Source organism: Bos indicus, chromosome 13 (genome assembly GCF_029378745.1).
Source record: "Bos indicus isolate NIAB-ARS_2022 breed Sahiwal x Tharparkar chromosome 13, NIAB-ARS_B.indTharparkar_mat_pri_1.0, whole genome shotgun sequence".
Lineage (NCBI taxonomy): Eukaryota > Metazoa > Chordata > Mammalia > Artiodactyla > Bovidae > Bos > Bos indicus.
In genome coordinates this window covers 73,140,995-73,264,993 of record NC_091772.1, presented here as the reverse complement: position 1 = coordinate 73,264,993, position 123,999 = coordinate 73,140,995, and the positions used below count along the sequence as shown (strand labels likewise).

The 123,999-nt window shown below is 48.6% G+C and overlaps 2 protein-coding genes across 4 annotated transcripts; one reads left to right on the top strand and one right to left on the bottom strand.

Moving 5' to 3' along the window:
* The first annotated feature begins 35,739 nt into the window (after positions 1-35,739).
* On the top strand, positions 35,740-107,951 carry RIMS4 (regulating synaptic membrane exocytosis 4). 3 transcript variants are annotated; one of them, XR_011570234.1, is made up of 7 exons: positions 35,740-35,874; positions 83,785-83,923; positions 97,335-97,447; positions 97,730-97,831; positions 98,433-98,572; positions 103,379-107,523; positions 107,555-107,951. XR_011570234.1 is itself a non-coding variant. In XM_070801738.1 (6 exons), exons 1-6 carry the CDS (start codon positions 35,778-35,780, stop codon positions 103,595-103,597), a joined length of 768 nt encoding a protein of 255 aa, XP_070657839.1. In that variant the 5' UTR covers positions 35,740-35,777; the 3' UTR covers positions 103,598-107,951. The 3 variants fall into 3 exon arrangements, 2 of the variants coding, with proteins under 2 accessions (XP_070657839.1, XP_070657838.1); XM_070801738.1 differs by having other exon boundaries at positions 98,433-98,530; positions 103,379-107,951; XM_070801737.1 differs by having other exon boundaries at positions 103,379-107,951.
* Positions 107,952-108,821: 870 nt separating this feature from the next.
* KCNK15 (potassium two pore domain channel subfamily K member 15) lies at positions 108,822-114,493 on the bottom strand. The gene is made up of 2 exons (XM_019972841.2): positions 114,211-114,493; positions 108,822-109,754 (listed from the first exon to the last, which is right to left on the bottom strand). Exons 1-2 carry the CDS (start codon positions 114,491-114,493, stop codon positions 109,072-109,074), a joined length of 966 nt encoding a protein of 321 aa, XP_019828400.2. The 3' UTR covers positions 108,822-109,071.
* Positions 114,494-123,999: the final 9,506 nt, after the last annotated feature.

The following is a 123,999-nucleotide window of genomic DNA, read 5'->3' as shown; positions in this document are numbered from 1 at the left end:
TAAAATAGTTTGGGACAATTACTATGCAAGTTAACGATGGCAGTTTTCGTCAGTCACAAACAGCAACTCCTGGAGAAGGGGGAGAATCTGATTTCCAGTTACCACATTATGATATTCAGATGTCCAACCTCTGAAAAAAAAAATTCACAAAGCATACAAAGAAACAGGAAAGTACAGTCCAATCAAAGGAACAAAATTAATTGACAGAAATTGTCTCTGAGGAAGCCCTGACTTTGGGCTGATTAGTCAAAGACTTTAGTTTTTGTTTGTTTGTTTCATGTTTTGGCTTTCTGGCCACAAGGCACATGGGATCTTAGCTCCCAGTGTGTGCGTATGTGCCCATTCCCTTCAGTCCTGTCCGACTGTTTGTGACCAAGCCCACCAAGCTCCTCTGTACATGGGATTCTCCAGGCAAAAATACTGGGATGGGTTGCCATTTCCTCCACGAGTACAACTTCCTCACCTAGGGATCGAACCTGTGTCTTCTGCAATGCAGGCAGATTCTTTGCCACTGAGCCACTGGGGAAGCCCCTTGACTCCCAGACCTGGGATCAAACCCAAACCCTCTGCATTGGAAGGGGAAGTCTTAACCACTGGACCACCAGGGAAGTCCCCAGTCAAAGACTTTAAACCAACTGTCTTAAAAATGCTTAGAGGACTGAAGGAAACAATGGACAATAAAACCTAAAAGAACTAAAAAAAAAGTATGAACAAAATATGAATATCAATGTTCTATCAAAAAGATAGATATAATTAAAAGAAACTAAATAGAAATTCTGAAGCTGAAAAGTATAAGTGAAATAAAGAATCTGGTGCCCAGGGCTCACCCTAGTCTGCATGCGTGCTCAGTTGCTTCAGTCACGTCCGACTCTTTGTGAAGCTATAGGCTGCAGCCTGCCAGGCTCTTCTGTCCATGGGATTCACCAGTCAAGAATACTGGAGTGGGTTGCCATGCCTCCTCCAGGGGATTGTCCCAACCCAGGGATTGAACATGGGTATCCTTCATTGCAGGCACATTCTTTACCGCTGAGCCACCAGGGAAGCACCCCAGCCTAGATAGGTAGTGTTAGCTGCTCAGTCTTGTCTGACTCTTTGCAACCCCATGGAGTGTAGCCCGTCAGGCTCCTCTGTCCATGGAATTCTCCAGGCAAGAATACTGGCTTGGGGAGACATTCCCTTCTCCAGGGGATTATCCCAACCTAGGGATTGAATCCAGGTCTCCCTCATTGCAGGCAGATTCTTTACTGTCTTAACCACCAGGGAACCCCAGTCTAACTGTAGCCAAATCTCTGGGGTTGGGACTCCAGTGTACTTTCCAAAGCTGCTAAGACTGAGAACCACTGTCACAGAGATTCTGTTTTAGGAGGTCCAGGGTTGGAAATCTCAATCTTGGAGGTACATTAGCATCACCTGAAGAACTTTAAAAATACTGATGGCCAGCCCACACTCCAAAATCTCTGAGGGAAGGCACCAAGGACTGGCATTGTGAACAAACTTTGCTTATGATTACTGCTAATGTGTAGAAACCATGGAAAATCCCATGTTGTCTAATCTTCATCTCTATGAAAGCTTTGTGTTCAACTGAAATATCAAAAGCCCCAATATCTAAACTGTAAGTTAATAACATGTGTTTATTCCTTTTTTTCTGGCTGCACTGCGAAGATTCCAGTTTTCTCATCAGGGATTGAACCCAGGCTACAGCAAAGATAGTGCCAACCCTAACCCCTGGACCACCAGGGAGCTCCCAACACTTGTTTATTCTAAAGTCCTTTGATGAGGCAATGAGATTAGCATCATTGACTTACTCATGTATTTATTTATATAAATGCATTGAGGGGACTTCCTTGGTGGTCCAGTGGCTAAGACTCTGAGCTCCCAATGCAGGGGGTCTATGTTCTATCCCCAGTAGGGGAACTAGATCTCGAATGCCACAACTAAGACCAGGAGCAGCCAAAAGGTAAATAATTTTTTTTTAATGTATTGAGGGCCCCTCTGTGTGCCGAGTAAGGCAGCAATGCACAAAATAGCCAGTCCCTGCTGTCACCAAGCATTCATCCTAGCACAGAAGCCATAAATCAACAAAAATGAGATGTGTGTCAAGCAGTAAGAGAATTAAAGTGAGACAAGAGGATAAAGGGTGATGAGAGCAGCTATTTTGGATAGAGTGGTCACAGTGTCCCTGAGTAGCTGACATTTGAGAAGTCGCCTGGAAGAAATGAGGGAGTGAGTTTGGTGCTGGAGAATGTCCGGGGAAGAGCTCTCTGTTGAACAGAAATCTTTGAAATCTTGGTTTAAGGATGATACTCACAGTCTGCCATCAGCCAGTTTCTTTCTTTCTTTTGTCTTGGATGCCCTTGATTTTAGGGCTTCTTCCCTCCAGGCCCGTAGAGAATATATTTGTGTTGTTTCAAGCATTAAGTTTATATTAATTTGTTATAGCAATGATAGGAAACTGACACAGTTCTCAATAAATGTCAGCTCTCGTCATTAGGTATGGCCAGCATGACAAGTAGTTAGTGTCCTCAACAAACCCCAACCACAATGATAATAACAAAGACTGGGGACTTCTCTGGTGACTCGGTGGTAAAGAATCTGCCTGCCAATGTAACAGACACGTGTTCGATTCCCGGTCCAGGAGGATTCCACGTGCAGCTAAGCCCGTGGGCCACAACTATCGAGCCTGTGCTCTAGAGCCTGAGCTCTAGAGCCGGAGCAGCTACTGAAGCCCCCGGCTCCTAGAGCCCATGCTCTGCCACAAGAGATGCCAACTCAGTGAGAAGCCTGCACACCACAACTAGAGAGTAACCCTCGCTTGCCACAACTGGAGAAAAACCTGTGCAGCAATGAAGACTCAGCGCAGCCAAAATAAATAAATAAAAAGCAGAACAACAACAACGCAAACGAATTCAGCGGAAGGGGCACGCTGGGATGCTTCTTCCACTTCTCACTTTTGGCGTTCCAGGCGTCTGAAAGCACTTTGTCTACAGTTTAAAAAGAAGTGAAATCCTATTTGTTTTATTTTGGGGACGTCTTGTTGTCGTCTCCGGCTGCACAGCACAGGATGTGGGATCTTATTTCCTAGACCAGGGATCAAACCAGTGCCCCCTTCATTGGAACCACAGAGTCTTAACCACTGGACTGCCAGGAAAGTCCCCAGGAGTAAAATTCCAAACTAGCTTCCACCACTTAGGCCTAATTTCACACTTTGGGAAAAGTTAATAATTGTTTACCAGGAAGAAGTGGTGGTGAAATGGAACACACTCCAGGTTGGACGTCAGAAAGCCTGGGTCCCAGTCCTCAGCCTGTCTCTTTCTGTCTGTGTGACTTAGGTTGTCTTGCTTCCCATCTCTGGGCTTCATGTTCACGGTGTAGAAAATGAGAAACTTAAACCAAAACTAACTGCCATTTTGTTGGATATCTACAATGGACAGTTTATACATAGAGTCTTGTTCGAGTACGAGATATCATTCCCATTTTCTGTAGTTGAGAAAATTGAGAGACCCAGAGAGGTTAAGTGATTTGCCTGAAGTCACAGAGTAGGTACCTGGCAGAGCTGAGATTTAAAAAAAATTTTTGCACATTTCAGAGTTCAGGGCCATTTTTATTATTTTTTATTTTATTTATCTTTTGGCCATGCCAAGTGACATGTGAGATCTTAGTTCCCGACCAGGGATCAAACCCATGCCCCCTGAATTGGCAGTGTGGAGTTTTAACCACTGGCCCACCAGGGAAGACCCCAAGGCTTTCTTTAAAGGACATATTGATGCTGCTTCCAGTTTTCTCTGTAGGTCATAATGTGGATGATTGGAGGGGCTGTGACCAGCCCTCAGGCCATTCTCCATCCTCTCTAACTTTCCACATCAGGGCTCTGGAAACTGATTCATCTCTTGCATTTCTCAGAAACTCTGACTCAGCCCCTCAGAGGCTTCTCTCACAGTGATCCATGCCCCATCTCATTTTCTTCGACAGACACTACTAACTGCTTAACCAATATCTAATCTTCCCTTTTTACTTAATAACAGAACCCCAACTTTGCTTGAATAAAATGTGCCCAGTGAAAAATACCTCCCCATGCACCCTTGTAGCTAGGGGTGATCTTCTCACCCAGGTCTGACTGACAAGATGTGAGTATCCATTTCTTCTTCGTAAGAAAGGCTGAGGAATTTAGCAGGCACATATTTTTTCCTCTTTGCTTTTACTTTCATTTCTGCTAGGAGTATAGGTGAGATTTTTGGAAGTGAAGCAGCCATCTTGTGACTATTAGGGTGAGAGCCACCTATTAAGGGTAACAGAGCAGGAAGATAGAAGGAGCTTCGGTCCTTAATGGTTTCTTTGAGCCTCTGTACCAGCCTGGACTGCCTGCCTCTAGCCTTTTTGTTACATGAGGAAAAGAAAGTTATTTGGGCAGATTTCTGTTGCATGCAACTCCATGCAATTCTAACCGACAAGTTCTCCAAGAAAAGTCTCTCTTCTGCCCTGTAGCCCTGACATGTGGCCTTAATAAGCATCTGTGGTGACCCAAAAATAGACCTGGGGGGGAGGAGGGATTGGCCATGGATGTGATTCTGAACTTGCTGAGTCATCACCTGTTCCATCCATGCTCTGAAAAAGAGTGCTGTTAATTACACTCTCCCCGGCCAGCAGAGCACAGGAGACGTCTGTGTGTTCTCAGGGAAGCTCAAATATAGCTCAGGCTCCTCCACTGCTTTTGCTGAGTGTGCATCATCTTCATGTCTGGCAGCCCCACTGAAAAATGGGGAAGCTTCTCCTGGGAGGTTAGGGTCTGAAAAGATGCTAAATCCGGGGGTGTTGGCAAAGCCTGGCTCAAGGAAACAAGATCTCTATCTGTTCTGCCTCCTGCAAGTTGGGTGTTATTTCTCCTAGTTAGCAGGTGATGAAACTAGCTTGAGGTCCAGAGGGTAGAGGGACCATGTGTTATGTTATTTGACTGCATGAAACTAACTGGACTCTATAACTGGGAAAAAATAACTTGGGGGATGAATACAAGATGGCTCACAGAACTGCACGTGAGGCTGAAAATCCAACTTGGACACAAAGGCAAATAGAGTTCCGAGGGGTCTGGGTGGCAGAAACAAGAATTAGGGTGACAGCTTGGGTCATGAACTCATTCCGTGGTTAAAGGAGGGCTGGACGCCTTGACTGACAGTCTCTCTAAAGTTTATTGGGAAGAATGTCTTTTTTAAAAATTTATTGTATCGAAGTATAGTTGATTTACAATGCTGTGTTAATTTCCACTGTACAGCAAAGTCATTCAGTTATACATATATGTGTGTGTGTGCGTGTGTATACATGTATACATTCTTTTTCATGTTCTTTTCCATTATGGTTTATCACAGGATAATATACAGTGATACAGTTCCCTGTGCTATACAGTAGGACCTTGTTGTTTATTCATGCTCTATGTAATAGTTTGCATCTTCTAGCCCCAAACTCCCAGTCCATCCCTCTCGCATCTTCCTCCCCCTTGGCAACCACAAGCTTGTTGTCTGTGTATGTGAGTGTGTTTCTGTTTCACAGATGACTTCATTTGTGTCATATTTTAGATTCCACGTAAAACTGATAGCCAACGGTACTTGTCCTTCTCTTTCTGACTTTATTTAGTATGAGAATCTCTGTGTTCATCCACGTCACTGCAAATGGTATGATTTCATTCTTTTTCATGGCTCCGTTGTATATATGTAGGGAAGGATGGTTTTCCTGACACATCCTGAGGGTTCAAGTACCAGAAGATTGGCAAGAGGAAGTTGGGTGGTAAAAACAAAAAAAAAAAAGTCCCCTGCAGATAGTATAGAATCAGTCAAGATCAAGGGTTTGGGGAGCTGGCTGACCTAAGTTAAAATCTTAGCTTTGCCCTTTACTATCTATCTTTGGTTAAGTCAGTTAACCTCTTTAAGCATCAGTTTTCTCATCTGTGCGTGATGGGAGTAAGACATGTTTGAACCCAGCAGGATGTAAACTCTTGACAGCAGAGATTTTTGTTTTGCCCCCACTGTTATATCCCCAGCATCCAGACTAGTGCATGGGTATTTTTTAGCAGGGGGCCACAAGTCATGCAGGATCTTAGTTCACAGATCAGGGATCGAACCTGTTCCCCTTGCAGTGGAAGCTCGGAGTCCTAACCACTAGACCACCAGGAAATTCCCTGGTGCATGGTTTGTAGCTGATGCTCAATGCATATTTATTGAATGAGTGAATTAACTTTACATTTGTCCTCAAATACTTGTTAGATAGTGAGCAATTTTATTGGAAATATAATGCGATAGAGGTACTTGGAGTGGAAATGAGCAGCCCCTCCTGCCTCATCACCTCATTCCGGGGAGGGAGAAAGAGGAGATCCAGGCAGACACTGAGATGGATACAAAGATATCCACTCTGTAGGCTCTTCCCTTGAGATGCTCCCCACCAGCATGCTGACCTGCATCCTTCCACCACAATCTCCAGCCCTCATTCTCACAAGCAAGGCTCCTCTGCTGAGAACAAGGCACATTGAGGGCAGGATGGATCTGGTCCAGTGATCTCCAGGGCTCCAGTATAATGGTGCCATGTACTACTTGGCTTCTAGGTCTGACAGGTTAAGATGTCTGAAGTCACCACGGCCCCACACTTCACAGTGAAGGGTGGCACACAGTGGCAAATAGAATAAACTACAGCCCTGCAGAACATGTGCCTTGTTCTAAAAAGTACACACAGTGGAACTTGCCTGGTGAACTGACATCCACTCTCTCAGTCCTGTTTTCATCCAAAGCTTGACGAGCTACTAAGCTGGTTCCTACCCCAGGAGCATGGCAAAAATACAAAGCATAAAAAAGAGAGGCAAACCTGGAAGAAATTGGGATTTTGGTATCTTTGTGTGTGCATGCTAAGTCACTTCAGTCTTGTCTGACTCTTTGTGACCCTCTGGACCATAGCCTGCCAGGTTCCTCTGTCCATGGGATTCTCCAGGCAACAATACTGGAGGTTTGCCATGCCTTCCTCCAGGGGATCTTCCAAACCCAGGGATCAAGCCCTTGTCTCCTATGGTTCCTGCAGTGAAGGGGGATTCTTCACTGCTGGGCCACCGGGGAAGCCCTTTGGTATCTTTAGTCCCTCCAATAACCAGGACTTTGGCAATGTTCCTCACTACCCTCAGAAGCATCACCATTACCATGCCCCTGATGACCACCACCACCATTTTCCACAACTGTTACTCCACCAATATTATCACCATCACCACCATGCCACAGTTACCATCTATACTACCACCACCAACCCAATCAAGCCCAGTGCTCAGCACAACTGTATTCTCCATTTCCAGCATCTCCATCTCCATCATCTTCGCTATAAAAATTGTCATCAACATTGTTATCACTACATAATACATGATACTGGGGTCCCACTCGGGGGCTCTTTACCAGGTTGGTACACTCATCCTTCAGCTACTGGGAGAGTTGCTTGCTCACAGGTTACAGCTACTCCCTTCTCCTGAGAATTCCCCTCAGCCAATGAAACTTCTGTGCTAGGAAATGCCCAGAAAGTCACACCCCTGAAGGCAGCGTGCACCCAATGACTGACTGGCATGTACAAGTGCCCCGCCCCCTTGCCTCAAGCTGGGACAACTTTGTGGTGGTACGGAGCTTCCTCAACTTATGGTGGGGATACGGCCCAAGAAATTCATCATAAGCTGGAAACATTGTAAGCTGAAAACGCGTTTAGTACACCTAAACTGCTGGACATCCTAGCTTAGTCTAACCCACCTTAAGTGTGCTCAGAACACTTATATTAAACTACAGTTGCATAAAATAATCTAACAGGAATACTACTTTATAGTAGAGAGCTGAATGTCTTTATGGAACACTGTACCTTAAGAGCACAGAATGGTTGTCTGAGTACAGAGTGGTCGTACGTGTACTGGTTTTTCACCCTTGTCATCACTTGGCTGACCAGGAGCTGCGGTGTGCCACCACTGCCCAGCATTACAGGTGTCTTGTACCACGTATCGTTAGCCTGGGAAAAGATCAAAATTCAAAATTCAAAGTACAGTTTCTACTGAATGAATATCACTTTCACACAACCGTCAAGTTGAAACATCCTAGTCCTACCATCGTAAGTCATAGCTGACTATCAGTTCAGTTCAGTCGCTCAGTTGTGTCTGGCTCGTTGCGACCCCATGAATTGCAGCACGCCAGGCCTCCCTGTCCATCACCAACTCCTGGAGTTCACTGAGACTCACCTCCATCGAGTCAGTGATCCCATCCAGCCATCTCATCCTCTGGCGTCCCCTTCTCCTCCTGCCCCCAATCCCTCCCAGCATCAGAGTCTTTTCCAATGAGTCAACTCTTCACATGAGGTGGCCAAAGTACTGGAGTTTCAGCTTTAGCATCATTCCTTCCAAAGAAATCCCAGGGCTGATCTCCTTCAGAATGGACTGGTTGGATCTCCTTGCAGTCCAAGGGACTCTCAAGAGTCTTCTCCAACACCACAGTTCAAAAGCATCATTTCTTCGGTGCTCAGCCTTCTTCACAGTCCAACTCTCACATCCATACATGACCACAGGAAAAACCATAGCCTTGACTAGATGGACCTTTGTTGGCAAAGCAATGTCTTGCTTTTGAATATGCTATCTAGGTTGGTCATAACTTTCCTTCCAAGGAGTAAGCCTCTTTTAATTTCATGGCTGCAGTCACCATCTGCAGTGATTTTGGAGCCCAGAAAAATAAAGTCTGACACTGTTTCCACTGTTTCCCCATCTATTTGCCATTAAGTGATGGGACCGGATGCCATGATCTTCGTTTTCTGAATGTTGAGCTTTAAGCCAACTTTTTCACTCTCCACTTTCACCTTCATCAAGAGGCTTTTTAGTTCCTCTTCACTTTCTGCCACAAAGGTGGTATCATCTGCATATCTGAGGTTATTGATATTTCTTCCAGCAATCTTGATTCCAGCCTGTTTCTTCAAGTCCAGCATTTCTTATGATGTACTCTGCATATAAGTTAAATAAGCAGGGTGACAATATACAGCCTTGACGTACTCCTTTTCCTATTTGGAATCAGTCTGTTGTTCCATGTCCAGTTCTAACTGTTGCTTCCTGACCTGCATACAGATTTCTCAAGAGGCAGATCAGGTGGTCTGGTATTCCCATCTCTTTCAGAATTTTCCACAGTTTCTTGTGATCCACACAGTCAAAGGCTTTGGCATAGTTAATAAAGCAGAAATAGATGTTTTTCTGAAACTCTCTTGCTTTTTCCATGATCCAGCGGATGTTAGCAATTTGATCTCTGGTTCCTCTGCCTTTTCTAAAACCAGCTTGAACAACTGGAAATTCACGGTTCACGTATTGCTGAAGCCTGGCTTGGAGAATTTTGAGCATTACTTTACTAGCATGTGAGATGAGTGCAATTGTGTGGTAGTTTGAGCATTCTTTGGCATTGCCTTTCTTTGGGGTTGGAATGAAAACTGACTTTTTCCAGTCCTGTGGCCACTGCTGAGTTTTCCAAATTTGCTGGCATAGTGAGTGCAGCACTTTCACAGCATCATCTTTCAGGATTTGAAATAGCTCAACTGGAATTCCATCACCTCCACTAGCTTTGTTTGTGGTGATGCTTTCTAAGGCCCACTTGACTTCACATTCCAGGATGTCTGGCTCTAGATGACTGATCACACCATTGTGTTTATCGGGGTCATGAAGCTCTTTTAGTACAGTTCTTCTGTGTATTTTTGCCACCTCTTCTTAATATATTCTGCTTCTGTTAGGTCCATGCCATTTCTGTCCTTTATCGAGCCCATCTTTGCATGAAATGTTCCCTTGGTATCTCTAATTTTTTTGAAGAGATCTCTAGTCTTTCCCATTCTGTTGTTTTCCTCTCTCTCTTTGCCTTGATCGCTGAGGAAGGCTTTCTTATCTCTTCTTGCTCTTCTTTGGAACTCTGCCTTCAGATGCTTATTTCTTTCCTTTTCTCCTTTGCTTTTCACTTCTCTTCTTTTCACAGCTATTTGTAAGGCCTCCCCAGACAGCCATTTTGCTTTTTGTCATTTCTTTTCCATGGGGATGGTCTTGATCCCTGTCTCCTGTACAATGTCATGAACCTCATTCCATAGATCATCAGGCACTCTATCTATCAGATGTAGGCCCTTAAATCTATTTCTCACTTCCACTGTATAATCATAAGGGATTTGATTTAGGTCATACCTCAATGGTCTAGTGGTTTTCCCTACTTTCTTCAATGTAAGTCTGAATTTGGTAATAAGGAGTTCATGATATGAGCCACAGTCAGCTCCTGGTCTTGTTTTTGTTGACTGTATAGAGCTTCTCCATCTTTGGCTGCAAATAATATAATCAATCTGATTTCAGTGTTGATCATCTGGTGATGTCCATGTGTAGAGTCTTCTCTTGTGTTGTTGGAAGAGTGTGTTTGCTATGACCAGTGCATTTTCTTGGCAAAACTCTACTAGTCTTTGCCCTGCTTCATTCTGTATTCCAAGGCCAAATTTGCCTGTTACTCCAGGTGTTTCTTGACTTCCTACTTTTGCATTCCAGTCCCCTATAATGAAAAGGACATCTTTTTTGGGTGTTAGTTCTAAAAGGTCTTGTAGGTCTTCACAGAACCGTTCAGCTTCTTAAGCATTACTGGTTGGGGCATAGACTTGGATTACTGTGATATTGAATGGTTTGCCTTGGAAACGAACAGAGATCATTCTGTCGTTTTTGAGATTGCATCCAAGTACTGCATTTCGGACTCTTTTGTTGACCATGATGGCTACTCCATTTCTTCTGAGGGATTCCTGCCCGCAGTAGTAAATATAATGGTCATCTGAGTTAAATTCACCCATTCCAGTCCATTTGAGTTCACTGATTCCTAGAATGTTGACGTTCACTCTTGCCATCTCTTGTTTGACCACTTCCAATTTGCCTTGATTCATGGACCTGACATTCCAGGTTCCTATGCGATATTGCTCTTTACAGCATCAGACCTTGCTTCTATCACCAGTCATATCCACAGCTGGGTATTGTTTTTGCTTTGGCTCCATCCCTTCATTCTTTCTGGAGTTATTTCTCCACTGATCTCCAGTAGCATATTGGGCACCTACTGACCTGGGGAGTTCATCCTTCAGTGTCCTATCTTTCTGCCTTTTCATACTGTTCATGGGGTTCTCAAGGCAAGAATACTGAAGTGGTTTGCCATTCCCTTCTCCAGTGGACCACATTCTGTCAGATCTCTGCACCATGACCCGCCCGTCTTGGGTTTCCCCACGGGCACGGCTTAGTTTCATTGAGTTAGACAAGGCTGTGGTCCTAGTGTGATTAGATTGACTAGCACTAAGCATGGGCGGCTGCAACCGGTGCCCCCAAAGCTGTCTATGGGATCAGCCTAGAGAGGCTAGACTTCAGGTGAGCCCACATTTTTAGCCTAGCTTTCTCCATCTTCCCATCTGCTTCCTTCATCTCCTGGTAGAGTTCACCTAAGTCCCTCGATCAATTACTTGTACAAGAATCCCAGAGACTTCCCTGGTGGTCCAGTGGTTAAAAGTCTACCTTCCAATGCAGAGGACACAGGTTCAAGCCCTGGTCAGGGAACTAAAGATCCCACATCCCGTGGGGTGACTGAGCCCACCATCATAACTGCTGAGCCCTCTGGAGCCCATGCTCTGCAACAAGAGAAGCCCCTGCCTACCACAACCAGTGAAAGCATGCACACTGCCACAAGGACCAAGCACAGCCAAAAATAAAATTAATTAATTAAAAAAAAGAGAATGCCATTTCAGACTTTACTTTAAGAAACCCAATGTAAGACACATTATTACCACTTTCATGACTGTCCTAGTTGGCACATTTTGGACTGCTTTCCCTGACCACACCCCTCTTGGAGGGAATTCTGCCTGCACAGAGAGGGCTGTGCTGGAGCTGGCCAGCTCGAGCTCATGAAGGTCAGTCACGCACATTCTTCCCAACTCTGTGTTCATAGCCATCACACGGACATCTTGAAATTAGCCATGGTGGGAGAACTTGCACTGTGGAAACTGGCAGAAACATTTTCTTGTTTTCATTTGTGTGCTTTGGAATGCTGGTTGTTAAATATTTACCAGCATACCATGCAGCACAGATTGCCCATACAATCCCAAACCTTGGTTGGAAAAGATCAAAATTCAAAGTACAGTTTCTATTGAATGAATATCACTTTTGCACCACCGTCAAGTTGAAAATCCTAAGTTGTAACTTAAGGAGCTGAGAGAGACTCCTGTCCCTGGAGGGAGTTATCCATAAGCTACCAGTGGTATATGAATTATGTGGCCTGGGGAGAAAAAATGGCTTAGGCCAGCAGATGTCTTGTGGAACTGGGAAATCAATACATTACGGTCAGTTGGCAAGTAGAGTTGAATAAAAATAATCATCGTAGCTACTTGCAGGCTAAGCAAAAGTTGTGATGCACTGAGCACTTTGCATGCATTATCTTGTGTAATTCTGATAACATCCATTGCAGGATACGATCATCCCCTTTCATCAGGTGGCACAAGTTCAAGGAAGTGAAGTCCTTGCCCAAGACCACACAGCTTGGTGGAGGAAGTAAGATTCAGTTCAATCTACTGTCTTTCTGTCTCCTGAATCTGCATTCATAATCACCTATGAATCAGTGCTAGGGGCTTAGATAGGCAAAAAGCACAGACATGGTGATGTTACGAGGGAGTAAAAACTAAAGTAGAATGGATTCATCAGGATGCTTTGTTTTCAAGTTATAGAAACCAATCTTGAACTAAATTCAATGAAAGAGTTCTTCACTGGTTCAAATTCATCCCTAAGATGAGTGCTACTGGGGCCCTTAAGGCTGACTCAAAGAAAAGTCTGGAATCCAAAATGAAGCAATTTCTCTCTCTCTGTCCCTCTCTCTCCCCTTTCTCCCCATATCTTTCTTTGTTTCTTTCTGCATGCTAGCATCCTACAAGGAGGGGCTAAGCGAACACTGTTCCAGCCATTCCGGGTCCCCAGCCCCATCTGATTGCAGATAGCAGTTGTTCAAGGCATCTAGAAGGTCACGGGATCCAGAACCAGGGGATACGTGCCCAAGTGATTCTCTGATCAATGAGGACACAGCTCATTAAGACTATGAGCAATCTTATGGATAGGGGACAGTTGCCAAATTTCATCATCTTTCCCCACGGTTGGAATTTTCACCCACAGTTCTTCCTGGGCAGCATGTGCTGTGAGGTCCGATGTCAGAGTCCTAGGTTCAGAGTGGCATTCCCATGCGCACCCAGTACGCTATCTGAGTGATATGTGATGGCTAACTGACTTTGGGTAATTCGCTTCTCTTCTCTGAGTCTCAGTCTCCCCATCTATAAAACGGAGGTGACCACTGTATGTAGCTATAAGACTTGTGAAGATTCAGTGAAAGAGGTGAAGCACCAGGAACACAGATGGGGCTTAGTCAATGTTGAGTGCCTCACTTGCTTTTCCAGTGGAATCAGCTCTCTTCTGTTCTGCCATTTCCAGCTGGGCTAAGGAGGTGGCCTCTATCCTTACCCAGGACTGTAGGGTAAAGGGAAATATATTTAAAATATCTAGATGAGACCCTAATTCTTTGCTAGCAGTTACATAAATTCTAAAGTCATCTCCATCTTTCTCTGCCCTGGCTAGCCTCCAGAGCAATTAAACATTGATGTTGTAGCTATACTTATCTCCTCTTCCCTCTTCCAGCCTAGGACATCAATTCTCCTTATCAAATGAAAAATTTAACCCTCACATTTGTGGACATCTTGGGTTTATGAAGCACTTTCAGATTCACGATTCTCACATACTTATTATAGGAATTAAAGTAATATGAAAAAGTACAAGGAAGAAAGTTGAAAGAAGTCAAGTGATCAAGGTCAACATCACCAGTGGTGCATCATATTGTGATCATGTATTGCTGATAGGATGTCAGGAGAAAAACACATAACTTCTGGAGTCTTCTTCCCTCAAACCTACAACTCCAGTCTAATCTTGAGAAAACATCAGACAAGCCAAAATTGAGGAATGTTCTACCAAATGTCTGACCACCTTAATGGCAGAAAGTGAAGAGGAACTAAAGAACCTCTTGATGAAGGTGAAAGGGGAGAGTGAAAAAGCTGGCTTGAAACCCAGCATTCAGAAAACTAAGATCATGGCATTCAGTCCCATCACTTCATGGCAAATAGAAAAGGAAAAAGTGAAAGCACTGACAGATTTTATTTTCTTGGACTCCTAAATCACTGCAGACGGTGACTGCAGTCATGAAATTAAAAGATGCTTGCTCCTTGAAAGGAGAGCTCTGACAAAGCCAGACAGTGTATTAAAAAACAGAGACATCACTTTGCTGACAAAGGTCCATATAGTCAAAGCAATGGTATTTTCCAGTACTCACGTACATAGAATGTGAGAGTTGGACCATAAAGAAGGCTGAGTGCCAAAGAATTGGTGCTTTTGAATTGTGGTACTGGAGAAGACTCGAGAGTCCCTTGGACTGTCAGTCAATCCTAAAGGAAATCAACCTTGATATTCTTTAGAAGGACTGATGCTGCAGCTGAAGCTCCAATACTTTGGCCACCTGATGCAAAGAGCCAACTCATTGGAAAAGACCCTGATTCTGGGAAAGAGTAAAGGCAAAAGGAGAAGGGGGCAGCAGAGAATAAGATGGTTAGATAGCATCACCAACTCAATGGACATGAATTTGAGCAAATTCTCGGAGATAGTGGAGGACAGAGGAGCCTGGTATGCTGCACTCCATGGGGTTGCAAAGAATTGAACACGACTTAGTGACTAAACAACAACAACAAAATGCTTAGAAAGGGCCAAAGCTGTGAAAGACAAGGGAAGACTGAGAAACTGTCACAGGCCACTGGAGATAAAGGAGACATGGCATCTAAATGCAACATGGTTTGGAAGCTGGGACCAAAAAAGGACATCAGTGGAAAAATGTGAATAAAGTCTTTAGTGTAGCTAGTAGTATCATAGGGCTTCCCTGGTAACTCAGTGGTAAAGAATCCACCTGCCAGTGCAGGAGAGGCCAGTTAGAGCCCTGGGTTGAGAAGATGCCCTGGAAAAGGAAATGGCAACCCATTCTAGTATTCTTGCCTGGGAAACCTCATGGATAGAGGAGCCTGGCAGGCTACAGTCCATGGAGTGACAAAAAAGTCAGACACGACTTAGCTGTTAAACAACAACAATAGTATCATACCAATTACCAAATTAATTTCTTTTTTAAAAAATATTTATTTATTTAGCTGCACCAGGTCTGTAGTTGTGGCATGAGGGATCTTCACTGTGACTCATGGGCTCTCCAGTCTTGGCCCTCAGGCTCAGTAGCTGCGGTGTGAGGGCCCAGTCGCTCCTCAGGGATACCAGTTCCCGAACCAGGGATCAAACCCACATCCTCTGCACTGCAAGGCGATTCCCAACCACTGGACGACTAGGGAAGTTCCCCAAGTTAATGTCTTAATTTTGATAAATGTACCATGCTTATGTAAGATGTGAACATTAAAGGAAGATGGGTGAAGAGCAAATGGAAAAATACTTTCTGTACTCTGCAATTCTGCCCTAAATTTACAGTCATTTCCAAATTAAAGGTTAAAAAAGTCTGAAATTTGCATAATTCAAATGAGATGAACATCATGTCAAATATTGTTCAATGCATGTATGGAGATAGAGCATCAGAAATAATTGTATAAAAATTGTTTCACATAATACTCTTCTTAAATTTTGAAAGACGTCTTATTTTACTTGGATTTAACAGTAAAGATGAGACAATTTCTGAACTTTAGATAGCTATTTTTCTACTTCAGAAGAGATATTAGTTCCCCAAAGAACCTTCTGGAAAACATCAAGACATTGCAACCATCATCATTTTCAGCCATGTATTTCCATTTTAGATGGTGACTACCTGCAGTGAAACACTGGCACTGTTACACTTTTCTTCAAATGTCCTGTTTTGTATTAGTTGTTATTTCTATATTGTTGGGCAAATCAGTTAAAGATTGCCTTTAGTAATGAAACCTGAGCAGAAAATCTGAGCAGACAGCAGCTTAAATAAACAAACAATGATGAGTCAGGCTGTTGCTGTTACTAGTTCAGTGCCTCAAGGATGTCAGGACTGAGTTCTCTGCAGTTAGTTCTTCTGGGATTTTCCTCATGAATGCAAAGCAGCTGTTGTAGCTCCAGCCATCACAGTTTTCTTCCACTAAGGAGGGAGAAAAGACTCCTTCAAGAAAGGAAAACTTTCTACAATTTCCTAATCCATATCTCATCATTCATCACTGTATATGCCATCCCTAGCTACAACAAAGGCTAGGAAATATTGAGTTTTATTTACTAGGAATATGTGATGGCCCCAATAAAACTAGTATTGGAAGAAAGGAAGAGGTGTTAATTCTCAATTATTTTTTCTTGTTTTATATTTAAGCATATTATTTACAACATTAAATAATTATGATTTTATATGCCAAAGCTTCTTTATATCCAAATTCTTTATTTTGATTCATCACCTGGCTGGCTGGATTTCATTGCCACAGGTGATCTCATAAAGTCCCCACAGAAACCTGCCTTGCAGTACCCTAATTTCTTTACTGGCTTGGAATCAAAACTCTAAACGGAAAGAGTCACAGTGGTCTATACCTGGCCCCCTAATCTAGGCAGAAGCTGTCCCTTTGAAACAGAGTGACAACTTACTGCTGCCAGAAAGACTTTTGATTGACAACCAGTGGGCTCCCTGGAGGCCCGATGTCATCGCCAGTCAGCAACAAGGCATCTAACTGGCAGCGCAATGATGAGCTATTGCTGTGACTGGTATGGGAGCAAGAGTGCAGTACCCACCCAGCAAGATTTTAAAGCTGGGGGGTCTATACCACCTGAACACACCCAATCTCATCTGATTTTAAAGCTGATGGGATTTGTCTTAAGGGTATTTTTTCTCGTCCATCCCTGGCTCTTCAGGGCTTGTCCCTCAGCTTTACCCATCAAGCCAGGCTGGGCACTGGGCTTCTCTCCTCTCTTCTGTCTTTGGAAGCTGGGCATCCTGCCTACAAGACCAGACTCAGGAGGGTGCCCAGGACTGGAAACCCTTGAGGAGTTCCGTCCACTTCAAGAATCCCAGGTCTGAACCTCAAATGGTTTTCATATGCATGTCCTTTTCCCCTACACCTCTCCAATAATAAACTGGGTATTATTTTTTTTCTGGTTATAATGTAATACAGGCTTATTATTTAAAAAAAAAAAAGAAAGGAAAAAAAGAATAGTATAAAGAATAAAATGAGGGAATTCCCTGGCGGACTAGTGGTTAGGACTCTGTGGTTTCACTGCTAAGGGAGAGGTTCAAACCCTGGTCAGGGACTAAAATCCCACAAACTGTGTGTGTGGCAAGGCCAAATAAATTTTAAAAAAGAGAATAAAAGGAAAATTAGCAACAATCACTACTAACATTTTTCTGTTCTTTCCCTCCAGGATTTTTTCTATGCATTTATGCCTTGTTTTCCTTTTTAGTGAGATGGGATGTATAAATTTTCATAAAGCGCATGTTTTAACTATACACTGAATTTTTATGTATAAATACACCAAGCTGACCACAATGCAGTTCAAATTCTAGAACATCCCCAGTGCTCTCAGCATGCTTCCCAACTGATAATCCCCCTCAAATCTTGATCACCATAGACTAGTCTTTCCTATTTTTGAACTTCATAAAAATGAAATGGATCTTAAAAATGAAAATGGGACATAACTGTTTTACCTCTTTTTTTCACTTAGTATTTGCCATTTCTAGTTCCCCATGTCCTCATTTTCTCGCGACTTATTTTTAATGGTTAAGTATTTTATCATATGATTCTACATGATTTATGTAAGTACCCCCCAATTCCTACACAATAAAATGATTTCTGAATTTTTGCTATTTTAAAAGAGTACCAGGCAGAGCATCATTTTTCTATAGTTTTTCAGAGGGTGTATAGCAAAGTGGTTCAGAGTATGTGTTTTGGAGTTAGAGATCAGGGTTCACCCCCAATCTATCATTTACCAGTCGCTTGAACTTGAGCAACTTACTACACCTCTTTGAGCCTCAGTTTTCCCACCTGGAAAATAGACACGATAATACTCATCGTATGTTGCTGTGAAGGCTAAGTGAGTAAAGTGTCAAGTTCTTAGCATATTGCCTGGCACAGAGCGAACACCAAGTAAATGCTAAACTGCTATTATTCATCCTGTGTTCATTTCTAATTATTTCCGCAGGAAAAATTCCTAGAAGTGCTGGATCAAAAAACATGCTTGTCTGTAGGGTTTTGAGTACAGTCTGCCAAATTGCCCTCCAGATAAGCTGTGCCAATTCACAGGACTACCAGCTGTGTGTGAGAGTGCCCTTTCCCTGGTCTCTCAACGATGAGTATCATCATTAAAAAAGAAAGTAAGAAAAAACAAGAAGCAAAAGGAAGGAAAAAGAAGGAAACCTTGCCAATCAGATAGGGGGGAAGAAATTCCTTATTTTTGTTTTGCTTTCTAGTGAAGTTGAAAAAAATTTTTTGGTTATTAGCCATTTGTTTTTCTTCATTTGGAAATTTACCTGGTCAGGCCTTTTGCCTTTTTTTTTTTTTTTTTTCTGCTGGGGAACATGCTGGTGTTTCCATTCAGGAAGTCTTATTCCATCCTAATGAGCTGCAGTCCCTGTAAGAGGACTTTGGCCTTGGTCCCTGTTCCCAGTTTCCATCTGGGTGGTCTATCTGATTTCTTGGTTCTTCTATGTATAAGCTTCTGCTTCATGCTTGCTAGGACCCCCAGATATCTGGTGATCCCTTTTTCCCACCCCTTGGCAGCCTGCAATGTGTAGGTGCCCAGAGCAACCAATCATTCAGTGCCTGTTTTTTCTTTAAATACGTGCCTGTTCAAGGTTTGTTTAGAAACGAGAGTGATGAATGAAGGAAGAGCTGAGATGAAAGACTCCTTGTGGTGACAAGCAATTCAGTTCTGGCCCCAAATTTGCATATCTCTTAATGAAACTGGCACCCTGCAGTCAAGCACACACATCCACATCTTCCTTAGAAGGCAGTTTAATGGTTCAAAGCATCTCTTTCCCCCAACACCCCAAGTAGTTTTTGAAAGTATCACCTTCCAATAGGTATAGTGACACACCTGAGAGGAATTCAGGTCAATGTAATACTGTAAACCTCATTTCATATCTGGAGGTGATTTTAGCACCCCAGGGATGCTTAGCACCTGCTATAGATTGATACTCTTGGCAATTTCCCATTTAACTAGTGCATTACTGGTTTTGCTTAGTCCCTATAGGGCCCTGGGTTTCCAAGATGTTTAAGGTTGTTCCTTGCCAATGAGGTGATCCAGGATACAAGGTTATAAAGGGAAGTGTACAGAAAAACTTGGCTCCCCTGAAAGAAGATACCATTCCCATTTGTTAGATCGCAGAGTATTTTTTTAGAAAACAAGAAAATTAATTATCTAGAATTTAATTTAGTCAAGCATGCCAGGTAAAACCTACAAAAGGAGATTTTTATCTCCTGGATCAATAGAGAAATATACTATGTGTGTGGAAAGAAAGGCATAACATTGTAATGGTATCAATTCATGGTATTCTCACTAATATTTGAGGGAGAGGAACTGGATAAGCCAATTTGAAAATGTGCATGGAAGAATAAATTTTCACAAATAGCTAAGACAAGTCATCTCAAAAATAAAAGCACAGGGAACTCTGCTCAATGTTCTGCGGCAGCCTGGGCGGGAGGGGGGTTTGGGGGAGAATGGCTAAGTCTCTGCTGCACACCTGAAACCATCACAACACTGTTAGCTATACTCCAACATAAAATAAAAAATTAAAACATTTAACTCAAAGGGCGGAAACTTCCCCTACCAGATATTAAAACATAAATTCTCATTTTCAAAGTGTGCTATTAGTGCTTGACCAATGGGATGGAAGAACCCAGAAGCAGACTCACATGTATGGATATTTGGTATGCAATAGAGGTGGCAACAGAAGTCAGTAGGGGAAAGGCTACATTATTTTCATGGTATTGGGGAAAGTGGATCCACTGTATGGAATAAACAGAATTATATCCTATCTCATACCACAGTGGGACAAACCTCAGATGGTTTAAGCAGCTATAAAAAATTCAAGGCAAATCATTATGATATGAAGTGAAGAAAGTATTTCTTAAATAAAACACATAAAGAAAATGACTGATTCTGTTCAATAAATGACATCACAGACAGAGTTAACAAATGACTAACAGATTGGGAAAAGGTATCTGCAGCCTATTTGCAACAACAATCATTAAACAATGAAAACCTAAGCTGCTCAAGAAACTCAGGAGTAATTCAGCAAGAAAAAAAATCTAGCAACCCAGCAGAAAAATAGGCAAACGCACTTTCCGAGGAAATCAAGTAGTGAATAAACAGATGAAGAGAAACTCAACTTAGTAACTAAAGAAAGAAAAAGTAAAACAACAATGACATACTGCTTTACATTCATCAGACTGGGGGAAAAAAAAAAGAGATAATTCCAAGTGCTGAGTAGGATGTAGAGAAAAAAACCTAATGCCTTGTAAATTAGCATAGCTATTCTGAAGAGTAATTTCAAAGCATGTAGTGAGACCAAAGACATTTTAATCTATTATTTTTCAAATTGTGAGTCATGGCCCATTAATATGCTAAATAATCTGTTTAGTAGGTTGTGATCAAAATAGAATAAAATAGACTTAACTAGAATAAAACACATCAGAATGCTTTTCTCATGATAAAGATAGGTATTATTTTACGAAATTTTTGTTTTACTTGTGTGTGTGTGTAGGTGGCCTTACCAGATTATGATATAAAATGTATTTCTAATTGTGAGTCACAGTCAAGTAAATTTGAAAGACCCTTCAACCCTACCATCCAGGAATACCTCCTCTGCTTAGATGCTCTAGCAAAGACAAAAAGATAGGTATCGGGTTGGCCAAAAAGTTCATTTGGGTTTTTCCACAAGCCTTGATGGAAAATCCTGAATGAACTTTTTGGCCAACTCAATATAAATATATCCATCACAGCATTGCTTATAACAGTAAAGTGATGGCAAACACATCGGTCTGAAAATGAATTTATAAAAAAATGAAGACAAACATTCAACAGTAGTTCCATAAATTAGAGTTAACACAAATCTCAAATACCATATTGATTGAACAAAAAGGGACAATGGAATAAAATATACGACACGCTAGAATTTACATGAGGTTTAAAAAATGCCCTCCCAAAGCAATACTGTGTATTATTTGTGGATACACATACATGTAAAGAAAGGTTTTGAGGGTGGATTGTTTAAGTTTATACATGTGACACATCAGAGTGGGCGGGTGTCTGGTGACGGTGGGAGCTGTGAAATCATGGCATTGTGATGGCACACAACGGCAGCAACAAAACCACAAAGACGAACCGGTTAGAGAGAATGAGGAAGAGTGTACCTGTTCCTGGAAAGAGTGAAGAATGTTCCAATATTGTTAGGGCAGATTTGTCAATGTTTATTAAAAGCTTTGAAAACACGCATCCTTTTGACCCAGAGGTTCCACTTCAAGTGAACTCACTACGGATGTGTCACCAATTTAACTAGGCGGGGTGGGGGGGCGCGTTCTTTCTTCCTTCGCCACACCAAGCAGCTTGTGGGATTTTTTTCCCCCCCGACCATGGATCAAATCCTTACCACCCACCCCGCACTGGAAGCGCAGAGTCTTAACCACTGGACCACCAGGGAAGTCCGAGGTATATTTATTGCCGTGGGAAAATGTTTACAACAGAAAGTTAAGTGGGAAAAAACAAAACAAAACACAGGCATTGAAATGCACTTAGATGGAAAAAAAAAAAAAGGAAGAAAACAGATTTAAAAATAGGTATCTGGGTAGTATTTTTTTTCAATTTTCCTTCGTGCTTATTTTTCCCCTAAATTTCTTATCATGGGCAAGGGTGTTTGCGGGTTCTCTGTGCCTGGGTATGAATCCAGGAGGCAATATCATCTTAGAGTCAGCCCGTCGTAAAGGGTAACTCAGAGAAGACAAGTCAAAGCAAGACAGTCTGAGACTAAAGAGTGCAATGGGGATCCCTGGTGGTAGGGTGATCAATCATCCTGGTTTGTTTAGAACAGTCCCAAATATGAAAATACATATATGTGTGTGTGTGTGTGTGTGCATTAGTCGCTCAGTCATGTCTCTTTGTGACCCCATGGACTGTAGCCTGCTAGGCTCCTCTGTCCATGGGATTCTCCAGGCAAGAATCCTGGAGTGGGTTGCCATTTCCTTCTCCAGGGGATCTTGCCCACTCAGGGATCCAACCCATGTCTCTTGCATCTCCTGCACTGGCAGGCGGGTTCTTTACCAGTGAGCCACAGGGGAAGCCCTTAATAATGAAAGTACATCCGGGGAAACCTCAGTCCTGGGGAAGCCAGAACTGTTGGTCGCCCTACCTGGTAGAACACAAAATGATTTTAGGTGGCCTGCATTTTACTGAGAAAGTCTTCTTTCTGTGCTACTGTGTCTCTTCACTTATCTAGGTTGTCAATCAGCCTTTTATCAAAGAGATTGCTGACTTCAGACTCAAGCCTTCTGCAAGCCACAGTTGCTGTTCAGTTGCCAAGATGTGTCCAACTCGCTGTGACCCCACGGACTGCAGCATGCCAGTCTTACCTGTCCTTCACTATCTCCTGGAGTTTACTCAAACTCATGTCCATTGAGTGGGTGATACCATCCAACCATCTCATCCTCTGTCGCCCTGCCACCACCCTCAGTCTTTCCCAGCATCAGGATCTTTTCCAATGAGTCAGCTCTTTGCATCAGGTGGCCAAAGTATTGGAGCTTCAGCTTCAGCATCAGTCCTTCCAATGAATATTCAGGGTTGATTTCCTTTAGGATTGACTGGTTGGATCTCCTTGCAGGCCACAGTATCTCCCTATAATTTAATACTGTTTCAGTTGTGTTCTATTTATTTATTCGGTCACCTTCTATTTTTATGGCATAATACTGGTTCTTATTCTATAGCAGTAGTATAAAATTTTCATCTCAAATAAATGTACCTAAACAAAAAATACAGAGAAGGCAATGGCACCCCCCTCCAGTACTCTTGCCTGGAAAATCCCATGGACAGAGGAGCCTGGTAGGCTGCAGTCCATGGGGTCGCTAAGAGTCGGACACGACTGAGTGACTTCACTTTCACTTTTCACTTTCATGCATTGGAGAAGGAAATGGCAACCCACTCCAGTGTTCTTGCCTGGAGAATCCCAGGGACGGGGGAGCCTGGTGGGCTGCCGTCTCTGGGATTGCACAGAGCCGGACACAACTGAAGCGTCTTCGCAGCGGCAAACAAAAAGTAAGTTAATTTAAGGAATAGAATAAAATAGTAATATTTGTGGCTTACACCTATTGCACAAATCAAGGAGGCCTAGACCATCTTCCCATTCCTCTCTATCATTGCCTCTCCAACCACATGTTGTACCACCTTCCCTTTCATTCATCCGCATCAGCCTCCTTTTCTTTTCTCTAACATACCAGGCACTCTTCCTGCTCAGGGCCTTTGCACTTGCTATTGCCTCTGCCTGTAACACTCTTTCTCTGGTTATCCGCTTGAGTTACCTCTTCAGGTCTTGCTCAAATGTCACCTTTTCATGATGCTTCTTTGGCCATCCTGCATAATGCTATAAATCTGTCTCCAGACACCCCCAGTCCTCCTTCTCTACTTGATATACTTTTTTTTTCAACATCACTTTCTACCATCTAAACACTATGTGTGTGTGCTAAGTCACTTTAGTTGTGTCCAGCTCTTTGTGACCCCATGGACTGTAGCCCACCAGGCTCCTCTGTCCATGGGCTTCTCCAGGCAAGAATACTGGAGTGGGTTGCCATGCCCTCCTCCAAGGGACCTTCTCCACTCAGGGATCAAACCCATGTCTCCTGTGGCTACTGCATTGCAGGTGAATTCTTTACCACTGAGCTGCCAGGGAAGTCCCTAAACACTATACACAGTTGTTGTTTTTTAACTTATATCTCTTCTTCATCTTCTGTTTGCCCCACAGAATATCACTTTCATGAGGACACAAATTTATTGTTGGTTTGGGCATTGTTTTCCGCACTTTCTAGGACCTCGAACAGTGCCTGGCTCAAAGGAAGTGCAGGGTAAATACTCACTATCCAAGGGCTCTCTGATGTGTGAGTGAGTCAGCCTGGTTTGGAGGTACAAGACTGGGGAAATGGCTACCATTACCTTCCTCCTCTCCCACATGTTTCTCCCATGGTCCAGAAGAGACTTGCACCCAACTTTCCTTCCTCCTTCCTGCCCCTTTCTTCCCTGGATCAGAAACAAAGACACCTGCCTTAAAATTCACATTTAGAAGTGTCTTAGAGAAGCTGTGACTGAGTCTGGGGTTACTTGGTTTCAAGAAACAAGACACAGAGAGGGTTTTAGTGAAGGGACACAGGGCAATGTCAAAGACTCATTGGCAGAAAATACAGGCAGGTAAGTGTATCCGCTGGGATGCTTTTGGTGACTGAAAACAAAATCAAAAGGCCCCAAGCCATACGTGTTAAGCAGTAATGAAATGTATATGCCGACAATTACACTAAGCCACTAAGTAGGGCAGCTCCAAGGTTGGTTAATTCAGTGGCTCAATGACATCATTAAGGATCTGGATTCTTTCTTTTACCTGCTCTGCCACCCAATTTTTCAGGTTTGTCCTAATTTAGCTTCCCTATTGGTTTCAATGAGTATATGTCCAGCAATGGAAAAGGCCGTGTTTCTTTCTAAGGTGTTTATTTTTGAAGAGTGAGGGAAGGGGCTTCCCTGGCAGCCCAGTGGCTAAGACTCCACACTCCGAATGCAGGGGGCTCAGGTTTGACCCCTGGTCAGGGGACTAGAGCCCACACGCTGTAGCTAAGAGTTCACAGGCCGGAAGTGAAGATCCCATGTACCACAACTAAGACCCGGCACTGTCAAATAAATAAACAAATATTTTTTAAAAAGCGAGTGAGAGAAGCTTTCAAAGGAGCTGCTTGTCCCTAAAATTTCACTCACATCACATTGGTCAGAATTGCATCATGTGCATAAACCAAAGACTGGCAGGAGGAATGACTGTATAGTGGAGGGTGAATTATCCAGGTAAAAACAGAGAAAGATATAGGAAGACGGATTTGAGCAGGCAACCCAATATGTGTGTTTCAGACAGTCTCACAAAGAAATGAAATTGAGGACTGCAAAAAAAACAAAAACTGGGCACCTAGGTTGCCCCCTCCCTATTTCCATAGCTTGATTTTCTTTTCATTTAGACTTATAGAGGTCTTTTTCAGCCTCCTGCTGCCCTAGAAAGCCTGGCTTTCCTTGCCCGCCGTGACCCATGGCGCAGACAAGACTCCTTTGGCTCCAACTTAATTTCACTTCCCAGCTGAAGTACAAGACCCACTAGTGAACATATGAGGCAGGGTAGACTAATGGCTGCAACAAAGAAGTCTAAAACCTCAGTGACTTGAGACCATCTAGCTCCCTGTGCTATACAGCAGGGCTTCCAGCTGGCGCTAGTGGTAAAGAACCCCTCTGTTAAAGCAGGAGACAGAAAAGACATGGACTTGATCCCTAGGTGGGGAAGATCCCCTGGAGGAGGCAATGGCAACGCACTCCAGTATTCTTGCCTAGGAAATCCTATGGACAGAGGAGCCTGGCGGGCCACAGTTCCTGGGGTCCCAAAGAGTCAGATACCACTGACTGACTAACACTGCAATACAGGAGGATTTTACCGTTATTCATTCTATGTTTACTAACTAGTTTGCATCTGCTAACCTGATTCCCAGTCCATACTCCCACATCTCTCCTCCGCCTCGGCAACCACAAGTCTTTTCTCTATGTCTGTGAGTCTGTTTTTGTTTTGTAGATAAATTCATTTGTGTCATATTTCAGCTTCCACGTATAAGTGACAGCATATGGTATCTTTCTCTGAACTTCATTTCACTTAGTATGGTAATCTCCAGTTCCATCCATGTTGCTGCAAATGGCATTATTTCATTCTTTTTACGGCTGAGTAATATTCCATTGTATACATGTACCATATCTTCTTTAGATGATGGTTAGTACTTATTGAGCTACTATATCTGCCAACTATTCTATGAGGTATATTATTTCCTCTGATGAAAGTGAAAGAGGAGAGTGAAAGAGGAAAGTTGGCTTAAAACTCAACATTCAGAAAACTAAGATCATGGCATCCAGTCCCATCACTTCATGGCAAACAGATGGGGAAACAATGGAAACAGTGACAGACTTTATTTTGGGGGGGCTCCAAAATCACTACAGATGGTGACTGCACCCATGAAATTAAAAGACGCTTGCTCCTTGGAAGAAGACCTATGACCAACCTAGACAGCATATTAAAAGCAGAGACATTACTTTGTCAACAAAGGTCCATCTAGTCAAAGCTATGGTTTTTCCAGTAGTCATGTATGGATGTGAGAGTTGGACTATAAAGAAAGCTAAGCACTGAAGACTTGATGCTTTTGAACTGTGGTGTTGGAGAATACTCTTGAGAGTCCCTTGTACTGCAAAGAGATCAAACCAGTCCATCCTAAAGGAAATCAGTCCTGAATATTCATTGGAAGGACTGATGCTGAAACTGAAACTCCAATACTTTGGCCACCTGATGTGAAGAACTGACTCATTTGAAATGACTCTGATGCTGGGAAAGATAGAAGGCAGGAGCAGAAGGGGACAACAGAGGATGAGATGGTTGGATGGCATCACCAACTCGATGGACATGAGTTTGAGCAAGCTCCGGGAGTTGGTGATGGACAAGGAAGCCTGGCGTGCTGTAGTCCCGGGGTGGCATAGATTTAGACACAACTGAGAGACTGAACTGAACTGAAACTAAAGTTCAGAGAGGAAAGCAACTTACCCAATATTACACAGCTAGTGACTCTCAGAAGCCAGTTACTTTCAGTTACTCATTAAAAAAAATTATTTATTTTTGGCTGTGCTAGGTCTTTGTTGCTGCGTATGGGCTTTCTCCAGTTTCAGTGAGCGAGGGCTATTCTTCATTACTGTGCTTGGGCTTCTTATTGCAGTGGCTTCTCTTGTTGCAGAGCACGGGCTGTAGGTTTGTGGGCTTCAGTAGTTACAGCTTGGAGGCTCAGTAGTTGTGACTTGTGGGCTCTAGAGTGCAGATTCAGTGGTTGTAGCACACGGGCTCAGTTGCTTTACATTATGTGGGATCTTCCCGGACTAGGGATCGAACCTGTGACTCCTGCATTGGCAGGGGTCTTAACCCCTGGATCACCAGGGAAGTCCCAGTTACTCAGTTTTGAACTCAAGACTATCCAACCTGAGGGAGTAATTCAACAGAAGTGGAAGGAACATCTAAATAAAATTAGACTCAACAAGACGTCAGAGCTGGGAGGCCTTTCAGTGGTCACGCTGTGCCACTTCCCTTTTGACAGGTGAGCCCCAGAGACAGGGAAGGTCTTCCCCAAGGTCACACCATCCACCTGTGACAGAGCAAATCTTCATCTTCCTCTAGGTTTCTAGACCCCAGCCGGCTCATTCTTTTGATCTGGATGCCACCAAAGGAGCGCTTCAGATGCTGAGGTTGCCTGGTGGGAGAAGGGGTACCGAAGGAAAAGGTTCTGGGTCCTGAAGAAAGGAATCCACCGTTCCCACCCAGACAGGGCCCCCCTTGGCTTGGGAGAGCAGGTGATGGCTTGGGAAATGACAGGTGGTTATTTGGGGCAGCTAAGCTTACTTCCCCATTCCCAGGAGCTGGACATGGAAGCATGCTCCCACTCGATCCATGTTGCTAGTGACAGAGTTAGCAGAGAGTTAGAGAGTTAGTGTGCAGCCTTGGCCCAAGTAACACACTGACACTTCAATTATTTACAAATAGTTACTAATCACCCCTTATTAGGTGAAAAACGTACTTTTTTTTTTTTTTTTTGCTGCACCACGAAGCATATGGGATCTTAAGTATCCCAACCAAGGATCGACCCATGCTCCCTGCAGATGAAGCATGAAGTCTTAACCATTGGGCCACCAGAGAAGTCCCTGTACTTAATTTTTTTTAATTTGGAATAATACATATTCATTGTAAAAAAAGAAACTGAAGCTCCAGCTCCAATATTTTGGCCACATGATGTGAAGAGCTGACTCATTAGAAAATATCCTGATGCTGGGAAAGATTGAAGGCAGGAGGAGAAGGGGAAGACAGAGGATGAGATGGTTGGATGGCATCACCGACTCAATGGACATGAGTTTGAGCAAACTCTGGGAGATGGTGAAGGACATGGAAGCCTGGGGTGCTGCAGTCCATGGGATCAGAGAGAGTCGGACATGACTGAGCAACTGAACAATAAAAGAGGAAGGCATAAAGCAAAGGATACTGACTCCTACCTGAAAGTTTTCTGTCTTGTTTCCCAAAGGAAACCACAGTTAATAGCTTCCTTCCTGTATGCTGCTGCTGCTAAGTCACTTCAGTCGTGTCCGACTCTGTGTGACCCCATAGACGGCAGCCCACCAGGCTCCCCCATCCCTGGGATTCTCCAGGCAAGAACACTGGAGTGGGTTGCCATTTCCTTCTCCAATGCATGAAAGTGAAAAGTGAAAGTGAAGTCGCTCAGTCGTGTCCAACTCTTAGCGACCTCACGGACTGCAGCCTACCAGGCTCCTCCGTCCATGGGATTTTCCAGGCAAGAGTACTGGAGTGGGGTGCCATTGCCTTCTCCATCCTTCCTGTATATTGCTCCTGAAATTTGCATGTCTGTTCAAAGACATATATTTAAGTATGAATATATATTTATATGTATCTAGGTATATACACACATATGTATATAAACACACAGATGGGATCACACTATATATACTAGTCAGATTTTGCTTATTTGTGCATCTAGGATATCAGTGCATATGGAGACCTACATTGTTCTTTAAAATGACTGTAGAATTCCTTGTGTGGTTGTATCATAGTGTATTTAATGGGCATGCAGCTTGTTTTTAGTCTCTTGCTATTATAACAATGCTACAACATTCTTATTTTATATATGTGCGTATATGCAGGTATACCTATAGAATAAACGCATAGAAGTGGAATTGCTGAGTTAAATGGCAAATTTATAAATGAAATGGCTTGTAGATTTGAAATTTTAATAGGTACCAACAAATTAATCTCCAAAGCGTGAGTGCTTACTCACTAAATTGTGTCCAACTCTTTGTGACCCCATGGACTGTAGCCTGCCAGGTTCCTCTGTCCATGGGATTTTCCAGCCAAGAATACTGAAGTGGGTTGCCATTTCCTACTCCAGAAGATCTTCTTGACTCAGGGATCAAACCTGTGTCTCTGGTGTCTCCTGCACTGATAGGCAGATTCTTTACCGCTGAGCGACCTGGGAAGCCCATAATCTTCAAAGAGTTTCCATCAATATATACTCCCAACACTGTGTATCTGTGTCTATTTCCCCACTCCCTCTCCCTACAATTTATTGTCAAGCAATTTCTTCTTTATTAGACTGGTAGGTCAAAAAAGGTGACTCACTTTTGTTTTAATTAACATTCCCTTAATTGTGAGAGACACTGAATAATATTTTGCTGTTTACATGACATTTATCCATGTTATGTGCTGAGAATCACATAACATAGATAAATCTTTCTGACGAAGGGTCAAACCCAAGTCTCTTGCATCTCCTGTATTGGCAGGTGAATTCTTTATCACTATGCCACCTGGGAAACCATGCCATTTATAAATTATATGTCTGAGAACTGACTGTTCATGACCTTTCTCCATTTCCTATTGGAGCAATGGCCTTTTCATATTGTTTTGTAAAAACTCTTTATGTATTATATATATTAAGGAAACTCTTTTTTTTTATCCTTTGCAAAACTTACTGTAGTTTTGGGCTTCCCTGATGGCTCATTGATAAAGAATCCACCTGCCAATGCAGGAGACACAGGTTCGATCCTTGATCCAGGAAGATCCCGTGTGCCGTGGAGCAACCAAGCCCGTGTGCCCCAGCTATTGAGCCTGTGCTCCAGGGCCCTGGTGATGCAGCTACTGAGCTCACCTCCTGCAACTACGGGAGCCCCATGCACCCTAGAGCCTGTGCTCAGAACGGAAGCCACTTCAATGAGAAGCCTGCTCTCCACAACTAGAGAAAAGCCCACACAGCAACAAAGACCCAGCAAGCCAAATATAGATAAATAAAATTATATAAAAAAACCTTACTGTAGTTTTATAATGTTTTACCATCTGATAGGGCTCATTATCTTTCATTCTTCTGTACTCTTCCCAACTCGTTTCCTGACAATTTTTACATGTTTATTTTTCCTATGAACTGTAAAATCAGCTTGTCTAGTTCTAAAGGTTCTTTTCCAATTTTTTCTCCATTATTTCTACAACTCTTTTACCGCATCATACCATTTAGCCTTGAAGTCACTGAATGAGGTTTGAAGTTTATCTTCCAAATGAGAACACAGTGGCTTAGCACTGCCTAAGGTCACACGGGAGGTTTCTTATGGCCAGAATCTGCCCCTACCTCAAGCCCCTGCCTCCTCCTCCACCTGCTGCTCTGTGAGTATGTGTGTGTGTGTGTGTGTGAGTGTGTGAATGTGAGTATGTGTGTATGTGTTAGTTGAGGATGACTCAAGAAGTGCAGCAGCGCCTGATGCAAGGGCTACTGCAGTAAGTCTTGCTTTGGAGAAGCTCAAACCAGGTGTGCGGTAAAGCCTGACCTCATTCCTTCTGTCTTCCCATCTCTAACTCTCTCTCTCCTTCTCTCTTGTTTCTGTCTCTGCCTCTTTTGCTCTCTGCCTCTCGCATCTCTCTATTACTATGTCCCTGTCTCTTGTCTAGTCTCTGTCTCTTTCTACCCTTTCTTTCTTTCTTTCTCTCTCTTTTGTCCTAAAGGGTGGTTTTGAGGGGCAGAAATCACACCCCCTACCCAATTCCTTTATTATTTTTCTTTCTTTCTTTTTTTAGCCATAAGGCCCCTCACCAAATAGTAAGTGAAGATGCTCTTCCTGGACCAGAATGTGTGTTCCTGCCCCTCTTCGCTCCCTGCTCCCCCACGCTTGTCTCCTACCATGAGAGAATATCAAATGCTTCCCCAGAGGAAAAACAGAGTCCAGCAGGGATTGGGAGGAAGCAGCGGCCTAAGCCCCACAGTGAAAATGGGTCCTGGCTTTGTTCCAACTCTGCCTGACTCTCCAGATGACCCAGGACAGGCCCCTGCCATTCTTAGGCTTGGCAGGGGAGGGGTCCCCAGCCTGCTCCATAACTGTGCACAGCTCTTTGCAGTTTGTGAAGGTCAGGTGCACTAAGAATTTCCATAACAGAGGTAAGGGAAGTGTGCTCTATCTATTGTATGGTCCAGAGCAGGCACAGGTTTTATCCAAGGTCACACCAGAAGGCGGTGGCAGAGGCACCTAATGGCCTCTGCTATAGTAGGGCCCCACCAGCTCCTAGCTCAGGGCTGGCCCGTAGTAAAGTGCTGATGAGAATTTGCTGAAATATACTGGCTGCCACAATGATGATGATAATAGTTAATGTAGAAAGCACTTACTATGCATTATGCCATGTAGTTAGTGTTTTATATGCAATATCTCACTTAACTCCCACACCCCTATTTCCATATCTATTGGGTATTATTCCCATTTCATGGATGAGAAAACAGAGACACAGAGAGATAAAGTCATTTGTCTAAGAGAGAGAACTATGTAGCTAGTAAGTGTCACTATGTAGCTAGTGAGTATCAGTGCAATTGAGATGAAAGAGTGGGAGGGTGGATAGTTGGGTGGATGACTGAATGGATGGTTGGAAGCATAAATGAATGGTTAAGACAGTTGTCTAAGGGACTTGGAATTAATAACAGATCTTAATATCTCTATCCCCATCATCTCAGTCTTGTGTTAGCCAATTAAATGCAAAAATTAATCCAAGAAGATGAGTCCCCTCTCAAGCTACCAGCCTACATGGACAAGTTCACAGACAGCAGCCTTCACACACAGTCAAGGATAAATTCTCACTACCAGGATTTAAGGGGACAGATACATACACACATGGACAAGAGCAGACATCAACATTGATACCCAAATAAAACCAACACAGCCTAGTTACATACACACACACACGGATCCTGATATACTAAGAGGTAAAAGAGATGCTGAGAAGCACACACTATCAGCAGGAGACACCAGCCCACTCAAGCAGATACAGACCCACACAGACTGGGACATGTGGTGTGGATCACACACATAGAAAAACAGACAAGTGCTCTCTTGTGTCTCTGTCTCTCTTGTGTCTCTTGTCACACACACACACATACATGCACACACTCACTCACACACACATGCACACACACACCAGTGCATACGAAGACCAGGATGTATGTTGCATTTAAAGCCAGATTGGATTCACTTAACATAAAGATATGCATCTTCCAAGGACATATTTAGAAACAAGGTCATTCACAGACAAGGACACAGATATGCAGAAGTGCCCATCTATTCAGAGACATACCCACAGAGATGCTTATGCGCACACACACACATATCCACACACCCCTACCCCAGCAGGCAGAACACAAACAGGATCAGTCTTTTTCTTATCAGCAGCAACCAGGGCTCTCTTGGGCTCAGCTACCTTCCAGCTGCCTCTCCCTTCCTCTAGAAAGGCGCTCACCTGAGTCTTGCTACACACGGAACATTTTGGGGCCACTTCACTTTGCGCTTCATCTTAGAGGACGGATGCTGAAGAGGAGGAGTTTCATCCATCTGTGCCGTTTTCTCTTGATGCTGCAAAGCTTGGCAGTGCCTTGCTCCCCCCTTCCCTTCCCAATCCTCACCCATCCAGCTTTCCTCTTAATCCTGCCCAAGGTTGTCTCAGCAACTTTCTCAGGCTCAGCCCTTCCTGCCCTCTCTCCAGCCTTGGCCCTTGCTGCCTCCCACCCGGGGCCCACAGCCTCCCATCTGGCCTCGGGACCCACAGTCCCCCCACCTCCTCCATTTCACCTTCCCACGGGACATTCTTTCTCAGCCTCCCCTTCCATTTGCATTTTAGAAACAATCAGTGGCTTTTGGGTTCAAATCAGGATTTATCTGAAGAGAAGAGGGGGAAGCAACCCGCTAAATTCACTCCAATCCATTCCTCCCAGAGCAGTCCCAGAGATGATTTTTAAATGCAAATGTGAGGGCAGTGACTTTATTTCATTTGCTGGTATTTATATCCCCAGGGCCAAGAACAGTGCCAGGCACATAGCATTTTCAGCTTAAATGTCACCTCTCCAAAGAAGCCTTCTTAGATCCCCTCGGGCTGGGTGAGATACCCTCATACACACGCATGCAGGTGCACATACATGAACACACATGTGCTATAAAATACATGCATACATATGTATCTTACAAGTGATATATGATATATGCACAGAATGTCACATATATATATGTGTGTGTCTATCTATATCACTGTTGTTGTTTAGCTGCTAAGTCAAGTCCGACTCCTTTATGACCCCATGGACTGAAGCCTGCCAGGCTCCTCTGTCCATGGGATTTCCAAGAATACTGGAGTGGGTTGCCGTTTCCTTCTCCATAGGATTTTCCCTACCCAGGGATGGAACCTGTGTTTCCTGCATTGCAGGCGGATTCTTTGCTGCTGAGCGACCAGGGAAGCCTGTCTCTCTATTAATATATATACACACACGCATATATATATATATATATATATATATATATATATATATATACACACATACATACTTAATCTAATCACACAAGCACTTTAATAGCAGAGCTTTCTCAGTCCAGGAAGTAGAAGGGAGGTGAGAGAATTGCTAAGGAGGAGATGTGTTTGACATCCTAATAACGATCTTGAAGATGAAGAGGCCATGTGCAAGGACCACAGACCTGTTTCTAGGAATGGCAAGTGACTTCTGGCTGAAAGCCAGAAAGGAAATGGGACCCTCAGTTCTACAGCTCCGAGGAACCAAATACTGCCAACAACTTGAATGAGCTTGGAAGCCAATTCTTTTCAAGAGCCTCCAGATAAGAACCCAGTCTGGCCAATGCCTTGTGAAGTCCTAAGCAAAGAACCCAGTCAAGCCTGCTCAGACCTCTGACTGAGAGAATGGTAAACTAATAAATGGGTGTGTTTTTTTAAGTCTCTTTGTTATACGACAACTGAAAACTAATACACGTTATCTTACTTAATCCTCACCACCATCCAAAAGTGGGGCGGGGGTTGCATCTCTCCTGTACAGATGGAAAAACAGGCAGGTGAAGGATAGCATCACAGTCTGGATGGAAACTGTGCTCTTGCCATCTCAGCAGGCTGCTTCCTGAAGCAGATGTAGGAACAGCTGGGAAAAGTTAGACATCTGGGCCCAACTATGTAGGGACCTAGGTCTTGGGTCAAGGCCAGCGAACCGAGTGCAGGTTTCGAGTTATGACTGTGTTCATCTAGGGGGCTCTGCATTATCTGTGTGTGTGTGTGTGTGTGTGTGTGTGTGTGTGTGTGTGAGTCCCTGGGGGTTTATACGTGGGAGTGTCTGAGTGAACATGTGAGTCTGGTGGAGTGTTTCTCAGTGTCCCTGTATGAGTCTGCGGGTGTCTATGCATCAGAATATATCCATCACCAGGAGTGACTAAGTCTGGGTGTGAACCTGTGTGTGCCCACTGAGGTGTGTCTGAGTCTGAGGGTGACTGTGTGAGTCTGATGGTGTTTGTCAGGGTGTTTCTGGGTGTGCCTGGATCCCTGTGAAAGAGCTCAGTGTTGGAGGGGCACTAGTGTCTCTCCATGCAGGCCTGGTCACTGAGTATGAGTGTGTCACTGAGTAGGGGTGTCTGTGAGTGTGGATTCTGTGGCTACTGTGGGTTCACGATGGTGTGTGTGTCCATCCGAAGTTCTCAGTTCGTTTGGGTTCTGAGGGTCTCCTATGTGGCCAAGGGTGTGCCTATTTGTTCCTCAGAGTGTGTCTGCAGGTCTCTGGGTGTGAATCTGTGTGTGTCCGTGGATGTACCTACCTGTGGGGGTCTTAGGGGTGTCTGGAGTCTAAGGGGTTCTGTCCTTGGGTTCTCCAAGTGTCGCTATGAGTGAGTCTGGGTGAATCTCTCTGGGTGTGTAAGTCTGAGGGTGTCCGTCGTGTGTCCTGCACAAGTGGATGCAGTCGTGGGGGTGCCTGTTTGAGCTGCTCTGCAGGTTCACGTGTGAACCTGAGGGTCTCCGGTGCCGGTCACCGTGACTGTGTCCCTTTCGACTGCGTTTCTGTCCCTGGGTTGGCCGGTCTCAGGTGGGGACCGGACGCCTGGAATTCGGGGCGTCTGGGGGGCTCAGTGTGGGGGTGGGGACAGCGTGGGGCCGCAGTAGTCGGCGCGCTCGTCGCTCGGGGCGCGCACAACCTGCGGGCCCGGGAGGGGAGGAGGGGCCCCGCCCGCGCCCTCCGGCTCCCACGCCCCGCGCGCGGCGCCCCCTCCCCCGGGCGGCGCCGATTGGCTGCGGCGGCGGCTGGAGCCCGCCCCGCGCGGCCGGCTGGGGGCGCCGCGGGCCAGAGCGAGCTGCGCCGCCACCGCCGCCGCCACCGCTGCCGCCGCCGCCGGGAGCACCGCGCGCCTCGGGCTCCGCGCGCCGCCAGCTCCCGGCCCGCCCGCTCGCCGGCCCCGCCGCGCCCGCCAGCCCCGCCGCGGAGCCCCGGCCCGGCCTCGGGCCGCCGCCACCACGCCGCGCGCAGTACTCCGCGTCAAGAATGGGGCGGCCAAGCTGCCCAAGCCGGCCGCCGCCGCCGCCGCCGCGGCCGAGGCGCCCGGCGCCGGCGCGGGCATGGAGCGCTCACAGAGCCGCCTCAGCCTGTCCGCCTCCTTCGAGGCGCTCGCCATCTACTTCCCGTGTATGAACTCCTTCGACGACGAGGACGCGGGTAAGCGCGCGGCCCGCCCCCGCCCCCCGGGGGGTGTCCCGGGAGCCGGATCCCGAGGCCCCGTCCCCGACCCGGTGCGCCCTCAGAGGTGGCCACTCTTCCCTCCCCACCCCCAATCCCAACCACGCTCGGGGATGCGCCCCCAGGGTCTAATTTCCCACCCACGGGACCTCAGAGTCTCTAGGGTGTGGGGTCTTCTCGCCTCCCGCCGCCCTCAGGGACCTAGATCCTCTGCCATTCACCCCTTTTCCGCAGGTGGGCCCTTTGGGTCTCCTGGACTTAGCTCTCCCTACTCACCTGCGCCAACTGAATGCTCCCATTCTTGTCCCTGCATCCGACCTGCCGCCCTCCCCGAGCCTCCTATAAGTGCCCCCTCCTCAGACACCGGGGCTCTGGCCGCCTCACCCGCGGGGCTCCGACGCGCCCCCCGCCATTGGAGGTGGCGCGCAACCTTCCTGCTCCATCTTTGTCTTGGCTGCATCCTGAGACTCCCAGTGCCAGACCCCTGCCCTGCGCCCAGGGCCTTGAGCGCCCCCCGTTTGTCTCTCGTCTTTCCCCAGGGGCGGGGGCTTCGGGCTCCAGGGCTGGGGTGGACCTTGAGGGGACCGGCCGGGGGACGGCCTTTCCTCTCGGTTCCTCCCGGCTGGTCCCGGAGGGAGGCGTAGGGCGGCGCCGACTCTACACCTGCGCGCCCTTCGGAGTGTGCCTCTGATCCCGGGTGCTCTTGGGCCTGGAGTGGCCTTTCTGGGTGGGCTGGACCGGGCCACCATTCATCGGCCGGAACCTCAGGCTCCCAGGCCTGCGCGCAACCTCGGCCAGAGCCCAAGGGGCGGGGAAATGTGGAGAAACCGGCTCCTGGCGGCCCTGGGACCAGACAGAGGAAACAGAAGGGCTTCGGATACGCTTTTGCGGTGAGGAAGCGAATCCACCAACAGGTGGGGTAGCTAGAGGGCTTTGGGTGAGAGTTCCCCAAAGAGTGCCAGAGAGGGAGTCGGAATCATGTTCCGGTCTTGGGCTTGCTTATCTCCTTATTAGCCGTGACCTTGGGCGAGTCGTGCCGCCTCTAGCCTCCATATACTGGTCTGTAAAATGGGATGATGGTACCTCAGACACAAGGGTTAAGTTACAAGTGTTTTGTATGCTGATCTGAGAGTATTTTAGTTCAGTGAGGGGATGAAAGGGGAGGGGAGTGTGTGGTGGGGAGGAGCAAAATGGTTTCCTGACATTTTGGGGAACTTGATGACAATACGGATGAGTTCTCCCCCAAATACATACACGCACCATCCAAACATTTTTGTCCACAGTTTTAGGGAGTTCAAGGGCCCTGCTTAAGACTCTCTGCCTACAGGGACGCGTATCTGGTCAGCCAGTTATCTGATAAGCCTTGGATGGAGCGGTGGGTGATGGGTGCTCACCTCTTCCTGTTGGAGCAGGAGGCAAGTGGGGAGAAAGTTCTGCAGCAGAATGTGTTGGCTGAGTGGGTGAATGGGGGCATGTGAGGCTGACCCCTGACACAGCCTTCTTGGTGTTGACCTGAAGAGGGGGTGGAGTGAAGATGGTTACTGCAGAGCCAATTTATAGAATCACCATTTTACAGAAAGAATAACTGAGGCTTCGCTTCCCCCTTGATGCAGCTGAGGGAGGGTGTATTATTACTATCATGGACAAGGCAAGGTGAGGAGGGGTGGAGGGGCTCTCCTAACCCAGTGGCCTCCCCTGGAGCAAAATCAGAGAGAGGGAATCTGGCTCAACTGGGGGTTTGGGGAGGGAGCCCCACCTGCCTCGGTGGGCGGGCTCCCCCATCCCTCCCTTGATGTTCAAGGACACTCCTGAAGTTCAACAGGCCACTTAGGTCTCAAGAGCCAACTGTCCCTGTGGTAGGGACAGTTGGGATTTTCTCCAGAGTCATGCTCCTTGTCATGATTCAGATGCTTTGGTTATTATCATTGGTTGCAGGCGACTTGCTCTGGTTTCACTTAAGTTACAATAGGTAACTTCATGCAATATTAGAGATTTTTAAAGGTCCACCTGCTTTTTTTCCCCTGCTTTTTTTTCCCCCAGCAGATTTCTTCAAATTCTTAACTTTTTTTTCACTTGGGGGACCTAGAAATCGTCTTGTCCAACGTCTCTTTGCCCCCACATGGATGTGTGTGTGTGAATGTGTGTGAGGTTGAAGTCCCTATGTGTGTGTGTATAACCCAAGGTCACCCAGTGAGGCGGGCACAGAGCCGAGACTAAAATCAGGTTTCCGGTTCTCTTTCCAGTAAAGCACTAGTCCCGTCTCTGAAAGATGATTTTTTTTTTTTTAAAGTCAGATCTCTCTGTGTAGAAAATGGTTTCCAGGTGAAGAGGCCCCAGGGAGCTGCCGACAGCCAAGAGTTTGGTTTGGGCATCTTGTGCTCAACTGCTCATCTTAAGGGATGCTTCGAATTTGGGAGGGGGAGGGAGAAGGTGAAATTTCATTTCCGGAAGGCTAATGAGTGTCTGGTGAGAATCGGAAGTAGGGAACGTTGTCTTGGTTCTTAATTTTTCTTGTTCTTCTCAAAGTCATTAATTTTCTCCTTAAAAAAAAAAAAAAAGCCTTTTAGGTTTATTCTTTTAGAGCAGCACCATGCTGAACTAATTTCGAAAAGCAGTTTGAATATGTCTCAGATAGTGGACAGAGACTGCTGCAGTTGGAGGGCTGTCGGAACTGACTTGGCTTTACCTTTCTCTCTTCGGCTCCCTCGCCTAACTGTTTCATGCCCCTCTCTGTTCCCGGTGGCCCAGGGGTGCCCCTGATGGTCCTGTGGCTTATCTAGGGTCCTCCCTTTGTTGCTGCTTCCACCTCCTGTCCACTGCATCTTTTTCATCAACTCGATTGATGCAGAGCCATCTTCAGAGTTTATATGCTACCCTTCAGCTGGTTTCCTGAGAAACTGTGAGGAGGAGACTTTCATTAGCCTTAACTGGGCCAGAGCACTTTCCTGCCTTGAGCTTGGGAGCCTTGGACATTTTGTCAGCAAAGGAAGCTGCCCCTTCCTCCCCTTTCTAGCCACCCTGGGGCTCAGGAGGCTGGTCACCGCGGATCCCTAGAATTCTTCCCAAGAAGCATCTTCCCTTGTGCACTCTGAACCCAATTTTTACACTGCTTTGCCCCTTTTCATAAAGATACTGGGGCTTTAGAGAGGCATGCTTTTGGGAGGCATTTTTCATGTTTGTGTCTTCATGGCTCAACCTGGCTCCTTCTGGCTTTGTAATTGAGGAGGGGTCGGGCAGGGGGCAGTTAGACATGTGACCTCTGCTTTCTTATCTATAACAGGAAGAAAATCAGAGCATGGACCACAGAGGGTAAACATTTTTTAAATGATTCCTTCTGCTAAGTATTCTCCTAGGCACTTTCAATATTGTTTTCTTTCCTCACAGCAAGTCTATAAAATTAACATTTGACAGTCCCCATTTTCAAATGGGAAAACTGAGACACAATTCATGTTAACATCCCCATTTTCAGAGAAGAAAACTGAGACGCAGAGAGAGTATTCACTCGAGGTCGCTGAGCCAGGACATGAGGGAGTAGGGTCTGAACTTGAGCGGTCTGCCTCAAGCATCTATGCGGTTGATTGTTGCGCTGTGTGTGCTATGGAAAGGGCAGAGTACAGCGCCTGACACTAGACAGGCTCTCGGTAGCTGTTAGCTAGTCATCTTTCTTCTTACCAAGAAGTAAGGCTTGTTTCTGAGCAAGATTGTAGAAAGGAATCTGTGGGTTTGAGGCAGGGGGAAGCCTGATTCTCAAAACGTTAGCTTATAAGCTAATTTTATTGCATTGTTATAGCTATTAAGGCACAATTGGGCCCTCCTTCTTGGGAGGGGTTTAAAGATGGGGATTTGGGGGACTTGCATGTGGAACAAGAGGGTGGGGAGCACCCAGCGCCCCATGTCCCCGTTCTCTTTAACAGTTTGTTTTTATTACATCTTCAGTCCCAGACCTGCCAGTCTGCCTTGGGGCACGGCTGGGGAGCTTGTCTGGAGAGTGTCTCCAGTTTCCAGCAAATGCCAAAGGGGATTGCTACATCAGGGTCTAAAATTGAGGATGGTGTCCCTGAGTCTGACCAAGTGGTTTTGGCGTCCAGTTCTCCCCCACCCGCTTGGGAGAGGGGCGGAGAAGCTGGAGCAGCCAGCTCCGATTTGCCCATAGGATGCTTCGATCCATTGCAGGGAGGAAGTTGCCATGGCAACACCGGCCGGCTACCGGTCCCTCTCCTAGCAGTTCGGGCCACATCTCTGAGCTGGAAAGCCCTTCGTGGTACCGCCTTCTTCCGATCAGGCCAAAACTGATGGGTGGGGTGGCCTGATGGCTGGGACGTACCAACTAGTGCCGAAACCCACTCCCCTTATTTTTGGACAGAGGGAAAATGGAGGGGGCTGACTGCGTTACCTCTCCTGGCTGGTGGGGAAGAGATACTCCTGTCTTGCCAGATAGATCTCAGCAGGGGAAACGAGAGCTCCAAATCCCGCCCCCGCCCAGGCACCTGGAATGACCCGCCCTGGACTCCCCCTCCCTTCCCCAGTTTACTCCTCTTGGCAGAGTTTTCTTTCCCAGCCCCAGTGCTAACTTTTGTCCTTGAAATTTGACCTGAGCTTTTTCTGGGAAACAAAATGTCCTGCTGAACCACCCCTTCCACCCTGAGGTGGAGGGAACACAGAACTTAGGCCCTAAAGGGGGGCTGGGGCTGGGTGGATGAGGAGGAATGGTGAGGGGAGGAGCCTGAAAATATCCTTCAGGATCAGGGCCGCTGGAGGGCGCAAGATGGCACCGTCATCCCTGGGGCATGCCACTTCCTGTCCCCCCTCTGCCACTTTCCCTAAGTTACCACCAAGTGCTGTAATCTCCTTTATGGGCTGGGAATTGGGTAGAACTCTTCTGGATTTGGATAACTGAGGCACAGTAAAGAATGGAACCAGCTCTTCTCATAGTTCAAGCTGTGGGTGGGGTGAGTGTGTGGACCCCAAACTCTGCTATCTTGAATGACCCTGAAAGATGCATCTCAGAAAAATAGCATATACAGGAGTCATCCTTTCCCCCAGTACACAGCTCACTGGCCTCCGGATCTGTTCTGATGCTGTTGGGCTCTTTCCGAAAATTTTCTCCCCGCTCTGGCGCCCCCTCTTCCTTGTCCCCAAGCTGCCAGACTCATGGCTGCAGCTTCCTTGGCGTTTGCATGCATCAGAGAGGCCCCCCCTTGCTTGTGTTTGGTGGGAAGGGAAAAGGAGGGACCCATTGCCTCGTCTCCCTTTGAGAACTCTGCGCTGCTTTCCTCCTTACCCACCTCCATCCAGAGGTGAGCCTGTTCTGACTGAAGGCTGAGAGAGGGCAGGGCGGAGAGGTGGAGAGCAGACACAAGCCAGCTGACCCTCTCTCTCTCATCTCAGGGCTTTTCTCCTCCTCTGCCTCCCCTAATATCTCTTCCCGGGGGCCTTAACAACCATCGCTTCAACATTTCTTTTAAGAGTTGTTGGAAAGGCACCAGTTTTGGAGAATGTGCTCAGAGGGTGTAGATGCCCCCCCCCCCCAATGTCATCTGTGTACCCCCCCTTGACAGTCAAGCCCACTGTCTTCCTGTCAAAGCTCAAATTCCCACCCTCACCCCCAGTCCCCTGGAATGACTGACTGGAATTCCCTCCCGACCCTCCCCATTTACTCGATGGGGCTTGGATTTGACTCTACTTTGGTGTTAGGGCCTCAGGCAAGTCCCGGGCCTCAGTTTCCTGCTCTTGAAAAAGGGGTTAATTATCCTTGTCTGAGCATGTCTCAGCATTGTAAAAATAAAACTGCTTGAAAGGCTTGTTCTCCTGTGCACAGTGTCGTAGTCTTCCTGCATCTTACAGCAGCCGGAAGGGATAGCTACTGTTGTCGATGTACCCATTTTGCAGATGAGGAAAAGCCAGGCAGCGTGGTGTAGTTTTGTGACTTTCTTGGGTTGCACAGTAGTGATTCAAACCCAGGCGTGTTTGACTCCAGAGACCACCCTCTGCCCCCCGGCCTGAAATGAGATTCCAGGTGGGAAAGGGCAGTGTCAGGCCTGGCGGCTGTGCTTGGGCTGGCCAAGCAGCCACTGACAAAGGCGAGGGTATGAGGGCCTGTTCAGCTTCAGATGCGCCCCTCTGGGATCTGCCATCCCACTCCATTCACCCCAGCTCTCTGGAGTGCCTTCCTGCCCATCGGTTCCTGGATGATCCCCGTCACAGGACTGCCTGGCCTCCTTGAAGAATCCAGTTGTCTGCCTCAGCCCTGGGGGCCGATCTATCACCTGCCTCTCCAGACCGATGTAGGCCAATGCTGGATTATATTTAACGCTGTGCTATTTCCACTTGACAGCTCCGGAGCGCCATCCCCCCTCCCCTTTTCTCCTTCCTCCCCCCTCCCCTTCTGATTCACTCGGAAACTGACAAGGCTGATGTCAGCGCCTTATTCTTAGCCCCCGTAATTGTAACTGCATTTAGCAGTGCGCACTTCATTAACAGTTTCTGCGACGGGGGAGTGAGATGACTGCGTGGCTGGGCAGGGATGCGGGTGGGGGTGGGGAGGGGGCAGCTGCTGCAGGGACCCTGGCCAGGTGCCTCTTCTGGATGGACCAGCTGGGTGGCTTCCAGGTCTGGCTTTCCTAGACTAGCGATCTTCGAAGGCCCCTTGGAGAGCGTCTAGTCCATGCTGTTCTTTAGGCAAGGAGGGAAACTGAGGCTCAGTGAGGCAGAGCACCTTGCCAAGGTCACCGTTAAGGATCCAGGCCTCTGGCCTTTGAGTCTAGGTTTTCTTCTTTGGTGTTATTATTTCTTCAACTCATATTTAATTAGCTGCTCAGTGCCAAACATCTCTTTAGGTGCTGGGGCTATATCTGGGGAACAAGTCAGACAGTTTCTGCTCTCGTGGAGCTATGTTCTGGAGTGGAAGAGACAGATAATAAACAGGGAAGCAATTAAGCAATAAATTTCAGTCTGTGTTAAGTGAAATGAAAAGACAGGTTGATGGAGTAGGACATGAAATAAGGTAGTCCGGAAAGGCTCACTGAAGAGGTGACAGATGAGGCCTAAATGATGAAGAGCCAGCCATGGGAGTATGAAGGGCGAGAGGGATTTAGGCGTATGGAACAGGTGGTGCAAAGGCCCTGAGGTCAGCATGAATTTGGGTGTTTAGGGAATAGAAAGCAGACCAGTGTGATTAAGCTGCATGAGGGGAGGTGAGGTCAGAGAAGCAAGCTGGGGGCACAAGTGAGCCTTGTAGACACTGATAAGGAATATGAATGCGGGTAACTGAGGTTCAGAGTGGGAAGGAGAAAGACCCCCAGCTGGGTAAAGTCAGAGAGAAGCCAAGAGCTACCGCCTCCTGAATCCCAGTCTTTTGAGTTCCTTAGACACAGGTGACTTTAAATGCGTCATGTGGCTTCCTTTGCCATTGTAGCTGGAAGGTAGTGTGGAGTCTGGGCTTCTTCTGCCCAGGCAGGTTCTCTCTGCTTGCCCCTTCTCTCCTCCTCAGCTCTCATCTGACCCAGCTGTATTGCTTCTCGGGGTGATATAGCTGGGAAACTCTGGGGAGCTTCCAGGGTGGGACAGAAAGAACGTGGCTTTGGAATCCAACACACCTGAATTTTTATCTCACCTCTGCCATTTCTGAATTGTGCGACCTTGGGCCAGTGGCTTCAGCTCTCTGGGACTCAGTTTCTTCATCTGTAAAATGGGGGCATAATAATGGTAAGTTCTTGGACTTCCCTGGCTGTCCCATTAGTGATTAAGTCTCTGTGCTTCCACTGCAGGGGGCATGGGTTCGCTCCCTGGTTGAGGAGCTACGATCCCACATGCTGTGTGATGCGGCCAAAAAAAAAAAAAAAAGTAAGTTCTTCAAAAGGTTATTGTAGGGAGTAAATGGACATAATGCACAAAACACACCTACCTCAGAGCTGGGCATGTGGTCCTCAGTTATAAGGACAAGTGAGATTATGGTTTAATCCTGTGCACATAGTAGATGCTCAGTTAGGGGTTACCACTGTCGTTGTGGTTGTTACTGTCGGGTCAGAATCATCAAGTTGACTTGTTGAAACATAGATTGCTGGGCCTCTCTCCAAGTTTCTCCTTCAGTCTGGGTTGGGACCTAAAAATCTCATTTACTAAAAAAAATTTTTTGGCCACACCATGTGGGATTTAGTTCCCTAACTAGGGATCGAACCCACTCCCCTTGTGGTGGAAGCTCAGAGTCTTAACCACGGGACTGCCAAGGAAGTTCCTGAAAAATCTCATTGCTAACAAGTTCCCAGGTGATGCTGATACTGGTCCAGACCCTACTTGGAGAATCACTGGGTTAGAGAAAAAAGCTGGAGAGAAATGAAGGGTTCTTCTGAACCTGGGATGTCTCCTTAGGTGTCTTAGATGCTTGGGACATTGGGTACCAGATTCGGTACCCGGGTGTGGTCTTCAGGCACACCTATTTCCATCACAAGGTCTCAGATCAGATGAGTCTCAGCTGCTGCCCTGCTTTGCACTGGGTTTAATGTGAAGGACCCCATCAATCCTTTTGGAAACCATCTGTATAAATGATAAATGAGTCGACATGAATAACACATCAACCCATAATATCCTTTTGTGACATATTGGCCTCAGACAGCTCTGCAGATTCTGAGGGGCTCAGGCCTAGCATCTTTTACCAAAGGGAATAGGATGCCACCCCTTTCTTGCGTTGAAGAAAGGCAGAAATATGTATTAAAACCAGGAGGTTCATTTGAGGACAGGTCTCCACTGGGAAGAAGTAAATTAAAAGAACCATCAATGTAAAAGGGTAAAAAGTAGGGAAATTCTACCGAGGGACTTTACTGAGTCAGTTTATTTAGATGTTTCTAAGAAAGGGGTCGCTGGTAATTTCTTAGGGAAGGTTGAGGTTTAGCTCAGATTCAAAGCGTGGCGGGGACAGACTTTATGATGTGATAAGAATCTTATCCAGTCCCATAAAATTCAGAATCTAAAGACAAAAAGCATTCACCAATATATTCCAGTTGGGATTTGTCCTCAACTGATGGGAAGTACTCTTCCAAGAGGGGTGGCTTAGGATCGTGAAAGAGCACAGACTTTGGAGGACCCCAAACCCAGGTTTGAGTCTCTGCCACGTCCTAGCTATGTCTCTTGACATGTCACTGTTCTGGACCTCAGCCTCATCCTTTGTCAACTGGAGTGAATAACTCTACCTTGAGAGAATGAGAGAAAATGCCAGTGTGGAGCATAGACGGCATCTGGGCCGCTACAGGGGAGAGTGTGGAGCATAGACGGCGTCTGGGCCGCTGCAGGGGTGAGTGTGGTGCATAGACGGCGTCTGGGCCGCTGCAGGGGTGCCTTTCCTGCTGCTGTGGACATCCTGGGTGCAGAAGGGCGGGATGGTGGGAGTGCGCTCCCTGCGGTTGGGACGCCTGGCTCTGGTACCGAACACAAACACGGTGTTCACTGTGTGCCCGGTGGAGCCTGAGAAGCTGCGTTAGGAGGCAGGAGAAGAGGTCTCCATTCAGCCACTGGATCGCAGCACCTCCTAAGGCCACTTCCCATTGTCTTTTGGGCCTCTGAATAGCGAGGTGTCTAGTGGGCTTGGTTTAGATACAACCAGAGTCTCCCAACCCCGCATCTCCTCCTTAGTGTTCCTCCCCTTCCTGTGCCTCTAGGGTCATTTTCATCCCTCGAGCATCCCCTCTCCTGCCAGAGTTTCTCTCTAGTTGATTCTTGGCTGATGGGTCACTGAATACCATTATTTTTAAATGAGTCTTCCCTATAGCTCAGACTGTACAGAATCTGCCTGCACTGCAGGAGACCTGGGTTTGATCTCTGGGTCGGGAAGATCCTCTGGAGAAGGAAATGGCAACCCACTCCAGTATTCTTGCCTGGAGAATCCCCTGGACAGAGGAGCCTGGTGGGCCACAGTCCATGGGCTCACAGAGTTGGACACGACTGAGCGACTAACACTACTACTATTTAAAATTCAAAAATTTTTTTTGGCTGTGCCGGGTCTTCGTTGCTGTGGGCAGGCTTTCTGTGGTTGCGGTGAGCAGGGACTCCTCAGTAGTTGCGGAGTGGTGGCTTCTCTTGTTTCGAAGCATGGGCTCCAGGTGCGTGGGCTCAGGAGTTGTGGCTCACGAGCTTAGTTGACCCGTGGCATGTGGGATCTTCCTGGAGCAGGGATTAAACCCATGTCCCCCGCGTTGGTGGGTGGATTCTTAGCCACTGGACCTCAGGGAAGTCCCTGAACACTTTTTAAAAGAATGAGTATTATTTGCATTAAGTAATATATGCAGATGGTACATTTTAGAAGCACAAAAATTACCTAGCTGAAAGGGCCCCGGGCTCCTCCATCTCCTGGGTCTCTTGTCCCTTCCCCTGGACAAACACCGTTTCCAGCCCCCACAACCCTTTATGCTGCCGTTACTGACTATAACTTGTTGCTGCTGCTAAGTCGCCTCAGTCGTGTCCAACTCTGCGCGACCCCATAGACGGCAGCCCCCTGGCTCCCCAATCCCTGAGATTCTCTAGGCAAGAACACTAGAGTGGGTTGCCATTTCCTTCTCCAATGCATGAAAGTGAAAAGTGAAAGTGAAGTCGCTCAGTCGTCTCCGACTCTTAGCGACCCCATGGACTGCAGCCCTCCAGGCTCCTCCGTCCATGGGATTCTCCAGGCAAGAGTACTGGAGTGGAGTGCCATTGCCTTCTCCGAACTGTAACTTCTTATATGGTGAAAAGCCAAACAGCACCAAAGGACGCCCAGGGAACCATCAGTCTCCTTCACACCTCAGCTACCTCATCCCACTCCCATCATCTCGGTCTTTTAGGTTACCAGTTTTTTCTTTCTTTTCCAGTTAGCAAATTCTTATTAAGCTGTTATGGTGGTGCTAGGTTTGATCCCTGGGTTGCGAGGGTCCCCTGAAGAAGGGAATGGCTCCCCACTCCAGGATTCTTGCCAGGAGAATTCCATGGACAGAAGAGCCTGGCGGGCTACAGTCCATGGAATTGCAAAGAGTCAGACATGACTGAGAGATAGGAAACTATGACGGTGCCCAGTCCTGTGAGGATTCAAGAGTTGTCAGATGATACCCAGGAAGTATAGCATAGCGGTGGTTATGGTACACACTCCATAGCTGGGTGTCCTGGGTTTGAAGCCTGGCTTTACCACTTACTGGCTGTGTGATCTTGAGCAAGTTACTTCATTGAGCCTCAGTTTCCTCAGCTGCAAAAAGGGCTAGTAATCACTCCTTCCTGCCTTAATGATGTCAGGAGGATTAAATGAGTACATATTTGTGACATGCTTTGTGGAGAGCCTGCAAGCAGTAAGGGTATGTTAAGAGTATTAGCTGTTACTGTCTCAGAACCTTTAAGCCGGAAGTCTCTTGAAGTCCTCTTGCTGAGGCGCAGACGGGGATTGCATGGTTTGCCCAAAGCCTTGCAGCACATCTCTGGCAAAACCAGGGGCAGGACGGATGTTTCTGGAAGCCCAGCCAGGGCCTCCTTCTCTCCCAGGTGATGCAGGTGGCCACCCTGGGCTCTATGGGCACCGGAGGCTCCCAGTCTGTTTCCTTCATTTCCAGCCCTCGGGGTCCCTGAGAAATGCTGCTTGGTAGTCGCCTTGGGAGCAGGTGGGGGGACGTGTCCCTGACTGGGGCCTGGAATGGAAATTCATAAGTTCCTCAGCAAATGCCCCGAGAAACATCTCTCATCTGCCTGAGCCCAACACCAAGACTGGACCAGGGGTCTCCGGGGCCCACCCAGGCCCAGGCCCACCCACCCTGCAGCCATCTGGCCCCTGGGAGCTGCAGCCACTTCTGCTTAGCTTCTGTTGGTTGTGCTGAGTTTGGGGAGAGGGACCCCCAGGCTGGGGAGCCTGGCCCTGATGGGATCAGGTGGGTGCTGCGAGGGAGGGAGAAATGAACACGTGTGGTGTTCTTAGACTCCTTCAGATTGAAAAGATTATAGAAGATGGGAGAGTGCCCTCCTGCTCCCACTGACTTGGGCTGAGACATAGCTTCCTGTTCAGGTGACACGCAGTGATCTCAGGTGAGACTGGGATGCAGGATGAGCAGGAAAAGAAGCAACTGGGGATGTCCCCGGTGGTCCAGTGGTTAAGACTTCACCTTCCGACACAGAGGGTACGGTTCAGTCCCTGGTTGGGGCACTAAGATCCTACATGACTTGTGGCCAAAAAAATCAAAACATGAAACAGAAACAATATAGTAACACATTTAATAAAGACTTTTAAAATGGTCCACATCAAAAAAGAAATTAAAAAAAAAAAGCAGCTGATAATGATCACTCTGCTCCAGGCCAGCCTCAGCCTGACCCAGGGAAAGCTCTGGAGGGCAGATGGCATCAGAAGGTTGATCAGCCTTCTGTCCTCCTGTATCAGACAGTCCTGGGCTGTGGAGAGCCCCACACGTGAAGGGTGGGGGCATAACTTTTGGGGCAAGGCAGCTCAGATCTGCTCAGAGAAGTTCTTCAAGGGAGGGGCAGCTGGGAGCCAGAATGGCGGAAATTCACAGCAGCTGTGGGATAGGTGTCCTTGGTAGAGGGGCTCTGCCTGGGTGAGTCCACCCATCCCCTGTCTGGGAACTTTTGGGGACAGAGTGGGGAGAACAGGTGTGGCCAGCTCTGTGCTGGGCAGTGTCCACCCTTGTTACAGGTCGCCCTCTCTGCAGTCCCGTGAGGTGTGCATGGCCACAGGGTTAGGTGGGGCTGGAAGAATCGAGTGTCTGGATGGATTCCTGGCTTGGCCACAGTCAAGCTAGTGAAGGGTAGGACAGGGCTTCAATCCCAGTGTGTATGAGTGTGTGCGCTCAGTTGGGTCCGATTCTTTGCAGCCCCATGGACTGTAACCTGCCAGGCTCCTCTGTCCATGGGATTCCCCGGGCAAAAATATTGGAGCAAGCTGCCATTTCCTACCCAGGGGATCTTCCCGACCCAGGGATCGAACCCCAGTCTCTGGCATCCCCTGCCTTGGCAGGCGGATTCTTTACCACTGCACCACGCCTGCCTCCAACACTTCTGAACTTTACACCACTCCTGGTGGTCCAGTGGTTGAGAATCTGCCTTCCATTGCAGGGAACGTCGGTTCAATCCCGGGTTGGGGAGCTAAAATCCCATGTGCTGCACGGGACAGCCAGAAAACTAAGAAAATAAAAACAGTCTGTGCTGCAGTTGATTCTGTTCATGACTATAGATGTATATTTTGTGCTTCCCAGTTGGTTTCTTTCCAGGTATCTCTTTGAAAGGTGTCTGTCTTGGTTTTCTATTTTGTACCTTGCAAACATAAAAACCTTTTGGGCCTGACAGAGCATGTTTGCCTGTTTGATCTCAGCTGAGCCTCATGGAAAATCGGCTTGGTTTCCAGAGAGGTGGGCAGGGCCCCTGACAGGCTGCTTGAGGTGAAAGACTAAGGGGTAGCTGATTGTCATGGAATGAGCCAGGAATTTGTCGTAAGAAAACCTAGATTTGAAACCTCATTTTCCCCATTTGCCAGCCGAGTGAACCTGGGGAGGTCTCTTTGAGCCCTGCTTTCCTCTGTAGGTGAAACAAGTCCTTGACTGTAAGCCTTGGGTAGCCTGGAAGGTGTTCTAAGGACATTGCATGTAGCAGTTACCTGGCAAGGCTTTGATTGGGGGTGGGGACAAGGAGTCCAGAACCCGGAGCTGACCTCTGCTGCGTGTGTGCAGAAACAGAGACAGATCAGGGCCCATCTGTGAAATGGGCGCAGTGACGCTTGTCTTGCTGTCCTAGCTTGTGTTTCCCATGAAACAAGCATTTGAGTACAAGTATTAGGTTGGGAACTTCCCAGGTCATCCAGTGGCTGAGACTCCATGCTCCCAGTGCAGGGGCCTGGGTTCGATCTGTGGTTAGGGAACTAGATCCCACATGCTGTAACTAAAAGATCCTGCGTGCCACAGCTGAGACCCGGTGCAGCCAAACATAAATATTTTTAAAAGTATTAGGTTGAACCATAGGAAACTGCCATTTATGGGAGTTAAAACAGCCACATAGCAGTTGTATGTGGTTCACGTGGTTCATGACGGTGATGGGTGGAACTCTAGGAGGGGAGTGAGAAAGGCAGTCAGTATTATCAGCCACATTACCCCTGACAAAGGGCAACCGAGTCAGGTCATACCAGGAGCTCTGGGAGGCCGTAGAACACGGCTCAGCAAACTTGTGTAAAAAGACCAGACCCTGAATGTTTTAGTCTTTATGAGTCATAAGGTCACTGTCTCAGCTGCTCAATTACACTGTTGGAATACAGCCAAAGACAGTATATAAACGGATGCGTGGGGCTGTGTTCTAATAAAACTTTATTTACAAAAACAGGCAGAGAGCTGGATTAGCTCATGGGCCCTAGTATGCAGACCCCTGGAGTACAACATGTACCTCTGTTACCCCACCCCAGGAGTGAGGGAACCGGGGTGTTTATATGACCCCCATTGGGCACTGGTTGAGGGGTGGGGATAGGGTGGGCGCCAGGGCTTGTCTGAAACCCTCAGCCAAGAATAACAGGAGCTGGCCCCAGGAGGTCAGGCCAGCGGTCACTGAAGTGGGAAAGGTGGAAGGGGTAGGGGACGATGGCTCTTGGCAGCTGTGAAGCCTGACTGTGTTTGGAGAGTGTATCAGAAAGTGGCAAGATGAACAGGAAAATGAATTTTGGGGAGCGCCAGATGATTTAGCTTTCTAGCCTTTTCAGCCAGTTGTTACTTCCAGGCAAAAATCGGCTCCTCCATTCTTGGCAGCCCTGTTCGCATTTTCTACCTCCCGTGCCTCTGCAATTGGCAAATTGGCAATTTCATCTTTCCGGATGCCCTCCCCCTCCCTTTCAGGGTCTGATGCCACCTCCTCCAGGAAGCACACCTCTCTTGTCTCAGGTGGAGTTGATTGTTCCTCCTGGGTGTTCACCTGGCATTCGGAGCATGTTTTCTCTCTCTCCAGCAGTTGCAAAGTCTGGCTGATACCAGTTTTCACTGCCACACTCAGAGCCCTTCCAGATCAGGGACTGTGTGATTCTCAGCTGCACTCCACTGGGGGGCACTGATTTGGGAAGGGTGGGGATGAATCCCAAACTTTCTCCGGCCTGCCTACGCCCTCTCTCCATCCTCTCCCCTCCGTGTCTCCCTGTTCTCCAGTAGTTGCTGATGGCCAGGCCCTGTCCTAGGCATTGATGAATCAAGACAAGCCCAGTCTTTGCCTTCATGGAGTTTACAGTCTGGTGAGGGTAGGGGTGGGGTTAGACATTCGAGAACCCAAAGGAACAATGAATAATTTGCTCATTACTGTGGTAAGTGCCATACATATCAAGTGCAGGGTACAGGGGGGATGCTGGAGCTGGAGGAAATGACCGGAGACGGGAGGGAAGGAGGCAGCTAAGCTGAGACTTAAGGGGTGAGTGGAGTTGGCCAGATGAAGGCAGGGGAGGGGAGGGAAATGAGACAATGCCATGGCGCTGAGAGCACGGACTTGGGAGTCAGTTGTGGGAGTTGGAGGGATCGAATCCTGGATTCTGTCGGTCTGTGTGGCTGTCTCCCCACCCCTCCCCCCCAATCTGTCTGTCTCTCCCCTTTCTCTCTAGCATGCACATATACATGCCTGCATGGGGTGGAAATATTAACTGTAATTGCAGAATTACGGACAGTTTTTGTTTTATAGTTTGCACCTTCATGGTATTTTCCACAATGGATGATGTGTCATGGCAATAAATAAAGTCTTCAGCGTCTAGAGACCACACTCCCACTGGTGGTTGTGTGACCTTGACCACAGTGTCTAATCACTCCTGCTTCTGTCTCTTACTCTATAAGATGAAGACAGTGATGATTAACACACGGTGCCCGTCACATCACATCCTGACACTTCACCTCCCTTAACTCATTAGAGCCTCAGCTACTCTGTGAAGCAGGTACTGTCACCATCCCTGTTTTATAGATGAGGAAACAGGCATGGAGAGGTGAAGCACGTTGCTCAAGATGACACTGCTAGGAAGAGTCAGAAGCGGCGTTGAAACCCAGATGTCTGACTCCAGAGTCTGAGCTTACCCACGTGACTCTCCCACCTGCCTCACGGAGTAGGGATGAGAATCCGTGAGAGGACACCTGTCAAGCCCTTGGCACAGTGCTTGGCACACAGTCAATCCGCTGTAGATATTAGCGCATTATTATTATTAGCAGCTGTGCAAAGGCCCTGGGGTAGGAGGGGCATATGGTTTCAGAGGCACATGTGCTTAGTGAAGTACTGGATCGTGCTAGGTCTTTAAAGTCAAGAATCTTGGCCTTGAATTTCAGGACAATCGAACACCTGTCAGGTTTTTGTAGCAGAGAGTTGACAGACTCAGATCTGGGGTTTAAAAAGACCTCTGTGGCTGCGGATTGGAAGAATGGAGCCAAGAGGCCCAGGGAGGCTCCCTTTAGTGATAATGACTCTCCTCAAGTGGGTCGGACCATCTTAGCGTGGACTCCTCAGACCCTGGCTGTGATGATGTTTGGCTGACTAGGCCGGCCGTGTGGGTCAGAGCACAAGGCAGGAAGTCAGGAGCGTGTCACCAGGCTGGTCTGGTGATGTGGGGGGCTGGGAACTGCCAGTTTGAAGGCAGGAACAAATTACTCTCCTGGAGACGAGGCCAGGCCAGTTCCTGTCGTGTTGCATTATTAAATTTGTAATCTTCATTCTAATACTTCCCAGCAGTGAATAAGAACCAAATTTAAAATGCTGGCTTTACATTTCTGGAATGAAGCCTTTTGTCAGGGACTCTTGAAACCCATAATTTCTCTCCAGAGGTGAATGTCTACATCCTTAAAAAAATTAAAATAAAAAAAATAATAAAAGAAAACCACTCTTTAGTTAAAGGTTGGGTTTTAAGGGTTGTCTGCAGCCCCAGCCCTGGCAAGAGTTGAGAGTGGAGTGTGTATGTTTCCAGCCCCAGAGAAGGCTTGGAGTAGGATGGGGTCTACAGGTGCCCTGGGCCTCCCAGGATATTTAAACCCCCAAATCTGGGCCTTGCTAAGGAAAGAAAAGTGGGAGGAGCCACGTGCCCACCTCACCCCCAAACCTGTGGATTTGTGAAAGGGTTTGGTTAAATGCTGGACCATAGTCTTTAGGAGAATTGCCCTGTGTCAGGCTCCAGTGTGTTTTCTCATGACCGGTTTGGTGGGTGGTCGACCTGACTACTGGGCAGCCATGGGCTGTGTTGTTCCTGCCTTTGATCTTGGCGAGAAGGGCTCTGATCTGGGGTCCCCAGCACTATTGGGCTGATCTCCAGCCCTCCTCACTGGGTGAGGAATCTCTGGAACAATGGGTTCATGCCCACCTGGACCCCTCTTTCTAGGCCATATTCCAGGTATGTGGGACCCTGGAATTCCCCATCGAGATGGCCCTAAGTCAGTATCTGGGGTGCCTGGCAAGACCCCGCCCCTAGGCCCATCCTCCATCGCTGGTGTCCTGATAACGTGGCCCTGAATAGCTGTTTGTGGAGGTGAGAACAGAGCCCAGGTACACAGAGTGGGCCTCCGGGTACACGGGGGCGGGGGTGAAGGGAAGGGAGGGGCAGTAGCGAAGAGCCCATCATATTCCATCCCTCTCTGCATATTCAGCCATGGAACTCGGAGGAGTCTAAATCTGAACCTGGCCTGGCCTTCAAGGTCATTATGAAGGCACACTTGTCAGAGTGGAAGGATAGAACATGTTTTATTTAAGAGCTTGATTTATAACTTTTAGATATTTAGAATAAATGTGACTTACGGTCCTTTCGCCCTGGACCCCACACTGTTGGGTGGTTGATTTGCATCATCCTTTGAACTGAGACTGAGAGCTGCCCAGGAGTGGCCCTTCCCCTCCTGGTACCACATGTGGGCCCTGGTGCGTACCCATGGTTTGTACAGCATGTTTGTATCAGGTAGACAAAGACACCGCTCACCCCCAACTCCAGGTGATTGAATTTAAAATAGTACTACCTCCTGTGACTACCCTGGTGGTCCAGTGGCTAAGACTCCCACAGCAGGGGTCCTGGGTTTGATACCTGGTCAGGGAACTAGATCCTGCATGCCACAGTGAGGACTGATGATCCCAAGTGCCGCAACTGAGACACGGAGCAGCCAAAATAAAAAAAGAAATAGTACCTCCCGTAGGACGGGCTCCCCAGCCTTCAGGATCTAAGGCCTGATAATCTGAGGTGAGCTGATGTAATAATGGAAATAAAGTGCATAATAAACATAATGCACTTGAATCATCCTGAAACCATCCCTTCTTCCCCGGTCTGTGGAACAATTGTATTCCATGAAACCAGTTCCTGGTGCCAAAAAAGCTGGACTGCTGCTGTAGGAGGATGAATTAGAAGAAGGCTTCCCCTTCTGCAGCGCCTGTGGGGTGTGCTGCCTGGCCATTGAAAACAGGCTGCACTCCTGCCCACCTCAGTTGGGCACGTTTGTGCAGTAGCAGCTTGTTCGATAGTCCATAGTGCTCCCTGGACCTGAACCAGAGAGGGGCCCTGAGCAAGACCAGAAGGGAAAGTGCTGACACTCCAAGGTCCCAAGATAGCCGTTAAGTCATTTTACATTTTCAGTAATCGTCCTCATCATGATAGCAAATGTTTGTTTTGTATTTCTTACATGCCAGGTACTCTAAGCACTTTACCTGGATTATCCCATTGAAATCCCCTTCAGGATATGAAGTGGCAGGGTACAGTTGTCATGCCCATTGAATAGGTAAGGAAACTGGGGCTCTGAGAAGAGAGGCTTATCTTTGGCCCAGGGTCGTTCAACAGTAAGGTGAAATGCAGGTCTCCCTGACCTGTGAATCTGTAGGCCTGAACCACTGCTCTGCCCTTTCTTGTTTTAAAAAGCATCATTTATGCCATCAGCATATTTACTGACCCCCTGCTCTGATGTGGTGGGTGTGAAGGGAGATGCCCAGTAAGACGGGGGCCTCCCTCAGCCAAAGGGGAGAGACAGGCAGAGCAGATAACTAGATAACTGGGTGACCCCATTGAGCAGGGGGTGCTCAGTAGAGCCTGGAAGGGTGAGAAGCTGTTTACCAGGCTGGAGTTGGGGGCGGGGAGGGAGGTGCTATAGGCCACTGGGGGTCCTGTGTGGTCAGGGAGGAGCACCCTGAGGTTTATTGATACCTTGTGGGTATGTGCGTTAAGAGAAGTGTGGGTCTACAAAACAGAAGTAGAAGGGCTTCCTGGTGGCTCAGTGGTAAAGAATCCCCCTGCCAATGCAGGAGACAAGGGTTTGATTCCTGGTCTGGGAAGATCCCATGTGCCTCAGAGCAACTAAGCCCATATACCACCACTATTGAGCCTGCGCTCTAGAGCCCGGGAGCTGCGACTACTGAATTCTGCACGCCCTAGAGCCTGTGCTCCAAACAAGAGAAGCCACCGCAATGCGAAGCCCACACACGGCAACCAGAAAGTATCCTCTACTTGCCACAACTAGAGAAAAGGTTGCGCAGCAACAAAGACCCACTGCAGCCAAAAATAAATAAATAAATTTAAAAAACAGAAATAGAATCAAAGGTGTAGAAAACATGGTTACTAGGAGGTCAGGGGAGAGGGATAAATTGGAAGATTGGGATTGACATATACACATTGTTTTATACATAAAGTAAATAAGGACCCACTGGATAGCATGGGCTGCTCCCCTGGAGGAGGGCCTGGCAACCCACTCCAGTATTCTTGCTTGGAGAATCCCCACGGACAGAGGGGCCTGGTGGGCTACAGTCCATGGGGTCGCAAAGAGTTGGACTCGACTGAGTGAGTAAGCGCACAGCATTGTATAGTACAGGGAACTCTGCTCAATACTCTGTGATGACCTATATGGGAAAAGAATCTGAAAATGAGTGGCTATATGGATAGGTGTAACTGACTCACTTTGCTGACACAGTTAGCAAACTGACATACCTGAAACTGACACAGCCTTGTAAATCAACTCCAATAAAAATGTAGAAAAAGAGAGAAGTGTGGGGAAGAGGTAGGGCCAGGAGAGGCGGGTGGGCAGGTCAGGAAAGGCTCTGGAGCCGTGTCCAGGGCCCGGCCCTTCTTGAAGACCAGAGCTGTGTCATCATCCTCTTCGGCCCCTGCCCAGAGAGGTGGTACTTACCATCCACCCACCAGCACCATCCTTTTCAAAGTCAGAAAAACGAGATTGAAAGGGGGAGGGAAGGGTCCTTTTGTGCGTTTCCTGCCAGTTGGGTTTGGGACCCAGGCCTCTGGGTATCTCCTCCCCCAGCTGTAGTCTAGTCCCTTCACGAGCTACAAGAGTCACTCCCTGTCATTTTGGTTTCTTAAAACCGTCTTGTGCTTTCACAAGTTACAAACGCTGCTTGTAGAGTTATTCTAGCTCGCGTTTTCTGAGCACACGCCATGTTCCCGGTGCGGTGCTAGGACTCATGCATGTTCTCGTGGACAGTGCTCAGAGTGAACCTTTGTAGGGGGGTCCTGTTGTTATTCCCATGTTACAGATGATGAAATGAAGGACCTCTCCGAGGGTCACCCGGCTAGCAAATGGCAGAACCAGTTTCCTTGAGCCCAAGCTCCTCAGTCTATGCTCTGTGTACCCAAACTTTGGGAAAATGCAGGGAAAGCACACAGAAAGAAAATTAAAATGACTCCAGTTCTATAATCCAAGAGCAGAATGTTTAACCTTTGGGGTTGTTTCTTTCCAGTTGTGTGTGTGTGTGTGTGTGTGTGTGAGCGAGCGTGCATACAATGAGTGTGTGCAGGAATGCGTGTTTAAACCAAGGCAGGGGCATGCTTGTGATACTGTTTTTGTAAACCAAAGCCATTATTTAACAATCACCTTAAAAGGACCTTCACAGGCTGGTCTCTACAGGGGCACTGATTTCTAGGATCAGGTCTAAAACTACATCAGGCTTGCCAAGGCAGGACCTGAGACAGCAGCAGGCAGCTCACCCTAATAGCCCTGGTTCATTTTTGTCCCTGCTTTCCGCTCCTGTTCTTGTTAAAATAAATTTAAAAACTGACAGACCTACCCAGGATTTTATTCCATGCCTGGCCCGGCATTTAAATGCGAGAAGCAGAAGGCTTGCGAGCTATAAATAGACCAGGCTGCTTCTGAACAGTGGCAGGGAGAATTTGCAGGTCCTGTTCCCTCCGAACCTGGTGACCTGGATTACTTCCTTCCTGCAGCGGTTACTTTCCTCGCTGCCTCCTCTGCCCCATCCTTTGTGGAACAGAGCAGGTCCCTCTCTGCAGATGCTTGGTGAACGTCTACACTGGGCCAAGGTCCTGGGCACACGGACTTCAGTGAGCCACCATCAGCCCCATCACAGCCTGGGGTGGTGGGAGTGGATTTGAACACACACGTCTGCAAATGAAAATCTGGTCGGGGGGGAAGCCCAAAGTGGTGGTGCGGGGGGGTCCCTAGTTCTGGGAATCAGGGGAGGCTTCCTGGAGGAGGGGACACTGAAGCTGGAAAAGGGAAAGAGGAGACGGGGAACCTGGAGAGAAGGGGCCTAGAAGAAGGAGTCTGTGGGCCTGTGGGTGTGATGCTTGGCACAGAGCAAGGTTTTGTCATAAGTGATCGCATGCCTCTGGAGGGCATATGATGGGTTTCTTTGGTGGCTCCCATGGCTTCTAGGATCCATGGCTTCTAGGATCCTTCTGGGTAAAGAGGCTGCTCAGCGTTTTGCTGGCCCAGTGATTCCTCACCTGCTCTGCCCATGCGTTTCCATCTGGAACTAGGATCCTGAGCCACTCAATTAAAAACCTCAATGGAACCTGGAAATAAACTGCTTCATGAGCTCCCCAGGTGATTCTGATGTTTGACCACATTTAAGATTCGTGGCGCTGACTCAGGCTCCCATCTGGGGACCAAAGCCTCAGACCCCCTGGTCCAGTCTCCCTCAGATGACGGTGAAGGGAGAACACCCTCTCAGGGCAGTTCCTTGCATTGACTGACAGCCAGCCTGACTACAGGAAGGTCCTCTCCCCTTGTGCCCTGAGTCACCATCACCATTAATCCTAACATGGTGATGACACTGAAAATCAAATTTGTACAGTCCTTTGTTGTCTGCAAAACACTTATTGAATTTGAGATGCAATAGATTTTAAATTCAGACAGACCTACGTTTAAACCCTACCCCCCTCTTTTGTTCTGCTCTGTTGGCTGTGTCTTTAAATGAATGACTTAACCTCTCCATGTCTCAGTGTCCTTATCTTTTTTTTTTTTAAGATTTTTTTTTTGTTGATGTGGACCATTTTTAATGTCTTCTTTGAATTTGTTACAGTATTGCTTCTGTTTTATGTTTTGGTTTTTTGGCCAGGAAGCATGTGGGATCTTGGCTCCCTGACCAGGGATTGAACCTGCACCCCTTGCACTGGAAGGTGAAGTCTTAACCACTGGACCGTGAGGGAAGTCTTCTCCAGTGTTCTTATCACTTAAATAGAGATAATAATGATGCTTGCCCCTCAGGTCAGTGGGAGAATTGACTAACACGCATTCTACAGGCTCAAGACAGTAGTAAGGCACTCACTCTACAATAATTTACTATGATGATTATTACTGCTATTACTGTTATGTAAAATATTTACATGGTAAATTCAGTATTCACGAGGTTTTCATTGAGTGCTGAATATGATGGAGAAGGAAACGGCACCCCACTCCAGTACTCTTGCCTGGAAAATCCCATGGATGGAGGAGCCTGGTAGGCTGCAGTCCATGGGGTCGCGAAGAATCAGACACGACTGAGTGACTTCACTTTGGCTTTTCACTTTCATGCATTGGAGAAGGAAATGGCAACCCACTCCAGTGTTCTTGCCTGGAGAATCCCAGGGACGGGGGAGCCTGGTGGGCTGCTGTCTATGGGGTCGCACAGAGTCGGACACAACTGAAGCGACTTAGCAGCAGCAGTAGCAGCAGTAGGTGATGAGCTACATTGTTAAAAAGTTCTCACTAATTGGCAGTCATCATTATGAGTATCATTAGGGCTTCACTGGTGGCTCAGATGGTAAACAATCTGCCTGCAATGTGGGAGACTTGGGTTCGATCTCTGCAAAGGGAAGATCCCTTGGAGAAGGGCATGGCAAACCACTCCAGTATTCTTGCCTGGAGAATTCCTTGGACATAGGAGCCTGGCGGGCTACAGTCCATGGGGTCACAAAGAGTTGGACACGACTAAGCGACTAACAGACACGCAGGGTGATTTAGCCTTACAGAGTTCCTGGAGAAGGTGGTAAAGTCACCCACCTTTTACTGATAGGAAGATGAAGCTCAGAGGGGTGGCCCGAGCGGTAAAAAGAACTTGCGCTAGTGCCAATGCAGGAGACGTAAGAGACTCGGGTTCGATGCCTGGGTCAGGAACATCCCCTGGAGAAGGCAATGGCAACCCACTCCAGTATTCTTGCCTGGAAAATCCCGTGGACAGAGGATCCTGGCGAACTGTAGTCCATAGGCACAGCAGGAGTCAGACAACGGCTGAAATGACTTTGTGCAAGGTGTTTCTAAAGCCCACTTAGCTGCTGAGAGGTGGGATGAGAATTTAATCCACGTCTTCCATCTAATCCTCTTCTTTTCCCCCAGCTTCAGGAGGGTTTTTGGAACAGTCAATTCCTACAAGAAGGAAGGGAAGGAGGGAGGGAGGAGAGGAAAGAGGGTAAGACCATTATGTGCAGGTTAAGGGGCTTCTCCAGCCTTCTCCCCCATGCCAGACAGTTTAGGGCCAACCGTGAGTCCTTTCTCTTCTCTCCCTCCACAGCACTCCACCAGGGAAATCCAATTTTGTTGCCTTTGAGGCATAAACAGGTCCTCAGGGGACTCTGTGCAGCCTGGTGGCTCAGCCATCTCCCCCTGCTGGCTTTGCAGCCCGAGTGCCGTCTGGGTCTTCTGGTCTACCCTGGCAGCCGTGTTGTCACCTTGTCCACTGTTTGCAGCTCTATCCCCTCCACCCTGAGTCACTGCCAGTGCTGACAGCCTGGTGTCCCCAAGCGCAGGCCCTACCAGACTCGCTGGGTCTGAAGCTTGTCCCGTCCTCCTTCCTGTCCCAGGAAAGTGGGCAGGAGCTTCAGCCACCGAGTTCTGTCTCCCAGGGAACTGGCCTTTCAGTTGGATCTCTCTGCAGTGGATGGAGGACCCCATCTCCATTCAAGAAACTACAGACTTCAACAAGGCAAGGAGAAATGTGGCCAGCAGAAAACTGAAAGTGTTAATCACTCAGTCGTGTCCGACTCTTTGTGACCCCTATGGACTGTAGCCCACCAGGGACCTCTGTCCATGGAATTCTCCAGGCAAGAGTACTGAAGTGGGTTGCCATTTCCTTCTCCAGGGGATCTTCCTAACCCAGGGATCGAACCTGGGTCTCTTGCATTGCAGGCAGATTCTTCACTGTCTAAGCTACCAGGGAAGCCCGTGGCTAGCAGAAGGTCCCTATAATTAGACATACAGGTGGATTCCTTGCTGGCAAGGTGGGTCCCCAGCCCATGGTTCCTGTGTCTTTTATTCTGTGTAAGATGTCGACTTAAGCTTCCCTCGTTCAAGCCTTTCTGAGCTTGCTCTCTCCTTTGCACAACTTCAGCTGCCCTGTTCCTGTCTCTCCTTCCAATATCTCATTGATCAGGCAAATCTAATTTCTGATAGCTTCTGACAGTGGGGAAACGCTGGGCCGAGGGTCAAGAGACCAAGTTCTAGACCGGTGCTATCCAATAAGAGATTTCTGCCGTGGAAGGTTCTGTTCCTGCATTGTCCGAAACGGCCCTGGCCAGATGTGGCCGTTCAGCACTGTAACTGTGGTTCGTGCAACTGTGGGATCAAATTCTGAATTTTTTAAAGTTGTAATTAATTTAAGTGGTCACATGTGGCTCGTGACTGCTGTGTTGGGCAGTACAGATCTAGACCCAGCCCTGAATATGTTGAACTCTGAGACCTGAAGCACATTTCTTGCCCTCTCTGGGAAGATAAGGGGTGCAGTTCAGGAACCCAGAAAGAGGCTGTCTGGAATAGAGACTGAGGTCTGGGGTCAGCTACATCTGGAGTAGATTCCAGTTTTGCTCAATTCCAGCTGTGTAATCTTGGTCACGTCATTTAACCTCTCTGGGCTTCAGTGTCCCCATTTGTAAAGTGGGCTTACTAACCATCACCTCACAAGGTTAAATGAACTACAACGACTCTCTAAATGCCTTACTCCTGGTAGACTCTTGACAAATTGAGTATTGACTATTAATTGACTAGTATTGACTAGTTAAAAGTTGACTATTTTTAACTAGTCTTATAGGAACCCAGGTTCCCCTCCTGCCTCTTTGGAAAGCTCGGACAATTCTTGCTTTTGATACAAATGTTTGTAAAGGGTTTCCTTTGGGGCCAGAAGTCATCACCTTGACTTTTTGAAATCATGTACAAGTTGTGTTGTGCATCTGTATTTTTTTTTCTTGTAGAAAACCAGAATTTTTTTTTTAATGGAGGTATACAGCTTTCAAAAGATTTTTAAAGGAGTCCAAAAGGTTTAAGAACTCAGGGAGGGAAGGAAAGTGTAACTCACAGGGTCTGTGCAACAGGGCTGGTATGATCAGAAGATAGCAGACTCTGGCCCCAGATGGCCAGCATTCCAGTTCTAGCCCGGCCACCTCTCAGCTGCATAAATCTTGTTGAACTTCAGCTTGTCCATCTGTAAAATGGGGTAATATAGGATCGGTTTCAATTATAGAATTCAATAAACGAGTCCCTGTTAATTGGGTAGTATAGCACCCAGCACATGCCTAGTGGACGCCAGCTGCTTGTATCATCACCATCGTCATTGTGGTGGTCTTCATCATCACCATTGTTGCCACGCGCTGTATGCCATGCTTGATGCAAAGTATGTCTGTTTCCCCAAGTCTGTCCTGCATCATCTCAGACCACTCCCCTCACTCATTCTGCTCCGGCTGCTTTGGCCTCCTTGTTTGTCGGACACGCCGAATGTAAATCCACCCTGGGGTCTGTATGTTTGTGTCCTCTGTGTTGGAACCACTCACTCCTGAGATAGCCAGATGGCTCATTTCTTTACCCGCTTCATGTGTCATGGTGAGCCCCACCCCCTGACCTCTGTCTAAAGCTGAAACACTCACCCCTCCACTCATCACCTTCTGACACCCGCTCTGTCTTCATGTATTTGTGGGGTTTGGTGTTTGCTTGCCTCTCCTGGATCAGAGCTTCAGGAGGACAGATGGTTTCCCTTATTTTTATTCCCTGCTTTAGCTCCAGTGCCTAGAACAGTACTTGACATATAGAAGGTGCTCAGAGAAATGCTTGGTGAGAGAGTGAATGAGCCAATGGGTCTCATTTAGTCTGAGACAGGCCCCTGTAGGATCCTCAAACTCCAGGCGATGTCACCGATGTAACATTGTTCGGTTGCTAAGTTGTGTCTGATTCTTTTGTGACCACATGGACTGCAGCACACCAGGCTTCCCTGTCCTCCAGTCTCTCCAGGAGTTTGCTCAAATTCATGTCACCCTGCTTATTTAACACATGCAGAGAACATCATGTGAAATGCCAGGCTGGATGAATCACAAACCCATGTAATATGTGCAATCAATAAATCTCTCCTCTGTGCCAGGTTAAGTCTCAGGTTCTAGGCATAGGAAGATGAAGCACATGTCAGCTTTTGAAGAGTTCATAGGCCTGGGGGTGGGGGTGGGGATAGCCACAGCCATGCTCTCTTCCAAGCACTTACTGCAGTTGTAACCACCGGATTGTCCTGCCATCCTGGTCTGTCTTCCACCCTAGACTGGAAGGGCACAGTGGACAAGGACCCCCATCTATCTGGCTTGACACTGTGTCCTCAGCACTGGGACAAGGCCAGCACTGGATGTATGAGTGGACAGGACACACTGGTGGTGGGGTAGGAACTGGCTGAGGATCCGTGGTCTGCGGAGCCGTGGAAGAGTTCACGTGGAAGGCGAGGAACCCTCCTCAGTCCCTTGGCGGCTTGCCTTGACTCTCACTTGGCCAGTGATGGAGGAGCTTGGTGATGATGGGAGGGTGGGGGCTTCCCCTCCCTCAGGAGCCTGGGTGGCCCACTGCAGCCCTTCTATATTTCAGTTCCTGCTTGCGTCTCTGTCCTTGGAGTTAAAAATAACCAAAGATGGGAGCGCAAGGACACACTGTCCTCTGCCATGGAGCCAGAATTCTGCTACCTCCTCTCAAAGGGGGCTGCAGGGGAGCAGGTTTGAGAAGCCAGCAGCTTAAAGAATTATCGCTTCCTGCCCCCTTGAGGACAAGCACAGACCTCACTTTCCCCAATCTGGGGTGACTCTAAATGAGTTATGGATTGCTGCAGCTGGAAGGGCTATCCAGTGTAGGCTAGTTACCTGGCAGGAAGCCCATAGCCCTCCAGGCCTGGGAGCTTGGCAGACATTACCAATCAATTAAGCACCACCCCCCACCTTTCCTGGGACCATGGCAGGCATCACCAATCAATCACAGCACCCTTTCTGCCAAATCTAGACACAGTCTAAGAATTCTTAACAATGAATATTTTAGGTAACAGCTATCAGAGTTGGCAAAAAAAAAGAAAAAACCTATTTATCATCACAGTCTAGTCCAGTGCCCTCGTGGTGGGGAAACAAGCTCAGAGGGGGACAGAAACTTACTGGATTTTACACAGGAGTCCACAGTGGAGCTGGGACCAGACCCAGGAGTGCTAACTCTGCTGGGACTTTTTTCCGTCGGTCCTCTACCATATCCTCTTTTCCGTAAGAACTAAGGTTTGTCCAAAAGAAGGGTTTTTTAACCCATGGACTGCAAACTTCAGAATCTTATGCAGTGTTCTGTGTGTATGTGCTGACAGGTGCTTTTCTAAGGAAAAAGAGGATAGCATTCATCAGCTTCTCGAGAGGAGCCTTGTACAACCTAAGAAAGGCAAAGCAGTCAGAAAAGAGAGAGAGCAGAATGAATTAATGTCTTGCTACTCAAAGTGTGGGCCACGGATCAGCAGCATCCGCCTCACCTAGGAGCTGATAGAAATGGAGATTCTCAGGCCCCACCCATACCTACTGAATCAGAATCTGCATTTTAACCAGATCTCCAGTTGGTTCAATTGCACTTTAAAGTTTGAGAAGCATAGGTCTGGAATTGGAAAGTGTCGCCTTTGGTTTCTTGAAGGTGTATGGAGTACCTGCTGAGGTCTAGACACCCTTGCCGCTCTACAAGAGGGCCATGAGCCTTGCTGTCATTTAAGGGAGTGGAAAGAAACCTAGGCTCCCTCTCCAAGATGGGTCCCAGCTATTCGGCGACTGTTTAGGCCAGATCAAAGGAGGGATATGCTTCAAAGGAGGGGTTTGTTTAAACAGGCCAGATCAAAGGAGAGACTTGTGGAAAGGTAAAGGATAGAACTTCCATCCAGTGAATAGGAGACCCCAGCATGCACCGAGTGAGTGCGTAGGGAGGTTCTCACCTGGAAAGCCTTAGGAAGGTGCTGGGTTAGCTGCCCTTCTGAGCGGTGGTGCCTGGTTTGTTGTTCAGTTGCTAAGTTGTGTCCAGCTCTTTGCAACTCCATGGACTGCAGTAAGCCCGGCTTCCCTGTCCTTCACTATCTCCAGGAGTTTGCTCAAACTCACTGAGTCGGTGATGCCATCCAACCATCTCATCCTCTGTTATCCCCTTCTCCTCCTGCCTTCAATCTTCCCCAGTATCATGGTCTTTTCCAGTGAGTTGGGTCTTGGCAACAGGTGGCCAGAGTATTCAGCTTCAGCTTCAGTATCAGTCCTTCCAATGAATATTCAGGGTTGATTTCCTTTAGGATTGACTGGTTTGATCCCCTTACAGTCCAAGGGACTCTCAAGAGCCTTCTCCAGTATCACCATTTGAAAGTGTCAGTTCTTCAGTACTCAGCTTTCTTTATAGTCCAACTCTCACATCCATACATTACACTGGAAAAACCATAGCTTTGACTATATGGACTTCTGTCAGCAAAGTGAAGTCTCTGCTTTTTAATACACTGTCTAGGTTGGTCATAGCTTTTCTTCCAAGTAGCAAGCATCTTTTAATTTCATGGCTGCAGTCACCATCTGCAGTGATTTTGGAGCCCAAGAAAATAAAGTCTGTTACTACTGGAGGGACTGGTTTTTAAGCACTCATGGGATTTGGATGAGTTGAGTGGGAGCAGAGCTGAAGAATTGATGCTTTTGAACTGTGGTGTTAGAGAATACTCTTGAGAGTCCCTTGGACTGCAGGGAGTTCAAACCAGTCCATCCTAAAGGAAATCAGTCCTGAATATTCATTGGAAAGACTGATGCTGAAACTGAAGCTCCAGTACTTTGGCCACCTGATGTGAAGAACTGACTCATTTGAAAAGACCCTGATGCTGGGAAAGATTGAAGGCAGAAGGAGAAGGGGACGACAGAGGATGAGATGGTTGGATAGCATCACTGACTCAATGGTCATGAGTCTGAGCAAGCTCCGGGAGTTGGTGATGGACAGGGAAGCCTGGCGTACTGCAGTCCATGGGGTTGCAAAGAGTTGGATATGACTGAGCGACTGAACTGAACTGAGAGAGGTTGCGATGCTTGAGGCCAGCTTCTCCAGCAGCCTCTGGTACCGAGAGCCACTCATCTGAGGTGGCTTTGCACTGATGAGTACTCGTGCCAGGTGGTTCCAGCTGGTACCAGTGGGTCTCAGGTGATCCTGGCTAGTTTTTCTGGGTCTGATGGGCTCTGAAGGAAGCTGACCCTGCGTAGACCGAGGAAGGTGGTATTGGGAGTGGGGCACAGAAGAAGGTTTGCCGTGGTGGGGCTCTCATTAAGGCATTCAGCCCCTGTCCTCCACGTGATCACTGCATGCTTCTTCCGTGTGCCACAGTGGAGATCCGAGTACATGTGTGTGCTTTGAGGTCCAAACCTCACATACCGGGATTCATCTGGCCTTTGCTACAGGCTTTGTGTTCTGGCCTCTTGCTTAGCTGGAGTCCTCTCTTGCCCCTGGCAGAGGCCAGTGATGACCTGAAAAGCCTACTCAACCCTGACACTGCCGGCCGCCTTATTCTCTGGGGTCAGTATAGACTAGGGGTTAACAGCAGAGCCTGGGAAGCCACACACACACATGCACACAGACACAGAGCTTTACTGAGATCATTCACATACCATACAATTCACCTATTTAAAGTATACAATTTGATGGGTTTTGCTACATTTGCAGAGGTGATGCAATCATCACCACAGTCAGTTGTAGAGCATTTTCATCACCCCCGAAAGAAACGTGTACCCATTAGTTGTTATACTCTAGTCCCCCCTCAACCCAGCCCCTAGCAACGACTAGTCTGTGATTTCTATCTCTCTGGATTTGCCTCCTCTTGGACACTTCATATAGGCACATCAATGGAATATGTGTTGTTTTGTGACTTGCTTCTTCCATTTTGCATATTTTCAAGGTTCATCTTTTGTAGCATTAATCAGTAATTCATTCCTTTTTATGGCTGAATAATATTCCAATGGCTGAATATATATTTGGCTTATGTAGTCATCCGTCGATGGACATTTGGGTTGTTTCAGTTTTTGACTATTGTGAATAATGCTGCTGTGAACATCTGTGTTCGGCTCTAGGTGTGGATAGGATGGGTTTGTTTTGCACAGTCCCTCCATCACTTACCTGCTGTGGGACCTTGGGCAAACTGCTTCAGTTCTCAGAGGCTCAGTTTTCTGAGAATTTCTGGGAACTGGGGATGCTGCTGTCTATCTCAGAGTATTATACTGGAGTGGGTAGCCTTTCCCTCCTCCAGGGGATTTTCCTAACCCAGGGATCAAACCCAGGTCTCCTGCATTGCAGGCGAAGCCCAAGAATACTGGAGTGAGTGGACTATCCCTTCTCCAGCAGATCTTCCTGACCCAGGAATCAAACCAGGGTCTCCTGCATTGCAGGTGGAGTCTTTATGAACTGAGCTACCAGGGAAGCCATTATTGGTAACAGTGGCTATCATTTACTGAGTGCCTTTATCTTTTTTGTTTGTTTCTTTGGTCACATTATGCAGCCTGGGGATCATAGTTCCCTGATGAGGGATCGAACCTGGGTCCCTGGCAGTGAGAGTGCTGAGTCCTAACCACTGGATTGCCAGGGAGTTCCCCTGAGTGCCTTCATCTTATCATGACAGTCATTGTACATATGCTATATTCTAGAGTTCAGCCCCACAAGGGGCATGAGAAGATTTATTTCACAGTTAATGTGGACTTGTGCTACAATGGGCTAAACATGGTGCCTCGTTACAGGAGATCATTTGGCAGCTTGATGAGATCTCCTTCCAATATTTGTGCCAAGGGGGAGAACTTCCTTACCTCCCCTGCACTTTTGCCCTTTTCACGTTATTGGGAGGTGTGTTTTTATCTTTATTTTTATATATTAAAAAATAAGCCTAGAGAAATATACATAGAGAAGGGAGTGACAGAGGATGAGATGATTGGATGGCATCACTGGCTCAATGGACATGAGTTTGAGCAAACTCTGGGAGATAGTAAAGGACAGGGAAGCCTGACACACGGCAGTCCACGGGGTCACAAAGAGTCGGATAGGACTTAGTGATAATCGGCAACAGCAGGGAAAAATGCAGTAACTAGAAGAGCTATCTCCTGGTTCCATCATTTCTGTTTTCTCTCCACCATGAGAAGAGCATGCCCTAAGTAGGACATGCTCTTCCTTCTTCATCCTGCATCCCAGAAGAATTAATTCATGAAGTAGGGCCATACCTAACTCACAGAGGACATTTAATATGAGGAAGAACTAAACCATGGTTGTATAAGCCACTGAGACTTGGGGGTCATTTGTTACTGCAGCACACCCTAGTGAGAGCTGACCAATAAATTTAATCCTTACAGCAATGTAAAATGGGTTCTATGACTATTTCTGTTTTTTGAGGGAACCGAGGCTCTGAGAGGTTCAGTAACTTCCTTTAGTTTACTCAGATAGTAGCAGAGGGGTGCTTCAAGTCCCAAGACCGGTTGTTCAGACTCCAGAGCCTGTGCTCTTCAGACGGAAGCATGTGGGCTGTTTGGTGAGTGGTGAGTAATCGGTGTGGAGCACCTGGCGTGTATGTGACGTCAGACCTGTAGTATAGGTTTGGGGCAGATCCTGGAAGCCCTGAAAGCTGTGTGGATTGTGAAGCTTCCTAGTGCCAGATGGAACCAGAGACTCTCCTTTTGCTCACAGCCCAACTCTCCCAAAGCTTGTCCCAAGAGCTGGTGGGAATGGCTTCCTGGGGAAACTTGTGGGAATTGTAAATGATCTTCCTTCCAGTAATTGCTGAGATGCCCCCTGTCCAGGAAATCTTCCCACCCTGGAGTCTTCCCACGCTCGCAATAGACTGGAAGCTTGAGGAGAGGGAATGGCTTTTCCCTGGCCATCCCAGCTAAGTTACACGACCTTCCCCTTCCCCAAATGCATTTCCTCTGCTTTCAGAACTCTTCGTCCTCAGTTTGTATTTTGGTTTCACATTTTTGCCTTCCCTCTACACGTTTTCCGTTTGTCAGTATAGCCTTTGACTGTAGTCTCCCAAAAGGTAGCACTTCTGTCAGCAATAAAATCTTACGATTTTATTGGCAGTCAAGTATAACTCAGCAGCTAAGTAATTCTCCTTACAGCCCAGACCCTGCCTCTACTTCCAGTGCTGTATTAATTACTCTTTTCCTCAATTTTTGTAATATGCTCTGTATCTCTGCCCTTGAACTACACTGTGGTGTAATTATAATGCCTTGTGTTAAAAATCGCCCCTTTACTTGGCTGACTCCTGTAGACTGAGAGTTTGGGGCAGGTCTTGTTTTAGTTCACTTGTGTTAGGAGTCTTCAGCACAGGCCCTGGCATGGATAAGGCATTTAGTAAGAGTTTTTTAAATAAATGATCAATATTTCTGTTTCATTTCCCCTCCCTGTCTATTAATTATAAGTCCCTTAAGGGCAAGGACTGTGTCTTAGAATCTGCAAGACCAGGGCCTTCTCTGGTGGTCAGTGGCTTGGACGCCACACTCCAATGCAGGGGCCCAGGTTTGATTCCTGGTCAGTGAACTAGATCCCACATGCTGCAACTAAGAGTTCTCAGGTTGCAGCTAAGACCTGGCCCAGGCAAATAAATACAAATAAATATTAAAAGAAGAATCTGCAAGACCAAGAAAAGCTTGGTATAGAAAATGAGCTCAATAAATATATACTTCATTGGATAAGTGAGAATGACATTTCTTTCTGGGAACAGAATCGTTTAGAGTCACAAAGCTCATTATCCAGTTGATCCTCTCGAAATCTTCAAATTCTGCCTCTCTAGTGTTCTCAAATCCTTATCATGTGCTCTTTGCCTCCCTTGCTCCTGCCTGTTTCCTCTGTGCATCTTCATGATTTCTCCCTCTTTCCCCTTCACATCCTCTTGGAAAAAAGTCTGTGGGACTCTGCCCCCTCTTGCCCAGTGAAAAGTGGTCTAAAGGGCAGAAATTACACTCTGGTCTGCCCTGAACCAGGATCATGCTTCCATGTAACAGCTTTGCCATCTTGGGCAGATTCACTAACCTCCCTGAGTCAGTTTTCTCTTCTGAAAATGGAGACAATAGTGGTTGTGTGGTTTGGATGAAGTAATGGATACTGAGCACCTATCATAGGCTCTGGTTGAGCTGAGTAAGTAGGAGTTCCTGTCTTTACATGGAAGGGTGGAATTGGAGACATCAACAAGCCTGTGGGAAGGGACTGTGGTTCTGAAACAAACAGGGGATAGGGTTACTTGGTTCTGAGGTCTCCCCTCCCAGTGAGCAGCTACCTCTGCCTCAGGCAAGCCCAGAACCCCCGCCCCAATCAGCACCATGGACAGTTCCCTCTGCATTTGGCTGTCAGGCTAATTACATCACAACTTTTATTTTTTGTACTACCAAAAGAGATTAAAAAAAAAAATGTCAGAATTTAACTCTGACATGCTCAGTTGTCTTTCACATCTTAATTTCATAGATGTCAGAAAATGTGTCTTAGAATCAATGAAATAATGACAACTTTATGAGAGGTGGTATCAGTAGGCTTCCCAGGTGGCTCAGTGGTAAAGAATCTGCCTGCTGATGTGGGAGACTCAGGTCCAACCCCTGGGTTGGGACGATCCCCTGGAGAAGGGCATGGCAATGCACTCCAGTATTCTCGCCTGAAAAATCCCATGGACAGAGGAGCCCGGCAGGCTACAGTCCATGGGGTCACAGAAGAGTGGGACAGAACTGAGCATGAGTGCATAGTATCAGAGGGCATTGACCCCTGACCCTTGGAGAGGTTTATTATAATCCCAGCACTTTTTGAAAGCCTGCTGTGTCTCAGGCCTTTTCCACTTCTCCTTCTCTTGTCCTGGTGCTCTCTGCCCTCTGTACATTCACTTAACAAATACTACATTTGAGGAATATGCATGTAAGTCAGATAGACAGTCAACAGTTTTCTCAGTATTGCTCCCAAAATATTCTAGCCCTGTACCTCATTTCTTCAGAGTATTGCTTCTTGCCGAAGGATAATCTAACGTGTTAAGCTTTCCAGTCCACATCATGCTTTACCCATTTAAAGAGCATGTCAAATGCATACCCTATGACCCAGTAATTTCATTCCTAGGTATGTGCCAGAAGAAGTGTACACAGATGGTCACCAAAAGACATGCACAAGATTGTATCTGGCAGAGCTATTTGTAATATCTCCAAACTGGAAGCTACCCAAATGCTCATCGACAGTAGAAAGAATAAAAATAATTTGGATATATTCATACAATGTTAGACAATGAAGCCATGAGAATAAATGAACTGCAATGAAGCAGTCAGCGTGGATGAATCTCACAAACGTAATGTTAAGTGGAAGTCGGACACTGAAGAGTATGTACTAGGTGATTCTGTGTAGATGGAGTACAAAACAGGTGAAGCCAGTTTGGGCTGTTAGGAGCCAGGATAATGCTACCCTCAGAGGGGAAGTAACTGCTGCTCGTGAGGTGTTTCTGGAACATCGATAATCCTGTTTCTTGGTCTTGGTGCTGGTTCTATAAATGAGTGCACTTTGTAATGTTCACCAAGCTGTATGCTTAGAGTTGTACACTGTGTAATTGTACACTTTTGTGTACAACTTGATATTATACATCAACAAACAGTTGTTTTTAAAAGCATCTTTCTCCAGAGAGGAAAATGCTGAGAATTTCCTATGTGAGATGATAGGTAAGATATTTGGGGGTAGTTGGTCATGTAGACTATTTGGGGTTACCTGAATTATTCAGTGTGAATGGAATGCAGAGCCCACTGGGGAAAGGGAGGAAAAAAGACTGGAAATGTAGTTTGGGACCAGGTCAGAAAGGCAGTGTGTGTTAATGCTATTGGGATTTATTCTGCAAGCAGTGGAGTATCATTGGAGATTTTAAATTGAAGAGATGATATATTCAGGATGGAGTTTTAGAAAGTTCACGCAGGCCACAGAGTGGAGAACTGACAGAAGAGGGCGTTTCTCAGCTGGCAACACCAGTTAGAGTAAGAGTGATCTCCTGACCAAGCGTTTGAGTTATCCAGAGATTTCCAAAAACTGCAGGTTCGTGGTTCCCACCCTAGGCCTACTGAACCGGAGTCTCCAGGAGAGAAGACCAGGGAATCTGTTTTAACTAAGTTCCCAACATATTCACACTGGCCTCTAAGCAGATGCTTGGGAGCCTCTGAGTTAATTGACTCTGGCAGTCATCCAGGCCAGAGTAAGTGGGGATGTGAGCTGTGACCTTCGTGATGCAGAGCAGACTCAAATTTGTATCCCCAAAAAGGAGGCATGGAGACAGTTTCAGTTCAGTTCAGTCCATTCAGTCGTGTGTGACTCTGTGTGACTGCAGCACGCCAGGCTTCCTTGTTCATCATTAACTCCTGGAATTTACTCAAACCCATGTCCATTGAGTCAGTGATGCCATTCAACCATCTCATCCTCTGTCGTCCCTTTCTCCTCCTGCCTTCAATCTTTCCCCGCATCACGGTCTTTTCTAAGGAGTCAGTTCTTTGCATCAGGTGGCCAGAGTACTGGAGCTTCAGCTTCAGCATCAGTCCTTCCAATGAATATTCAGGACTGATTTCCTTTAGGATGGACTGGTTGGATCTCCTTGCAGTCCACGGGACTCTCAAGAGTCTTCTCCAACACCACAGTTCAAAAGCATCAATTCTTTGGTGCTCAGCTTTCTTCACAGTCCAACTCTCACATCCATACATGACTACTGGAAAAACCATAGCCTTGACTAGACGGACCTTTGCTTGCATAGTAATGTCTCTGCTTTTTAATATGCTATCTAGGTTGGTCACGGAGAAGGCAATGGCACCCCACTCCAGTACTCTTGCCTGGAAAATCCCATGGACAGAGGAGCCTGGTAGGCTGCAGTCCATGGGGTCGCTAGGAGTCGGACACGACTGAGCGACTTCACTTTTCACTTTCATGCATTGGAGAAGGAAATGGCAACCCACTCCAGTGTTCTTGCCTGGAGAATCCCAGGGACGGGGGAGTCTGGTGGGCTGCCGTCTCTGGGGTCGCACAGAGTCGGACACAACTGAAGCGACTTAGCAGCAGCAGCAGGTTGGTCATAGCTTTCTTCTAAGGAGCAGGTGTTTTTTAATTTTATGGCTGCAGTCACCATCTGCAGTGATTTTGGAGCTCAAGAAAATAAAGTCTCTCATTGTTTCCATTGTTTCCCTATCTATTTGCTATGAAGTGATGGGGCTGGATGCCATGATCTTCGTTTTCTGAATGTTGTGTTTTAAGCCAACTTTTTCACTCTCCTCTTTGACTTTCATCCAGAGGCTCTTTAGTTCCTCTTTGCTTTCTGCCATAAGGGTGGTGTCATCTGCATATCTGAGGTTGTTGATATTTCTCCCAGCGATTGATTCCAGTTTGTGCTTCTTCCAGCCCAGCATTTCTCATGATGTACTCTGCATATAAGTTAAATAGGCAGGGTGACAATATACAGCCTTGACATAGTCCTTTCCCATTTTGGAGCCAGCCCATTGTTTTTTGTCCAGTTTTAACTGTTGCTTCCTGACCTGCATACAGATTTCTCAGGAGGCAGGTCAGGTGGTCTAGTATTCCCATCTCTTTCAGAATTTTCCACAGTTTGTTGTGATCCACACAGTCCAAGGCTTTGGCGTAATCAATAAAACAGAAGTAGATGTTTTTCTGGAACTCTCTTGCTTTTTCTAGACAGTTTACTTAATTGATTGATACATATTTGTGTGTCATATACTAAACAGTGCTTACTATGTGCCAGACCTTATTCTAAGTACTTAAGAGAAAAAATACTAATTTAATCCTCATGGACATCCTACAAGGCACATAGTATTATATTCTTCATTTTTTTAAGAGGAGAAAACTGAGATACAGGTTAAATAATTTGCCCAAGATTGCACTACTAATACACCCCACTCCAGTACTCTTGCCTAGAAAATCCCATGGACGGAGGAGCCTGGTAGGCTGCAGTCCATGGGGTCGCTAGAGCTGGACACGACTGAGCAACTTCACTTTCACTTTTCACTTTCATGCATTGGAGAAGGAAATGGCAACCCACTCTAGTGTTCTTGCCTGAAGAATCCCAGGGACGGGGAAGCCTGGTGGGCTGCCATCTCTGGGGTCGCACAGAGTTGGACACAACTGAAGCGACTTAGCAGCAGCAGCAGCAGCAGCACTACTAATAACGTGACTGAGGTCAGCTGTACAACTGAAGCCATCAGGCTCCATTGTCCATGCTTTATTTATTTATTTTTTTTTGCTACACATGTGGCATGTAAGATCTCAGTTCCCAACTAGAGATTGAACCTGGGCCCACAGCAGTGGAAGCACGGTCTTAACCACTGGACGACCCGGGAAGTTCCATCCATTGTCCATGCTTTTTAACCACTATGCTTTGCTGCCCCTTGAAAATGCTTCAAAAATATTCATGAATGGCTGTTTACTGTGATAAGGAGCTGAGAGGCTGGTAATTAGGAGTCTGTGCATGCTAAGTCACTTCAGTCATGTCCGACTCTTTGTGACCCTATGGACCATAGCCCACCAGGTTCCTCTGTCCATGGGATTCTCTAGGCAAGAATACTAGAGTGGATTGCCATGCCCTCCTCCAGGGGATTTTCCCCACCCAGGGATCGAACTCATGTCTCTTACAACTAGTGTCACCTGAGACCTGAATCCTAATGCCAACATGGCCATTGCCCCATGTCCCTCCTGGGCCTCAGTAGCCCTTCTGCACAAGGAAGGCATTGCTGTGGACGACCACTAAGTTCCACCCAAAAGAAATTTTCTCTGCTTTTAAGGGAAGGCAGATGTTGCCAGTTCTGGAGAGAAGAGGGGAAAGGGAAAGGGTTCTTACTGAGGGTTTGTGCTTCCTTGACCTGTCCTTGGAGACACAGCCAGAAGCAGCATCAGGGCTGTGGAGGCCTGAGTTCCTGCCTGTCAGCTCAGTCTTTGGTTTTCAGATGAGTTTTAGGACCTGGACAGGGAGGAAAGGTGAGACTTGAAGTCATTGGGAATAGCTAGGCCAGGAAGAGGCTGACCATGGAAGCTCTAGGGTATTTATCTCAAAGGGACAGGAAAGGCAGGCGCTGTGGGAAGGGAGAGCACTGGGCCCCAGAGGATTATCCTAGTTTGAAGTAACCTTCTGACCCAGAGCTCTATGTATGGAGGACTTCTATGTAGGGAGGACTACTCACAGACATGGGATTATGCTGTGGACAGTGGCATGGTTAGGGGTTTTAGAGCCTGGGGACCTGCAGTGAGTCATACAACCTTTCTCAGCTTTGGGCTTCTCATCTCGAAAACAAAGCTGTAAAGATCCATCTTGGATAAAATGTCAAAGTGGAGAATGGTTGTGTTCTTTCCCTCCTCCCCCTCCAATTTCCACATCACTGCAGTCTTAAGTGCTTAAGAATATATGATCTTACAGGTAACCTGGATTTAAAACCTAGCTCTGTCTTGTCTGCTGTAACATTGGGCCAGTTGCTGAACTGCTTTGAGCTTGGCTCCTTTTTGTAAAATTAGGATAATGATACTTGACTCTCAGAGTTATGGCTAAATTTTACATGTACACACACATATAAGAACATATATAAGTATATAAACAAATATATTTATAAATTTATAATTTGTATATTGGGCTTTCCAGGTGGTGCTAGTGGTAAAGATCCTGCCTGCCAATGTAGGAGACATAAGAGATAGAGGTTCGATCTCTGGGCCAGGGAGATCTCCTGGAGAAGGAAATGGCAACATACTCCAGTGTTCTTGCCTGGAGACTCCCATGAATAGAGGAGTCTGGCAGTCTGCGGTCCATGGGGTCACAAAGAGTCAGGCATGAATGAAGGGACTTGGCATACACACACATGCACAATTTGTGTATTATAATTTATATTAATTTAACATATAAGGGCTTCCATGGTGGTTCAGTTGGTAAAGAATCTGCCTGCAATACAGGAGACCTGGGTTCCGTCCCTGGGTTGGGAGGATCCCCTGGAGGAGGGCATGGCAACCCACTCCAGTACTCTTGCCTGGAGAATCCCCAAGGACAGAGGAGCCTGGCGGGCTACAGTCCATGGGGTCGCAAAGAGTTGGACACGACTGAGTGAATAGCACAACACGTGTAAATACCATGCATATATGTGTATCTATCTATCTATATATAAAATAGTGTCTGGTAAAGAGTGAGTGCTAAAAATAATGTCAACTAGTAATTTATTATCATTTATCCTGTTACTTCATGGATACTTGCTTTTGAGAGGAGGTACAATAGCACATTCATACTCAGTACGGACAACTGAATGAGACTCACTTGTTTTCTTTACTGGAGGATTTACACTTTTCTTGAGGATGTTCTAAAAATAAAAGCAATTCAATTAAACACACTGTTAGTAGGATGGGCAATGCTGGGTGCTGTCCATGGTTCTGAAGGGAAATGAAGGCGGAATGAGCTTATACAGCAGACAAGATATCAAGTAGGTTGACCAAGGACTGTATTTCAAGGTGAAGTGGAATAGATACCCAATAAAAGTGAAGACAAAGTGCCCCCTGGGACTCAGAGAGTTTGATCAGAGAAGGGTTTGTGAAAGAGATGGCATTTGAATTCTGTGATAGAGCATAGTGAGTTTAATGGTTCATTAAAAACATGAGTCAGAAAGACATGACTTGAATTCCAGTTCTGCCCTTAGTAGCTGTGTGTGTCCTTGGAATGGTTAGTTAACTTTATTTACCCTTATTTTCTTATCCTGTAAAATGGGATAGTAGTTATCTCACAACTTATTGTGAGAACTAAAATGAGAAGATGCCTATGTAAAACACGAGGCATCTGGCACAGTGGTGATACTAATAGTTTTTTGGTAATACTAATGTTAATAATAGTCATCTTGTTGATTGCTTACTGTGTGCCATAGCCCACCTAGGATGTCAGAGGATTAAATGTCATTATATCATTCCATTACCTCATTATATTTAATCCTCGTAACAGCCCTAAGGGTTTGGTGAGTTCCTGATAAACTATTATTTAAAGCTTAACTCTGGAATATGGTTAGAATTTTGATAGGGAAGGTGAGGACAGCAGGAAAGTAAAAGAGAGAGAATGGGGATGAGGAAGCTATTGAGGATGTACCTGAAGCAAAGAGTTGCTTAGCTGGGCTGGAGTGCAGAGATGGAGGGGAAACCAGGAGCAGATGGGGTGGGGGGAGAATCAGGTAATGGTGAGTCGTGAATACCTGGGTATGAAGGGGGTACCTCATTTGAGGGGCAGTGGGGAGCCATTGTAAAGTTTTAAATAGGATCATGGCATGAGGTTATGATTTATTTATAAATTTATATTTTACCTTCATTTCCATTCTAGAATTCATACATTTAACTGTAAAATCTCGAAAAGATACCACAGCCTACAAAAGAGAAATAAAATATCCCTACTGGGCTGATTGGAGTGTAAGTTGGTACAGATCCTTTGGAAAATCATCTGGCAGCATCTGCTAAAGCTGAAGAGATGCTTGCCCTATGACCCAGCAGTTCCACCCTTAGGTATATTTCTGAGATACACAGGTACAAATATTCAGCAAAGGCCATGTGCTAAAGTAATCACAGCAGGGTTATTTCTAATAGCCCCAGCCTGGGGGGAAAAGAAAATGAAATGCCTATCAACAGTACAATGGGTAAGTAGGTTGTGCTCCGGAATCTTCATACGGTGAAAGACTGTGTAATAGTGATGATGGGCAGTCTACAGCTACGTACAGCAATGTGGGTGGGTCTCATATAGTCAACGTAATGTTGAGCAGAAGCCAACCCTGCCCCCCACAGACCATGCTCTGTGTATAAAGTTTAAAAACAGGCAAAACTGATATCTGATGTTTGAGATCAGGATAGTGGCTGCCTTCTTGGAGTAATATAGCCTGGAAGACTGGGCACTGTGAACCTCAGGGATCCTGGCAATGCTGTTTCTTCATCTGGCTGCTGGATACACGGATGTTTATTTTGTGAAAACCCATCAAGCTGTACACTAAAGGTTTGTTCACATTTCTGTCTGTATCGTATACTTAGATGAAAAAATTACAAAAGGACTTCCCTGGTGGTTCAGTGGTTAAGAATCTGTTTGCCAATGCAGGGGACATGGTTCGATTCCCGGTCTAGGGAGATTCCACGTGCTACGGAACAGCCACGCCTACTAAAGCCTGAGTCCCCTAGAGCCCGTATCCTACGAGAGAAGCTTCTGCAATGAGAAACCCGTGCCCTGCAACCAGAGAGTAGCCATTGCTCTTGGTGATTAGAGAAAATGCAGCAACGAAGACCCAGTGCAGCCAACGATTAATTACTTTTTAAAAAGTTACCAGAAAAACAATCTTCTCACACACCCTCTAGCGATCTCTTCCTACCGTTCTTCCCCATTAACAGTTTGGGTCATATCCTCCCGGGTTTTTCTGTGTCTAATCATAAAGAGAAAGATAAAGCTGCACTATCTATAGCTTTACAAAAATGGTCTTCTGTTTTACATACCATCCTGCAGCGTGCTTTTTTAACTCCACAGTATGCTGAGGCAGTCTTTCTATGTCACTGAAGATGTAGGTCTTGATGATTCTTTCTAACATTTGCAGTGTTTTATTGTGGGGATGTGTCATTTAGTAAAGCCATCCCCACTGACAGACCTTTAATTCCAGCATTCCATTGGTGTAAATGATACTGTGGGGAAGTCTCTTCTTGCATAGCTTGGTGTACTTGTCTGTTTGTGAATTTATGAATTACTAGGAAGGGAATTTCTTGGTCTGAAGTGGTATTTTAAGATTGTTAATCTGTTAATGACTTGCTGAGTGGGTGGGTTGGAAGCAAGGAGACTAGTTAGGAGGCTGTTAAAATAATTTAGACTTGGGATAATTAGGGTGGTTGGCAGTGAAAATGGACAGAAAAGAAGAGAGCTAAGAGATATTAAGGGCAAAGATTTGATACAACCTGGCATCTGATGAGAAAGGGGGAAAGTCAGAGAGGTCCTTGGGGGTTCTGAGTCTTGGTGGCTGGGAAAATTGGGAACAGAAGTCAAAAGGAATTGTTTGGGGGAAGTGGGGTGGGTCAAGTTGCATTCAGGGAGCCAGTTCATCATCCAGGTAGTGATGTCCAAAACGCAGTTGGAAGAATTGCTCTCTTTTGATTTATAATTTTATTTATTTATTTATGGCTGTGCTGGGTCTTTGTTGCTGCAGGGGTTTTTCTCTAGTTTCAGTAAGCAGGGGCTACTCTCTAGTTATGGTGTCTGAGCTTATTCTCTTTTGGGGGGACATGTGGTGTGGTTTATGGGGTCTTAGTTCTGCACCAGGGATCGAACCTGTGCCCCTGCATTGGAAGCCTGGAGTCTTAATCACCGGACCGCCAGAGAAGTGCCACGGTGGCTTCTCTTGTTGCAGAGCATGGGCTCTGGGGCGTGTGGGTTTCATTAGTTATAGCTCCTGAGCTCTAGAGCACAGGCTCAGTAGTTGTGGTTGCATGTGGGGTCTTCCCAGACCAGGGATCAAGCCCAGGTCTCCTGCATTAGCAGTCAGATTCTTTACCACTGAGCCACCACAGAAGCCCCAACGTATTGCTCTTGACAGAGTTAAGGGCTGCAGATTGAGGCATAGGATTCCTTTGCTTAGGGTGGTCCTCATGGGGGCGGGGAATGAAATCAGCAAAGGAAAGGCTCTCGAGAGAAAGAAAACCTAAGGACTGGGTAGCCAGGGTCTCATGTATAGGGTGCTGGCAATGCTCAGGCACAGGAGGGATCCACTAGAATCTACCATCACGGAGGCCAAGGGGCGGATCTGCAGTGACTGTCATTCGAACGATGAAGTAATCAGCTGCCTGCTCAGCCTCCCTCCTATTACCCTCCCCTGGTGAGTGCTGTCATTACATCTTTTTCTTGCTCCTCAAAACCCTTTACATACTTGAGATTAATCAGTGTGATCCTGTGTTTAATGTCCACTTCGGCCTCTGCACTGTGAGCTCCAGGGAGGCAGGAACCCCTTCATTCTTGTTCCCTCTTCCGTCCTCATCAGGTGTGTGTTTAGCACGTCGCAGTGTCGGTACCCGAAGTTGCTGCTGTGGTTTGCTGGAACTCTGGCTGTCCACACACACCCTCTGCCTGCTGCCTTCCCCCACCCGCAGCTACACACACACAAGCACACACACACACACACTCTGTACAAGTTGGGAGAGGAGGGACTTAAAACCCACAGGGTACAGCAGGCGGGAATGGGTCACCAAAAATAGGTCATCCACACTCCATTTACTTGTACATCACAGTGGCCAGCTTGGGGCAGCCTCACAGTTGAAACCCGAAGTGCAGAGGACTCAAACTCCGGGTCTCCCCAGTGGAGCCTTAAGATAACCATGGACAACAGAACCTCTCATTTGACCCCATTAACCATCCCTTCGGAACTTCCATGCCTTCATCTTTGTGCAGCTGCTCTTTTTATCACTGGTTTTCTTGGAGGGAATGGTGTTTCCATTGTGATGCTGGAACCCACCTGTGCAGCGATGTTTGAACCTTAACTTCCTTAGGATAACAGCTTAGCCAGGTGCCTTAGGTCAAGTTTCCCCAACAGGATCCAGCGATGAAATTTGTGTGTAGGTGTATCCCCGGTGTAGGGAGGGTGTTGTCCTTGGACATGACTATGCTTGTGTCTGTGTGTGTGTGTGTGTGTGCGTGCACACATGCGTGTGTGTGTAGTGAGTGGAGGGATGTTTCTCTGTGCCTGTGAGTCTGTGTGAACATGTGTGTGTTTCTGAATCTTTCTGTGCCCCTGACCCTGCTGTACACAGAGAAACATTGGGAGAGGGACTTCAGATACAAATGAGGGAAAGAAAAAGGGGCGGGATGACAGGAAACACACAGGGAGACACACCTTCCCCAACATGGTCAAGAAACACCAGGGGACACACACATGCACACAGACATACACACACGCACCCTGTGTCAGTTCCTCTGTGTGCTTTCTTGAGTGGGTTGGTGTACACTTCTTATGGTGACACGTCTGTGTGTGACTGGCACATGCCCAGACACCTGCCTTTTTAGCCTCAGAAGTAGAATGGCAGGTGTGCAGAGACCCAGGGGTGCGTGCGTGCTAAGTTGCTTCAGTCGTGTCCAACTCTTCACAGCCCTACAGACCGTGGTCACCCAGGCTCCTCGGTGCATGGGGTTCTCCAGGCAAGAAAGCCGGGGTGGATTGCCATGCCCTCCTCCAGGGCAGAGACTCATGGCAACACACAAGTGTGGACACTTAGACATAGGTTGACAAACTGCATCTTTGCAGGTGTATTCCTCCGTGTGTATGTGTGTGTAATTTTCTGAGTACGTGGGCATCTGTGTGCCTGAATTACGCAGATGTGTGTAGGAGAGGAACATGTGGGTACACCCTCTGAGAAGCACACACAGAGCATCTATATTTCTGTGTGTGCACGCATGTGTCTGTCTGCATGCAGGTCAGGGAGGAAGAGGGCACCATCGTTGAGTTGGGAGGGGGGAGACGGGGAGAAGTCCAGAAGGAGGTGCCCTGGCCTTGCCCCCTCTCCCCACACACAGACCCAGCTCCCCATCCTTTTACTCGGCAGGATAATGGGGTTTGGGTGGGTCCATTTGTGAGCACTGTTGAAGGCCCTGAGGTCTATCAGCTCATCCCAGACTCTGGGGAGGCAGGGAAGGTCCCGCTAAAGATCCATCTCCACTCCTAGAATCCACACCCCTCCAGGCTGGTGGGGGACGTAAAGCTTGCCTTGATCACCAGGCTGTGGAGCACAGGGGCAGAGAGCCCTTTGGGGTCAAATCCTCACCCCCATGCCTCCACTCCACCTTCTGGCCCTAGGCCACGGACCAGCCCCTTAACCCCATGTCCTCGGTGCTAAAAGTGGAGCAAGCAGGAGCAACTGCATCCTGGGTGACTGAGGATTAACCCCACTCTCAGTGCGGATACCCGTTCACCCAGCAGTTATTACTTGAGCACTTCCAAAGGCTAGGGGCTTCCCTGGTAGCTCAGTTGGTAAAGAATCCTCCTGCAGTGTTGGAGACCCTGGTTTGACTCCTGGGTTGGGAAGATCCACTGGAGAAGAGATAGGCTACCCATTCCAGTTTTCTTGGGCTTCCCTGGCGGCTCAGCTGGTAAAGAATCTGTCTGCAGTGCACAGTGTGGGAGACCTGGGTTCACTCCCTGGGTTGGGAAGATTCCCCTGGAGAAGGGAAAGGCTACCTACTCCAGTATTCTGGCCTGGAGAATTCTGTGGACTGTATAGTCCATGGAGTCACAAAGAGTAGGACACGACTGAGCGACTTTAACTTTCCAATGGCTAGACTCTGTTCTTGGCCCTGGGGCTTCAACATTCGACACAATGAAATTCGCTGTCCTCATGGGGTTTACCTTCTGTGTGGAGTCAGTAAACCGACGGTGTAGAACACATCATGGGTAGTGAGCGTCAAGAAGAAAACCACAACAGAGCACTGGGCAGAGAGAGGCCGGGCCAGGAGAGGATCAAGGAGAGCTTGGATCGGATAATGTTTGATCACAGTGGAAGTGAAGGTGCTGCCAGATCGGGGAGAGGGTGGTTAGAGGCAGGGAATAGAAGGGAAGAGGATCGGACTTCCCTGGCTGGCCAGTGGTCATATTTCCCCTGCAGGGGGCAGGGGTTCAATCCCTGCTTGGAAAACTAGGATCCTGCATGCCATGTGGTGCATCCAAAAAATGGAAAAGCAGGGCAGAGGACCATGTTGTTCTCCCATTTCACAGCTGAGGAAGTGGAGGCCCAGGGAGGTTAGTAATTTGCCCAAAGTCTCACAGTCTGTGAGAAGGACATCCAGGACTTAAACCTGGGGCAGTGTGGTTTCAGAGCCAATGGCCTAGATGGGTGATCCTCGATCAAGGGTGATCTTTGTCCCCACTCCAGGGGATGTTTGGCAGTGCCTGGAGACATTTTTGACTGACACAGCTGACCTGGAAGGAGGACTAGCATCTAGTGGGTAGAGGCCAGGGAGACTGGTTAGACCTCCCACAGCACACGTGACCGCGCCTGACGGCTAAGCAATAACGCGTCCCCTCGCCAGTTGTGCTGACGTAGAGAAACTCTGGTTTAAATCCATGAAAAGCACTTGACAGAGAATACGATACATCGTAGGTGCTCAATAAATAGTAGCTGAAGAGGAGGAGGGAAATGGTTTGGAGAAGACTGCAGGGCAGAAATGAATTCAAGAAACAGTACATGTTGGTTGAACCTAGAGGATATTATACTTAGTGAAGTAAGTCAGACAGAGAAAGACAGATACTATATGATAACCCCTGTATGTGGAATCTAGAAATAAGACAAATGAATCTATATACAAAGCAGAAACAGATTCATAAACATAGAAAAGAAGCTTGTGGTTACTAAAGGGGAGAGAGGGAGAGACTGGGCGTATGGGATTAACAGATTCAAGCTGCTGCTGCTGCTAAGTCGCTTCAGTCATGTCCAACTCTGTGCGACCCCATGGACTGCAGCCTACCAGGCTTCTCTGTCCATGGGATTCTCGAGGCAAGAACACTGGAGTGTGTTGCCGTTTCCTTCTCCAATGCATGAAAGTGAAAGTAAAGTCGCTCAGTCGTGTTCAACTCTTAGCGACCCCATGGACTATAGGCTCCTCCATCCATGGGATTTTCCAGGCAAGAGTACTGGAGTGGGGTGCCATTGCCTTCTCCTCAAGCTACTGTACACAAAATAGATAAGCAACAAAGATTTACTGTATAATACAGGGAACTAATTATAGGGCTTCCCTGGTAGTTCAGCTGGTAAAGAATCTGTCCACAATGCAGGAGACCTGGGTTCAATTCTTGGATCGGGAAGATCCCCTGGAGAAGGGATAGGCTACCCACTCCAGTATTCTTGGGCTTCCCTGGGTGGCTCAGACAGTAAAGAATCTGCCTGCATTGCGGGAGACCTGGGTTCGCCCTCTGGGTTGGGAAGATCCCCTGGAAAAGGGAACAGCTACCCGCTCCAGTAGAATTGCCTGGAGAATTGCACGGACAGAGGAGCCTGGCAGGATGCAGTTCATGTGGTCGCAAAGAATCAGACATGACTGAGCGACTTTCACTTCACTTCACTTCTTCACAGGGGATTATATTCAATATCTTGTAATAACCTATAATGGAATTTAATTTGAAAAAAAAAAAAACCGAATGACGTTGCTGTACACCTGAAACTAACACAATGTTGTAAATAACTATACTTCAATTAAAAAAAAAAGTATATGTAAATGAATCTGCCACTTAAGAGAACTCATGTGATGCTGTTTGACGGGTGAGTATAAAGGCCAGGCTGCCCCTGGGAGGGTGTGTGCAGGTGAGGCTGGTGGTTGGAGGAGGTTGATGAACCAGGCGGGGCGTGAAAACCAATGCTGGGCAGCCACCAGCCTCTGAAAGACTAACCAGAGGCCTGGTCTCTCCGTTCCTTCCCATCCCGTGTCTCTCTCCCCATCTCTCTCGACCACTCTGCCCGGAAGGGGACAGCCGGAGGTTGAAGGGGGCCATCCAGAGGAGCACGGAGACCGGCCTGGCAGTGGAGATGCCCAGCCGGACCCTGCGCCAGGCCAGCCACGAGTCCATTGAGGACAGCATGAACAGCTACGGCTCCGAGGGCAAGTGAGTGTGGGGCCCGCAGTCGTCTCGGGTGTGGGGTGGGCGGGAGGGACGGAGCAGTGCCCTCTAGGAGCCCTGGGTCATCCTCAGCCTTGGAAGGGAGGTGATGAAAGCCAAGGATTCTCTGAGGAGGTGTGAGTGAGGCATGAATCTGGTACCCAACTGTCTGGGTCTCAATCCCAGCTCCACTGCTCACTGATGGTGTGATCCTGGGCAAGTCACCTCTCTGTGCCTCGGTTTCCTCATCTGTAAAATGGAGACAGTAGTACCAACCTCGTAGGGGGTGGGAGGATTAAATGGGTTAATATTTATAAAACGCCTGGCACAATGGCTGCCACAGCAGAGGTTAATGAAGAAAGGGGATCAAGAGGGGTTTTGTTGGGGTGGTGGTTATTTCCTCTTTAACTCTTAGTTTCCTTAAATCCCAATTGGTTTTTAAAAATATGTACTACTGCCTGATAAGGAATTTCACACACATCAAGTCATAGCACATTAGGTCCAGCTGGCTCCTCGCCTATGTTTCTCTCCCCGGGCTGTACATCAGAATTTCTGGGAACTTGTTACAAATACCGATCTCGGGACCCTGAATCCAAGCTGCTGAATCGGAATCCATGAGGGTGGAGCCTGGAAGTTCCATTTTTAAAAGACTTCCTGGGACAAGATCGATCTAGACTGGGGCTCTCATGGTCGGGCTTCCCTGGTGGCTCAGGCTGTAAAGAATCTGCCTGCAATGCGGGAGACCCGGGTTGAATCCCTGGGTGGGGAAGATCCCTGGAGAAGGCAATGGCTACCCACTCTAATATTCTTGCCTGGAAAATTCCATGGACAGAGTGCCTGGTGGGCTACAGTCCATAGGGTTGCAAGAATCAGAGACGACTGAAGCGACTGACACTGCACTTTCACTTTGAGAATTTTGGGAAAGTTTGGAGCCTGCATTCCCCTGATAAATACGCAGATAAAATGTGCACCCTAACACACTCACACCACACACACTCATTCTCACATGCGTGGTCACACAGACACATTTCATGTAACTATAGGGGGCTCCCAGATTCCCCTAGACCCCGCTGGCAAATAAACTGTGATCCACAGTGACTTCTTCGTTGTACAGATGACCAGGGCACTCAGAGAAGTTGAGGGGCTTGGCCTGAATCACACAGCATGTTCATAGGTCTGGAACCCAGGCATCCAGACTCTTAGCGGGGCTTGTATCACGGCACCCCATTGCTTCATTATCTCAGCCATCCTCAGCCAGGGAGGACAGGGGTATCATGACCTTTGTCAAGCACACGAGAAGACTGGGGCTTGGAAAAGTTAAGCTCCCTGCTGTCCAGTATGGTAGACCCCAGGCGCATGTGGCTGTTTAAATGTAAGTGAATGAAGATGAAATATTCTGTTCCTCTGTCGCTCTCACCGTATTTCAAGTGCTCAGTGGCAGCCTGTGTTCAGCGCCCACTGTATCAGACTGTGCAGGCGTCAGAGATTTCCATCGGCGCAGAAACTTCCACTGGATGGTCCTGGCTGAGTGGCTCATCCAAGGGCAGACACCTTCCAGTTTCTGGCCCTGCCTCGCAGCTGGGGGCTCTGCCGCCTGAAAGCCTTCCCGCCCCCAGCCCCTCCTAAACTGGGCATCTCCGGTCTCTCTGAATGGCCTTGCCTTGGCAGATGCTACTGGTCCGCCCACCTCCTAGGGAGACTTTCCGGAGGGCGAGAAGAGGAGGAGGACACGCGGAAGGGAGAGGGAGAAGAGGAGGACGAAGGGAACAAATGTTTGCTTTAACCTGAGAAACTCGGCAAGACAGCGAAACTTGGAGGGAGATAGTCTAGGCGTCAGGGTAGCTAGCAGTGGGTCCCTGCTGAGTTTCAGGGGATCGGGAGATTTGGGTCCTGGTCCCGGCCTGGCCACTGACCCCGAGTGGCCTTGGGCATGTCCCTTGTCCTCTTTAAGCTTTAGGGAGGCTGATATACATCTTGTCTGTTGGCCTCACGGGCAGGTCAGAGGACCAGGTCAAGGAGGTGGTATTGTGGTGCAGTGAACAGCAGCAGGGGGTCAGACCTACATTCCCATTCTCCAGAAGAGGAGCTGAAGGCTCAGAGAGGCCACAGGACTTGTCCACGGGGAGCAGCATAGGAGGGCGTCGTGAGGAAGAAAGGTGATGCCTGCACATGGCAGGTGCTTGGGACGCGGCTCTTGTCGTTTGCTGTCGTGTGCTTTAAGGGACCAGAAACTCAGATTATACTACAAACATGTCCAAAGTCCGGACTCTGGAGTCAGGCAGTACCGATTGGGCCTCATTTCTGCTGCTTCAGAGCTGTGTGACTGTGGGGGAAGTTACTTTACCTCTCTGAGCCCAGTTTCTTCATCTATAGAAAGAGGTCCAGAATAGTACAGACCATTAATAGAGTTGTTGTGGGGAGACAATGAACTAACGTATGTCAAAGCACTTAGAACAGTAGCTGGCACATTGCAGGCATTTTTATTATTATAGCTATTACCGATGTTTGTCGATTCAGCCACTGTTATTTGGGCATTTTGCTCCTTGTTATAATTGTGTCTAGAATGTGCTTAGCACAAGCTAAGCATGGAATAAACGTTGGCGGTGATGATTATGATTTTTTAAAAATTATTTATTTGGCTGTGCCAGGTCATAGTTGAGGCATGTGGGTTTCAGTTCCCTGACCAGGGATGGAACCTGGGCCCCCTGCATTGGGAGCACAGAGTCTTAGCCACTGGACCACCAGGGGAGTCTCCTGTGGTGATTATTATGATTGTTAAAAGGTTTGTGGTGGGTGTCTTGAGACAGTTGAGGAAGGATCAGGTAGGTTTGAGGACCCTTTGTCCAGCAGAGGGGAGATTCTTGCCCTCCTGAGAGGGACTGGGTCTTGGTGGAGCCCAGCCAGGTACTACTGCCCACCCCCAACACGCACCTGGCTGAGGAAGGGAGGTCAAAGGGACGGGGGGACAGGTGGGGACACTGAGCTGTAGTCGGCCTCCTCTTTGTTTTGGAGGTATTTTGGGCACTAGCAGGACCCAGATGCCAGGCTGTGAAACAGGAGGGGGTGTGACCATCCTCCCCCTGGGCTTCTGCCAGCCCAGCTGAGGCTCACAGAGAGCCAGTGCCTTTGTGCCGCCCCCACCAGGCTGCAGCCCCTGGCGCTGCCGGGCATGTGTATTCCTGCAAGTGGGCCCAGGGATGCTACCATGTGGATTTTCATTCAGCACCTACAGTATGCTGGACAGTCAGACCGAGCACCTCGGAGACCCTGCCTTCCACTGACCACAACTAGTAGTGTGGCGAGAGCTGCAAAGGACAGGCACAGAGAACTTTGGAGATGCTGTGTCCTCACTAGGACTCAGGGCTGGGGAAGGGGTGCACATTGGGTTGGGCCATTCTGCCAGTGATGATCCCTGGGCTCTGGGTTACACATTACCAGTTACAGTGGGTTGAGCCCTTGCTGCTCAAAGTGTGATTCTCGGCCCAGCAGCAGCACCATCCCCTGGGACCTTGTTAGAAGTGTAGCATCTCTGGGTACTTCCCTGGCGGTCCAGTGCTTAAGACTCCACAGTTCCACTGCAGAGGGGAGGGGTCCATTCCTGCTGCAGGAACTAAGATCCTAAGATCCCGCTTACTGCGTGGCACATCCAAAAACGAAGAAGAAAGGAAAAGAAATGCATCATCTCAGGCTCCTAACCAGATCCCCAGGTGTTTCACAGGTTAAGGTTGAGAAGTTCTGGCTTAAGGGTAATAATGTTCTAGAGCGAGCACTTTGTAAGAGCATTTGCTATGGGCAGACACTGTGCTAACTGTTTTTACATTTATTGACTCATTTAATTCTCTCAGTAACCTGATAACTCTGGAACCATTAGTATCCTCATGTTACAGATGAGGAAATGAAAGCCAAGAAAGGCTAATTAAATTGCCCAAGGTCACAGAGCCAGAGTGGCTTCCCTGGTGGCTCAGATGGGAAAGAATCTGCCTGCAATGCAGGAGACCCAGGTTTGATCCCTGGGTTAGAAAGATCCTCTGGAGGAAGGCACGGCAACCCACTCCAGTATTCTTGCCTGGAGAATTCCATGGATGGAGGAGCCTGGTGGGCTACAGTCTGTGGGGTTGCAAAGACTCAGACATGACTTAGCAACTAACAGTTTCATACAGCCAGCGAGTGACATCAATTTCAGGGATTCAAATCTAGCATTTGGAGTCTGCCCTTAACCATTCTACTAGACTCCCTCCTTCACTTAATGGCTGTGTCTATCAGGATTTCCAGAGGTGGATGCTTCCAGCATGGTTTGGTGGCTCAGTGGTCTCTCCATCTTTTCCCCTCTGCAGACTTCAGCATGGTAGACCAATCCTGGTTTATCCTTGGGGACTGGGGAACTGTTTTCCTTTCCACTGCCCCTTTCTGCCTGATGGAAAAGTTGGTTCTGCATGTTAAGGATGGAAGGGAACAGCTATGAGTTGGGCAACCAGCCAAGCTCCCACCTCCCACCTCTCTGAGCATCTCCCCAGATAAAGGGCAAGGATTCAATACTCCTGAGAAAGGGCCAGGAGAACAGTACCTCCCCAGACCCCTCATCCATCCTGAGGTACTCCCTGGTGACCATCTGCTTCAGTTTGGATTTCCCAGAACCAGACGAAAGACATGGATTTGAGTGTAAGCATTTCACTTGGAAGGTGATTTTGGAAAACATGGTGGAGGAACCCATAAGAGAGACAGGGCAAGGGGAGGCCTCCAGTTACATGTGTATTGAGAAGCCAGCTGCCACTGTGTATATCCAGAGCTTAACCCTGATGGGGTCTCAGAACCAGCCTGACACACGTGCCTGAGAGTCACTCCCTGGGAGGCCAGGGGGCTGGGGTATTTATGCTCCCACTCTTACTGGTTACTGGTTGATGGCTGCTCATGGTTAAGTCTCCTGCCCTTCCTCTGGAAATGAGGGCTCCGGAGACCAGAAAAATTCCTTGTGGGCCAGAGAAATGTAGCTAGAGGGATGCAGGTGCCAACAGTTAGAAGTCTGTGAGCACTGACACGGTGGGGGTCGGAGGACGTGGGGGATGGCAGCAGAATCCAGTACCTTTTCTGAATGCACAGCACCACTGTCTCCCAGCTGCCCAAGCCAGAAGGCTCTCCCAGACGCCTCTTGCTCTCTCTCTGTATCCAACCCTTAACTGGGCGCTACCATTTCACTCCGAATTGTCTTTGACTCCATCCATCCCCCCTTTCCCCCAGCCGTGAGGCCACTCATCACTCTTGACTGGATACCTGCAAGTCTCCTTTGTGGCCTGACTGTGTGGTCTGTCACTCAGCACTTATTTCCTCTGGATTTTGCCAGCTTCCCCCCTTTCCCCCCCAAGCTGTGTGCCCCAGCTCCATCACTGAACCTCTTGCCCTGCCCTCCGTGTCACCACCTGGTCTTTGCATACATTGCTCCCTCCCCTGGCACTCTTTTTCCTATTCCTCCTCCCTCTTCGCCCCCTGACTCATTCCTCCTCCAGATCTCAGCTAAGAACATGAGCTTTATCTCGTGTGCCAACTCCAGCTAATTGATTGTGGCTCCCTGGAGTGCTGTGTTGAGAAGGATTCTGAAGTCCAGTCCAGGCTTGGCAGGAGTGTTGGGGTTGATTGGCAGTGTCCGTCCTGGGTGTGGGCAGGGGAAACCCGCCACTCCTCTACCTCCATCTGCAGTTTCCACAGCCGGGTCTCTTCCCCCACCACAGCGCCCAGCAGTCCTATCATACTTGTTACACGTGTGTGTCCTGCTACACACTTTAGTCTGGTGCCTGTTCAGTCCGGGGCCTGGCCTGCAGGGGGTGCGCTGCAAATCTGGGTGAGTGATGGGTTGGGACTGTGTACAGAAGCGCAGACACGCATGCGCGCACACACGTGCATGCCTCTCCTTCCCGCCCCTCCGCAGCCTCCTGCATCGCACATCCACCCTGTAAACCCGCAGCTCTCCACGCTGGCTGCCGGAGCCCCTCCTCCTTCCCTCTGCCCCTCGTGGTCCTGTGGCATCTGGGTCATCGGCACACAGCTCCCTGGGTGACCGGGTCACGGTGCCCACAGCTCTGGAGAGCAGAGAGTGAGCTGACAGCAGGGCCGCTGCAACCGGCCTCAGGGAGGCTTTCTGTCAAGGCTGTTTGCCTCGTCACCGAAGGCCCAGGAGTTGGTGGGTGGTCAATGGCACCCCACTCCAGTACTCTTGCCTGGAAAATCCCATGGACGGAGGAGCCTGGAGGGCTGCAGTCCATGGGGTTGCTGAGGGTCGGACACGACTGAGCGACTTCACTTTCACTTTTCACTTTCTTGCATTGGAGAAGGAAATGGCAACCCACTCCAGTGTTCTTGCCTGGAGAATCCCAGGGACGGGGGAGCCTGGTGGGCTGCCGTCTCTGGGGTCGCACAGAGTCGGACACGACTGAAGCGACTTAGCAGCAGCAGCAGAACCTCCTTCCCCTTTGCCCCTTCTGTTGTTTCGCAGACTTCATGCCTGAAGGACAAACCGGCACCGGATGTGGCCAGCGGCTAGGAGATGGGGATTTGTTTGCTTCTGTTTTATAAGCACTGGTATTGGTTGAGTACTTGACTACACCGGAATCGGTTCTAAGGCGTTTATCTCATGTAGTCCTTATAGTCGCACCAAGGATGTGCTACCATTGTTCACTCCTGCTTCGCTGAGAAGCAAACCCAGAGTCTGAGCAGCGAAGGCTGTGTCTGTACGACCAGTGAGTGGCGGAAGTCAGGGTTAATATCCAGGCCTGCTTGACCCCAGGGCGTGGACTGCAGATTCCTGTGCTTTGCCCCCCGGGAAGCCCTAGGTCCCCCTGGGACATGGAGACAGTGTAGCAGGTTGAGATGAACCCTGGAACCAGACTCCTGGGTGCAGATCCCAGATTAGTCACTTACCAGCCGTGTGACCTTGGTCAGGTTACTTAACATTTCTGTGCCTTGATTTCCCCTTCTGGAAAGTGGGTATTCATATAGTAAGTACCTAGCTTGCACAAAGTTGTTAAATGAGGGTTAAATGAGTTAATATTGATAACTTAGTACTATCAGCGCTTGGCTCATGGCAAGCTTTTGATCAATAAAAAATAAATCCTTGGCTTCACGCCCAGGAGCTATACTCTCGTGGCCCAGGGCAGGTGGGAGGGGGAGGCAGGTTTGGGAATGTCCTGAAAGCTTGAGAAGCTGGAGTCAGGGTTGGCTGATGCTGTATATCCTGGCACACAGTCAGTTCTGCTACAATGCTTGTTTTGAAAACGCAAATCTGTTCCAGCACGATTCAAGTATTCTGGAATAATTGGAGCACAATATAAATTTCGCCTTTGCTCAGGTGTGATTTCATCCATGGGAAACACAAGGGAAACTCAGGAAACTACACCCGTAGAGGGCTGCACAAAACACACCCCTTGCATCTGTCCACTCCCTCAACCCCCCACCCCCCAACACCTGATGTTGCAAGTTCCCACCCATCCGTTTGGAGAGCCCTCCATCACCACTTTGCAGTAACTCACTGCAGATCTGCTGACAGTCATTTCCACAAGCAAATGTCAGACTGTCTTCAAGGTAGAGCACCATATTTATTGTAGTACCTATGCATTTATTTCATTTTTAAAAGACTTCTTTTTTTATATTGGATGGTTAGCATCACCAACTCAATGGACATGAATTTGAGTAAATTCTGGGAGATAGTGGAGGACAGAGGAGCCTGGTGTGCTGCAGTCTATGAAGTTGCAAAGAGTCAGACATGACTTAGTGACTGAACAACAACATAGCCAATTAACACTGTCGTGATAGTTTCAGCAAAGGGACTTAGCCATAAATACACACATGTATCCCTTGTCCCCCAGTCTATGCATTTCTTAATTCTACAGGGGTAAGAGAATCTACCCCTTATTAAACATTAAACCCCATTCTACAGGGGTAAGACTGTGCTACCATTTTTATTATGTCTTTTATTGTTGATAAACTTTTGGGGTGTTGTGCCCCTAACCGTATTTTCCCCATACTCTCTCAGATTTTGACTTCAGGACTTTGCCCTGCTCTGTAGTGTTTAGGAATGTACATTTCGAGTTACAGCAGAACTGGCTGTATTGCACCCTCTGCGAGGCTGTGGGGGCGGGGGGGACGGATGGATGATGGACAGGTAGGGGCAGGCAGTGAATGGATGAACAGAGAGCCCATGAGAGCCCATGAACCTTTCAGGACCACATAATCCATGCTCACCACGAGGGCTGGGCCACCTTTTAATTTCCGATGAGTTGAGACAGGCGATCCATCTGGAAAACAGAGTAGACGTCAAACCCCCAAATAATCCAATTATTTCTTTACCGTGGAGAAAACAGAAAATCCAGGGGCCAAACCGAGCTCAAAGGTTAATAATAAAAGACAAATGGGTTTCAGCCCCACAAACCAAACTAACAGGATTTGAGAGGCAGGAAATCTCATTTCACCATTAACACAAAATAAAAGGCCAGCAGAACGCGAGTTTTAATCCTGTTTCAGGTCTCTGCCTCTGCCCATCTGGCATGCGTCCCTTGGAAGAATCAGCTGCTCTAGCCTCTCCCCCCCACCCCCCACACTACCCCCAGATGACCTGGGCTTCCTCTCAGGCACCCAGGTACTGCACTTCCTACTAGGTTTGAAATCAGAAGTACCATGAAAACACCACAGATGGGGAGAAGAGACTCTCCCAGGCCAGGCAGCAGAGACCTGCTGGCCACAGCGTCCCAGTCCTTTATTCATCCAGCCAATGCTATGTACGTTGTACATAGCAGTATCCTATTGACTGTCTCCAACAACTTAGCTGGGTGATTTTATACATGCAGCTCAGAGAGGTTACCAAACTTACCCCAGGTTGCACAGCATTGGAATCCAAGATCTATATGATACCACAGTTCAGTCTCAACCAGTAGGCTTTCCCAGTTCCGGGTCAGGCCAAGAGATGTGGGTTCAATCCCTGGGTCAGGAAGATCCCCTGGAGCAGGGCATGGCAACTCACTCCAGTATTCCTGCTTGGGGAATCCCACAGACAGAGGAGCCTGGCAGGCTACGGTCCATGGGGTCACAAAGAGTCGGACATGACTGAAGGGACTTAGCACACACAAGGGTTTGGCAGTAAAAGCCCGGGCACAGCAACAAAGACCCAGAAGAGCCAAAAATTTAAAAAATAATAATAAGAAAACATGTATTGAGTTCCTACTGTGGAAGGCCTGGTCTCAGTAGTAGCAAGTATGTGGCACTTTATAGTAATTCAGCATGCTCTTTCCCATTGGGAATGGAGCCTCTGAGCAGAGATATTCAAATCATTTAAAACTGGTATGGTGCAGGCAGCCAGCAAAGGAAGGAATGGCTGTACACAGTCTCCATGGTCGGTATGGGCTCATTTGCAGATAAGAAGATTCAAGGGCAGAGACACCAGCAGTTGGCCAGAGGTCACAAAGCACGCACTTGACCAGCAAGGAGTTAGAGCAGCCCTGACTTTGTATCTTCTGCCTTCTGTCCTTCTCCCGAGAAAACCCCGAGTTGGAGCGGGGTCTCTAATGCAGTTGGTCCTCTGGCCAGCAGGGACCTACCACCACTTGATTCTTCCTCCCTCCAGCCCTGTGGAGAATGGGATAACCCGTTCAGGGTTTCTGGGGCGTCAGCCTGGTTCCTTGGCAGCCAGCGAGGCACCCTGGGATGGGAAATCAGGCAGCCACTCAGATATTATAAACAATTACCGCTAATTACCAGGCCTGCCAGTTCCCTATTGTCTGCTCACAATCCCACCAGACACTGAGGAACAGACACTGAAGATGTTGGAGGAAACTTTCAATTTCAGGCTGTAGAAGGCCTTGCTCTGCCTGGGAGGATGGGCCCCTGCAGTGCCTTAAAACCCACGAGGCACCACTGTTTCTTGGGCTTCAGGAGCCCAGACCCTCCTAACAGAATGGATTCCAGACCTTCAGGAGGCTGAGCTGAAAAAGAAACGGATGTGGCAGAAAGGCCAGGTCACCCGCTGTGAGAATCTTGGGGCTCTGTGAGAGGACAGGCCATTCACAGGGCTCAGTTCCTGTGACTGTTGGTCTTCAGGATTCTCTCTCTCAGTTTCCCAGAGAGAGTCTTTGTCTCACTGGGTTTGGATCAGCTATCTGACCCTGGATCCGTCAGCTCTGATCAGGGGACCAGGTACTGCCTTAGTTTAAGTCAAACCAGTTTCTTCAGTCAATGACTTACGACTTAATGACAGTGACTTAGTATGAACATGTATTTTTTGCTCATGTAAACTTCAGCACAGGTGTTCTGGTCATTGCATCTAGCCAAGCTCCTTTGCTCTTTTTAAAAACAATCCCATGCGTGTTTATGATTCCTCTGCTTTCAGATATTTAGAGAGTTTCCATTTTCACTATTGTAAATCATCCATGGCTAAATATAGTCCTTTTCTCATCATCTAAAGGCCTACAACAATTGGTTTCCCTCTTTTTTTCCTGAATCTGCCCTTTCTGGTGTTATATGACATTGCATGAACCTGTAACACTGACCTTCTCCAAGGTCGTGAACTAGACTCTCTTGCCTCTGCCTTGTCTCCATCACCCTCTTGGGAGAGAAGTACTCTCTCCTGCTCCTTGCTGGGCTCCTTCACTCTTGTGGCGTCACCATCCTGAGGACCTCAGGACTCCCTGCTGATGACTCTGCTCAGTGTAGAGAAGATAGTATGTGGGACGTGACCTCCTTTCCTCTCACCTTGTTACTGGGCCCTCTGTATCCTTCGGCCCCCCAGGTCAAATTCTTCTCTCCTGGTCCATTCTGGGCCACTGCAGCCTGCAGCGATTCCTCTCTTCTGATGGTCTCTGAGCTCTCACAACCCAAGGTGGGCGGGTAGGGGACTGGCTGTGTCTCATAAGAAGACAATTGTCCTCTTTAGTTGTTTCTGGGGGCAACACGTGTGTTTGCCCAGCAGAATGTAAGTTCTTTGTGCATGGGGTCTTCTCTTGTTTGTTCCTGCAGCTTGCTTGGAATTTTATACATGAAGGTGCAAATATTCTTGGGCAGTGCCCTGGTATAGCAGTGGGCACTGCCAGTTTTCTAGCCCTCAGGCAGCTGTCTTTCTCACTGTGGGCCTCAGTCTTCCAATCTGTGAAATAGGGAGGCTGCTGGGTCAGAGGACACTTCCCTGTAACTATTTGCAGAGCTGGAGAGTGAATCCTTTGCCAACTGTGAGGATTTGTGAATTAGCAATGAGGTGTAAAGGCAGACAGTATGTCTAGGGTGTGAAGAGCTGGGTACAGCCAGAGAAGACCGTGAGTGAGTCATTGTATCCGAAGAACTGGAGCCAAGGTAGACAAGCAGAGGTTCAGAAGCAGAAGGGAACATCCTTTAGGTGGAACCAGATACCCCTTGGGTTCTCCTCTGGCTCCTTCAAGGCTGACAGCCCAGAAGGTTCCCTTGGAAGGAAGCTGGGGACAGGGAAGGGGGCTGCTCTTAGGGCAGGAAACAAAGCATGCAGTGCCCTCAGTCAAGTCCCGAGGTAGTCGCCCCTCCCTGCTAAAAGACCCTTTGGCTGGCTGCTGTGAAACCTGGCACAGTATGTGCCTGTTCAGAGTTAACTGTTGTTCTTGGAACATGCCCAAGTGGAAGGTCACCTGGGGTTGGCCCTAAAGGTGCTGTATCCATGTGCTGACTCTGCCCTGTGAATTCTAGCTTCAGATTGGGCCGAATCGGCCTCCTTACATGAATAATGCAGATAAAGGTTAAAAAAACAACAAAAAATGAAAAAAACCTCAACCTCCTTTGCCTGTGGCGAGGATCCTAAGAGAAAATGGGTTACAAGTGCTTTACTTCTGAAGATAATAGGCACATCAAGCTTGGTGTTTAGTGCCTGATTTCATTAAGTTTTTCCAGTAGTCATGTTTGGATATGAGAGTTGGACCATAAAGAAGGCTAAGTGCTGAAGAATTGATGCTTTCAATTCTGTGCTTTCAAGCTGTGGTGCTGGAGAAGACTCTTGAGAGTCCCTTCGACAGCAGGAAGATCAAACCAGTCAAAATCCTAAAGGAACTCAACCCTGAATATTCACTAGAAGGACTGATGCTGAAGCTGAAACTCCAGTACTTTGCCCACCTGATGCAGAGAGCTGACTCACTGGAAAAGACCCTGATGCTGGGAAAGATTGAAGGCGGGAGGAGGGGATGACACGATGAGATGGGTGGATGGTGTCACGGACTCAATGGACATGAGTTTGAGCGAGATGCAGGAGATGGTGAAGGACAGGGAAGCCTGGCATGCTGCAGTCCATGGGGTCGCAGAGTCGGACACGACTGAGCGACTGAATGACAACAATGACTCGTTAAGTACTTAACAGGTCTAGGAGATGGGAGTGTTACTGTTCCCATTTCAGAGATGGGAAAGAAAAAACTAAAACTGGCTTTAGCAAAATAATATAATAATAGTTGTTGTTGACGTACATAACCAGAAAGAAAAAGAAGTATCTCTTGCTTCAGGTAGAGTTTGATGCAGGAGCTTAATCAGTGCCACCTGTGTGATGGCCTCCTTCATGGGCTGCCGATGGCAGCAGGAGAGTGGCCAGAGGCTCCAGGCTTCTGTCTCAGGTTCAGATCTCGTGAGAAAAGAGAGTCTCTCACTTCCTACAGTTCAAAGAAAGCTTCCTCGGCAAATTCTTGTGGGCTTGGGTGAGATGCCCAACTCTCAACCAATCACTGGCCAAGGAAGGAATGGCCTGATTGGCCAGGCTGAGCCCATGTGAGCTTCTGAAGCTGGGTCTGCTCTGCACCACAGGAATCAATGTCTTGAGGAGGGGCCTCCCCAAAGGAGATTTAAAGTCTGGTTCCCAAAGGAAGGGGAGCGGATATTTGGCAGCTCCACGGCAAGGACAAGCGTGGACCTCCGAGGCTGAGCAACTGGCTCTGTATGTTTCTAACTGTCTAGTGCAAACAAGTCCTCTGGAGTTCCTGTTAAAAGGCAGTTTCTGATTCACCAGCTGGGGAGTGGAGTGGACCACCATTTCCTTTTTAATTAGCTCCCAGGCGGTGCTGCCAGTCCCTGGACCACACTCTGAGTGTCACAGCCCTAACCCATAGAGCCAGGCATGGACAAGCATCACCTCCTGAGAGTCCTACCCGGAGAGGCAAGTGACATCATACCCATTTCATGGAAGAAGAACCTGAGACTTGGCAAGGAGAGGTCAGACAGGACACAGAAACTAAGCCCTAGACTTTTGGAGTCAGAGCGGAGATTTTAGGGAGAAAGTAGAAAGAAAGAAGCAGAGAGAGTACACCAGCCTGCCTCAGACTGGGAGATGGATGTGGACAGAATCGCCGTGGAATTAGGGAGGTTCTAGAGCTGACTGCCTGAGTCATCCGAGTCCTCAGTTGGCCCCTGGGAACGTCTGCTTTTGTCTCATTCTTTCTTGCAGCCTTAACTACGGGGGAGTTTGCCTGGCATCGGATGCCCAGTTCAGTGACTTCCTGGGCAGCATGGGACCAGCACAGTTTGTGGGCCGCCAGACCCTGGCCACCACGCCGATGGGTGAGTGTCCCAAGACCTGTTCCTAAGGGTGTGGGGGTCCCCAGCAGAAGCCCCTTGTCTTGCCTCTGCCTGGGTTACATCCACTGAGCACTCAGCCTGGAGCTGAGGTCACACCTGCCAGGCACTCTGCAGAGCCCAGGGACTCGGCTTGGGGGTTGGTTCTGGTTTGTTTGTGGCTGGGAGTAGGGGAAGGGAATTGCATCCTCAACAGAGATGGGCAGCCGAGTCCTTGATGGAGCTTCCAAGCCACTTCCTGGTCTCAGCTCTTGGGGCCTATTGCAGGGGACGTGGAGATCGGCTTGCAGGAGCGGAACGGTCAGCTGGAAGTGGACATCATCCAGGCTCGGGGTCTGACGGCCAAGCCAGGCTCCAAGACACTGCCAGGTGTGGGGGCTGCCCTCCCATCTGTAAGATAGGGGTGGAGGTCTGGGAGGATGTCCTGAGCGGTAGCTGGGTCTAGAAGAGAGATGATGGTGTCCAACTGGGGGTCTCCCTCCCCCCAAAGCTAGTGACTCCTGTGTCACTGGTGGTTTAGAATTTATTCTGGAGACCCAGTTGAAATTGTCCATTGACCTTGTCCACCTCCTTGACTGCACTGAGTTCCTGGGGGTTCAGAGAGCATCTTTGGTGTTTTTTTTTTGTGGTTCTACCATTTGTGATTCTATCCTAGCACCTGGTAGGGTGCATGAAATGCCTTGAGTGTTCAGCAAACATCGGAGTGAGTGTGTAAGCCCAGGAAGGGTGGGCAGGCCAGGGACTGAGAGAGGGAAAGGGTGAGCAAGGAAAGGGTGAGCAAAAGGGCAGGCAGGACCATTTGAGAGGGTAGAGTAGACCCCAGCCAACCCTGACTGCACCCCACCACTGTTGCCTCATCCCCGGACTTCCTGGGGGCACCCCGATCCCCAGCAGCGGGTCCCTCTGCTGCACCCTCTGCCCACCATTGGAGGCCCAAGCTACAGCTCACCCTGCTGACCTCTGTCCTCAGCGGCCTACATCAAGGCCTACCTGCTGGAGAACGGCATCTGCATTGCCAAGAAGAAGACCAAAGTCGCTCGCAAGTCGCTGGACCCGCTATATAACCAGGTGCTGCTGTTTCCTGAGAGTCCCCAGGGCAAAGTCCTGCAGGTGAGGGGCCAGGGGGCCGGGCAGAGTCTCACCTGGAGAAAGCAGAGCACTCTGGTAGATCTGAGCGCCACCTTTTGTGGTGTGACTTGGAACAAGTTCCTTTCTGAGCCTCAGCTTCCTTATCTGTAAAATGGGGATATTAATAGTAGCCACTGATAGAGTTACTGTGACAGTGGAATGTGTGCTTTGTGTAAGAAAGGGATTGCAAGTTCGGCCTGTAGTAAGGGCTCTACAAGTGGCCACCATTGTTATTATCATGATTACCGTCATCACCAACCTCAGGAGACTAGGGGCTTGGCATGGAGCGCAGTGCTAATAGACTGAAAGGCTTTTGAGGATCCAGAGGTCTTTGGCCCCCTGACTTTTAGGAAGATCCTAGTGGTCATCTAGGGCTTCCTTGGTGGTTCAGCAGAAAAAGAATCCACCTGCCAATGTAGGAGACATGGGTTTGAAGAAGGAAATGTCAAGACACTCCAGTACTCTTGCCTGGGAAATCTCATGGAAAGAGGAACTTGACAGGTTACAGTCCATGGAGTCAGAAACGACTTAGCAACTAAACAAAATACAACAAAAGATGTTTGCTGAAACTAGCGTTAGCTGCCCGTCATGGGGTCGGCAGGGCCCGGCTGGATGCCTCAGGAGCCGCATGCCTCCTGTCTTCGAGCTGCCATTTATTTTTGTTTGCCTTTGTTTTTAAAAATACTTATTTTTTTTGGCCACTCCAGGTCCTAGTGCAGCACGTGGACTCTTAGTTGCAGCATGTGGGATCTAGTTCCCTAGTTTACCAGGAATCACACTCGGACGCCCTGCATTGAGAGCGTGGAGTCTTAGCCACTTGACTGCCAGGGAGGTCCCTCGAGCCGCTCTTTGGGCATCTCTAGTTTATACCTCAGTTTCTTGCTCCTAACCTGAACAGGCAAAGCACACAAGGGTAGGCCCAAGGTGTTCCACATCTCCAAGACAGCGGGCTTTTGCCAAACTGGAAAGCCTGGGTCCTGTCTATGGCACAGTCTTTCCATTTGTAGGTTGTGACCCATCAGCAATTTATGAACTCAGTTTAGTGGGTTTTGTTTTTTTTTTTAATGGAATGGAATAGGAAATAGGAAAGAAATGGAAAATAGGACTAGGAAAGAAAACATTTCTCATTCTTAGTAAGGCAGGTCTTATTTGGTGGAGCCACTTGCTTCAGTTGTGAATCTCACGTGTTCACTGGGTGATTTAAATGTCTGTCTTGCTGTATATATTAGTCAGAACAAAGTTGGGAAAAATCTTTCTGGTCTAGAGGCATTCAAAGACAATTTAAAACAACCAGAAGGCCATCTAGGGGCCACGCCTGGCCCACTGGACTGAGGTCTGTGTTTTCTGGCCTGAGCATCTTTGAAGAAACTCCAGAGCACATCCCTGTCTGGGATGCAGAGAGATAAAGAAATAGAAATCTGGCATGGGGGTCCTTGCTGCTGAGCCTTCTGACTAATGTCAGGGCAAGACAGACCCACCACGATTGAGTGATGCCAGCTGTGTTCATCTGCTAAAGCTGCCATAAATACCATAGACCTGGGGTCTTAGACAACAGAAATTTATTTCTTACAGTTCTGGAGGATAGAAGTCCAAGATCAAAGTGTCACAAGTTATGTTTCTGCTGAGGCCTCTCTCCTTGGCTTGCGGACGGCCACCTTCTTGCTGTGAACTCATACGGTTCTTTTCCTACACGCAGGCATTCCTGGTGTCTGACTGTGTGTCCTAATCTTCTGCTCTTATGACAACACCAGTTAAAACTGCAACCCACACTAATGGCCCATTTTAATGTAATCACCTTAAAGGACCAGTCTCCAAATACAGTCACGTTCTGGGGTTAGGGCTTCAGTATGCAATTGAGGGGCACACAGTTAAGCCCATAATGCCAGTGATAACAAATCCATTCACACACTCAGACATGGGCTGCTGCTTTTTTTTTTTATTGAGAATATAGTTGCTGTACAATGTTGTATTAGTTTATGCTGTACAAGGAAGTGAATCAGCCATATGTATACATATATCCCCTCCCTCTTGAACCTCCCTTCCACTCCCCACCCCTCTAGGTGACCACCGAGCACCAAGCTGGGCTCTCTGTGCTATACAGCAGGTTCCCACCAGCTCTCTGTTTTACACATGGTATCTGTTCAGAGTTACCTAGGTAACATAGTTACCTAGGGGGCATTGACCATTTATTAGTTGAGTGACCTCGGGCAAATGATTTAACCTCCCTGAGCCCCAGTTTAAACAGCTGTGCAATCGGAATCCGTTTTTATAGCGTTATTGGGAAGATTGAATCTAGGGCTGATTTGGCCTTAGACAGTTCCTGACGAGCAGTCACCAATAGCCGTGGCCCACGTTGTTTGTGTACCTCTCTGCGTGCTTGAGGAACGGCTTACAGCTTACAGTGAGCTTCCACATTTATTATCTCCTGTGAGCCTCGCCTGCCAGGTAAGCTGAGTGTGGAAGATTCCATTGACAAACAAGAACCCTGAGTCTCGGTGAGGCTAAGTGACTTTGCCCAAAACGACCTAGACAAGACTGGAACTCGCCCCTACACATGTCTGACCCCAAAGTGTGTGCATCAAGACAATAGGTCTTGTGAGCGATAAGCCAGCCCACATTTAGAGAGGGGCAGAGTTACAACCTGAGGAGAGCAAATGAGGGTCCTGCAGCCACAGAGACCACCTGTCTGGCTGCTCTAAGAAAGAGAGGTTGACCGAGAAATGGGGAAGGTACTGCACAAAAGAGTCTGTTGGAAAAAAGGAAAGAGGCTAGTATGTGTGTTCTACATGTGGCAGCCACTTTAAAAGTTGAAGTATAATTGATTTACAGTATTGTGTTAATTTCAAATGTGCAGCAAAGTGATTCAGTTAGTTTTTCAGATTTTATTCTACTGTAGGTTATTATAAGATACTGAGTGTATTCCCCTATATGTGTGTGTGCACTAAGTTGCTCAGTTGTGTCCGGCTCTTTGCTACACCCATGAACTGTAGCCCGCCAGGCTCCTCTGTCCATGTGGATTCTCCAGGCAAGAATACTGGAGTGGGTAGCCATGGCCTCCTCCAGGGGATCTTCCCAAACCAGGGATCCAACCCAGGTCTTCTTCATTGCAGGTGGATTCTTTACCATCTGAACCATCAGGGGAGCCCATAGTCCCCTATGCTGTACAGTAAATCCTTGTTGCTTTTCTATTTTATATATAGTACTTTGTTAATCCCATACTCCTAATTTGTCCCTCCCATCTTCCCTTCCCTTCCCCTTTTGTAGCCATAACTGTTTTCTGTGTCTGTTTCAGTTTTGTGTGTACATTCATTTGTATTATTTTTCTAGATTCCACATTTAAGTGATATCATATAGTATTTGTCTTTGTCTGACTTCTTCACTCAGTGTAATATACTCTAGGTCTATTCACCTTGCTGCAAATGGCAATATTTCATTGTTTTTAAAGCTGAGTGTGTGTGTGTATGTGTGTATACATACCATATCTTCTTAAGCCGGTTGTCTGTTGATGGGCACTTGGGTGGTTTCCATGTCTTGACTTTGTAAATAGCGCTGCCATGAACATTGGGGTGCATGTATCTCTTCCAATGAGAATTTTCATCATTTTCCAGATATATACCCAGGAGTGGGATTGCTGGATCATATGGTAGCTCTATTTTGATTTTTTTAAGGACCCTCCATAGTGGGCTATGCCAATTTACAGTCTCATGAACAGGGTAGGAGGTTTCCCTTTTTCCCCTGTCCTCTCCAGCATTTATTGTGTGTAGACGTTTTGATGATGGCCGTATTGTCTGGTGTAAGGTGATACCTCATTGTGGTTTTTGATTTGCATTTTTCTAACAGTGATGTTGAGCATCTCTTCATGTGCCTATTGGCCATTTGTGTGTCTTCTTTGGAAAAAAATCTGTTTAGGTCATCTGCCCCTTTTTTGATTTTTTTCCCCCAGTATTGAGTTGTATGAGTTGTTTTATCCATTTTGGATATTAACCCTTTGTCAGTCTTATTTTCTCCTATTTCTGTCATTTGTCTTCGTTTTTTGATGGTATCCTTTGCTGTGCAAAAGTTTTTTGTACATTTGATTAGGTCCCATTTGTTTATTTTTGCTTTTATTTCTTTTGCCTTGGGCAAGCGATCTATGAAAGTATTGCTACTGTTTATGTCAGAATGTTTTGACTAAGTTCTTTTCTGGGAGTTTGATGATGTCATGTTTTAGGTGTTTAAATCATTTTGAGTTTACTTTTGTATATGCTGTGAAAATGTTCTAATTGCATTGATTTACATGTGGCTGTTCTAACCACTTTTATTTTTTTAATTTATTTAAAGTTTTTAAAAAATTTATTTATTATTTTTATTTGTCTGTGCCAGGTCTTAGTTGGGGCATGTGGGATCCAGTTCCCCAACCAGGGATCCAACTCAGGCCCCCTGCATTGGGAGAGCAGAGTCTTAGCCACTGGACCACCAGGGAAGTCCCCAACTACTAGCCCCATTTAAAACCTTTATTTCTGAGGATCTGGAAGCAGAGGGCAGGTGGATGAGGGGGTAGGTAGGACACTCACAATGTAGGGTCAGCCCTCAAGGCTGGGGCTCAAAGATGGGGCAGGTGGAAAGAAAGAGCAAGATTGGAGGCAAGAAGCCCATCATCCAAGAGCATCTGGTGGGACTTGAGCCATTTTAAGGAGGTGGACTTCCAGGACCCGGAGATGAATGAGGCACACGGTGACCCCAGGTTCTGTTTCTGGGCCTGTGAGTGGCGTTGGCAGGATCTGAACCACTGTGTCTCTTGCTCTGCAGGTGATCGTGTGGGGGAACTACGGGCGGATGGAGCGGAAGCAGTTCATGGGCGTGGCCCGCGTGCTGCTGGAGGAGCTGGACTTGACCACCCTGGCCGTGGGCTGGTACAAGCTCTTCCCCACCTCCTCCATGGTGGACCCAGCCACGGGCCCCCTGCTCCGGCAGGCGTCCCAGCTGTCCCTCGAGAGCACCGTGGGGCCCTGTGGCGAGCGATCTTAGTGCGGGGAGGGGGAGGGGCTCCCCGAGATGGTCCGGAGACCCTACCTGGGACCCCAGGCCCCAGGGCATATTGAACAGAGGAGGCCGGGGTTCTCCCCACCCAGTGGGGAAGCTGAATGGGGAGACTTGAACCCCCCAGGGCCCCTCCTCACCCCTTTTTTGCCTCCTATTCCCCGAGACCTTCCCTCTCCCGATGGGATTGGCTGCACTTTTGACTTGGCCGGTTCTTGACCTGGTGGATGTGTCTGCAGTCCGGAGAAAGGAAAGATCGAGGCGGCAGAGCACACCATCCTCCTGCCCCCGACTCTGTCCGACCGCACCCCCTTTTTGCCTCCTTGGAAGCTCGCTGCCCGGAGTCATGTCCAGAACCCAGCGGCCATCTCCATGGTGCCAATTACCAGCAAGTGTCTTTCCTGCGGCACCGGGTTCAGGCAGCTACTCCTGCCCCCCGAGCCTACGGGGCAGCTTTGCAAGGATCCGGCGCCAACTCCGGGGGCCCCGCGCCCCCGACTTGAAGAGGAGCTCAGGCCTCCCTCCGCCTGCCCATGGAAGGAGCTCTGCCGCCGCCTGTTCGAGTCCATCTGTCCGTCCCCTGCCTGTTCCTCTTTTGGTGGCTCTAGAACATGGGGTCCAGCAGGGACCAGGGGAGAGGAAAGGGGTGCCGGGGCCTGGCAGGGGCCCCCAGGGCACCTGGCTTTGTGGGATTGTAAGAAGCTAGTTTGCACACGGTGGGCGGACTGGAAAGAACTCTGTTGGCTGTGTTTCGACCGAGGAGCTGGGGGACCCTAATTTTCGAGAACCCCAGCCCCAGAGAGCTCACCAGTCTCTGAATTTGGGGGATGCCGGTTTAGAGAGGGAGTGTGAAGAAAGCTGGGATTGGGACTCGTGGTGCCAAGGTGAGGGGTTCCCAGGTAGGAGAATCCCTCCTTGTCGGATGAGGTCAAAGGTCATCTTGTCTGGCCCTCTGCCTCCAGGCTAAGGGCCTGGGGAGGCACGCGAGCTCCCCAGTTTTAGTCTTTTTAAACAAACCATCCTGTACTAAGGGCAGAACCAACTGCTCCGGCCTCAGTGACCTTGGCTCAAGGAGAGAAAGAGAATGAGGCGAGACAGGAGTGTGAGAAGGGGGAGATTCCTTCTTGAGCAGGCCTGGGGGCTGCCTTCCCGGCCCCACCCGGCCTGGTCCTCCCTGGAGCCTTTGGAAGCCCTTTTGCATGCGGGGAGGACACAGGCTGGCCCCTTTCTGTAGAAGCACATTTCTGCCACCTCCCCTGGGAGGCACCCAGCCACCCACTACCCACACACACACCCGCCGCCCCCCCATCATTACCCAGTCCTGCTGTGTAGGACGTAGTCTTGGTTAGCCGAGTAGGCTTAGAGTGCCTGGCCCTGGGCCAGGTCTTAGCTTCACATAGAGTCCTTACAGAGGGGATGGAGAAAATTCCAGGAGGCAGCCTTCTCCCTGCCGGCCTGGCCTGGGTCCAAGCCTGGACCTGGTTCAGGGGAGGCTGGCCCCTCCTCCTGCTCCTCCCTTTCCTCCCCCTCTTCATGTAGGGTTGTAGCCAGAGCCGCCCATGACACTCAGATGTTCTGATTTATTACCCTTGGGACTGATTTTATTTAGGAAGCACTCCTGAGGATGTGGGCCTTGGAGGGGGCTGGGGCTCCATCAGAGGAGGTGGTTTTCCACTGAGGATTGCCCAGCTGTGTTCTGTCCCACCTTATCCCCACTCTCCCCACACCCCACCATTTAGGCTGTGGACCAGGTGAGCCCTTCCACCTGGAACTCTCCCCTCCCCTGGCCTGTTCCCAGCCCTGGGCATCCTTTGAAGTTCTGGTTGAGTTATAGCGCTCCCCTGCATAGGGATGGGGAGATGGAAGCGTCCCCCCCTTGGTCCAGGAGGCCTTCTGACCTTCCTGGAATCATGGCGGCTGGAATCCCAAGGCTGGGGTGGAGGCAGCGGGGCTCAGAACTGGCCCCTCCCCTGTGCTTTTTTTTTTTTTAAACCAGTGTGATTTCTCTGCCGTTTGTTTATTACTCACCATTCGGAATATTTTGAGCCAGGAGAGCGCCTTCTCTCTCCAGCTGTCACTGCTCTGGTAGTTCAGGGGTAGCATTTCAAAGCCGGGTTGGGGCCTGGCTGTCCCAACCTGAGGACAGGGTGGGCACAGCCTTGCTCCCCAACCTGAGCCCGCCCTGTTGGGGGTGGGTCTGCACAGCCTTTATAAAGAGAGAAGGCGCTCCAAAGCAATAACATCCTGAGGGTGGTCACCGAGGGCCCCCCTCAATGACTTTCTGTTTGTTCTGTGGTTTTTCAGCTCACCTCCCGGAGGGGTGGGGTGGCACGGGGGCTGGAGCCCTCTTTCTTTGTATCATCGTTGTGAGCACATGGCCACCTTCCAAGGGGCTCCGACCATTGGGCATGAGACCCCCCATCTGTCCTCACCCAGGGATGGGGGCTTGGGGAGGGAGTGGCTGTTCTCATCATTAGCTTTGGGGAACCTTCCAGCCTGCTCCTATCTGGTCCTTTGCCAGCTCAAACTTCCCCATTTGAAGAGGAGCTGAGAGGGTGGCACTGGGGGAATTAGGGGTGTGAGGGGCCTGGGGGTCTCTAAGGGACGATTCTTTTTTCAATCTCTGGGCCAAAGGTCACATGCCAGGGTACGGTGGGAGGGAGTCATCTCCACCTTCCTTCTCCAGAATCTGCCTGTCACACTAAAGGAAAAGGAGCTTTGGGACCATCGGTGAAATGATTTCCATCTTAACAGAGAGATCACAGGCCCCTGGGGTCACCTGTGAGTTCACGACACTGGCAATCTGGGCCTCCTCAACCCCCCAGAGGCTGAGCTGGAGCCAGGGCAGGACCAAGTGGGGCCACCATCTCCCCCCCGCAATATTTCCTCTGCCCTTCTCTCCATGGCCTCCTCCCAGGGGCCTTGAAAAAGATGGGCAGCGCTGATTATAGTCCCATCTGAGAGGGCAGGAAACCAAAGCTCAGAATCAGTAAGTGGCTTGCCCAAGACAAGACCCCTCAGCAATGAGGCCAGAACAGAAGCAGCTCTGTCCTTCTTCCTCCATGGAACAGCAGACCATTGCTCCAGGGCACATTTGCCATAATGAGGATCTGTGACCTTTAGGCCCTGGACCACCCCGCGCTGCTTGCTTGCATCTTGATGGGCCAGTAACTTTTCTGGGCCTTGGGTTTAGGGGGAAGGGTTGCCATAGAGACCTTGCTCTCCTGGGTGGGGGATGGGGGGGGGGGGTCTGCCCTGACTGACCTGAGGCTGTGCAGGCTGTGGTCCTGGTCTTGATGCTAAGTGGGGACTCCCCCCAAGGGACCACAGCCCCTCTGAGACCACTCTGAGGGAGGCCAGACAGCACTTCCTGGGGCTGTGTGGGAGTGAGGGGGGCGATGGTACACCTCACATTAAGGCATTCCCCCCCAAACCTTTAGAGAGAATAACATGGGAACTTCTCGGAGTGCTTTTCACACCTGTGTGTTTGCAAAGTGCTTTTATCTCTCGTGTACCCTCACAAGAGCTCCCGGGCAGTCGGTGGAGGCCTGGGTGAGTTATCAGCCCCATTTTACAGAAGAAGCTGAGGCCCGGGGAGGGGAAGGTACTCGCTAAGGTGCCACTGGGAGTTGGTGGCTGAGCTCAGGGGAGAACTCAGTTTTCCAGCGGTTCAGAGCTCTTTTCTTCAATGTGGGGCAAAGCAGAGTTGAGGTCATGTACTTGACAAGCTGATCCACCGTCCAGCTCCTTACATCTGGAGCTCATGGGCACATCTCAGCGTTGAGAGGCACCGCTGAGCCCCGCTGCCCTTGGAGCACAGCTGTTGCGTTAGGCAAGGCCACCTGCATTTATTTATTGAGCAGCAGCCCTGTGCCAGACCCAGGGGACGGGGTGCCCCGACTCCATCGCCCACTGTCCTGTAATGACTCCTTTGGGCTCCAGGAGGCCCCATGTCTTATAGCAGCACCTCAGAGTGGACGGAAAGCTTTCATGTCCATGAGCTCATCTGACTCACAAACCCCGCCCGGGAGCCGCTGACATGCCCGTTTGACTCATAGCTTCTGTGAGGGCAAAGTGGAGACTTGAACCCAGGGCCTTGGACATCATCTCTGAGCCCTTTCACCGTACCACTGCCTCCTGAGCGGGTGGCAGGAAGGCAGACCCCTGGTCCTCAGGCCCACTCTCCACTCACCTTTCCCCGTCTTCCCTCTCCAGGAGCAGGAGCCCCTCAGGCTTTGGGGGAGGGAGGGTTTCTGGGGCCCCTGGGTTGGAGCAGGTCACGTTGCATTGTGTTCATGACCATGTAGCTCATGTTGAAAATTAAAGTTTTTGGCTTTTCTAACCCAGCTTGCTCTGTTTTGTGTTGACGCAGTTCTCTCTGGGATGCTGAGGGCTGTTAATTTTAATGACCTGAGTGCTGTGCCATTTCAGCTTTGTTAGTGTCCATTTATACAGGTCTGGGGCCCATCCCAGCACCACTTCCAGAGATGCACAGGAGGGAACAGGGTACTGGGTGAACTCATTTTACAGATGTGGAAACTAAGGCCCAGGGAGGGGATGAGAATTCCCTCAAGTCCCATTGTGGCTGATTGGCAATAACCAGACCTCACAGTTCCCAGAAGAGACTGTGGCCCAGGGACTGCCCTGGCGGTCCAGTGGTTGACTCCACACTTAGAAAGTAAAGATTTGATCCCCACGACTGAAGTGACTTAGCAGCAGTAGCAGCAGCAGGGAACTAAGATCCCACATACTGCACACAGCGGCCAGGGTTGGGGGTGGGGGGAAGACTGGTCCAGGTAGTCCCAGTGACACGGTGGGTGTCAGCAAGACCCCCTCCCCCATCCAAAAATGGGGCTGGCCAAGGACAAAGAACATGACATTTGGGGCTGGGGCCAGTTCCACTCTACATGCCGAGTAAGAGAAATGAGTAGTCTTTAAATGGTGCACATTTTGCCCAGTGGTCCACGCTGGATGGTAAATGTTTTCAGTCCATCTGATCCCCGTGCTTCTCATAGTGGGAGCGGCTGGCCTCACTGGTTAGGATTCCAGTGTGGGAAGTCGTGCATCTCCCCCACAACGCGGAAAACCCACGTTCCCGTGGGTTTCACACAACAGAAAAACGGGCATCGTGGAGAATGTGTGTGGCCACGCCTTCCTAGAACAATTTGGACCACAGGGGACTTGCACCTACGGGGCAACTTAAGAGTCGTGCTTTTGCTTATGATGCGACTTTTAATGTATTTTTGGAGAGGAGAGCGGGGCTCGCGCCCCAGAAGGGAGTGAGAAACTGCTCGTGGCAGAGGACGGCATTGAGGCCGCGGCCCCTCAGCCCTTCTCCAAGCTCTGGGGAGGGGGCGACGACAGGTGAATCCAGACCCTCAGGTTCTAGGATCGACCCCCCGGATGAGTTTCTGGGGCCCAGCCAAGGACCACTTCCAGAGATGCACAGGAGGGAAGGGCTATCAGATGGACTTCCGCCGGGCCGGGGGCCTATCGGCTCTGCCGCCGCCCCCAGCCCCGGGGCTGGCGGGGGGCGAGAAGCCGGGATTGTCGCGGGAGCACAGCTCCAGCCGGTGGAGGCGGCAGGAGACGGAGATGAGGCCGGCGCGGCGCGCGGGGCCTCGGTTCTCGGGCGCCCCCCGGCGGAGCGGGCGGGCAGCGCGCTCAGGCGCGTCCGCGCCGGCCGCCAGGAAGCGCAGGACCACGAGGTTGAGGAAGGCGCCGATGACCGTGAGCCCCAGGAGGATGTACAGGAAGCTGAAGGCCACGTAGGGCGGCTTTCTCTGCAGCGCCTCGTCGTTCTGCAGCGCCACAAAGTCGCCGAAGCCGATGGTGGTGAGCGTGATGAAGCAGTAGTAGTAGGCGTGGAAGAAGGTCCAGCCCTCGAAGTGCGCGAAGGCGGCGGCCCCGAGGGCCAGGGTGCCCGCGCACACCAGCAGCCCGGCCACCGCCATGTTCTCGGGGGACACGCGCGGCCGCCGCAGGCCCAGGCAGCGCTTGGCCGCCAGCAGGAGGCGCCGCACCAGCGCGTTCAGCCGCTCGCCGAGGCTCTGGAAGGTGACCAGGGTCAGGGGGATGCCCAGGAGCGCGTAGAACATGCAGAAGACCTTGCCCGAGTCCGTGCCCGGCGCGGCGTGGCCGTACCCTGGAGGAGGAAGGAAGGGGGAGGCTGACGAGCGTCCGTCTCCTCACACACAGGCCTTCTTCCTGCCGGGTCTCTGTCCCCATCCTCCAGAGCCCGCAGAGCATGTTGAAATGCTGGTTCGAACTAGGTCATTCCCCCGGCTTTAAAACCTTCTGTGGCTACCCATAATCGGCCCAAGTTGTAAACAACCTAAAATACCCTTCTCCTGGGGAATGGATAAACAACCTGTGGTACATCCATACAACGGACTGATTCTTTTCCGCCACAGGAAGGAAGGAACTGCTGTTTCCTCAGCAACAGAAGATGGATCTCAAATGTTTTATGCTGAGTGAAAGGAGCCAAGCTCAAAAAGCTATATATTGCTGGGTTCCATTTAAATGACATTCTGTAGGGTAACTGGCACAACTTCTGTGGCAAAACTAGGATCAGCGAACAGACCTGTGGTTGCCAGTCCTTGGAGGTGAGAGAAGCGAGTGAACTAACTACAAACAGGCACGATGGAATTTTGGGGACGGCTAGCAATGTTCTGCCTTGAAATCATGGCTGCAGTTACACGACAGGTTTTCTTTTGGCAAAACCTGCACAGGTGTACACTGAAAAAGAATGAATTTGAATCTGTAAATTGTGCCCTTGATAGAAAAAAAAAAATCTGTTGTGGCTCCCCAGTATCCTCAGGGTACAGTCCGCGCTCTCAGGCAACGCCGTGACCTGAACCCCCTCTCCCTGCAGCCTCCCATGCCGTTTCAGCCAGCCTGTCCTTTTCTCATGCTTCCCCTCCCCCCAGTGGACTTTCCCCCTGCCCACACCCAGGTAGCCGTTCCCAGTTCCTGTGCCAAGCCAGGCTCTCATGAAACACCTATTTCAGTCTGGTGGAGTCCCTCACTGATCCCCTAAATGTGTAGGGAACGCAAACATGAGTGGGCTGCCTTGAGTCCGGCACGAGGAACAATGAATGATTGTCCGGAACAGTCATTGTGGGATTGGTGGATGTGTATCTCTTCCAGGACCCAAGGTCCTGGAAAGTGAAAGCTTTCATGGTATTCTCAAAGGGCCCCATAACCCAGGAAAAGTCAGGTGTCCCTTCCCCAGTAGAATATGCCTCTTCCAGCAAATTGTCCCCATCTGCCAAACGATAAATACACCTTTGGCCTGTGCTGTTCCGCAGTGAGGAAAGCAGTCCTCTAAAATACACACACGTGCAAAGTGATGTGTGCATGGGAGTTGTCGTTGCCACAGTGTTGGTGACAGCAAAAATAAGAAGCAGCTTAAATGTTCATCAGAAAGAGCCTGGTGAAAAACAGCCATGGTGCCATCCAATGATGGTTGTGGTTCCAACTGAGGGCCATTTAGCCCCTGAGGGGACAGTTGGCAATGTCTGGAGACAGGTTTGGTTGTCACACCTGAGAGGTGGTGGGTGCTGCTGGCATCTGGTGGGTGCAGGCCAGGGTCCTGTTTAACATTCTCTGATGCATAGGACAGTCCCCACAATCGGAATTTGTTGTTGTTTAGTCGCTCAGTCGTGTCCAACTGTTGGGGTCCATGGACTGTAGCCCACCAGGCTCCTCTGTCCATGGAATTCTCCAGGCAAGAATACTGGGGTGGGTTGCCACTTCCTTCTCCAGGGGATCTTCCTGATCCAGGGATCAAACCTGCGACTCCTGCCTTGGCAGGTGAATTCTTTACCACTGAGTTACCAAGGAAGCCCACCAGAATAGCCAGTCCAAAATGTCAACAGTGCCAGGGTGGAGGAGCCCTGCTAATCAGCCATGAAAAAGAGGACACAGTTCTTCAGGGACTGATGTAAAGAAATCACCAGAATATACGAAGTGAAAACAGCAAGAGACAAAAAGGCATGTATAACACAATGCCTCTATCATGTATAAAAGTACAAGTAGCTCAGTCGTGGCTGACTCTGCAACCCATGGACTCTATACAGTCCATGGAATTCCCCAGGCAGAATACTGGAGTGGGTGGCCTTTCCCTTCTCTAGGGGATCTTCCCAGGCCAGGGATCGAACCCAGGTCTCCCGCATTGCAGGCAGATTCTTTACCAGCTGAACCACCAGGGAAGCCCAAGAGTACTGGAGTGGGCAGCCTATCCCTTCTCCAGCGGCTCTTCCTGACCCAGGAATCGAACTGGGGTCTCCTGCATTGTAGATGGATTCCTTACCAACTGAGCTACCTGTGTGTGTTGTAAAGGAATATATAGGCAGAGAAGATACTTGGAAGGATACTCAAAAAACATAACTGCATTTGATCCAGAGAAGGGAATTTATAGGTTGACGGATGTGGAGAAAGGGAGACTTCCTTTCATCCTATACCTTTTGTACCGTGTGAAGTGTGTGCATATATAACATTTGAAATATCAACACTAGATACATATATATATATATTTAAAGATCTATGACTCCACTTCATGTTTCTACTTCATGGCTCTATTAGTCTGCCTCTATCTATCTGCGGGGCAGGGACCCTGCTGCCACTAAACGGTGAGGTCCTTGAGGCCAGAGACCAAACTAGTCATTTCTCACGTCCCTGATCACCAGTGCCCTGCACAGACTAGGAGCTCAATGAAAGTTTAAATAATCAGTAATAATAATACTCAAACCAGATTGAAGGAGGTACAGAGTGTGAGACGGAGGAGCGTCTTTAAGAATAAAAGGCCAGGCAGTGCTGTTTCCAGCCATTTGTCTGGTTTTGACAGACAGGAAAATGAATAATGATAATAACTAGGCATGCTAGGTACTCTACATGGATTATTTTATTTAATCGTCTCAATGACTGTATGAGATTATTATCCCCATCTTACAGATAAGGACACTAGGCTCAGAGGGAGAAAGCTGCCCAAAGGTCACAGGGTTGAGCTGTTAACCACTATCCTCCATAGCTTCTCAGTGGCTCTTTGCTGTTCCTGCAGAGCTCAGCCCCTGGGTTCTGTCGCCTGGCTCTGCAAGGCTAGCTTTTGCAGCCTGGCTCACACAACCATACTGGCGCCCCCAGGTGGCAGGAAGCGGTAAAACTGCTATTTCCTCAGTCGCTCTCCACACCCTGGTCCCTACTCCCTCCCCATCCCAGGTGCAGGTCAGAGGCAAGCAGTCAGAAGTGGAGGCCACATCCAGCTGGGAGGCCTCCAAAATGTGGGGGAGGGCAGAGGAGGTGGACAGGGTCCCACACCCTGGGTGCAGAGACAGGGAGGGTCTTAGGCTGAGCCAAGAGAGAGAAGCAGGGGTACCCAGGCTGACAGGAGGGGTCAAAAGGGCTGAATAGGAGCTGGGCCCACAGTTGGCAAATAATGAATTGTCATTATTGCTAATTAACAGTCCCTACTTAGCCTCAGGACTTGTGCTATGCATTTAACCTGCTTGACCTCACTTAAACCTGGCAATCACTCAGTAAGATAGCAACAGTTGCACTTTGTAGTTGAGGAAACCGGGGCTCAGAGAGGTACAATCAATTGCCAGAGAAGGCAGGAGGCAACAGAGATGAAAACCGGAACTCTGGCCTCTGTAATTTCGGAATGTAGGCTTTCAACTCCACCACTAAACCCACAAACTCACACTGACTTGCAAGAGCATTATGGAGGAGCTTTCTCCGCAGCACTGGTTTCCAGGGTGGTGGTCCAGGCCCAAAGAGACACTGGGACCTCCACAGCCAGCCTGGGGTGGTGGATGGAGCCCCGAGAGCCTGCTCCACTCCTTTCCTGCTTCCCCAGGCTTGGGCTCCGCAGGTACCAACCAGTCGGTAGCCATGGCAACGGTTGGAGGTCCAGATGCTGCAGAGAAAGTGCTCTGAATCCCCGAGGGTGAGGTCCAAAGCTGGTGGTAATCAGTCATTCCTTTAACAAATATTTATTGAGTGTCTACTACAAGCTAGGCACTGGCCATATTGCAGGGACTAAGACAGATTAGGCGCCCGTTCTCTTTTTTGTTATAACACAAAAATCAATCTCCGCCTCGCCCCCCCGCCCCCGCCGCTTTTTGTTAGTGCTTTCTACTTGTCAGGCCCTGTGCTAAAACTTTATACATATATTATCTCCTTAATGAAAACTGTCTCACTACAGCCTTGAGATAGGGCCTATTAGCACCCCTCTTTTACAGAGGAGAAAACCTGAGGCTCAGAGAGGTTAAGCAACTGGTCTGAGGTCACACAGCTAACGTGATGCCCCCCAGGCAAGGAAGCAACTCCAGCCACTTGGGCTTCCGACTCCACTTTATCAATCTCCCAGCCCCTGCCACTGCCTCTTGGCAAAGGGGACCTACTGTCTCCTCCCAGCCGGGCCTGCGTGGAAACCACTGAGCCCATCCGACAGAGGGAGGCAAGTGAGGTTCGGCGAGCTGAAATGACTGCTTCAAAGTCACCCCGCCTGGCAGAGGCAGAGGTGGGACTGAAACCCCGGGACGCCGCGGGTGCCTGGGGATGGAGCAAGCGCCGAGGGGGAGGTGCCGGGGGCCGCTCACCGATGGTGGTGATGACGGTGATGGCGAAGTAGAAGGAGCCGGCGAACTTCCACTGGCGGCCGGCGCGGTGCGGCTCGGCTTGCAGCGCCAGGCGCTCCAGCTCGCGGTAGTCCTCGGCCGAGAAGCCGTACTTCCTCCGCAACTCGCTCCGCTTCTGGGCCAGCAGCCGCTTGCGGCCGCTCTCCGCCTCGGACTCGAGCGCGTCGAAGACGGCGGCGCCCACCAGGAGGTAGGAGAGGATGCACAGGACGAGCGCGGCGGTGCGCGCGCTCTGCTTCCTCATCGCCGAGCCCCAGGCCCCGCGCCGCGCTCGCCGCCGCCCCGTCCATGCGCCCCGACGGTCGCCCCGCGCCCCGCTCGCCGCAGGAGTCGGGGCTGCGGACGGCTGGGGTGTGGCACCCCGGGGCGGCGCCTCGGCGGGGCGGGGCAAGGGGCCGACGAGGGCCCGGAGGGCTCCTGCAGCTGCCACCTGCCTGCGCCTCCCCTGCCTTTGTTTCCCCGGCGGCACCCCGGGGCTGTAGCGTCTGCAGGTCGTGACAGCGAGACCGAAGCGCCCAAAGTCCAGCTGTGCAGGCGCCCGGTCTCCACCGCCCTCCTCGTCCTGTGACCTTGGGCAAGTCATTCATTCCTTCGTTCGGTTGGTCATCCAGCAAATACTTACCAAGCACCTGCTGGTACACACGATCTATTACATTCCTGGTGTAAATAGAGCGGATATCCTAGGATAGAGGGTTGTATGAAAAACAAACAAAAAGATAATTTAAGAAAAGTGTGAGGGTCTTCTCTGGCGGCCCAGCGGTTAAGACTCCGCGCCTCCACTGCCAGGGGCGCGGGTTGGATCGCTGGTCGGGGAACTAAGATTCCTACAGGCCAATGGCACGGCCAAAACAAAAAAAAAAAGCGTGAGAAGGAAAACATCCTGTCTTGCAAGGCAGGTGGAGGGTGGGAGCTGAAGGGGCAATTACAGCTAAGACGGTGGGAGAAAGCGTCCCCGGGGAGCAACTGGCGGCATGTGCAGGTCCTTTAAGCAGAGAAGCCAGTGTGTCTGGAGTCACAGTAATTGGGGTGGTGGGGGGTCAGGGTGGGGGTGGGGATGAAAAGGAAGACAGAGAGTCCAGTTCACAGGGGATTTTACAGGCCCTCTGTTAGTTCCCTGGTGGCTCAAATGGTAAAGAGTCTGCCTGCAGTGTGGGAGACCTGGGTTCGATCCCTGTGTCAGGAAGATCCCCTGGAGAAGGAAATGGCAACCCACTCCGATACTCTTGCCTGGAGAATCCCGTGGATGGAGAAGCCTGGGGAGCTAGAGTCCATGGGGTCACAAAGAGTCGGACATGACTGAGTGACTTGACTTGACTTCTTCAGTTCAGTTCAGTTCAGCTCAGTCGCTCAGTCGTGTCCGACTCTTTGCGACCCCATGAATCACAGCATGCCAGGCCTCCCTGTCCATCACCAACTCCCGGAGTTCACTGAGACTCACGTCCATCGAGTCAGTGATGCCATCCAGCCATCTCATCCTCTGTCGTCCCCTTCTCCTGCTGCCCCCCATCCCTCCCAGCATCAGAGTCTTTTCCAATGAGTCAACTCTTCGCATAAGGTGGCCAAAGTATTGGAGTTTCAGCTTTAGTATCATTCCCTCCAAAGAAATCCCAGGGCTGATCTCCTTCGAATGGACTGGTGGGATCTCCTTGCAGTCCAAGGGACTCTCAAGAGCCTTCTCCAACACCACAGTTCAAAAGCATCAATTCTTCGGCACTCAGCTTTCTTCACAGTCCAACTCTCACATCCATACATGACCACTGGAAAAACCATAGCCTTGACTAGACGGACCTTTGTTGGCAAAGTAATGTCTCTGCTTTCGAATATGCTATCAAGGTTGGTCATAACTTTCCTTCCAAGGAGTAAGCGTCTTTTAATTTCATGGCTGCAGTCACCATCTGCAGTGATTTTGGAGGCCCCCAAAATAAAGTCTGACACTGTTTCCACTGTTTCCCCATCTATTTGCCATGAAGTGATGGGACCAGATGCCATGATCTTCGTTTTCTGAATGTTGAGCTTTAAGCCAACTTTTTCACTCTCCACTTTCACTTTCATCAAGAGGCTTTGTAGTTCCTCTTCACTTTCTGCCATAAGGGTGGTGTCTTCTGCATATCTGAGGTTATTGATATTTCTCCTGGCAATCTTGATTCCAGCTTGTGTTTCTTCCAGTCCAGCGTTTCTCATGATGTACTCTGCATATAAGTTAAATAAGCAGGGTGACAATATACAGCCTTGATGTACTCCTTTTCCTATTTGGAACCAGTCTGTTGTTCCATGTCCAGTTCTAACTGTTGCTTCCTGACCTGCATACAGATTTCTCAAGAGGCAGGTCAGGTAGTCTGGTATTCCCATCTCTTTCAGAATTTTCCACAGTTTCTTGTGATCCACACAGTCAAAGGCTTTGGCATAGTCAATAAAGCAGAAATAGATGTTTTTCTGGAACTCTCTTGCTTTTTCCATGATCCAGCGGATGTTGGCAATTTGATCTCTGGTTCCTCTGCCTTTTCTAAAACCAGCTTGAACATCAGGAAGTTCACGGTTCACGTATTGCTAAAGCCTGGCTTGGAGAATTTTGAGCATTACTTTACTAGCATGTGAGATGAGTGCAATTGTGCGGTAGTTTAAGCATTCTTTGGCATTGTCTTTCTTTGGGATTGGAATGAAAACTGACCTTTTCCAGTCCTGTGGCCACTGCTAAGTTTTCCAAATTTGCTGGCATATTGAGTGCAGCGCTTTCACAGCATCATCTTTCAGGATTTGAAATCGCTCCACTGGAATTCCATCACCTCCACTAGCTTTGTTCATAGTGATGCTTTCTAAGGCCCACTTGACTTCACATTCCAGGATGTCTGGCTCTAGATGAGTGATCACACCATCGTGATTATCTGGGTCGTAAAGATCTTTTTTGTACAGTTCTTCTGTGTATTCTTGCCACCTCTTCTTAATATCTTCTGCTTCTGTTAGGTCCATATCATTTCTGTCCTTTATCGAGCCCATCTTTGCATGAAATGTTCCCTTGGTATCTCTCATTTTCTTGAAGAGATCTCTAGTCTTTCCCAATCTGTTGTTTTCCTCTATTTCTTTGCATTGATTGCTGAGGACTTCTTCAGTACAATAGAAAACCCTGGAAAGGCTTTAGGCAGGAAAACAAACACCAATGATCTAATTGACTTTTTTTTTTTTTTTTTTTTAAGAGTGTTCTGGGTATCTTTCTGGAGAGAGATGGTGGCCCAGAGTGAAGGCCAGTTAGGAGACTCTTGTCCTCCAAATGTGTGCTGGGGGTCCGATGGAGATGGAGACGATTGGGTGGGTCTGAAATGCTGCGGAGGTGGCTCCAGGCACACTCGGCCAGCCGCAGGCTCACATGACGATGGAGTGAGGGCAGAGGTGACCTGCGTCCCATCCAGGCCTGGTCCATAAACCTGCGCCACATGCCAGGCCCCCACCGTTCTCCCCCAACCGCACACAATTCGGACGCCAACCAGCCCATCCTAAAGGAAATAAACTCAATATTCATTGGAAGGACTGGGGCTGAGGCTGAAGCTCCAATACTTTGGACCCCTGATGCGAAGAGCCAACTCATTGGAAAAGACCCTGGTGCTGGGAAAGATGAAGGCCGGAGGAGAAAGGGGCAACAGAGAATGAGGTGGTTGGATGGCATCACCAACTCAATGGACATGAGTTTGAGCAAATTCCAGGAGATGGTGAAGGACAGGGAAGCCTGGTGTGCTGCAGTCCATGGGGTCACAAAGACTAAACAAGTCTTTAGGCGAGGACAGAGCCACGGGGTGGGAGGAGCTGGGGAGACACACTGCAAAGGGTCCCCCAAAGGAACACCTATTTTGAACTTCGATGGCATTAAGCCCCTGACGTCTGGAGTCCATCTGTTACTATACCTAGTGTTACCCAGATGCACAGAGCAAAGGACATGCTGGTGGGTTAGATGTGGAGGAAGAAGAGGAGGACTTAAGGATGATCCCAGGGTCGCTGGCCTGAACAGCTGGGCACTTGGGGCGCCTTCCATTGGCAGCACTCCCTGAGGCATCTACCCCTCCCCACCAGCACCAACATGACGCTCATGTCAGAGTCCTAGGTGGGCCGGCATGTGTGGGCAGGGTGCTGGACAGCCTCTCCTGCAGCTGTCTGCACCCCCACCCTCCCAGCTCTCTGCTGCAGCTTAAAAAAAAAAAAATCATTTATTTCTTTGGCTTCGATGGGTCTTAGTTGTAGCACGAAGGATCGCCGGTCTTCTCATGGGATCTTGGATCTCCCTTGCGGCATGTGGGATCTTTAGTTGCGCCATGCAAACTCTTAGTTGTGGCACGTGGGGTCTAGTTCCCTGACCAGGATGGAACCCTGAGCCCCTGCACTGGGGAGCCCAGAGTCTTAACCCCTAGACCACCAGGGAAGTCCCTCTGCTGCATCTTTGACATGCATCATTTGTCCTCTGTGATCACTCCAGCCCCTCTCCCTGCTGCCCCTTTGCATTTTCTTTTTTTTTTTTTGGCTCCGTCTACATTCAACTTTCAGTTCCTTCTGCAACCCCTTGCTTTGCTTGGAACAGCGTTCTCCTCAGCGCGCTCAACAGCCAACATTTATTGAATGCCTGCTAGGAGTATGGCATTGGTACAAGCGCTTTACATGCATTAAGGCATTTAATCCTCACAACTTCTTTATGTAGTAAAGGCAGCTGGCTGACACTCTGTTTGTCCTGTTCCCCTCCCTTAATGGGACATCTTCCCTGACTCCTCAGGTGTCCCTCCTCTGGGCTCTCTGAGGCTTCCCGGCTCCTGCCATCTTGCATTCCTCCTGCTGAATTCCCTCTGTGTGCCCCCTGAGGACAGGAATCCCATCTTGGTCACCCGTCTGCCCCCAGTACCCAGATGTGGCACAGAGCTCACATCCAGGGACTGTGGACAAACAAGCAGCAGAAGCTCAGAGCGGGGACTCTGCACCCCCAGTGCCTGCAGTCATTCCCTACTTTTGCTTACCAGTTGTGTGAACTTGGGATGCTTCAGTCTCCCTGCTTTCTAGGGGGGTTAGAAAAGTTCCAGTCTCAGAAGATGCTGTGGTCAGCAGAATAATGCTCCCCCCCAAAGATGCCTAGCCATGCTGTCTCTTCAGTCGTATCCGACTCTGCAATGCTATGGACTGTACCCCGCCAGGCTCATCTGTCCATGGGATTCTCCAGGCATGAACACTAGAGTGGGTTGCCATGCCTTCCTCCAGGGGATCTTCCCGATCCAGGGATTGAACCCACATCTCTTATGTCTCCTGTACCACTAGCGCCACCTGGGGACCCCCCCAAAGATGTCCACATCCTATCCCTGTGAATATGTTAGGTTATGTGGCAAAGGGGAATTGAGGTTGCAGGTGGAATTAAGGTTGTGAATCAGCTGACCTTGAGATGGGCGATCATCCTGATGCTCTGGGGGGGTCCCAGTGTGATCAAGGGTCCTCAGAGTTGGAAGAGGGAGGTGGAAGAGGGGGAACCAAGGTGAGAAGGACTCGGCCTGATGTGGCTGGCTTTGAAGATGGGAAAAGAGAGCCACACGGCAAGGACAGCAGGCTGCTTCTAGAATCTAGAAAAGACGAGGAAACAAATTCCTTTCTAGAGTCTCCAGAGAGGAACGCAGTTTTGCCAGTATCTTGATTTTAGCCCAGGGTGACCTGTGTAGCCCACCACCCCACAGAACTGGAAAGTAATACAGTTGTGTTGTTCAAGCCGCTTTGTTGTTATTTAATAGCTCAGTCATGTCTGACTCTTTTGCCACCCCGTGGACTGCAGCCCACCAGGCTCCTCTGTCGGTGAGATTTCCTAGGCAAGAATACTGGAGTGGGTTTCAATTCCCTCCTCCAGGGAACCTTCCCGACCCAGGGATCCAACCCGTCTCCTGCATTGGCAGGCGGATCCTTTACCACTGAGCCACTTGGGAAGCCCACTTGAGGCCCTAAGCATGTGATCATTTGTTATGGCAGCAACAGCGCACTAGTACAGTGGTTGCAAGGATTAAACAAGCCGCTAGACGTGCCGCCCGAGAGCAGCGCCTGGCCTGCGGACCTACGCAGCAACGCTGCCTGTTGCAAGTATCACAACAGAGCAAAGGCCCAGGTCTGCACAAGGCTAGACTCAGCTCCTGCCCTGGCTCAGTTCTCGGGCAGAACTGGGGTCCAGTGCTTAGGAGAGGGGCCTTGGACCCCCCTCTCTTCTCCTGAGAAGCTGGAGGCGGGCAGCTCAGTGGCCCAGAAGCGAGGGAGCTGGTGCCGCTGTCTCAGCCTTATTTTTGCTGATGGCATCAGCAAGTTTGATTTTCTGACTCCTGCTCAGACTTCAGAGGATCAGAAACCTGGCTACAGTCTCAGACTGGGGTGGGTGGGGCACCAAGGACCTACAGCCTGAGAAGGGCCTGAGAAGAGCTTGTGGGGACAGCATGGGGGTAGAGGAATGGTTGCTCTTAGGAGAAGGGTGGGGTCCATCCTAGGGACAGTTAATGAGTCCCGCTCCTGGACACAGCTGGGATCAACAAGGTCTGGATTTAGATACTTTTTACCTGAGTATCTTTGGATAGAAGACTTTCCCTTCTCTGTTCCTTGGTTTTCCCATCTGAAAAATGGGAGTAATGCCCACCTCCTAGGACCATGTCGAGCATTATAAAGACACTCGTGTGTCCCTGTCCAGGTGCTCAGTAGCCACTTTTCATCCATTTTTACGACTGTCTGCCTGCAGATGTCAAGAATTCTTTTTCCAGAAGTGGGGGTGAAGCTAAGACTGTGGAATGCTGTCCGCACTAGGCACATTCACAGATGTTGCTAAGGGGGTCCTCACTTCCCAGGGCAGGAAGCCGGGGGTGGGGTTTGGGAGAGGAGAAGAGACCCCACTTGCCAAGTCCTCAGAGCCGGGCAGCGGCTGAGTCAGGACTTGAACTCGGGGCTGTCTGGCCCCCAAGGTCACAGTCCTTCCGATACATGGTGCCGCCTCATCAGGAAAGAGGCTGGGGGCTTTATCACCCTCCAGTGGCCTCTCTGGACCTCACTTTCCCCATCTCAAAGCAGAATCTGGGTGGGGGGTTGCTGGGAGGCTGCCCGCCCCCACCCTTGTGACCATCTTATGAGATGCAGCTGAGAGGTGCTTTGTCAAATGGGCCCTCGGTGGGGGTGGGTATTATTGGGGCCACAGCGAGCTGCCTGGCCCTGCGAGGCAGGTGACTCTGCCCTGTACTTGGCATTTTCGGCTCAGCAGCTCTATTTTAAGCCAGAAGAGGTTAGAGTGTTATGTGTGTTTCTCAGCTTGGAGGGCCGTCAGCTGAGCAGTCACCAAAAACAGCAACACCCCATGGCACCCCCTGTGGCTCTTCCTCCCTCTGCCTCCCCGCTGCTTTTTCTTTTGGGAAGCTGAGTGGACCTAGTGATTTTCCTCCATCCCTCCAGGCTAGAGTTGCACCCGGGACCCATCAACGAGGCCTTGGATCTTCTTCCAGAGCTGCAAGGTTGCCCACCTTGAGGACAATGAGAGAGGTGGTTCCAGTCCCCAGATGAGTCCTCGATGCCTTTCAAAGCACTTCTCATCCCTGATGAGTCAAGATCTTTCTGGAAGCTGTATGAGCCAGGCAGGCCTTGTCATTCCCACATCAGAGAGAGAAATGGGCATAGACAGAGAGGAAAGTCTGCTGTCTAAGGCAGTGCATGGTAGTACAGGGGTTAATAAAGAACATGCGCTTCCGGGCAAGTCAGATGTCAGTTTCGTCTTCGGCAAGTGACCACATCTTCCTGAGCCTCGGTTTCCTCATCTGTGACATGGGGATAAAAGAATCTGCCTCAGGACTTCCCTGGTAGTCCAGTGACTAAGACTCCACACTTCCAATGCAGGGGGGCACAGGTTTGATTCCTGCTTAGAGAACTAAATCCTGCATGCTGCCTCTGAGATCCAGCACAGTCAAATAAATAAGTAATAAATATAAACATTAAAAAAAAAAAAGCATCTGCCTACCAGTGTTCCTGGTAGGGGCAGGAACGCATGAAGGGGCACTCAGCACAGATAAGGTGCCCAGCAAATGTTAGCACCCCCTCCACCCAATTAATTTCTTCTTTCTCTTTCCTAGACCTACTGAGATCCTAAGGGATTGATTTTTATAGTTAGGATATAGTTCAGTAATTTTCTAGATGTTCAGAAGCCCTGAGCATTTTCCCTGATAAGATCTCTGGTCTCTCTCCTAAAAGAATGGATTATTTTGGCCTCAGGGGAGGATAAATATCAGCTCCTTCGAGATGTCAGCCGTGACTTTTCTGTAACCTGAGCGCCTCTTAGGGATCTGGGCTGCAAGAGATTAAAAGCTGCAGCAGGCTAGCCAGTGTGGTCCATTCCATGTGAGCGCAGCACTCCTGCCCCAGGATGCTCACAGCTAGGATGCCACTCCGGGCATCCTTGCTCCTTTCGGCTCTCTCTCCCTTAGAATGGTGTTTGGGGCTGAACGTCTGTATTTCCCCCCAGATTCATACATTGAAATCCTAACGGGCTTCCCTGGTGGCTCAGTGGTAAGGAATCCACCTGCTGATGCAGGAGACATGGGTTCAATTGCTGGTCCGGGAAGATCCCACATGCTGCGGAGCAACTAAGCCCGCGTGCCACAGCCACTGAGCCTGTGCTCTAGAGCCTGGGAACTGCAATGAGCAAGGCTCACGCATCCTAGAGCCCACGCTCAGCAACCAGAGAAGCCACTGCAATGCGAAGCCCTAGCACCGCAACTAGAGAGTAGCCCCTGCACGCTGGGCAACTAGAGGAGAGCCCGCCCAGCAACGAAGACCCAGCACAGCCAATATATGTAAATAAATAAATTTAAAAGAAATTAAAATAAAAAAGAAACCCTAACCCCCCAATGTAATGGTATTAGGAGGTGAGGCTTTGGGGAGGTAATTAGGTTATGAGGGTGAAGCCCTTATGGACAGGATTAGTGCCCTCCGAGGAAGAGATATGAGAGAGCTTGCTTCTTTTCTCTGCTCTCTGCCAGGTGAGGATGCCATGAGAAGGTATCTACCCTTGAGAAGTCAAAGAACAACCTCCCAATAACTCCAACCAAATGGCCCCAAACACATGTTAGGAATCCTCTGAGCAGCCCTGGCACATCCCAACAGCTAGAGACAGGGTCGTGCTCAGATGGCTGTCATAATACTGTCACCAGCCTGGGAACAATGGTGTCTCCCACACAGGTGTGGCCATGAGCTGATTAAACAGACATTAATAAAGAGAGCTTCTTTGCCTCACTGACTCTGTCAAAGACTGTAGTGTAAGACTTTGAGGATGAACTTATGGCTGGGGGGAAAGTTGGAGGGAAGGGAGAGTTAGGGAATTTGGGATGGACAGGTATGCACAGCTATATTTAAAACGGATAACCTGTAAGAACCTATTGTATAGCACATGGAACTCTTCTCAACGTTATGTGGAAGCCTGGATGGGAGGGGAGTTTGCGAGAGAATGGATATATGGCTGAGTCCCTCCACTATTGACCTGAAACTATCACAATATTGTTTACTAATCAGCTATGTGCTGTGCTTAGTTGCTCAGTCGTGCCCAGCTCTTTGTGACCCCATGGAATGTAGCCCACCAGGCTCCTCTGTCCATGGGGATTCTCCAGGCAAGATTACTGGAGTGGGTTGCCATGCCCTCTTCCAGGGGATCTTCTTAACCCAGGGGTCGAACCCAGGTCTCCCACATTGCAGGCGGATGCTTTACTGTCTGAACCCAATACAAAGTAAAAA

Excerpts from the sequence above, each read along its gene's own strand:
- RIMS4 (XM_070801737.1), top strand. The coding sequence starts at position 35,778 with ATGGAGCGCTCACAGAGCCGCCTCAGCCTGTCCGCCTCCTTCGAGGCG. Across the intron at positions 97,448-97,729 it reads CCTGGCCACCACGCCGATGG|GGGACGTGGAGATCGGCTTG; the intron begins GTGAGTGTCCCA and ends GGCCTATTGCAG. Across the intron at positions 98,573-103,378 it reads CCCAGGGCAAAGTCCTGCAG|GTGATCGTGTGGGGGAACTA; the intron begins GTGAGGGGCCAG and ends CTTGCTCTGCAG.
- KCNK15 (XM_019972841.2), bottom strand. The coding sequence starts at position 114,493 with ATGAGGAAGCAGAGCGCGCGCACCGCCGCGCTCGTCCTGTGCATCCTC. Across the intron at positions 109,755-114,210 it reads CACCGTCATCACCACCATCG|GGTACGGCCACGCCGCGCCG; the intron begins GTGAGCGGCCCC and ends TTCCTCCTCCAG.